At 33.9% G+C, this 144179-nt stretch overlaps 1 protein-coding gene and 1 long non-coding RNA gene across 2 annotated transcripts; one reads left to right on the forward strand and one right to left on the reverse strand.

Moving 5' to 3' along the window:
- Window positions 1-24173: 24173 nt before the first annotated feature.
- Window positions 24174-65012, reverse strand: LOC136043958 (uncharacterized). The gene is made up of 3 exons (XR_010621764.1): window positions 64913-65012; window positions 58813-58959; window positions 24174-27475 (listed from the first exon to the last, which is right to left on the reverse strand). It is a non-coding gene; the product is annotated as an uncharacterized LOC136043958 (long non-coding RNA).
- Window positions 64230-93834, forward strand: LOC136043957 (m-AAA protease-interacting protein 1, mitochondrial-like). Its single transcript, XM_065729032.1, has 4 exons — window positions 64230-64451; window positions 76687-76882; window positions 87279-87363; window positions 93603-93834. Exons 1-4 carry the CDS (start codon window positions 64269-64271, stop codon window positions 93694-93696), a joined length of 558 nt encoding a protein of 185 aa, XP_065585104.1. The 5' UTR covers window positions 64230-64268; the 3' UTR covers window positions 93697-93834.
- Window positions 93835-144179: the final 50345 nt, after the last annotated feature.

A 144179-nucleotide genomic window follows, 5' to 3' on the forward strand; every position in this document is an offset into this window, starting at 1 on the left:
CAAATTTTAAGACAAATATTGCATTAGATTTTACAATCCCTAGCGGTGATGCCGATCGTCACGTCATGGACCTCAGATAGAAAGGGCGTTGGGGGGAGGGTGACCATACTGTCCGTCTGAACACATTTCCGGTTTACCTTTCCCAGATTTCTCCACGTACCCATTTAGAGTAGGGTCGACTCTGGCTGAGCTTACAGGGTGACACCACTAAGCCCTGTTCAAACCAAATAACCAGCTACAGATAGTAGAAAATATCTTTTTTCTGTAGTGGAAACGGAAGTTAAAGATCTCATAACCTTGAATAGACGTTACTCAAATTTCTTGAAATTATTTGAAATTTTCATTGATCATTGATCATTTTCATTGAAAAAGGAGCATTACTTGTTGCGCTATAAAATCAGAAAATAGTACTTGACTACCCTCAATACAATACTATGACTGTTTCTTTTAAAGTATGGCTATATTTCTTGCAAAACGATTCAAATTAAATAAAACGCGTTATCAATTGGAATTTTCCAAGTAGTTAAAAGCCCATTTTCTTCACAAATCTAGGCTTTTTAGTGAATACAATGGTTAGATACTCATGGGCTCAGGAAACACCCAGTCCTGTCTCCGTACATCAAAATGAAATCTTACCCTCCAAAAAAGACCTAGCATTGACTAAATCATAGCAAAACATCAAGACGGAATAATTTTTATTGAACTGACATAATAAACTCATAAAATATTTGCAAAAAAATATTAAAAAAATATTTGCGATATCATTAATTTTGTTTGCAATTATTTATTTAAATGAAAAATTCTGAACTGTTAAACAGCACAAAAAGCATTTTTATCCTTTCCAAGTTGCGGCAAGAATACTAAAATAGCAAAAGAAGGGAAGAAAATCAAATTGCTTTGTAACTTTTTAACAAAGAAACTTCATTAGAACCACTATCCATCCCAAGATATCGGTCCTAGGGATCCTATCTATCCCCAGAGCATTGTTGCCCAGAACACAATTTGAGCACGTCAACAAATATCTCAAAGTAACTTTTAATGGAATAATATTTTTGAAAGAAAGATGATGAGGAGAATGACAAATTATTAGCAAATATTCGTTTAGCTGTACAAAAGTAAATTTTAAAAGTAAAACTGATGAGGTAAAAAAATGTTCTAGAATGTTTTCTTAACAGGTTTTCAGGCGTACGTGTATAATTATCTTTAAATTTTTAGTTCTTAACGAACATAAAAATTTAGAGCATACTATTTATACTTTATGTCAATTTCTGTGAAAGGTCGCATAGTTTAAGCAGGTTGAGGGTTAGAATGGTGACCTCCTGACAAGTTCAAGAGAGTAACCGTAAGAATATCCTAGACATAAAAAACGCTTTTTGATTAAAAGTAAAAAGAAAGTGTTTCTGAAAACTTTAATTTCAAAAACTCTTTTAGGCACACATAAAGTTAACATATAATTTCGACTTTACAGTTCAATTCCTGTGAAAGGTCGCATAGTTTAAGCCGGTTGATGGTTAGAATGGTGACCTCCTGACAAGTTCAAGAGAGTAACCATAAGAATATCCTAGACATAAAAAACTCTTTTTAATTAAGTAAAAAGAAAATGTTCCTGAAAACTTTAATTTCAAAAACTCTTTTAGGCACACATAAAGAAAAAAATAAAATTTCGACTTCTCGAGTCCCAATTATTTCAAAAATGTTAATTTAAAATATTCATTTATTTTTAATAATCTACATAAAATATTTTGTCGCCAGATTACAGTAAATTTTGGAAGCTTGGGGCTAGAACATTAACAGAAATAACTCTGTGATGAAAAACAGATATCCTATTAATTAATATTAAAGTCAATTAACATTTTAGGTAGAAAGAAGATGAATAGAAAAATAAATTGTAAGTAAATAAAGTTATTCATGCATTTATGCCGTTCCAAGACAAATTTGTTTGCCAGCAAATTCCTTTACCGTTGCCTAATGTAAATACAAAGAGGATAAAAACGAAAAATCACGCACAACTTATATATTTAAATGATTTTCGTAACTAATCTAAATTTAATATACACTGGTAGATAAAGGTGTTAAATTTTTTTTTCTTTGGTCAAAGACAAGCTTTATTGCTCTATCTTCTCAGTTCCTTTTTCTTTTTCTTCAGATGAATATGGAGATGCTTTCGAATAATCTCATCACTGGAATCGAATTCCGGGCCCTACAGTTCGTTTCTATAGCCAGGCTTGATCTCTGGGTCACGCATTACCAGGCAGAGATCAAACCCATGGTACCACAACAAGACAAAAACTCAAAGGAACATCTGAATTCCTCGGAATAATTAAATAAAAAAATAAGTTTTTTAACTGAAAGTAAGGAGCGACATTAAAACTTAAAGCGAACAGAAATTACTCCGTGCATGAAAGGGGCTGTTCCCTCCTCAAAGTCCCACACTTTTCGCTAAAGTTTGACTCTTTCTCTCAATTCTACTTTATAACACAGTAAATAACTTTAGCGCAAAGAACGGGACGTTGAGGAGGGAACAGCCCCTTTCATACACGGAGTAATTTCTGTTCGTTTTAAGTTTTAATGACGCTCCTTACTTTCAGTTAAAAAACTTGTTTTTTTTATATATTTTCTGAACGTTTTTGAATTAATCCATGTTTGATTTTGGCTCTCCGCAAATGAATAATTAAAATGAAATTTGCGTATTATTTTTTTTTGCTAAATGGCTTTCTCATAGTTTTGATCAGACGATTTTGAGAAATAGGGTGGGGGAGGAGGCCTAGTTGCCCTACAATTTTTCGGTTACTTAAAAAGGCAACTAGAATTTTTAATTTTTAACGAACGTTTAAAATATAAGTAAAATATTTAAGTAAAAATATACGTAACTTACAAATTAACTTACGTAACGAACTTCTATATTTGTATATTTTAATTATGCTAATGAGGGGTTTTGCCCCCTCTTTAATACCTCGCTTTTTAAACTAAAGCTTTAATTTTGTCCCAACTCTTTAAGAATGACCACTGAATCCGAAAGGCCGTAAAATAAATAGTTGAAATTACTATAAATACTTAAGCGTAAAGAGCGAGGTATTTAGGAGGAGATGAACCCCTAATATGCGTAATAATCTCTGTTCGTTTTAAGTTTTAATGCTGCTTCTTACTTTCAGTTGAAAAAACTTTTTCAAATTTATTTTTTCATTGTTTTTTTTATAATAATGCTAGAAAATCCTGCACCCCGTTCACTGAATTTCTCTTCCCACATGAAATATTCCTCCAAGGAAAGATCCTTCCACATATCCCCCTCCCCTCAACTCCCCCCCCCCCCCAAACCAAAATAATCCCCCTGAAAACGAACAGAAGTTACTCCGTGTATGAAAGGGGGTGTTCCCTCCTGAAGTCCCGCTCTTTACGCTAAAGTTATTTACTGTTTTATAAAGTAGAATTGAGAGAAAGAGTCAAACTTTAGCGTAAAGAGCGGGGCGTTGAGAAGAGAACAGCCCCTTTCATACACGGAGTAATTTCTGTTCGTTTTAAGTTTCAATATCGCTCCTTACTTTAAGTTAAAAAAAACTAGTTTTTGTATTGAATTCAAAATCTAGAAGCCACAGCTAACTTGGTTATCCAACATTCAACAATAATCTATTGGTTACACAAAAGAACTCTGAACAAGAAGGGGCAAAGAGACATTCTCCCACTGTCATTTGAAAACTATACAAAGGTTATACTCCGCTTTGTAGACTGAACAATAGGTGCTGCACTGAAGAACCTCATTATTGAAAAGAGTTTGTAATCTCCTTGATCAAAGCACGAAGAAACTGTTGTTTACGATTAAACAATGACCCTTTTCGGCACGCAATAGGGATACCTTAGTTTCAACAAAAATTGATTTAAAGATATCATTCTTCCCCATTAAACTAATGATACAATAGAGTCATCTACAATGGAAAAAAGGAAAAGATTATGAGAATAGTTAAGTTTACTGCCTCTTATCTGCTCTAATTAGAGCAAATTTTTACAGCCATTTTGCCAAAGGTAGATTGAAAATTGGGTAATTTTCAAGATCTTGAATTAAAGTGATAAAGCATATTCTAGAGAAACAAAAATCCGAGTAAGTATCGAAAATATTCTATCGCAATAGTGCCATGTTATTGTTTTTAGTAAGCCTCAAAGTGCAAAAAAAGAAGTCGAAGTTAAGTCTTCTCCAAAATGTCGAGAACAGTTATCTTTTTATTTTTTTTTATTTCTGTTGAATAATTACAAAAGATAAAGAAAGAGATAAATTTGTCCAAGTAATTTCAATCAAATGCTGAAATTATTTTGTAACCCTGAAGCAAGGGTTGATGATTTACTAAAACTGAACAATCTTGATATAGAGAACAAATAAATGTTTTTTAATCATTTTATAATGAAGGCCTATCATTTTATAATGATACGGCTTCAATTTTTTTTTTATTATTATTTTTCTCCCAGGAGCACTTCATGTGGAAAGAGTGATCGCATAAGCTTTGGAGGGGGCTTATTCGATTGGAAATTGGGAGTTTTAGTGCTCTTTTTCAGGGTCAAGAGTGATCGGAGGGAAACTAGCCACCCCATCGCATTTTTTCCCCAAACTTATCTGACAAAATTTTTTAGATAATCGTTTTGTTGAAAATAGTTCAAAGATCAAACAACAAAAACTCCGGGTCGGAACAACCCCCGAGAGCCTGGGGAGTCGTTATTAGTTATACCCTGGGGGCACATATGGTTCCTATGGAAGGAGTGCTCGTAAAAACTTCGGAGGATGCTCATTTCATAGGAAATTGAAACTTCTACTTCACTATTTAAGATTCAAAAGATGTCAGAGGGCAACTGGCCCTCCATGCCCTTTTTTCCCCCAACCCATCCGACAAAAGTTTGAGATAGCATTCTGTTAAAATTAGTCCTTGGTTGACGCAACCCCCCTGAGCCTGGAGGCAGGAGTTACAAGTTATGCCCTTGGACTGTATATGGTTGTTATGGAAGGGGTGCTCGTATAAATTTCAGAAGGGGCTCATTGGGTAAGAAATTTCTAGTCAAATTTTCTTAGAGTCATAAGAGACTGGAGGTCAACTAGCCTCCCCCTCAAGCAGGTTTTTCCCCAAACCCATCTGACAAAATTTTGATCTAGCTATTTTGTCAAAAATAGTTCAAAGCTCAGATAACAAAATTCGACACAACCCCCCAGAGTTCAGGGCAAGCGTTGTAAGTTATACCCTAAGGATATACATGGTTATTATGGAAGGAGTGCTTGTATAGATTTCAGAGGGGCATATTTAATAGGAAACTGACAGCTCTAGTTCACTTTTTAAGAGTCAAAAGATATCAGAGGGCAAATATTCCCCCGACACCCTTTTTTCCTAAACTCAACCGATAGGAATTTTAGATAGCCATTTTGCTAAAATTAGTTCAAACATCAGATAACAAGAGCACTGGGGTTGATACTACCCCCCAGAGCCAGAGGACAGGCGTTGTAAGCTATGTCCTGCGGGCATAGATGGTTGTAATGGAAGGGGTGCTCATGTAAACTTCAGAAGGGGCTCATTTGATAGCGAATTGATATTTTTAGTCAAACTTTTCAAGTCAAAGAGACCAAAGATCAACTGCCCCTTTCGCCACGCCTATTTTTCCCGAGCCCATCCGGTAAAATTTTTATATAGCCTTTTTGTCAAAAATATTCAAAGATCAGATAGCACAACTCTGAGACCGGCACAACTCCCCAGAGCCCAGGGCAGGTTATACCCTGTAAGTTACACCCTGGGGACATACATGGCTTTATGAAAGGGATGCTCGTATAAACCTCAAAGGGGCTCATTTCATAAGAAGTTGAAAGTCCTAGTTCACTTTTTAAGAGTCAAAATATATCAGAAGGCAGCTAGCAGCCCCGACAGGACTTGCTGCGGCGTATGTTGAACTAACCAAAGGAAATATATGCATCCTGCAACGGCTTCTACTCATACAAGTACTAATACTATTGCTACTATTATTACCACTGCTACTACTACTACTGTCACTAAGGCTAATGCTACTACTGTTGCTACTTTTATGACTGCCGGCACTACTACTACTTCTACTAAAGCTGCTGGTATAAAATTAAATTTTGGAAACATTAAAGGCGTATTGAATTAAATCGGAACACTCTATACCCTTACAGGTTGTCAAGAGAACGTATCAGCTTTGATACCTTCAAAGCTGAATGTATCAGCTTTGATCAGCACTGACAGGTTGTCAATGATATTAAAGAACGTCTGTCCCATCAACTCAACTCCTTTTTACTTCTTTCTGTGAGGAACAAGATCTTTTGAAGTTGGAAAATAAGTCTTGTACATATATGACCAACTTTCTTGTTTAAAAAATAAAGGAGCTGCTGATTTATTACAACTTCATCATCAAGAATGAAAAAGAACAGAAAATCTACGAGCTCCGTCTCCTACAGGTTTATTTCTTCACATATCTGCTTTTAACACCTACCTCAATCGTGTGAAAAACTCCTTTACAGACAACTTTTTCATTATTCTTATAGCAAAAACCTTCGCCTATTTAGTTTTTTCATCCCATATAACAGCTCCAGGATGCCCACTGTATGCTGGTGCTCCTTAAACGATGTCAGTAATTCAGAGGATGCAATATAAAGCTATCACGGCTAGCTTACCTGTTAGTCATGACTCTTTCTTGCTTATTAGTAAACGAACAAGTCAGGTCCTGATGTATTTATCGCTTTACATTGCTATAGCTACCTATGTTAATCCCTCCTTGACGAGCATTCCAGTAATGATTACCCGCAGCCAGTTGTGGTAGCCCAAATGGGAAACACATTCTGAGGCACACTAACTGATCCGATCTTGTGAAGTGGGAAACACCGTGAAGCATTTAACCTTGGTTCAGTGCAGACCTTCTCTTGTGGATTAAATTACAAGTTTTTTTTCCACAAAACATGTTTTTTAAAGATAAGTAAAGAGAACCATTAGACCAAAATAAGCAGAAATAAAGTCAAATAGTTTTTCAAGCTAAGTGCTGCCACAAATTGCCATCAATAAATAATTGAACCTACAACAAACAGAGATTACAACAAACAGCCGAGTCAAACTGAAAATGAGTAAAAATTAACAGGAGTAGGGTTGACAGCCTTCTTGGCTCATCAAGACCAGATGATAATTTGCAATTAACCAAAAAATAAAAACAAATGATCTTTGAATGTCAGTTTAATATATATTTATTCATATTTTTCCTGAAAGTCTTAATATTTTTTATTTATCAGACTCAAAAAAACAAAACTATTTTTTATGAACTTTGTTTTCTGTAAAGTGTAAATTATGTTCTGACCTTGAGAGAGCATGGGGGTTGTCAATCATACCCATGTTAACTTTTGCTCGTTTGAAGTTTGACTCGGTTATTTATTGTAATTTCTGTTTGTTTTGGGGTTTCATTTATTTAATGATGGTAAATTGTGGTAGTCTTAAACTTCAAAAAGTACTTAACTTTATTCTGCTCATTTTTGGCTTGATGAAGCGTTTATTTTTCTTTGAAAAACCTATGAATAAAATTATATCTTTGGTTTTTTTTTCTATAGGAATCCATAGTTTGGCTTGCCATTTTTATGTTGGAGAATGTTTTCGACAATTTTTAATCCTAACACAAATAGTATTGTTTAGTTTAGTTTTATACTTCCTCATGTTGACCGGAAAAATTCCAGCTTGATATCATTCCCAAGAACATCCTGGACATTCTGGATACAATTACACGCTTTTGATTTATTTAAATTGTAAGAGCAAAAGCAATAATAGCTGCAGTTCGAAAAGTTTCAACTTAATACCCCCAGTCATTCTCGAGGTATTGCTAGGGTATCTTATTGGCAACCATACACATTACATAGGCAATTTTCATAAACTGTGGAGGGTTGATATGCCCAGCCTTCATATAGACTTAATTACTGGACCATTCTGCTATGCTGAACCAAATGGCTTTCTTAAAATTTTGTTGGATGTGTTTGGGAAATAAATGGGCTTGGGAGGAAGACTGCTTACCCTCCAATCACTTTTTACTTTTACAAAGGCCACTAGAACTTTTAATTTCCAATCGAGTTGGCTCTTTTAAAAACTTCAATGATATTGCTAGCTATTATGGAGTGGTGCTGTTTAGGATATTGGTCATATATCATTTTGAATACCTGCATATGCGTATAGTTTTTTTTTCGTATAATTGAAACTCTCCCTAAACATTTCCTAGAATTTTCACCTTGATGCCCTTAGTGCTATTAGCTGCAGTAACTGTACTGGTAGTATTAATAATATGCAAGTTGCACCTTCTGGATAGTTCAAAATCTACCACAACTTACCCTTAAAGGTCTAACTTAATAATGTAAGAGGTTCTTGCGATATTGTTTTGCCACCATTATGAAAATTTACTCACTCATAGTTTGCTTTGATTTAGTTCAACATCCAGATACGTATTCCCTCAAAACTTTACCCTAATACCCATTACTTGAGTACTAGCAACAGTTGTAGTATCAGCAGTAATATTAGTAGCAGTGTGCGCATAGCGCCCTCAGTTTCTGCAAGATCCCCTTCAGCACATGCTGAGAGCCTGAATTTAATACCATCAAGCGTTTCTGAAGCATTGAACGTCTCGAAAAATGAGCTCATGTAGGGAAAGTGCAGTAAGTGATCTGGCAAAGCTATCCCTTGGTTCTATCAAGAATCTTCAGATATTATATCTCAGAAAGCTACCAGGGCATGCTTTGTCAGCTATAACTCTGTCAAAGAAGCTTTAATTCTGTCAAATGAAGACTAAAATATGTGTTGTACCCTTTCTCATAGTTTAATCCACGCATGATGATAAGCTGTTAGGTAAATTAGCGGTAGTTGTTGAACCCATACTAGCTGTCACTTAGAAGGTTGGCGACTGTGGGTCTGGTAAATTATGGAAATATGAACGCTTTTCTAAACCTCTCCAAGGCAGAATAACAGTCTAATAGCTTTATATGATTCTACGCCCTTTGCCTGAAGAGCGTTGCTTTTGCTTTTGAAGAGCTGTGAAGAGCGTTGGCTTTTTACGCTGAAGTTTTTTATTATTTTAAAAAGCAGAGTGGGGAGAAACAAGCAAACATTAGCCTAAAGAGTGGGGCATTGAGGAGGGGACAACCCCTTTCGTATACGGCATAATTTCTGTTCATTTTCAGTTTTAATGTCGCTCCTTAATTGCAGTTAAAAAAAATCGTTATTTTTTATTTAATTCTGTAACAAGGAGAGAGCAATCAACCCGCAACAACTATATTCATGCTTAATAAATATGGAGAAGTAGATTCCCTCCCTGCTCCAGACCTTCTTCTATATGTACCTTATGGAACGTTAGAAAATCTGTATATAAGATATAGTTTTTGAAACATCGAGCCCTATGCCTTCCTCCTTAGTAGCAGATGTAAAACTATAGATCACCGTCATAAGTTTATAAGACAACGCGTCAATCAATTTGGCAATTATTAATATTAAATGTTTTTCAATGGAGTGGTGTTAAGTCGATTGCCCATCTCAAAATTTTAAACCAATAGTAAATTTTTGACCTCTTTGAGTCAACATTCTAGCTCGGTACCACAAAGTGGCAAAAAACGCCACTTTTCTAGGGAACCATAGTCTGGCTACCTAAATGGGGCAAATAGGAATTTTAATTTTCGTTTGAATGTACCTTCTCCTGATTTTCAACAATCATTTTTTAGATATACTAGCCCTTGAAAAAAAATAACACGAGAAAAACCAATCTTCCTTAATCTTCCTGCTAGAAAAAAAGCAAAATTCAACATTTTTGTATATGGGTTTTGGAACCTCAACAGCAGGGTTACATAATGTAAAAGACTGATGGTGCAATTTTTATTAATAATCCTTCCCCCACCATTAGGAGTGTTTCCCCACCTATTAAAAAAATAAGAAAATTTTGTCAATCCAAGAGAATCACTCATGAAAAAAAATGATGTATACATCGTTATTTAAACTCCTTTTATTTAAGTATTGATTGCTTTTGGCCTAAGTTGCTCCTGACTTGCAGTTTGTTACCACAAACTGTAAGTCACCACAAACAGTTTGCTACCACAAATATTGAAGATATTAGCACCAGATATTCAGTCAGGCCTTGCATTGCATTATCTGCCCATTATTAAATTACCAAAGAATTATACATAGTGACTTATTAATCATTTATTTTATAAGATATTTATACTTTGATCCTTTCCTCATATTAAATACTTCATTCATCAACAATATCCAACTATTTTTATTATTTTTTTTTTCCATTGTGTTACCCACATCAATTTCATAGGCTAAGGACAATGGTTCATTAATATGTCTTTGAGCATAGGAATACAGAGAGGGATGGTGAATGAAAACCTCAAGTAAATCAATTATTATCCCACAGCTGCTAAGAAACTGAATGGAAAATACAATTTAATATTAGGTTTTTCTATGGAAACAAAAGTAATTCCCAGTTTTTCCAACAATTGGTCTTAATTCAGTAAACAAAGAATGATATACTAAGTTGATCTAAGGTGGGTCTAGCTTTCCACAATGAATTTGTGAATTTTTTGGACCGACTTTCTTTATTTCATTTGTTTATTTTGTATTGATTAAACACATACCAATTAAATAATTTAGCCCCACCCACCCCCAAAAAAAACAATAACATTAAAACGTACTCTTTTATTTCATTTGTATTTATTAATAACCAAATATTTTTATTCTACGTTTCAAAATATCCTCCTTATAACACTATTTGTAGCTTCAAACCCCTTTCGACCTTTCGATAAGATTTTTTTTTATAATTAGCTCTATGTAGACAAAGTATAGTTAAAAATCAATAAGATTGCAGACATGTATCCTACGTCAAAATTCACTAAAGACAGATTTCACAAATGATTTTGGATTTCTGAGCTTTTTGAATAGAAATTGAAGGCTATTGTTGCAATTACACATTACTTAAAGTACTGCTGCTTGGTGGCTTCGCCACCGTGCTTGGCCACCCAGTATTTGTTTAGAAGCAAATCCTGTTAGCGTTTACCTTTTCTAGAAAGTTTCCTGGGGGTACTCACGATGCCCCGTACCTTACCACTATTTGAGCCGATAGTGATATGACCTTTCTTGTGAACCTTTTTTTGTGAGCATTTGACTACTTAGATCTTTGGGACGAATGCTCCAAACACGTGGCATCACTGTCACATACGTGGCAGTAGCTCAATACATAACTTTTCGAAAATTTCAAATAGATTGGGCATCTCAGAGTTTCCAGTTGATTCCTATTTAGGGCAGAATTATTGTTTTGTGTCAAAAAATGGCAGGAAACACCACATTGTTGTAAGACATTCTTTTTTGCTACTTAGAAAAGGGATTAGAATCTGTAGTTTTGTTTCAAAAGAACCTTCTCCTAGTTTCTTAGGCCCATTGATTCGTTTTGATCAGCCTTTGTAGGAGAAAAAACAAACAAACAAACAATCACAAATCCGGGATCCGGCATCAATCTTCTCGGGACAAACGCAAACTTTTGGAATTTTGGTAGAAAACTTCTCGAATTCTAAAAGAATTTTCGGAAAACTTCGGAGCTTCGGTTTTAATCATCCGTATTAGGGTTTTTTTTTTATATCCTGAATATAATGATGCGTTTTACGTTAAGATCACTCGTCTCTTGGGGTATTTTGCCTCCTTTTGAAAAGCCGAAGTCTTTCAGGTTCGTAGCTTTTAGTGTATAGTTTTAATTTAAATGTATTTTTAAATGTTTAGAATGATCATTCTAGAATGAATATTTATTTATACATATTAGAATAAATGTATAGCAATTTATTATAGCTATGTACCTCCATACACGATAGCGCTTACATAGATTAAATAAGAAAAACAAGTTTTTTAACTGAAAGTAAGGAGCGACATTAAAACTTAAAACGAACAGATATTACTTTGTATATGAAAGGGGCTGCTCCCTCCTCAACGCCCCGCTCTTTACGCTAAAGTTTAACACTTTCTCTCAACTCTACTTTTAAAACAGTAAAACCTATAGCGTAAAGAGCAGGGCGTTGAGGAGGGAACAGCCCCTTTCATATACGAAGTAATTTCTGTTCGTTTTAAATTTTAATGTAGCTCCTTACTTTCAGTAAAAAAACTTGTTTTTTTATCTAATTTCTGAACGTTTTTGAATTAATGTTTTTGATTTTGGCTCTCCGCAGATGAATAATTAAAATAAGATTTGTATATTTTTTTTTTTGCTAAATTGCTTTCTCATAGTTTTGATGGAATGATTTTGAAAAAAAAGGAGTAGGGAAGAAGGCCTAGTTGCCCCCTCAATTTTTTGGTTACTTAAAAGGCAACTAGAACTTTTAATTTTCTACGAATATTTTTATTAGTAAAAGACATACGTAACTTACGAATTTGCTTACGCAACGAACTACTGTATTAGGATGTTTTTATTACGTGTATGAGGGGGGTTTACCACCACCACTCCCACATATACGGGTAAAGAGCGAGTAGTGTAAAGAGCGAGTACCTCGCTCTTTACACTAAAGCTTAAATTTCGTCCCAATTCCTTAAGAATGACCGCTGAACCACAAAGGCCATAGAATAAATAGCTGAAATTACTAGAAATACTTTAGCGTAAAGAGCGGAGGTGAACCCCTCATATGCGTAATAGTTTCTGTTCGGTTTAAGTTTTAATGCTGCTCCTAACTTTCAGTTGAAAAAACTTCTTCATATTTATTTTTTCATTGTTTTTTTTTTAATAATACTAGAAAATCCTGCCCTCCTATCATGGAAATTTTCTTCCCCCATGACAAATTCCTCCTGGAAAAGTTCCCCCAACATATCTCCCTCTTCTCAACAACTCCCCCACCCAACCCAAAAATCCCCCTGAAAACGTCTGTACACTTCCCAATAACCGTTACTATATATAAGCACTGGTCAAAGTTTGTAACTTGTAGCCCCTCCCACGGAGACTTTTGATCCGGTGACTTTGAGAAAATAATTGGCATGGGAGGGGGCTAAGGTACCCTCCATTTTTCGGTCACTTAAAAAGGGCACTAGAACTTTTCATTTCCGTTAGAATGAGCCCTCTCGCAACATTCTAGGACCACTGGGTCGGTACGATCACCCCTGGGAAAAAAAAATATAAAAAATAAACACGCATCCGTGATTCCACTTTTTTGTAGATAGGAGCTTGAAACTTCTATAGTAGGGTTTTCTGATACGCTGAATGTAATTGTGTGATTTTCGTTAAGATTCTGTGATTTTTTAGGGGGTTTTTCCCCTATTTTCCAGAATAAGACAAATTTTCTCAGGCTCGTAACTTTTGATTGGTGATACTAAACTTGATGAAACTTATAATATTTAAAATCAGAATTAAAATGCGATTCAATTATGTAGCTATTGGTATCAAAATTCCGTTTTTTAGAGTTTTGGTTACTATTGAGCCGGGTCGCTCCTTACTACAGTTCGTTACCACGAACTATTTGATATGTTGTACCTCCACCAATTTGTGATCGCTGAAGATCTATTTTGAGAATAGCTGTAACTGATTAAATATTAAATAGTTTTGATGTTAGTTGATTAATTTGTCAATTAATTTGATTAATTAATTTTGATAGTTAATTTGATTAATTTAGTATTGCTATTTGATTAAATGTTAATTAGTAGTGATTAAATGTTGCATTTTGATTAGCTAAAGTTCATAATAATACGGTAGGAGTTTCCTAAATCAAAAAAAGTTGGATCCATATTTCATAAATAGCGTCTGATTCTCACAAAAGGTTTTAATTACAAATATAAGGCTAATATTTGCCGAAATTTCCGAAATGATTTCAAGGCTACTCCTACTACCATTGTTCCAATCAAAACAACCTCCCACCACAGCTACTTGTACTATTTATCATTAACAACTACTATTACAAACCCTTCAGCCAAAACTAAGATTATTAAATTATACAAAACCATGCCAATTAAAAAGATAACTGAGATAGAAATAAGTATACAATTTTTATGATGAAAATTAGAAACCTAAGTAAATACTTAAGACCACTTCGGTACTTGTGTATTATTCAGAGCACACTCAATAAGTAAAGTTAGGTTCTTTTGTGAAACAAACTACGATGCAGGTACATTTTAATTAAATATTTTATATATAGAGGTGGTTAGGTTTTAATGCACCCAATCCACCCCCTAGTGTGCAAATATATAGCCCAAACTTTTGATAAAGCTAATGAAATAAGACAAAATATGATGAAAATATAATGCTTTATTAGAAAAATTGCAAAATGTAAAACTGTTTTGTTGTGAGCAACAACCCCTTATCCTGGAAAAATATAATTGCCTCTTTTTCAGTCTTTGGCAAATTCCAAATCTTCATTTCAAAATCCGTGTTTAGACATTATTTTCTATCACTAGGCGTAACAAACTAAATTGAATTCTGTCTTTGTGGCCTTAATTATTGTAATTATCTTCACTATTGTATTATATTATTATTGTATTATTATTGTATTATTATCTTCACTTATTGAGTGTTTTCCGAATAATACACTAGTACCACCACTTCTTCTATATTACTTTCTTCTTCTTTAATTAGTTGAATACGATTCAAGGAAAGCTACCAAAGGACATCTAATCCTTCGGTATCTAGTCCCTCCTAAACATTTTCACCCCATACCTCTCTCTCTCAATACCTCAAATTTGTCAATCTCTCAAAATCTCAAATTTGTTGTTTAAACTGTATAGCTTGTTATATATGACACTTAGAGAGACAAATTACCATTTAGTTTAATTAAATTATTTAATTAGAATAAACATTTAGTCTCTCCGTTTATTATCTACCATCTCTATAGGTAATTAATCTATGGATCTATATATTATTATTACAAGTTACTATTACATGCTACATGTAATAGTTAAGACAAATGTTATTAATTAATACTTAAGTTAAATACTTAAGACAAGTGAAATCCTCTTGAATTTTGTGTAAGGTGTCGAAGCTAAGACAAACAAAAAGTACTATGAATGATGAAATGTTACATAAAATGTCAGGAAGTAGAAAAACAAATAAGTCAGCAAGGTCAACTAATAAGGGAAAACAATTAAGGCTGTAAAAAATTGTAAATACTTTACTTCAATAACTAAAACTCAACAAGGTTGTAGAGTGATTGTCCAAAATTAAAACAAACTAGACCTACGTTGCCTGGGCAACGTGAAGTGTTGCGGCAACCTTTGTCCGGCTTCGCCGATAAAAGTGTTGCGAGAGCAACACTTTGGTTTTGTTTCTTCGCTATCGGTTAAATTCTGAAGTTGTCAAAACTATCAAAGCATTCAAAACGGCATATTCAAAGCAGAACACAATCAGTAATCACATGATCAAGTTCTTCAGCGTTGAAAAAACAACAGCAAAAGAATATCGGAAGAAGGGACTAAATTGAGTTTGCAGCCAGTTGAACTTTATCCTTTTCAATCGTAGACATCGTGACCGATGGAAACTTGGAACATTATCTTATATAATCTAGTTGGTATTATAAAGCTATTCGTGACTTTTCAGGATCAAATACTATAGATGTGCACCAATTTGCACAAATTTTTAGCCTCTGATGAACCTCCTCTAGCAACCGATTCTTACTTACAAGTCCCTCTCCCGTGATATACATCCAAGTTCACCGGAAACAAATAATGGGTACACCAACTAGCAAAAGTTGCAAACCCCTTGTCGCTGAAAGTCAATGTAGCCTAACAGCCGATTATTACTTACAACTCCCCTACATGTCTTACAATCGGGAACCAAGTTGTTCTTACCATCAATTACACCAGAAACAGATAATAGGTACACCAATCAGCAAAAGTTGCAAACCCCTCATTGCCAAAGATGATTATAAGCTAATAATCGACTGTTGCTTGGAAGTCCCCTACATATCTCACAATTGGTATCGGCCTATTTTTGGTTCAAGTGTGTACCTTACCACTGAAGTTGTCAACCCCTTGAAACTTTCAAACTGGTGTATGTCATGAAGGAATTTTTGTAACAAAAAATGGATAACATATACTTTGATCAGCTCATCAAGGCCTATCGATTGTCATTGAAAAAAAAATTCTATCTGTCTTAGTTCAAAAGTTGACTTTTTTGCCGGAGGCCAACTTTCTAACACCACCACTTAGAAAGGAGCAAAGGATAAGCTCTAATTTCTTTAGCAATGAGAGAACTTTTAAAGTTTAAGAGGTATATCTGATACCATTTCTCTATTGCAATCCCAAGTAGAAAAAAAAAGAATGGTAAAGTCAGCTGAAATCACGAACAGAAATGGCTAGAAACAATAGATGGCAGCACTTTCGGACCCGTGGGAAAATCGCACTTTTTTGTTTCTGTAAATTTTTCTATTTATCACTCAAAGAAGATATATTGGCTGTGGGGCCGGGAAACTACCGCATATATTTAACACTTATAGATTTTAGTCCATCTTCAATTTGAAACTGGTGCCTGCCTGCTTGCCTGCTAGAACGGAGCTTTCCACTCGAAAGCAGAAACATGGTTTGATGAAACGAAAGCTTGGCTGCGCAACTTCAGATACTCCTCTCTGACATAGGCTATATAACTCCACTTCACTTCGCACACCATAGGCTCTGGCTCGAGGACAAGCAAAAACCATCCTTTTTGGCCCCAGGCAAGAGTTCTACGGAGTTTTCCAAAATGTAATGTCATATTCATCAATCCGGCCTGAGGTCCACACTTTCCGTAAAAACCGCACAGGTTAGACCCTTACCAGTTTCCAGGAATAAGCTGAGATCGGCGGCATAGGAAAAAAAAAAAAAAACAAAAAAAAAACCGGGACAAAACCAAAGTGTTGCTCTCGCAACACAATCAAGTAGATATTTCAAAAAATGTGTTTGATTCTCATCACAACTGATTTTAAAGATTTTGATTAATTCGTTCTATTACAAATCTGAACTAATACTGGGATAAAAAAAAAAAAGTTATAATTCCGTTATGGTTGGATGAAGGGTGATTGGGCTTAATCACGCCCCATATTTGAAAGGGCTCCGCACTACAATATTTTTTTTAATTTAAAGAAAATTATATTTGACAATAAGGGACAAATAATGAGCTATTGAAATAACTCATCAAAATACATTAAAGTGATTTGCGCTATGTACGAGAATAATACTGCTGCGGTTAAGGTAGGAAATGAGGTTAGCAACTGGTTTTGTATTAAATCAGGAGTCAAGCAGGGTTGTGTTCTATCCCCCTTTATATGGATCATTTTGATGGACTTCGTCTTAAAGAGCACAGGAAAGGCAATTGGAGACCATGGAATCAAATGGGGAGGAACAACGCTCCTGGACTTAGATTATGCTGATGATTTAAGCATATTAGATGAAAGTGTGAGCAAAATGAATGAATTTTTAGAGGTTTTACGAGTTCAGGGTGCTAAAATAGGCTTGAAAATCAATGTTAAGAAGATTAAGTCACTAAGGCTAGGAATAAGTGAAGATGAACAGGTGACATTAGGTAACGAAAAGATTGATCAGGTTAGGAGCTTCAGTTACCTTGGTAGTATTATTAGTAAAGATGGTGGAAGCAGTGAAGATGTTAAAAGTAGAATAGCTAAGGCTCAGGGTGTTTTTTCACAGTTAAAAAAAGTTTGGAATAGAAAGATAAGTCTACAAACCAAGATTAGAATATTGGAAGCCACAGTGATGACAGTGGTCAAATATGGCTCTGAAACATGGGCACTCCGAAAAGCAGATGACAATTTACTAGATGTTTTCCAGAGAAATTGCCTACGGATTGTTCTGGGTACCCGGCTGACTGACCGTATTTCAAACAGTAGATTGTACGAAAATTGGGTTCAATCCCGCTTTCTGGGGCTATAATGAAAGAAAGGTTGAGATGGCTAGGCCACGTTCTACGGATGAAGGATGACAGATTACAGAAGGTTGTCCTTTTTGGCCAAACGTCTGGGGCTACACGGAAAGCAGGTCGTCCTTGTCTGGGTTGAGAGGATGTCATAAATAAAGATTTAAAGGAAATGGGAACTTCCTGGGAGGGTGTAAAGAGGGAGGCTTTAAAAAGATTGGGTTGGAGGAGGAGCGTGCGTAGCTGTGTTGGCCTCAGGCGGCTTGGTGCTGCAGTGAGTTAGTAGTAGTATTAGTAGTAGTTATTGAAATAACGGAAACGTATTTGTTTCAAGTTTGCATTGCTGTATGAGATTTACTAATGTGTTTCTTATTATATAATATATACATATAATATAGAAATCTAATAGGCGTAAAAGATTATGTCAATTTTTTTGAATTTAGTCGAGACAGTCCTATATTAGAGAGATTTTGCACTACGTATGTGAACTACTTTACGTACGTAAACTACTATGCAGGTATATTTTATATTAACATCTAATATATGTAGAGGGCCCCGCAAAAAAATCCAATCTGTCTCCGCACCTATTCAGTACGGTCCCCTGAATTTCATAACATATTAAGTGTTTATTTCAAAATAGTGTTCAATATTCAACAAAGCTGGTATTAATAGTTTCTGAGACTGTTCATTGTAAATTTGAGGTTAATATTTCAATGAGTAAATGTAGAATTCTTTTCTCACTCTCATACGACGACTAGTCACACCATTGCTACTTCTATGACAATATTCCTGCTATTAGTTATTATCAACTTGTATCATTATTTTAATTGATTAGAGAGACATGAAGACTATTAATATATTCGAAATAATATCAATTAAAACGGGAACATAAAACAACAGAAAAAAAAAAAGAGAGAATAAAATACAACAAACAGGAAGTAGCTTATTGTCAGGTAAAATTTCAAACTTGAAGAGAAAAATACATGTGAATGAATAAATGAAGCTAGGAAATATCATAATCTATGATAAAGAATAAAATCAGACTTAGGACGTACATAAATAACTACAACCTCCTCCATTTCCCCAAAAGCTGGTATCTCACTGGTACTTAACTGAAAGTAAAGAATATTTTTACGTTTTATTTGATCGTGTCTTTCTAATTTTACATTTTTCTTCCCGTGTCTTTTTATTTTTCTTTTTACATGTTGTCAAAATCAATTTTTGTTTGCCCATCTTTGGACAAAAACTATTGATTTGTGACAAATAATGGCGGAAGCCATCATATCGCTGGGGTATCACTTATTTTCCTACTTAAAAGGCCATTTGAGCGTCAATTTTGATTCGAATGAGCTCTTTTACTATATCTACAACCAATAATTAACAATAATTAACCAAAACCAATACTATATCTACAACCAATAAGATCATCATAAAAAAAGACGTCTCCTTTCCAAGAAAAATACAAACCATTGACCAGAAACCTATGATCATAAACCTCTAATATTAAGACTTCCTTATTTTGGAGGGCTTCCATCCTTTTTCAAAATTTTTATATTAGCTTTTTATGGGTAACAATTAATTTTATTTAGCAGGAAAGTGTTATCGAAATCCCAAATCTTAAAATTTCGGTTACTAATGACAGCGACCACTCTTTGCTTACAGTTCGCTTATAGAGGAGAAGCTGTCAACCCTTTTATCCATTTAAACTTTCCTAGTTGAAGTGAATCAGAACAATGAGAAATGAAAAGGCGTAGAGACGAACATTATGTCTATTTGAATTTAAGCCTCATTGTGCCTGAAACAAACTTTAGAGACAAAACTTCGTGTTGGAAGACTATACAGAAACTTCCCTTACAAATACCGTCAAACTTGTCCATTGTATTCATTAAGGGCCTATTCAAGTACTATATTTGTGAGCGGTAAAGATTCAAATATAAACGCTGATTATATTATGAATAACTTTCAAAAAATCGATGTGGCTTAGGGCCAATAACCCTCAAAGAGCCCACTTTTTGTAAATTGGCTGTGTTACTTGTTTTTTAGTTAATAAGGTAAAAAGAAGATTTTGAATGGACGCGGCTGCGTTCTTCAAGCCCAAGGATTAGTAGTGCATCTTTTCCAGATACATATCTTTGTCGCTTAAAGGATTGAGCTATATCATTCCTCAGAATCAATTATTTTACTATTTTTGTACAATTACCATGCTTACTCTTATTACCTTTTTGTATAGAGCGTTTTAGTGAAACTTTTCCTAAATCGTTAGGTGCATCCTCTTTTTCTAAAATAATATTCATAATCTTCAATAATTTATCTCTAACTTTCCTGACACCATATTTGAAAAACTTATTTACTCCTCTATTAGCACTTGGGACCTTATTATTTGTTAGTCCTTCTATTAATGTCACTAATTCTTTCGCACAAAATAAATATTCCTTCACATCCAAAGTGTCACAAACTTTTTTTTATTAATTTTTTCTAATTTTGTCTTGTAACTCTATCATGGTTTAGCATATTCTCAAAATGTTATGCCCATCTCTCTTTAAATCTTTCTTTGTAACTAATTACGGCGTCGTTCCTATCTTTAACTGAGATTACATAAAAAAAAAACTAGTTTTTTTAACTGAAAGTAAGGAGCAACATTAAAACTTAAAACAAACAGAAATTACTCCGTATATGAAATGGGTTGTCCCCTCCGCAATTCCTCGCTCTTTACGCTAAAGCTTTTAATTGTTTAAAAAAGCAGAATTGTGGCAAAGAGTCAACCTTTGGCGTAAAGGGCGAGGAATTGCGGAGGGGACAACCCATTTCATATAAGAGTAATTTCTGTTCGTTTTAAGTTTTAATGTCGCTCCTTACTTTCAGTTAAAAAACTAGTTTTTTTTATGTAATTTCTGAACGTTTTTGAATTAATGCATGTTTGATTTTGGCTCTCCACACATAAATTATTAAAATGAAATTTGCATATTAATTCCTTTTTTGGCTAAATGGCTTTCTCTTAGTTTTGATCAGACGATTTTGAGAAATAAGGGATGGGGAAGGAGGCCTAGTTGCCATGCAATTTTTCGGTTACGTAAAAAGGCAGCTATAAATTTTAATTTTTAACGAATATTTTTATTAGTAGAAAATATACGTAACTTAAGAAGTAACTTACGTAACAAACTTTTATATTCTTTAATTTTTATTATGTATATGAGAGGGTTTGTGCGCTCGTTAATAACTCGTTCTTTACACTAAATCGTAAGTTTTGTCCCAATTCTTTAAGAATGACCCCTGAATCAGAAAGGCCGCAGGATAAATAGTTGAAATTACTAAAAATACTATAGCATAAAGAGCGAGGTATTTATCTCCTCCTAAATACCTCGCTCTTTATGCTAAAGTATTTTTAGAACCCCTCATATGCGTAATAATTTCTGTTCGTTTTAAGTTTCAATGCAACTCTTTACTTTCAATTGAAAAAAACTTCTCCATGTTTATTTTTTCATATTTTTTTATAGTAATTTTAGAAAATCCTGCGCCCTTTTCATTGAATTTTTGTTCCCCCATGACATATTTCTCTAAAGAAAAATCCTCCCACATAGCCCCCTCCCCTCAACCCCACCCTCAAAACCAAAAAACAATCCCCTGAAAACGACTGTACACTTCCTAATAACCATTATTGTATGTAAACACTGGTCGAAGTTTGTAACTTGCAACCCCTCCCCCAGGGACTGTGGGGGAGTAAGTCATTCCTCATTCCCAAAGACATAGTTATTATGGTTTTTGACTATGCGGAACAAAATGGCTATCTCAAAATTTTGATCTGTGACTTTGGAGAAAAAATGAGCGTGGGAGGGGGCCTAGGTGCCCTCCAATTTTTTTGGTCACTTAAAAAGGGCACTAGAGCTTTTCATTTCCGTTAGAATGAGCCCTCTTGCGACATTCTAGGAACACTTGGTCGATACGATGACCCCTGAAAAAAAAACAAAAAAAAAACAAAAAAAAAACAAATAAACACGCACCCATGATTCGTCTTCTGGCAAAAAATACGAAAATCCACATTTTTGTAGATAGGACCTTGAAAATTTTGTATCAGGGATCTCTGATACGCCGAATGCGATGGTGTGATTTTCGTTAAGATTCTGTGACTTTTAGGGGGTGTTATCCTCTATTTTCTAAAATAAGGCAAATTTTTTCAGGCTCTTAACTTTTGATGACAAAGACTAAATTTGATGAAACTTATATATTTAAAAACAGCATGAAAATCGGATTCTTTTGATGTATATTTTAGCATCAAAATTACGTTTTTTAGAGTTTCGTTTACTATTGAGCCGGGTTGCTCCTTACTACATACAGTTCGTTACCACGAACTGTTTGACAAGTCCATATTGATGACTCCCTCTCAATTTATTAATGTGTCAATACAGTATTTTACAACTAGGCCGTCTAGCCACATCTTCCAAACCTTAAGGAACTTCATCTATGGCCTCCACTTCCCACCTCCTTGATTAATATTGTAATAATTTATCCGCTTAATTTAAATCCCTTTTATTTTTATGTCATATATCACTTAAATAGTTCTTGTACAAGTCTCTTCTTCTCTCTATTAAACACAAAGTATTTTCACTAATATTACTAAATGTCTTTCTAACTTTCTTTTATGAGACACCGTCAGTAACTTCACAAACTATTTTCCTAAAATCATTCCATCCCCCATGTATATTATTAAATACTAGACTCTCCAGTTTAGTATTCAACTATTCCTGGAAAGTCTCTCCCAAATTCTCTCCCTACGGTCTACCAGCCTCATAACTTCCCGAAAGGTAGTTACCCTTCCTAAATTTCAGCTTTAAAACAACCCTAGAAACTACTAGGTGGTGACCTTTAAGCGTAGATAACAGCATCCATATATACGTAAATAACCATCACATAAAATAAAAGGAATTTAAATTAGGCGGACAAATCATTACAATATCAGTCAAGGAGGTGTAAAGTGGAGGCCATAGATAATGTTTTTCTAAGGTTTAGAAGATGTAGCTAGACGGCCTAATAGTATCTTTAATCGATCCTGTCAGTCTTCGCAAACGTAGATACATAAAAATGGAAAGAAACCATATGAACCTCCATGCAAAGACTTTAATTTTCTATTAATACAAATATTTCTGATGAAATTCTTCACTGGCACAATTTCTGATTGGTTAGTATTGTTTGAATTCTATCCTATTCATTTCATCCTTCCAGTTTTACCCTTTTTTCTACGGTGGTGATATATTCTATGGGTAGATTTCTCCTTGGGTGACAGACCCTGACCATCCTTAATGACAGTTCGTAGTTCGAGTAAGCAAAATATAAATGGTTTTTTTTCACATTAATTTTATGAAATTACATTAATTCTATTTTTCATCACGATTAGGCTAAAATTAAGGTTACTTTTTCGGTGTAATTGAACTTTGAAAAAAGGATTTAATCCTCAAAACAAGCTCATAAATCCCGAATCTATACTGAAAAATTAAATACATGGATTGTAAATACTTCTAAACTATAATACTTTACAATACCAATACTATAATAGATTCGGATTACTGAAATAACAGGACACAAAATATTTTTTTAATTTTTTGTTTTACCTGGAACAATCTTTGTTGCCGACACATAGCCGACAGATTTCTTGCCACCTAAGCCATTATCTCATGCCTAAAGGTCATTAGTTTCCACAACTAATGATCATCTTTTAAGCCTCAATGTTCTCAACCAGGTTCGGGAGATATTTTTAAAATCCATTATCCAGGGACTGACAACGGTGACCACACGACCATAATGTAAAATGATAAAGCATTTCATGAAAGATATGGAGCTTTGTTGATCTTTGATAGCTTTTTGACAAGCCGTTAATAATGATAGTTTAAAAAGAATATGTCATCTGGACCATTTTCTCTGGAACATTGACAGGGCTGCTCGGCCATTCCACATCGGAACGCCTTAAGCACAAAAATTCTTCGACCAATTTTGTGCCATTTTCCGAATATCTATTTTTAAACCTGTTCCTCAGAAAACTGTAAACGCTTTAGCTGATGGGAGGAGGGCACCGTTGGCGAAAAAGGGCTCTTTGATTTTTCAATTTTTATAGCAGATAAACAACTAATTTTATAACAAATCCGGCCATGAGATAAGACAGAAAAATTAAGGCATTTCTTTATAACCAAAGACAAGTTCATCCACCCTTTTCAGTGAGAAAAAATGTTTCATTGGCAAATTGGCATACGTAAGTCTAATTAGCGGTTGTTTTATTTATAATCTTACAGTTTGAACAATAAATAATGAAAATCATACTGCAAATTAGAACAGGGTCAAAAATATGGTACTTGTGTATTATACGCCACTCACTCAAGTTTACGCTGCGTAAAACTTGAGAAAAACCGGTTGCTTCGTTACTTAAGAAATATTTGGAATATATATTTGCACATTAAGAGGGCTGAGGGTAAAGTAAGCATATAGCGGGTCTGCATGCAAAATGTGCTAGGTACAATTTTTAGGCATATTATGAAGTAAGAATTGTTTTCTAACTTCAAACTGTCCAAATACCCCCCCCCCTCCCCTCCGAACGTTTAAATATAGAGTCCAAATTATGTATCTCCTATCTATTCTGTCACTTGTCCTTGTCTTGTTTCACACTAAGCTGAAAGAAACTAACGAAGAAACCTGTTTGTTCTCGAGTTTTACACAGCGTAACTTGAGTTAGCGGAGTATAATACACAAGTATCAAAAATATATAAGGTAAGATAATACTTTATTTCTGAAAAATGTCTATCAAAAGCACAGATGGGCCGATCTTGCACTTTAAAGTTGCACACTCATAAAAAACAAGCAAATATATAAAAAAAATATAATATCAACATGTTAAAACAATTAAACTTACAAAATTAAAAGAGACAAAACCAAACAAAAACACAAGGACAATTTAGTCTCGTGAAAGGCTACAAAGCACATTTTAGCAAAAAAGGAGTAACTGGGATAACAAGGGGAATTTTTGAAGAACGAGGGAGGCGAGGTAAAAGGGAAAAAATCGACCAAGAAAAATGGAATTTCACTTGGGATTAGGGATGGTATTGTTGGCAAAATACAAGGAAATGCTTGTTCTCCTTTAAAGTTGGGTGGCCAAAGAAGGCAGCTATAAGATACTTAATAAGTACTTAGATAATTCTTAGGCGCCTTTTTTGGACAGCCTCTATTCTTTCTGACAATTCATTGGAGATACCAGAATGCCGAAAAAGACAGGCATACTCGAGGATTGGGCATACAAATGACAGGAAAATCCTCAAACAATGAAATTTAGGACAATTAAATTTTCTAGAGTCTTTAAGAGGGCAAAAATTTGGCGTTTGAGCGTTTTAAAGTATCATTAGAGCCCTACTCAGAATACATTTTTGAGACCCAAAACAAAATATGCTTTGAAAGCCATATTCTGGGAGAAATTATGTGTTGTCTGTTCAGTGGCTTTTACGTAATTCAGTTTCTGATTGTAATTTTCTTACAAAGAATACAAAATAAAAGCTGGTCGTCTAAGGGCACCAATTAGGAGGGGTTGGGGCAAAGGTATTTTGAAAACATATTTAGCGTCGTATTCATTGGCAAAGAACCCTTCCTTAGATCTTTAAATAATAGATTTAGAAATAGTAACTTATTGCTACCCTCTATAAATAAAAATAAACTCACAAGAGGATTGTGAAAAAAAAACGAAAAGGACACTGACAAAGCTTATGCACAAATATTGACAACTTAACTTTTAAACACTTAATCAACAAGGTCCAAATGCAATGAGACTTTACGACTTACGGCACTAGACTATTGACAAAAATACATTTTGAAAAATGAACAATTCTATGCAGTGGTTCACAAATCTACTTAACAATTTATACAAATTTGGAAAAGATGTCAAAAACCACCAAACCATCGGGAAACATAGCTATTACGAGTCCAAAGGGATACTAAGAAAATAGTTGCAGAGCCTAAAGAACAACGACCAGATACAGTATAATATAATTAATATAACGGATAAAATAATATTAATTTTCAAATAGACTAACTAATATAATAACGGAAAAGGTTTTCTGCTTGTAAACTTACTTGGCAATTTAAAAAACTTAGTTTTCAGTATAATGAGCTTTTAAATATGTAAGATAAAAGCTATCAAGAAATATTGGGATATTTCGATTTAACTTTTCTGTTGAATTTTTCCCATATTTTTTTTCTTTTAAATTAGGGTAAGTTTCAATTCAAGCAGGTGTTTTGTTACAGGTACAACGGAAGAAATAATTTCTAGGGGGGTTTTGCATGAAAGGGAATGGGAATGTGTTGACGCGGGGTTGTTATGCGAATAAGGGGGTAAATTTGTCAGGATGGTATTCTTTCATGTTAGTGTATAGATTATTTTGAATAAGTTCTTGGTAAATAGCAGTGATGGAAATTGATCAAAAGTGGTAGGTATATATATATGATCTGTTTTTGTTTTTGGTGTATAATTATCAGGTGACAATACTGAAGGGATTCCATAAATTCTTATTGTAGACGCGCTCACTTGCTAGGGTCAGGAATTTAAAGCTTCGAAACCCATATTGGCAAGTGTGTATTCCTCTGAGGAGCCCCGATGCGAGGTGATCACCTGGGAATATTCTATTAGATATATGGTGCTTTTGCTGGTAGGTGTACAAGGACTTACATTTACTAATGTTAACTTTGCTTGATTCTCGACATGATTATTTGGCTAATGGATTGGTTATACTGTTTTGTCCTAGGTGATTGGACGAATGAGTAAGGTTCGAGTTCAAGGTTGAACCTTGTTTAAGTGCTCATTTATCTCAATTATTAACTTAGGAAAACAGGCTTTTTACCAAATAATTACCTGTAATATGCTATATTATAAAGAACCACACTGAATCTGAATGATTTCAAAATCAAATACAGGAACAAGGGATGACTTTTAACATTGAAACGTTAACTGACAAGCTTAAATTATAAGTCGAAGTTCTGCATAAGATTACAATAATTGTTATAAAATAGCGTTACAGCGTCTCGGCTGAGTATTAATGAATGCTCAGGTAGGAACTCGTAAGGAATTTCTGAGGAAGAACTTGAGCTGTGTTGGAAACAACTTTCACTATTTAGAACTTTAATAATACAAAGATCTAAATATTATTTTTTGAACCTGAAAAAGTAATTGTAATGTTTAGTTTACTTCAATTTTTTTCGCAATTTTCGAATTCCATTGCTTATTCTCTTTTTGGTAACCTTTTTTGTTAGTTAAGGTGAAACAAGCAAAAATTTGTGATTTATATAACAGCCTTAGTCAAACAATATTCGTTCCTCAGTTATAGATGATGGAATAATTTTATAAATGTAACAATCAATACAGAAAATAAAATCAACATCAACAGTATTCTGCTCAAAAAGTAAATGGAACGGAAGGCTATCCATTTTCCGACACCAAGTGAATATCTCAGAGGGGCACTTGTTCCATCACACGTGATACACTTCTATCACATCGTGCCTCCTCGCTTCATAAATGGCACACTTTGCACAAGTCGTGGTGGGCATTTGTGATGTGTGCATGCGCTTCCTGGTTACATGTTTTTGGAAAATGGGTGATCCTGTGGCACTGAAAAACCTTTATGTAAAATCTTAGAAAACGACAAGAACCAATTAATTGATTCTACGGACAATTACAGCAGATATGTAGCTTTGAATACATAAAACTGAAAAAAAGATATCTGGAAAGTTCTCAAATCTTACAAATTGATTAAAAAAAATTTAAATATAGCAAAGATGGCATTACTTTTCAATCAGATAATGACCAATTTGCAAAAAATGGTTTTTGCGCTAAGTGAAAATGAAGTCCGAATGTTTCAGCTTCAAGTCCAAAAGCCTTTATCAACGTGAAAAAAAAGAAAAAAAAAATCAAATTAGCCTAAAAGAAAAAAAAAACATAAATAAAAGAGGAAAAGGAAACACAAACTCTGTACAATAACAAACAGGAACAAAGTAAAGAATTCTTTTTTCAAATAAAATTAAAGGTTGTTCTTCAATATGAAAGTGAAGAGCAAATTAAGACAAAACAAATAAAAAATATTTCGTGAGTGGGGGGTCACCAACTCCTCATCCCTCGCTCTTTGAGGTAAAGTTTTATCTTTTGGCCTAATTTTCAAGAATGATCGAACAGGTCGTGGTAACGAATTGTATTGCCCTTGAGCTTTGTTGATGGTGATTGCTAATCGAACATTCCCTGTCTCCCCGTCGTCATTTATATATCCCCCTGTGCCCCCCGGCGTCCCCGTTGTAGTTGTTTCCCTGTGTCCCGGTCGTTATTTATATTCCCTGTGTCCCGGTCGTCATTTGTGTCCCGGTGTCCTAGTCTGTAATTTCTCTTTAAGTGTCCCGGTCGTCAATTTATATTCCCTGTGTCCCCGTCGTCATTTGTGCCCCGGTGTCCCGGTCTGTATATACATTCGTTTTTGAATTGGTATATGATGAAATAAATTTTTAGTTTTTTTCCTTTTTTTCCTTTTCGTTTTTTTTTTGGTTTTTACCTTTTTTTAGCTTTTTTAGTTTTTTTTCTTTTTAGTTTTTTTTTTAATATTTACCTATTTTAGTTTTCTTTTAATCCTTTATTTTTCAGCTTTTTTCCTTTTTTAGTTTTTTTTCTTTTTAGTTTTTAGTTTCTTTAGTTTTTTACCTTTTTTAATTTTTTAGTTTTTTTAGTTTTTTAGCTTTTTTAGTTTTTTTAATAGTTTTTAGTTTTTTTTGTAGTTTTTACCTTTTTTTAAGCCAAGGTTCGAACCTGGAACCTCATGAACCTAGAACCTGGAACATAACGCCTTACCAAATCAGCTACATCGGCTTGAATACATTCGTTTTTGAATTGGTATATGATGAAATAATTCAGACGTCATATGCGGACAAACACGACGTCACTCGACAGACAGACAACTTATTTTTATATATATTCCCTGTGTCCAGGTGTCCCGGTCGTCATTTGTGACCCGGTGTCCCGGTCTTTATATACATTCGTTTTTGAATTGGTATATGATGAAATAAATTTTTAGTTTTTTTCCTTTTTTTCTTTTTAGTTTTTTTTTTGGTTTTTACCTTTTTTTAGCTTTTCTAGTTTTTTATTCTTTTTTCTTTTTAGTTTATTTTTGCAGTTTTTACCTTTTTTTAGTTTTTTTATTTTATTTATATTTTTTTAGTTTTCTTTTTCTCCTTTTTTTAAGTTTTTTTCCTTTTTTTTAGTTTTTTTTCTTTTTAGTTTTTAGTTTTTTTAGTTTTTTACCTTTTTTTATTTTTTTTTAGTTTTTTAGTTTTTTAGTTTTTTTAGTTTTTTTATTAGTTTTTAATTTTTTTTTGTAGTTTTTACCTTTTTTTAAGCCAAGGTTCGAACCTGGAACCTCTTGAACCTAGAACCTGGAACATAACGCCTTACCAACTCAGCTACATTGGCTTGAATACATTTGTTTTTGAATTGGTATATGATGAAATAATTCAGACGTCATATGCAAACACGACGTCACTCGACAGACAGACAGACAGACAGATAACTTATCTATCTATATAAAAATAAGTTGCCTGTCTGTTATGTCTGTTACACTTTGTCTGTTACGCCAGATTATATCTTCTATATATATAAAAGAAAACAAACTAGAATGTAAAAGCTGGAAATTGCATAAATATTTCGAAATATTTTGACAATAGATTAAAGTAATTCGAAAAAAGAAAAATGGTAAAAAACTAAAAGAAAAACTAAAAAGAAAAAACTAAAAAAAAATTAAAAATTAAAAAAATTAAAAAAAGAAAAAACCTAAAAAGAAAAAACGTAAAAAAATAAAAAAGATAAAAAACTAAAAAGAAAAAAACTAAAAAAAGCTAAGAAACAAAAAAAAAGAAAAAACTAAAAAAAACTGGGAATTGCACAAATATTTCAATATATTTTGACAATAGATTAAAGTAATTCGAAAACCTTAAAACAGATACCCCAAATTTTGAGGTTTAATATAAATTGTTGGAGTTTTAGCATGCTTGGCACGTAAGGATTTTTCCAAGTGTCAATGTTAGAATGAACATTGACAAATTGAAGAAAACAAATCAATAAAAAGAAGAAACTAAAAAAAAGAAAAAACTAAAAAAGTAAAACAAACTAAAGAAGAAACTGTATCTAAATATATATAAATAAGTTGTATATATGCATGTTTGTTTGTTTGTGGGTTTGCATTTGACGTCATTATAAGTATATAAGGCTTTGTATATGACGTCATTATAAGATGACACTACAGACCGGGACACCGGGACACAAATGACGACCGGGACATAGGGAATATAAATGACGACCGGGACACTCAAAGAGAAATTACAGACCGGGACACCGGGACACAAATGACGACCGGGACACCGGGACAGAGGGAATATAAATGACGACCGGGACACTTAAAGAGAGATTACAGACTGGGATACCGGGACACAAATGACGACCGGGACACAGGGAATATAAATGACGACCAGGACACAGGGACACAACTACAACGGGGACGCCGGGGGCACAGGGGGATATATAAATGGCGACGGGGACACAGGGAATATTCGATTAGCAATCACCATCAACAAAGCTCAAGGGCAATCGTTAGAAAAATGCGGTATAGATCTGAATACGGATTGTTTTCCCGTGGACAATTATTATGAAACCTGACAATCTATTTATATGGATAGACAATGGGACAGCAAAGAATTTTGTATATTTGCATGTTTTACGTAGTTAAATATATATATATATATATATATATATATATATATATATATATATATATATATATATATATATATATATATATATATATATATATATATATATCACAGGTGGGACACGGGGACACAACTACAATGGCGCGTAACGACTTACGCGCGCGGGGGGGCTTGGGGGGCGCGAAGTGCCCCACCAACTAGGTGTTGGGGTGGCACGAAGCGCCATCCTACAGCTAGTTTATATATATATAGATATAGATTTTTAACCACGTAAAACCTGCGAATATACAACATTCTTTGCTGTCACATTGTCTGTCCATAGAAATAGACTGTCAGGTTTTCATTTATATTCCCTCTATCCCGGTCGTCATTTGTGTCCCGGTCTGTAATTTCTCTTTGAGTGTTTTTTCTTTTTCTTTTTTTTTTTAGTTTTTTACCTTTTTTCTTTTTTCGGTTTTCTTTTTCTTCTTTATTTTTCAGCGTCACTATGAAATACATATCGCCGAACCTTTGTTTTTTTTAACTAAAATCTGGCAGGCATTGATGACCTTATCCAAGTCAAAATCCCAAACCCAATCATCATCGCTATCATTTTCAGTTTTTATATGTTTTGACTCTCGCTGTCCAGGTGGATTTTCATCTAACTGCGCGGTTTTGCGTTCTTTAGCCACAAGCCTGTTTTCTTGCTGTTCTTGTGATTCCTCGGCAGGCTTTCTTTTCTTACTTTCTCTATCAGCCGCAAGCCTGTTTTCTTGCTGTTCTTGTGATTCCTCAGCACGCTTTCTATTCTTACTTTCTCTATCAGCCGCAAGTTTTTTGGCATAGACTCTTTGAGCAACTTCCTCGGCTGTTGCCATTGTAGGTTCTTCAGTCATTTTACAATTAAACATCTTTCCGTCCACGATCTTCTTACAATTAAAAATGTGTTTTTAACGATTGTCTTAAATACTTTTAATGACATCATCGTCATAACAAACATGACGACAACTAACTTCATGACGACATACAGCTAAATTTTATAATGACGTTACTCGACAGATAGACAGACAGACGGACAGACAACTTATTTTTATATATATAGATTTGCCTTCTGATTGCAGCAACGCGTAATAGGTGAACTAGTCTAATTTAAACTTATAGGGAACATACAAAATATTTTGCGATTTTTTAATGTTGAGGTAGCTTACTTCTTCAGTCGTTAAATCGTAAAAGTACACGTACTGTAGTTAGGATGTACAAACAAGTGACCACACAAGGGTAGAGTGGAATGATTAAGCATTTCATGAAAGATAATGTGGAGCTTTGTTGATCTTTGATAGCTTTTTGACAAGTCGTTAATAATGAGAGCTGAAAGAGAACGTGTCACTCAAAATATTTTTTTTTAACCATCGACATCCCATAATATTAAAATAATGTTTATTTTTAAGTATCAAGTTATTTCAAATTTAGTGTCTGTCCAGTCAAATCGATAAAGTTCAGTCATAACATTAGGTTTTCTACTTTTAAATATATATATTTAAAATTCAAATAATTATCTCCTATACATATATATATATATATATATATATATATATATATATATATATATATATATATATATATATATATATATATATGTATATAATTACTTTTTCTGAGAATTTATTTTTTAAATTAAATCTCCCTAAAAAAAAAAATTGCCGGAATAAGCTAAAATTAAGATTAACTTGGACAAATAAGAACAAAGAAGTGAGGCAAAAAAAAACCTTTAAACTAGGAGAAATTAATTAAGGAAACTACTACAAGCAATGGGGGAAACTAAGAGGAAATAAGGAAACGAATAAATTAAGAAGGTTCACCCAACGATTTAAACCCATTAAATAGCACCCAACAGGTTCACCCAATAAATACCACGGCTCACCCAAACATTTTCACACAAAAACTTCATTTCAAAAACAAAATTCAATAGCCTTAAATTTTTTTTAAAATATCTATACTGAAAAAACTAATGCAAATAGACCAACTTATAATATTTGGCTATAGAAAAATATCACTTTACTGAAAACACAAAAGCGAATTATAGAAAACAAGAATATTGACTTAGGATTCAAAGGTGAGTACGTAGCCAGAAAACGATAAACTAATCTATAACTTTTTTCACAGCCTTACTCCAGCTGTGATGTCAATAATTTTCAGTAATCAATTAAGATTATCTGAAAACTTAAAAATAAATATTATTTTAATAGCCACAAAGTCATTTAACAGCCTACAAAAATAATGTAATGATTTATCAGGTAACATCTTGGTCTCAGTAGCTTTAATACCAATAGTAAATAATATACAATTTTGGATTGTAAAAGACAGGCTTTAGTATGAATCGAAAGGAAGAATAAAAAGAATACAATATGAACTCCGGAAGTCCAGTTATTTCTCTCTATCCAACAGAGAATTTCAAGTTCAAAATAGATTCACTTTGGGCCTGTTTACAGACAATTCATGAAATGTCCTCTTCAGAAACAAAAAGAGATCCAACCATTGGACTAAGCTGATTGTGCATGACTGATACCAAATTAAACAAAATAAAATAAAGCAATAATCCTAAAATGCTACATTTTTTTAAGTTTCCTTAATCGGTTTGCTTTTACTGTAGCAAAACTACTATATATTATTAGAAATACTATTTTCGGTAGAGCGCTTGTTTTCTATAATTAAACGTCAGCAGTTGGTTTTTTGCACTAGTTTTATTGATATATGTTAGGTAGATTATGTGAAGCAATAATTTTTGTTCGTTGTAAGTTCCAAATTAACTCTTTACTTCCTCTAGAAATACTTTGTTTTAAATTAATGTATAGCAAAGCCGGCACTCAATATTCGTGCACTCGGTGAAACCATACGAGAACTACCCTTGCACAAAGAACAAAGCTAGCTAAAGGGCTGGACACACGTAGCTTTTTTCGGCGCCGATTTACCAAATCAGCGCCAAATTCCAAAGAAAATGGTAGTGATTTGAGCTTGAAAATTTTCTAGCTTTCGGAGGCAATTTTCAAAAACAGAGAATTCAAAATTTAACCAAAAAGGTTTTTAATTAAATAAAAACAAAAATCAGCTAAAAAGTTAAATGATTAAAGAACTTAATAATAATAATAATAAAAGAACTAAATAATAAGTTGAGATCGATCATGCAATTATTGATAAACTGCTGTTGACTATTGGTATCCATGACATTCAGTTTTAAAAATCTCACGCAAAAGATACCGTTTTTGTACCGCTAACGTTTGCCCACTGAGCTGCAGATATCAGTGCCCGAACAAACCTACGTGTGTCCAGCCCTTCAGCTCGGAATTAGAATCGAAACGACATGGTAATTGAGAGAAGTGAAATACTGTTGGTTCGAAATGGCAAATTCGATTTCCCTTGATCCACTGACTTGGTACCGTTAGAAGACAAACACAAACATGGCTTAATCGCAAATATTACATTGTAGGAACTAAAGGTAAGATAAGTAAAAAATGCAGCACTAGACCCTTAAAGCCCAAACCGGTGGTTCTAGTCTCCGTTTGAAGGCGCCTCAGCAGAAAGTGCAATGGGGGTTTGGGGCCAGCCATCCTGGGCTTTCGCACATTCTTCCCGCTTATCTTCCCCAGATTTATCCTGGTACACATTTGGAGCTAGGTGATTCTAGCTAAGCTTACAGAGTCACGCCAATTACCCCCTTACCCAAACCAAATAACCGGCCACATCAGGAATCGAACCCCCGTCCTTCGGACGAAGGATCCAAATCCAGTGCGGAGGAAGTCATCATACATTATTAGCATAATGCAAAACAAAAAGCTGTTTTTTTTTGGAATGGCAAAACATCTGAGGTCGTGACATGTTTTTCTTTTAGTACAATTAACAATGAAAGAATGCAATTAAACTGATAACCTTGAAACCTTTCCTTGTATAAAAATATGCTGAGAAGTGATCGTTTGTTGTGTTATCATCTTTTACAGATTTATAAGGGGACAGAGGTCATTACAATAACGTAACTATTATGCGAACCAAAAATGCCCGTGTGGGTCTTAAAGCCAAAATGAATGTTTTAATTCTTTTATCACAACTCATTTCGTAAGCAAAATTATATCTGCAAACAGGAAATGCTCAACAGAATTTTTTCCTTGGAATCTTTTTGTCAGGCTTAAACATTTGAAGATTCGGGCCCAGAAGATGGTATGAACCCAAATCAGGCTAATGTCTCCTACCAGACATATTGAGATAGCTGTGATTTGTCATACATCTTCGTACATATTCCCTGTAATTCACCTATTTGTGATGTCTTTTTAAAGTTATAACTCCCCAAAATATGCACTCATAAAAGAAGGTTTTGAATATGTTCCTGATATGGTAAGATTTTCAACGTTCTGTGCCCCATCAAACCCCTTTGAAACTATTCAATTTTTGGTATACGGTGCAAGATGGAATAAAACGACAAAAATGTATCTTTTAAAATGTATATCCAAAAATGGCTAGGCTATTCCATAAATAAGGGGGCTGCCATCCCCCGTTGACCTTTCACTCTTTAAACTGCTATGCTTATTTGAGATCAGATATTATTTTTGTAGCATTAAAATGTGCAGTCTGCATACCCCCAACATATCACTCACGCTAGTGAATAAAACCATTAGTTTGATTTCAAATTAAAGATTGGTCTGAAGAACTGTTGACAAGATTTTGAAAATTAGGGCCAAAATACTTTTTCACGGGTATCGGTCTTTCCGCCGCCGAATGACTAACCGTCCAACATTTCATTTAAAATTATGCAATGCTGCACGCAAATAGATATAGGCTCAACTAAAGAAACTCCTTCAAATGAATGAATGAAATCATTGGTTTTGATTTCAAGTTAAAGATCCTGGGGTCTATTCCTCTCGGATTTTACTTTTGTAGAATTAAAATCTGTAGTCAATACATCCCCATCCCCTGTACAGCCTTGGGAATGAAATGAATGCTTGCGATGTCGTACGCGATCAATAAATACGTAAATGTGAATTAACCCCCAAAGATGTCAAAACAGAATGTGTTTTTTTTTTTAAGAATGCCCAATATTATGTTTATAGCACACGTTTGGGCACGTATGACTTCTTGAGATGATTAACGAGACAAACATGTGTTTGCAATATGATGAAACTCTAATCCGTTTCCATTTCATTTATAAGACAACTGTCAAAAAATGAAAATCTCATTGACTAAGTACCAAAACAAAAAGACACAAGGGTGTAATTTCGAATATCTACAAAGAAGCAAATTTTTTAAAAACCAATTTTTTCTTCAAACAGTTCATGGTAACGAACTGTATGGAGCGATGGATGGAGCGATGGATGGAGCATGGAGTATGGAGCGACCCGGCTCAATAGTAACCAAAACTTTAGAAAACGGAATATTAATACAAATAGATATATCAAACTTATAACAAACTGATTTCAATATCAAACTGATTTCAAACTTATAACATTTAATTGAATTTAGTGTTACCCATCAAAGGTTAAGACCCTGACAAAATTTCCCTCATTTTCGAAAAAAGGGGCAAACATTCCTTAAGAGTCGTAATGAAAACCTCACCATCATGTTCAGCGTATCATAGAACCTTACTCTAGAAGTTTCTAGCTCGTGTCTGCAAAAACTTGGAATTTTATATTTTCAAACAGTTAGTGGTAACGAACTGTAGTAAGGAGCGACCCGGCTCAAAAGTAAGCGAAACTTTAAAAAATGGAATTTTGATAATAATAGTTACATCGAAAAGAATTTCATTTTAATGCCGATTTTAAATACATAAGTTTCATCAAATTTAGTCTTACCCATCAAAAGTTACGAGCCTGATAAAAATTTAGCTTATTTTAGAAAATAGGGGGAAAGACCCCCCAAAAGTCATAAAATCTTAACAAAAATCACACCATCAGATTCTACGTATTAGAGAACCTCAATATAGAAGTATCAAGCTCCTATCTACAAAAATGTGGAATTTTGCATTTTTTTTTTTGCCAGAAGACACATTACGGATGCGTGTTTATTTATTTGTTTATTTTTTCCCAGGGGTGATCGTATCGACTCAGTGGTCCTAGAATGTTGCAAGACGGCTCATTCTAACGGAAGTTAAAAGTTCTAATGCCCTTTTTAAGTGACTGAAAAATTGGAGGGCACCCAGGCCCCCTCCCACGCTCATTTTTCCCCAAAGTTACTGGATCAAAATTATGAAATAGCCATTTTATTCACCATAGTCGAAAAACCTATTAACTATGTCTTTGGGGACGACTTACTCCCCCACAGTCCCCGTGGAAGGGGCTGCAAGTTACAAACTTCGACAAGTGCTTATATAGTAATGGTTATTGGGAAGTCTACAGACGTTTTCACAGGGATTTTTTTGGTTTGGGGGGATAAGCTGAAGAGGGGTTACGTGGGGTTAAATTTCCATGGAGAATTTTTTCATGGGGGAAGAGAATTTCAGTGAAGGGGGCACAGGATTTTCTAGCATTACTGAAAAAAATACTGAAAAATAAATATGAAAAGTTTTTCAACTGAAAGCAAGGAGTATCACTAAAACTTAAAACGAACAGAAATTATTGCGCATATAAGGGGTTCACCTCCTTGTAATAACTCACTGTTTACGCTAAAGTATTTTTAGTAATTTCAACTATTTATTCCACGGGGTGAACATCCTCATATACGTAATAAAAGCATACGAAGTTCTATTTGCCTTTTTAAGTAATCAAAGATTGGAGGGCAACTAGGCCTCCTCCCCCGCTCCTTTTTTCTCAAAATCTTCCGATTAAAACTATAAGAAAGCCATTTAGCCTGAAAAAAACGAATATGCAAATTTAGTTCTAATTATGTATGTGCTGAGAGCCAAAATCAAAGAATGCATTAATTCAGAAATGTTCAGAAATTAAATAAGAAAACAAGTTTTTACAACTGAAAGTAATGAGCGACATTAAAACTTAAAATGAAGAGAAGTAACTCATAATAATAATAATAATAGGCATAGTAATCCAGTCAGAAGGGCACTTGTATGCATCTTTTTTATTCTATTTCACTTGTAATTTGGAAACATGCTTTATTTTGCATATATTAAATAAAAAAACAAGTTTTTTAATTGAAAGTAAGCAGCGACATTAAAACTTGAAACGGAAAGAAATTATTCCATTTATGAAAGGGTTGTTGTCCTTTCCTCAACGCCTTACTCTTTACGCTAAAGTCTTTATATATTTTTAAAAGTAGAGCAGTGAGAAAGAGTCAAACTTTAGCGTAAAGAGCAAGGCATTGAGGAAGGGACAACAACCCTTTCATAAATGGAATAATTTCTGTTCGTTTTAAGTTTTAGTTTCGCTCCTTACTTGCAGTTAAAAACTTTGTCGTTTTTTTTCATTTGAATAATAGTTGAAAACTGAATCCAGAAATAAGGTATGGGCATGTAATGAACGCGCTTGCACAAGAAAATCAGGTTTTTTTTCACTTAAAAAGTGAGACTATAGAGTTGTCTTGTAATCCTAAGTATCCATGCTATTCCATTTTAAAAGAAACGATTTTGATATGGAGCACTTCCCCGCTTGCGATAAGCTACAAAACCAACCAAGTCCAGAACATACCAAACAGTTCGTGGTAACGAACTGTAGTAAGGAGCGACCCGGCTCAATAGTAACCAAAACTCTAAAAAATGGAATTTTGATACCAATACCTACATCAAAAGAATCACATTTTAATGCTGATTTTAAATATATAAGTTTCATCAAGTTTAGTCTTGCCCATCAAAAGTTACGAGCCTGAGAAAATTTGCCTTATTTTAAAAAATAGGGAGAAACGCCCTGCTCTTAACGCTAAAGCTTTTTACTGTTTTAAAAAGAAGAGTTGAGAGAAAGAGTCAAACTTTAGCGTAAAGAGCGGGGCGTTGATGAGGAAGCAGCCCCTTTCATATACGAAGTAATTTCTGTTCGTTTTAAGTTTTAATGTCGCTCCTTACTTTCAGTTTAAAAAAACTTGTTTTTTTTTTGTTAATCAAAATAGGGACCCTTCCGCAGTACGATTATCACCACAGGACAATCCTCGGCTCCGCCTATGACTAACCGTGAAAGGTGAAATGTCAACACTAAATAAACTGAAAGAGGAATGTAGCCTAGGTGTCTTAATAAAAGATTCCCTTTGATGCTTTCAACAAATGGATTGTTTTTCCATGGCAAAGTGGACATTTATTCTTTGATCAGATCTGGTCCGTTTGTTTGAATCTGTCTAAAGTAACTCCTTGTCCTTTGGGCTTTTTATTTTCAGAAATCAGAGTTTTAGATCCCTTAGGACGTGAATTGACGTCCATCTTAGATGTATCTGGGACAAAAGTAAAACTAGGCTTCTTTGAAGTTATAGGGTAAAAACCGACAGCAAATATAAAACTTAATTCTAGCATAATTACTAAATAATTTAAAGGAGTGTAAACAACCAAAATTTGCTCAACAAATTTTTTTGTTGCTTCACAAAGGAACTTAATTTTAAGAACAAATTTAGTGTAGTGTCTTTTTATTTGCTCCAGGCATTTATTTTCTAACGTATATAACAGCCAAACTTTTGGAACTAATGGATTGACCAACATTTAGGAGATGTCATATTTTTTATAAAGGGGTGAGGGAGGGTTCAAGACCTCAAAATACATTTCTGTGCTCAAATTTTTGCATTTATCTAAGGAACCTTCTTTTTAATCATAAATGCAGGCAGGTAGGTGTGTATTCTCCTGATGAGTCCTTGTGTTGGGTTGTTGCCTCTGAATTATTTGTCTTTACTGTTTTTATTGTTCGGTAAATGACGACTTATACTTATTGACGACACGACTGCCAGTCCATTGATTATTCTTTATGGTTGATTGTTAATGGCTATGCTGTTTGACCTATGTGATTGTATGGATGAGTAGGGTTAAGGCCTCATTCAAGTGCTGGTCTATATTAATCACTAATGTAGGAAAACAATCTTCCTTTTCTCCTTCTGTCTTCCTTTTTTTTTTTTTTAAATGTGTTTGTGCTGTTGCATTGGTGATTTCTCTTTTCATTTTATTTATATATATATATATATATATATATATATATATATATATATATATATATATATATATATATATATATATATATATATATATATATATATATATATATATATTAGTTGTTTTTATGTTTTTTTTGGCTTGGATAAGGAAGAAAATCCAGCATATCAGTTATCTAAATTCCTACGGCTCTATAGACTCCTAACTAAGACATTATTATAATGATATCACGATATAGTAGGGATAATGATAGGGTTTCTGTTTCATTAAGCTTGGTTTTATTATGATAAGCTTTCTATTCCTATTCAATATCATTTTAAAATAATGCTACATTATCCTTTTCAAAAAAATGAGAATTTTTGGCACATCTTCGAAGCTCCAAATGGCACTATTAATCTCCATCTGAAGATAATTACTAAGGAGAACTGGAGTTTGAATAGGTCCTGTATACAGATTTTATGGTGACCTATTACTGAACTCACGCCTGCGAAAACAAAAACAAGATACTTTGTCAGTCCCTTAGGGTTCCAAAGATCTGTTAACGTTTTAAATTAAAATAAGGAGCTAATTTTCACAATTTGTTACTTTTTTATGAACAGAAAACATCTCTAGCCTTAAAAACGGTTAAATGCTGTCAAAAAATATTAAATAAAAAATAAACAGGTTTTTCATTAGTTTTCTGCTTTCTAAAAAAACAAATAGTTCGTATTTCACTATTGGATCAAATGGGAAGTTATTTCTGACACGAATTTATTTTATTTCCATTTAAATATGAAATTAAAGTAGAAATGATACTAAAACTATTTCTAGCCATTCAAGGATTTTTAATGTAAAAAAAATCCATTTTTTTATATGGACCACCATATTTTTTATAATAAAGACCACCACTGTCATTTAAGTGGCAGTGATACATAAAGATCAATGTTTATCCTATACATTTTCCTCATTCACTTCTTATGTACAGAGGGGACATAAAGATTTTGTAGGAGACTCACAAGAACAAATTTAAAAATTATAGCTTTTGATTAAGGGCTAAAAGTGAGTCAAAGGCAGCCGACCCCCCCCCCCCCGTGCCCAACTCTCTCTTGGGCACCTCCGTACCCTCTGTGATATCGGACCAACATTCCTTTGATAGCTATGGTAGCTAGAATAGTCGAAAGGCCCAATAAAATATTTCCAAGGATGGAATGGTGAATAGAGCCTTGGGGCTAAATGTCCTAAATTATGCATCTTGTCTATTGCTCACATATATATTGTAGTAAAAACAGACGGGTATGTCCATATGATTGGCTTAAAACTTTCAAAAATAGTTCCGCAAGGGAATCTCTGATTTTTATGGCCAAGGAAACTACATTTTTCGATGGGATACTAGAAACGATTTTATGGGGTCAAGAAACAGGTAAAAAACTTCTTTATTTTGATCGGCTTGAAATTAATATTCATAAACTATCGTTTTAAAGAAACCCTAATGCTAAAATAAAATCAGGTTGGAGGACAGGAGCTCGAAAAAAAGAGCCGAGAAATGAGGAAAAAAATAATTTTTCTCGATTGGTTTGAAACTTAAATCTTTCAGTCCTTGGGCCGAATATTGGATTTTTTTTTTTTCATGTGTTTTTCACTAGCATGAAAATAGTGGCTAATATTTAAGTACATTTTAGCATGAAGTCAGTGAAACTCCATTAATAAAAAAATAGTTAATTATTAAATAGTCAAAAGTTTTTTGGTTTTTCGTAGTAATAATGGGGATTTTTAGGGTATCTCATTACAAAATCACCAGTTTTTTTTTGTTTATTGTTCTTGTTTTTTTCTACGGGAACATATCTACTTCTTTTTTTAGACGTCTAACGTCACAAAATTAAATTTAGATTACGTTTAAATTGAGTTATTTATTAGAATTAAATAGCACATGTCAATTTATCAAAAATGGAATAGTAAATATGAAAGAAAGTGCAAACTCATCTTCAAAATTGATTAAAAAGTAAAATTTTTTAGAGAATAGAAATTTAGAAATCGAAAAAAAAAAAATGACAAACTAGAATGAAAAAGTAGAAACGGATTGGGCTTTCAATAACATGTATTTCAAATCGATCTAAGTTATAACTGCATAAACGAAAAATGTCAGTGAGTCCGATCTAGAACGCTCGTAGTGCTGAGAGTTATGAGACAGAACCCACAAATTAACGAATAAAACAAATACTTTGTTGCTAAAATTTAAGAAAAAAAAAACATAGACAGTTGATTCAGCTTCTGAGCAATAGTGGCATAGTTACTATACTGGTATAGTACGGTTCAGACTCAGCTCCTGAATGTGAAAAATCTTTGATATTTGATTAATTTCCGGATACAAAAATGACTAACTAATCTTATCCCTTTCAGAGATCAATTTTCAATAGAGCTGAGGAGAAACGTGGGAGGGGGTGAACTCAGGAGCCCGTGTCTCAAAGTAAGGCATCCTATCGTCTCTCTTCCCCATGTCTATTACTTCTCCCTGACAGAGCATTGGAGTTTGACCTCACTTGAAAAGAAATCCAGGGTTCACACTTGCTACTGATAGGATAAATGGTAGAGTATGGTATATTGTAAGTGAGTCAGCTCGTGAACTGGCATTTGTCTTTACTGAATGAACACTAGTCATATTTAAAGAACACTAAGGTTAATCTAGAGTGATGTAATTTACCCTCTTGCTTCCTTTCATCTAAAGGAATACATTAGAATAAGCTAACATGTAGAGTTATAAAGTCCTTTTGAAACAATCCGCATACAGGAATAAGTAAGCTGTCCTAATGGAAGTTTTGATTATTTAGAGGAATTTTATTTAAAAAACACTCTTTTTTAGATAATTTATGCTAATTTTTACTTGGTACAGTTTTATAATGCGTTAATTGTAATTTATAATGCATTGTAATACATTATAATATATTAATTGTGATGCATTAACTGTAACATAATTTAAAATCGAACCACAAAAAAATCTCCATTACATATGAATAGAGTAGCAGGAATGGATCTACGATCCTTCAAATTGCCCCCTCCACCATCTCACTCCAAATTAGCTTAAAAAAAATTATAAATTAATTTTAAACAATCCGTGTACAGAAATTTTTTAGGAAGCTGTTAACCCATCAAATAAAACATATGCCAGACCGCAATAACATAAACAGTTGTCACTAATCTGATTTTATAATTATTGTCTGGAAGCTGGGGATATTACAAATGTTTCACCACCTGAGATATTATTACCAATTTTAAGTCTTTTGTAGTTTTTACAATAGATCATTACGACAAAGTTATGAAGGACATCTGTTGCGCGTTCTGTAAGGCTTAAACTGGAACAAAAGGCACAAAAAATTATAAGCACAAATGACAGGAAGACTAACTACAAAATAAATATAGATTCTTACCAAAGGCGCCATTTGGACCTTATCTTGAGGTGGGCATAAACTCCATCTTTGGCCCCCCTCCCCCCCCCCCCGACTCACTTCGTGTCGCGTAATCATCTAGGAAATGGGCATTTGACAGAATTCGAGAATTGTATCTTACCTACTTTCAAAGTTTACAATAATTAATAGCAAATAGAGTAATTACCCCAAGGGTCGTCAAGTAATTACGCTCTTTGGTTAATTGGCGTGCAGTAATTTCAAATCAATTGGACAGAATGGATTATGTTGGACACAATGGATTATTATGGCCGGCAAAGGGCTCTTAGTGGTGGAAGCTTGGCCCCCTGGAAAATCTGGGGTGGGCATTTGCCCCCCCCCCTGACCCCCCCCCCCCCAAATGGTGCCTCTGATTCTTACGACTGGGATGCAATCTTTTTTGTACTTACAGGTTTGCAGTAATTAAACAGTTCGTGGTAAAGAACAGCAAGTAGGGAGTGACTCGGCTTCTGAAACGCACTCCTGACACAGTTCCTGAATGACAAGGGCCGTTTAGTTAGAATAAGAGGTTTTAAAAAGTTCTAAAAACGCTTTAATGTAAAGAGTGAGGTATAGAGGAGAGGGCGACACCCTCATATACGTAATAATTTCTGTCAATTTTAAGTTTGGTAAAATTCTAGTTAATTGACTTCTTGTTATCTCAGAAAGGGTTTAGGTTAGGAAAATGAAACTTTCAGAGATGAATCTACATACTAAAATGTGTCCCGGAAAGGTATTTTAAAGTACCCACCTCCCCTCTTTCTCCCTCTAGAGGGCCCTGAAATTGGCTTAGATGACAGGTTGAAATTTATTGAAACCTATTAAAATTTTGACAAAACAATATTTTACCTTAATTTTAACTTACTAGTTGCTTTTTCCCTGCCTTCAGTTCTGAAAATGCAATTCCCGTTATTTGAGTAGAATTCTGAGCCATATCAATATTTTTTTCAAAATTTAGGAAATGTATTTGCATGTCTTTAAAACCTTATAAAATGGAATTGAGCAAAGTTATGAAGCTGAAAACAATTTTGTTATACTTCAACTAAGCAGAAGATCTATTTTGCAAGGTTTCACTTTTACAACACACATATTTTTAAAGGTCATCAAAGGTCAGGGCCCTCTAGAGGGAGAAGGAGTGGAGGTAGTTGCTTCAATTTACCTTCCCAGGACATACTTTAGTCTGTAGATTCATCCCGGAAAGTTTCATTTTCCTAACCTAAACCCTTTCTGGAAAACAAGAAGTCAATTAACTAGAATTTTACCAAAACCTTAGAAAAGACCGACTCCTCTTCTATGGAAAATTCTCTTCCTCTACAAAAAATGTCTTACCCTCCTCCCCACCAGAAAAATTCCCCTCCCCCCGAATTATGTCTGTATACCTGGCTATTGTCAACACTATATGTAAACAATTGGCAAATTTCTTAGCTTGCAGATTGACTTGGCTTTGAAACACACTCCTGAAACGACTCCTGAATGACATGAGCTGTTTCAAACAGTTCGTGGTAACGAACTGTAGTAAGGAGCGACCAGCTCAATAGTAACCAAAACTCTAAAAAATTGAATTTTGATATCAATAGCTACATCAAAAGAATCGTATTTTAATGCTGATTTTAAATATATAAGTTTAATCAAGTTTAATCTTACCCATCAAAAGTTAAGAGCCTGAAAAAATTTGCCTTATTTAAGAAAATAGGGGGAAGAACCCCCTAAAAGTCGTAGAATCTTAACGAAAATGACACCATCAGATTCAGCGTATCAGAAGACCTTACTGTAGAAGTTTCAAGCTCCTATCTACAAAAATGTGGAATTTCGTATTTTTTGCCAGAAGACAAATCACGGGTGCGTGTTTATTTGTTTGTTTTTTTTTTCTTTTTTCTTTTTCCCAGGGGTGATCGTATCGACCAAGTGGTCCTAGAATGTCGCAAGAGGACTCATTCTAAGGGAAATGAAAAGTTCTAGTGCCCTTTTTAAGTGACCAAAAAATTGGAGGGCATCTAGGCCCCCTCCCACGCTGATTTTTCCCAAAGTCAACAAATCAAAATTTTGAGATAGCCATTTTGTTCAGCATAGTCGAAAACCATAATTACTATGTCTTTGGAGATGACTTACTCCCCCACAATCCCTAGGGGAGGGGCTGCAAGTTACAAACTTTGACCAGTGTTTACATATAGTAATGGTTATTGGGAAGTGTACAGACGTTTTCAGGGGGATTTTATTTTGTTTGGGAGTGGGGCTTAGGGGAGGGGCTATGTTGGAGGATCTTTCCTTGGAGGAATCTGTCATGGGGGAAGAAAAATTCAATGAAAAGGGCGCAGGATTTTCTAGCATTACTATAAGAAAACAATGAAAAATAAATATGAAAACGTTTTTTCAAATGAAAGGAAGGGGTAGCATTGAAACTTAAAACGAACAGAGATTATTACGCAAATGAGGGGTTCTAAAAATACTTTAGCATAAAGGGCGAGGTATTTAGGAGGAGATAAATACCTCGCTCTTTATGCTAAAGTATTTTTAGTAATTAAATTATTTATTCTACGGCCTTTCTGATTCAGGAGTCATTCTTAAAGAATTGGGACAAAACTGACGATTTAGTGTAAAGAGCGAGGTATTAACGAGGTTACAAACCCCCTCGTATACATAATAAAAATATAAGATTATGAAAGTTTGTTACGTAAGTTAATTCTTAAGTTACGTATATTTTTTACCAATAAAAACATTTGTTAAAAATTAAAAGTTCTAATTGCATTCTTAAGTAACCGAAAAATTGGAGGGCAACTAGACCTCCTTCTCCACCCTTTATTTCTCAAAATCGTCTGATCGAAACTAAGAGAAAGCCATTTAGCCAAAAAAAGAATTAATATACAAATTTCATTTTAATAATTTATGTGAGGAGAGCCAAAACCAAACATGCATTATTTCAAAAACGTTCAGAAATTAAATAAAAAAAAAACTAGGAGTAATTTCTGTTCGTTTTAAGTTTTAATGTCGCTCCTTACTTTCAGCTAAAAAAATTAGTTTTTTTTATTTAATAATTAAAATAAGACGCCCTTTTGAAGCACTAAAAACTTTATTGTAGAGAGCGAGGGAGGCAATATTGAGCAGGAGGCAACCCCTCTCACATGAGGAATAATGTCTGTTTTAAAGTTTAAGTTTTATGTTGATCCTTACTTTCAGTTGACAAAAAATTGTTGTTTTCTGATTTAATATAGACGCCTTTAAGCAACATTACTGAACTAAAAAATGTAATTTAGAAAGGTTTCGTTTTTACATAGCTAAAGGTATTTTTTTTTTTTTTTAATGTACTTTTCAGTTCAACTCAGGTTACTTACAAGATTTTCCTACATCTCATTTTTGTGTGAATGATGTAGATTATTGTGACAAAGCTAAAAGGGATAATTTTTTTCACGTGTTGTAAGACTTAAACTAGAATAGTATCCGGAAACGATTTTTTAACTGAAGAGGAAAAAAGAAAAAAGAGAAAAAAAGTGTGTTTCAAGATAATATTTAATTAACACAAGAACAGTAGACTGTCAAAAAATGAGAAAATGAAAAAAAAAAATCACAAAAAAAGTCTATTTCGTGAAGTATCAAAAAGACTGAATTGAAAAAGAAAAGCTCTTTTGTGTTTATTTACATCAAAAATCAAATAGAATAGCAGAATTGTGTAAAAAAACACCAATTTTCGATGTATTGTCCATAGCTATTATGTTTGGAAGACTATGAGCGTCCAAAGTTATTATCTGTTTTATCTCTAATGGATTTATTGAACCTGAAACGCATGCATAATAAAATAAAAGCTAGCAATATCATAGCGCGTAACAATTTCAAGCATATTTTTAAAATAATTATTTATTCCATGCAGCCTTTTCATTTTCAAATTCAACAAATAAAAACACAGAAAAAAACTGGTATGATATTTAGGATAAGACAGTGGGAAAAAACAAAACAAAAACAAACTATTATTAATAATAGGAAATCTCCAGTTTTTTTTTTATTAATATTTTGACTTAATGTGCCCCAAGGCCATTATCAACGAAAAACGAAAACTATATAAATACAAGAGCTAAACTAAACCCAACATTTAAACAAAAAGGAAACAAAAATAAAACACAGCAAAACACACAGACGACCAACTCAAAAATTCGTATCAAACAGTTCGTGGTAACGAACTGTAGTAAGGAGCGACCCGGCTCAATAGTAACCAAAACTCTAAAAAATGGAATTTTGATACCAATAGCTACATCAAAAGAATCGCATTTTAATGCTGGTTTTAAATATATAAGTTTCATTAAGTTTAGTCTTACCCATCAAAAGTTACGAGCCTGAGAAAATTTGCGTTATTTTAGAAAATAGGGGGAAACGCCCCCTAAATGTCATAAAATCTTAACGAAAATCACACCATCAGATTCAGCGTATCGGAGAACCCTACTGTAGAAGTTTCGAGCTCCTATCTACAAAAATGTGGAATTTTGCATTTTTTGCCAGAAGGCAGATCACGCATGCGTGTTTATTTGTTTTTTTGTTTTTTTTTTGTTTTTTTTCCCCAGGGGTGATCGTATCGACCCAGTTGTCCTAGAATGTTGCAAGAGGGCTCATTCTAACGGAAATGAAAAGTTCTAGTGCCCTTTTTAAGTGACCAAAAAAATTGGAGGGCACCTAGGCCCCCTCCCACGCTAATTATTTTCCCAAAGTCAATGGATCAAAATTTTGAGATAGCCATTTTATTCAGCGTAGTCGAAAAACCTTATAACTATGTCTTTGGGGACGACTTACTCCCCCACAGTCCCCGTGGGAGGGGCAACAAGTTACAAACTTTGACCTGTGCTTACATATAGTAATGGTTATTGGGAAGTATACAGGCGTTTTCAGGAGGATTTTTTTGGTTTGGGGGAGGGGTTGAGAAGAGGGGGATATGCTGGGGGAACTTTCCTTCGAGAATTTGTAATGGGAGAAGAAAATTTCCATGAAGGGAGAGCAGGATTTACTAGCATTATTTAAAAAAAAACAATTAAAAAATAAAAGTGAAAAAGCTTTTTCAGCTGGAAGTAAGGAACAGCAATAAAACTTAAAACAAACAGAAATTATTACCCATATAAGGGGCTCACCTCCTTCTAATACCTCGCTCTTTACGCTAAAGTATTTTCGGTAATTTCAACTACTTATTCTACGGCTTTTGTGATTCAGGGGGTCATTCTTAATGAATTGGGATAAAATTTAAGCTTTAGTGTAAAGAGCGAGGTACTGACGATGGGGCGAATCCCCTCATATATGTAATAAAAACATGAGAACACAAAAGTTCTTTACGTAAGCTAATTTATAAGTTACGTAAATCTTTTACCAATAAAAAGATTCGTAAAAAATTAAAAGTTCTAGTTGCCTTTTTAATTAACCAAAAAATCGGGGGGCAACTAGGCTTCGTCCCCCGCTCTTTTTTTCTCAAAATCATTCGATCAAAATTATGAGAAAGCCATTGAGCCAAAAAAAAAAAAATGCATATTTCGTTTTGATTATTCCTCTGCGGAGAGCCAAAATCAAAACATGCATTGACTCAAAAACGTTCAGAAATTAAATAAAAAAAACAAGTTTTTTCAACTGAAAGTAAGGAGTGACATCAAAACTTAAAACGCACAGAAATTACTTCGTATATGAAAGAGGCTGCTTCCTCATCAACGCCCCGCTCTTTACGCTAAAGTTTTTTACTGTTTTAAAAAGAAGAATTGAGAGAAAGAGTCAAACTTTAGCGTAAAGAGCGGGGCTTTGATGAGGAAGCAGCCTCTTTCATATACGAAGTAATTTCTGTGCGTTTTAAGTTTTGATGTCACTCCTTACTTTCAGTTGAAAAAACTTGTTTTTTTTTATTTAATACTAACAATATCCAACATGACAATAAAGCTTCGTTACTAAAAGTTCCTTTTTCTTTTTTCCATCCTCTTATTTAAAATAATTAGACAAGTTTTTTTCTATATTAACATATTTCGTGTCCATACAAAGATAATTTAAGAAAAGTTAACCCATAGAAGCTCAAAATGAATTCAATTATCACAAGGTGATCTTTTATAAATTCTTAAATCAAACAGTTCGTGGTAACGATCGATGCGGCTCAATAGTGACTGCAAAAAAAGCAAATTTTGATACCAATAGAGTCATCAAAAGAATTAGATTTTTGTACTGATGTTAAATATATAAGTTTCATCAAGTTTAGTAATACTCATCAAAAGTTACGAGCCTGAGAAAATTTGACTTGTTTTCGAAAAAAGAGAGAAATGCCCCCAATGGTTATATAATGGTAATGAAAATCACACAATCAGATTCAGAGTATCAGAGAATCGCATTTTAATGCTGGTTTTAAATATATAAGTTTCATCAAGTTTAGGTTTACCCATCAAAAGTTACGAGCCTGAGAAAATTTGCGTTATTTTAGAAAATAGGGAGGAACACCCCCTAAAAGTCATAGAATATTAACGAAAATCACATCATCAGATTCAGCGTATCAGAGAATCCTACTGTAGAGGTTTGAAGCTTCTATCTGCAAAAATGTGGAATTTTGAGTTTTTTGCCAGAGGAAAGATCACAGATGCGTGTCTATTTGTTGTTTTTTTTTCCAGGGGTGATCGTATCGACTAGTGTTCCTAGAATTTTGCGAGAGGGCTCATTTGAAGAAAAATTTAAAGTTCTAGTGCCCTTTTTAAGTGACCAAAAAATTGACGGGCAACAATGCTCATTTTTTCCCAAAGTCACTGGATCAAAGTTCTGAGATAGCCAATTTGTTCAGAATAGTCGAAAAATCTAGTAACTATGTTTTTGAGGATGAATTAATCCCCCACAGTTCCCGGTGGAAGGGCTGCAGGTTGTGCCCATTGTTTACATATAATATTGGTAATTAGGAAGCATGCAGACGTTTTCAGGGGGATTTTTCCTGGTAGAGGTCGGGGGAGAGGGTTACGTTGGATGATCTTTCCATTGAGGAATTTCTCATGGGGGAAATAGAATTTTCCATGAAGAGGTGCCGGATTTTCCAGGATTATTTAAAAGAGACGATAAATTAAATTAAAACAAGAAGTTTTTTTCAACTGAAAGTAAGGAGCAACATTAAAACTTCAAACGCAGAGAAATTATAATGCATAGAGGGGATGCACCCCTCGTCAATACCTTGCTCTTTACGCTAATTTTTTTTTAGTATTGTCAAAAGAGCTATTTATTCTAATTAAACGGCCTTTGTGATTCATTCTTAAAGAATTAGAACAAAATTCAAAGTTTAGCGTAAAGAGTGAGGTATTAACGAATTGCACCCCCCCTCGTATACGTAATAATTTCTGTCTGTTTTAAGTTTTAATGTTGCTCCTTACTTTCAATTGAAAAAAACTTGTTTTTTAATTAATCAATTATAGGCTCAGAAACTAAAAATATTGGCGCATTGCAAGCAAACACGAAGTCTGAACAGTTTCATTTTCCCGAAAAAATTAAATCTTCACTGGAGCAGAATTATGCTTTTACTTAAACACATCTACAGTTAAGGTGGATTTCTGGCTTTAGGCCAAATTGGTAGACATTTTTGTTGGTCAGTGACATTTTTTTTTTTAGACATGTTGGTCAGTGTTTCTGAAATGTCGTTAGAAAAGTAAAATAAAGTGACTAGAGGTGATGTATACTTATCCTGCATATGACTCTCCTAATAGGGGTTATATCATGTTCTATGGAACCATCAAACCAGGGACCAAATTTTAATTTAGGGAGAAGAGGGAAAGTTCGATTTTTTAGATATTAGCTCCTCCTATTAGTATCATAAATAATTTCTTAGACCACACAGCTTTTCCATTTATAAGAGAGAGTTTACTACTACTACTAACAACTCACCGCAGAACCAAGCCGCCTGAGGCCAACACTGCTACGAACGCTTCCCCTTCCTTCCCAATCTATTTAGAGCCTCCCTCTTTACACCCTCCCAAGAAGTTCCCATTTCCTTTAAATCTTTCTTTATGATACCTTCCCACACAGACGAGGACAACCTGCTTTCCGTTTATCCCTAGACGGTTGACCAAAAGGACAATCTTCGGCAATCTTTCATCCTTCATGCGTAGAACGTACACTAGCCATCTTAACCTTTATTTTATTGTAGCCCTAGAAAGTAGAACTGAACCACGTTTTTCGTACAGCCTATTGTTTGAAATACGGTCTTATTTTACAATTCTCTGAAAAACATCTGGCAAATCGTCATCAGCTTTTCGGAGCGCCCATGCTTCAGAGCCATATTTGACCACTCTCTACTCTCGTCACTGTTGCTTCCAATATTCTAACCTTGGTTTACAGACATATCTTCATATTCTTCCAATTTTTTTTAACTGTGAAAAAACACCATGAGCCTTGGCTATTCTACTTTTAAAATCTTCACTGCTCCCTCCGTCTTTACTAATAATAATTTAAAAAATAACGTTTTTCCGAGGGAAGTAAAGAGCGTAGTTGAAACTTAAAACGAACAAAAAATATTACTTCAGAGCCTATTACTTCAAGGATATATCAAAAATATTACTTCAAGCATATATCAATACAATTTGTGCAAATAAATAAACTGGTGATACTTCCCTATGTTTGTAGGATTAGAGAAAACTAGCGCTTTACTGAAAACACAACACATTATAGGAGTTTTGACACGGTAAAAGTAAACCATTTAAGGACACTTTTAACAATATGAAAGTAAAGAATTTTTAGATTGTTGCTTTTTTCGTTCATTTTGGAATCACCTCGGCACAATGAGCTCAGTTCAATGATTGAATGTCGTTTTTGATCTGAATTAAATAAAAAAAACGAGTTTTTTTAACTGAAAGTAAGGAGCGACATTAAAACTTAAAACGCACAGAAATTACTTCGTATATGAAAGAGGCTGCTTCCTCATCAACGCCCCGCTCTTTACGCTAAAGTTTGACTCTTTCTCTCAATTCTTCTTTTTAAAACAGTAAAAAAAACTTTAGCGTAAAGAGCGGGGCGTTGATGAGGAAGCAGCCTCTTTCATATACGAAGTAATTTCTGTGCGTTTTAAGTTTTAATGTCGCTCCTTACTTTCAGTTAAAAAAACTCGTTTTTTTTATGTAATTTCTGAACGTTTTTGAATCAATGCATGTTTTGATTTTGGCTTTCCGCAGAGTAATAATCAAAACGAAATTTTGCATATTTTTTTTTGGGGGGGGGGCTAAATGGCTTTCTCATAATTTTGATCGAATGATTTTGAGAAAAAAAGAGTGGGGGCGAAGCCTAGTTGCCCTCCGATTTTTTGGTTAATTAAAAAGGCAACTAGAACTTTTAATTTTTTACGAATCTTTTTATTGGTAAAAGATTTACGTAACTTATAAATTAGCTTACGTAAAGAACTTTTGTATTCTCATGTTTTTATTACATATATGAGGGGATTCGCCCCATCGTCAGTACCTCGCTCTTTACACTAAAGCTTAAATTTTATCCCAATTCATTAAGAATGATCCCTGAATCATAAAAGCCGTAGAATAAATAGTTGAAATTACTAAAAATACTTTAGCGTAAAGAGCTAGGTATCATAAGGAGGTGAGCCCCTTATATGGGTAATAATTTCTGTTTGTTCTAAGTTTTATTGCTGTTCCTTACTTCCAGGTGAAAAAGCTTTTTCACATTTATTTTTTAATCTTTTTTTAAATAATGCTAGTAAATCCTGCTCTCCCTTCATGGAAGTTTTCTTCTCCCATGACAAATTCTCGATGGAAAGTTCCCCCAGCATATCCCCCTCTTCACAACCCCTCCCCCCAACCAAAAAAATCCTCCTGAAAACGCCTGTATACTTCCCAATAACCATTACTATATGTAAGCACAGGTCAAAGTTTGTAACTTGTTGCCCCTCCCACGGGGACTGTGGGGGAGTAAGTCGTCCCCAAAGACATAGTTATAAGGTTTTTCGACTACGCTGAATAAAATGGCTATCTCAGAATTTTGATCCGTTGACTTTGGGAAAATAATTAGCGTGGGAGGGGGCCTAGGTGCCCTCCAATTTTTTTGGTCACTTAAAAAGGGCACTAGAACTTTTCATTTCCGTTAGAATGAGCCCTTTTGCGACATTCTAGGACCACTTGGTCGATACGATGACCCCTGGAAAAAAAACAAAAAAACAAACAAACAAATAAACACGCACCCGTGATTTGTCTTCTGGCAAAAAATGCAAAATTCCACATTTTTGTAGATAGGAGCTTGAAACTTCTACAGTAGGGTTCTCTGATACGCTGAATCTGATGGTGTCATTTTCGTTAAGATTCTATTACTTTTAGGGGGTGTTTCCCCCTATTTTCTAAAATAACGCAAATTTTCTCAGGCTCGTAACTTTTGATGGGTAAGACTAAACTTGATGAAACTTATATATTTAAAACCAACATTAAAATGCGATTCTTTTGATATAGCTATTGGTATCAAAATTCCATTTTTTAGAGTTTTGGTTACTATTGAGCCGGGTCGCTCCTTACTACAGTTCGTTACCACGAACTGTTTGAAAGGACGTTTCATGATTATTTTGTAGACAAGTTCGAAGAGCAATCTTGTTAGTATTAAGACTACAAACTCGTACAATTTAAATTTTCAATTTACAATTCAAAATTTAAAATTATTTACAATTTAAAATTTTCCGTTTTATAAAGAGTAGTAACTGGATTTCCAGAGTTCATATTACGGCTGACATGTTCTTCAATTCGAGTAATCCAAGGTGACACCAAGATGTTACCTGATAAATCAATCCATTATTTTGTATGATACTTAATGACTTTAAACTTATTATTTTTATGCCTAAATTTATAAAATAATTTTGATTATATGCTGAGAGTTTCTCATATGAAAATCTCCTGTAAGACTATGAAAAGTGTTATAAATTGGTTTGTTGTTGTGAGGCTTCATACTTACTTTTGACTACAAAATCAATATTCTTATTTTTTATACTTAGCTTTTGTGTTTTCAGTAAAGCGCTAGTTTTCTGTAATTCTACAAACATAGGGAAATATCACCAGTTTATTTATTTGCACTATTTTTATTGATATATGTTAGATGCAAAAAGATATTTTAAAAATAAGAAATAGATTTTTAATTTTTTGTTTTAGAAAATCAAATTTAGTAGCACATAAAAAAGTAGCTCTAGGTAAGTAGCTCCGACACAAAAGGTTAACTAAGCGGACAGGTTTGCAAATCGACATGTTTTTGGAAAATTTTGCTAGCTCAACAGAAATGAGCCTTTTGGCTTAGGAAGTTATTTGACCTGTCCCTAAATAGAAAGCTACTCATTACTTAGAAATGAATCGAAATCTAGAAAAAAAAGATCATTTCTTGTCTTGGTACGATAAATGGTCTTATAAATTGATTTTTATTTCATTTCAAAAAGTTTAGGAAAAATTACCTCAAATCTTCTACAGAGCTGTTTTAGTTTGTTTTTCTTCCTCTTTGGATGCCCAATCTTACGTATGGATATCATATTACGATGAAATTGTCAAGTAAATAATTTGAATAAGTAAGTATGACAATAAGTAATTCTTCTTTTAATATACAGCTTCGAGTGGTTCCAGAACCACATGTCTACATCTTTCCAACCACTAAGTGGCAAGGGGTTGGGGTCAGAGGCTTAATTTTCTGTGGGGCAAGAGGGGGTAGCAACCCCTCCCAGTTCTCAGTTTTCCACCACCACCCCAGATCCCCCCCCCCCTGTGCTGAAATTTAGTTTCTTCAGAAAGGTTGTCAAAACCAAGATAAGCTTGCATAATTGAAGCATCCACTGAAACAGGTCAATTTTCTTTACTACATCTTTACCTTTTTTTATTACTATATGACTCGTTTTTCAGCTTGCTCTGTCATTTTATTTTGTTTGGGAAAATTTGTCCACTCCTTGACCCCTCCCCCCACATAATTTTGACCAATTTACGCCATTCGTTGGGTTATGCATTCGTTGGGTATTGGGTAAACTAAGAATGTCTTTGCAAACTATGAACTGGATAACCTCTGTTCCCCTTTGAACCAAAATGCTTAACGACATGCGCGCATCCACAAAGGGGCGTCCCCTCAAGAAAAAAAAACAGTTTGTTTTTAATCCTATTTAATATGCTCGGTTTTAATCATTCATTCCTTAGTCCCTACTCAAAACTTACATTCAGAGAGCTAAAATAAACTTAATGTAATGCCTTAAAATACTTTTTTTTTCTAAAGAATTTTTAAAGTTTTCCGCTGGTTGGCCCAGGGACCCCCAGTCAGCCCCCTCCCGTAATTGTTTTCTTAGTGCGCCACTACTTGATAAAAAAAAAGGAGTGCATTACATTTATAAATGCACTGAAATTATTTGAATAATACTCATATAGAAGGGACGAAATCGTGATTGAAAAAAAAAAGCAGGAATCCAACGTAATACAGTCTTATTTGGAGTCTAACGCTGTATTAACAGAGCCAGGTAACAGGAGAAAGGGGGAAAAAACAAAAAAAAACTTAGTTAATCATCTAAAGAAAAAGACAAAGAGCAACACAAACAAAAGAGAAAAAAAGAACAAAAGACAAAAAAAATACTGTGAAACTGTAAAAAGTCAGCTAGATATATTTTGAATTAGGAAAGCCACATTATGAACACAGCCTACATGAATCAAGCTTACTTTCACCGAACTCTCTTACGATTCTAACAACGTGATTCATTTATTTTCAAAACTGATATTTGTGTTTTATAAGAACAAAAAACAAGCAAAAACTATTAAAATGGACAAAAAACCACATAAAAAAGCATGAACGTATTCCATAAAGTGTCAAAAAGACTAAAATGAAAAAATAGCTCTACTATGTTTATTTGTTTACATTAAAAATAAAGTAAACAGTGCAGCAAGAAAATCAATTCCCGATATAGTATATATAATTATTATGTTCGAAAGATTAAAATTCTGCAGCGTTATTTCCTGTAGCAACAGCGTTACAGCATGACTTATTTGTTTTCAAAATTAGTTTCAAATTTCAAAATTTTCACCCTGTATAAACAGAACCTAAATGCACCGGACTCTTTTCTGATGCTAACAGTGTGATATATTTATTTTCAAAATTAATGGCTATACTTTTCTAGGTGGAAAAAGGCTTTTTTTAGAAACGGCAATACAATGGCATCCTTTTGATTCGGAAAATTCTTAGAATGCGGTATTCTACATAAATAAACTGTAATAGTATTCTCATTCTATACAATGAGAAGAACATTATTTGAATGGAGCTTTAGTGAATAGATTCTTTATGAACATTTGATGGGCTTTTTTCAAGGGGTTAGGAGCTTAAAGTAACTTCTGGATATCCTTATAGTTATTTTTGTGAACTGGTAGCAATGACACGAGTAATATTTAAAAAAATTGCTGAGTGACTGAAAATAGGACAAGGAGGAATATGACCGCCATCTTTTTGTTTACTTGAAATCCTAACCAGACATATTATAAGACTGATTATAACCATTGTCTGCTTTTGGGCAGATTTGTCTTCATGTAACTCCTGTTCAGGTTCTTTTGGAAGTCGTATCGGTTCAGAAATTTAAAATTCATACGATGCTTCCTATTTTTTTAATTTTCGGGCATGAAAGAGTAAGGTTAGGGGTAAAAAGTATGGTGTTCAGGGATTCACAAAAATATATTTCAAATAAAAGTTGTTTGGAACAGAAGTAAGAAGTAAAATTACGAGTTGAAATTAGTGGAGACAATCATACAAAATCCAAATTAAAATTGGATAAATATTACTATGAACAAAAAAAAATCAAAACCAAAAAATATGGAACTTAAAACTAAAAATTAAGTCTAACTTAAAAATTTTTGAAATTAGCATAGATAAGAGTTTAGCTATCATCCCCTAAATCCCCCTAACCCAAGGGAACCCTGTTTCCTGGTGTTTAGTAGAATACAATATCATAAATTTTATTTAATTTCCTCGAAATTTTACTTGGTAAACTCAAGAAGCGTAAAAAATTTGAAATACTATGACAAATGAACAATTTTCAGGTGGAAAAGTGTTAGGCTTTCACGATGAACAAAAGTACAATTTATTGTACGTAATCTATCCTGTATCGTAAGCTATCCTAATTAAAAGTAGCAATTTATACATATACGACACTGACAGACACAGTTCAAAATAACAATTTTCAATTTCAATCTTGGTAGCTTGAAGATTAGCAAAAATTTTGTACGTTTTGTTTGAAGGGTAATATTTCTTAGTTTGGCTTAGGGCCTGAGCGTTTGAAAAAAAAAAATTCTGATGCCTGTTTTAGTCAAAATCAAATACCATTTGTGAGGTAATTTATTTTCGCCATGGCACTTCATATAGAAGAAGTTGTTGTGGGAACTTTCGAAGGAAATTATTCGGTCGGAAATTCAAAGTTCTGGTGCCCCTTTTAAGAATCGAGAGGACTGAAAAGAAGCCAGCCCTTCCCATACCCTTCTTTTTTGTCCTCCCATCCCAAGTCTCCAAACTTAAAACATGATTATCCCTTTCTCCCCGAATACTCGGAAATTTTTAACTCGATTTCCATCTCTTGTTCTCGAGATGTCACAGATGTGCCATTTTGATCATCTAGGCCAATAAATTCTCTCAATTTGTGTCTCTCCCTACCCCAAATCAAAATTGGCGGCCCATTCGGCTTCCCAGCTCCCAAATAAAATTTCAACTCAATCCTCCAAGCCATTCCTGAGGTTTTACAAACATTATATTTTGACATCAAGGATATACATAGTTTCAGTTCAATTACCTCTACCCTCTCACCCATTTTCAACTTCATAATCACTTCCCCCTTACCTGGAAGTTTCAGATTGACACCCCAGCAGTTTTTGGTACATTGCAGGTGCGTCATTTTGATAGGCTAGTAACATATAGTGTTTTTATTAAAAGTTTATGGTTATTTGTGCATAGATTACAAATCCCATGGGAACTTACAATGCAAGAATGCTTTGTGGATTAGAGGGAAGAACTGTTCTACCCCTTTTCCCTCCCCCGGTGGAAAATTTGAATTTCCCTTGCTATAGTATCCCACATCCTTTCTTAAACAATTCCTAAGAGTTCCAGCTTAAACCCCAGATCGCTCCAAAGATATGACAGATATAGCATTCCGTTGGCCTGAATGTAAATAGCGTATTTTATTTTAAATCTGTTCATACCCCCAAGTCAAAATTTAGGTTCTAACTATCCCTACCCTTTTTCAACCCTCTCAAGAAGCTTTAACCTGATACCTCAAGCTGTTCGCAAAGTAATGCATTTATGTCATTTTGATAGCTTGCCAACACACAGCGTCTTTAGATTTGTCAAGCTAATTAACTATGCATAGATTTTAACTATGTATAGAAGTCCTATAAGGAACTTCACCTTTTCTACTAAAATCTATCTGTGAACAATGGCTAATTTACTAAGATCCTTACCGACAGATCTGTGGACGGTTACATTGGACCTGGAGGCTTACTTATTGGAAGATTCAAAGTTTCTGAATAGAATGAGTGTCTCAAAATTTGGAATTGGGTGTTTTAACGCCACCGCGGCCACCCAAGAAATCTTGCATCACCAAGAGGATTAGCTGGGTCAGAATAGGCAGGTTAGGTTAGTCCATGTCTATGTCTATGCCTATGTCTATGTCTATGTCTTTGTCTACGTCTATGTCTATATCTATGTCTATATCTATTTTTGTCTATATCTGTGTCTATGTCTATGTCTGTTTCTATGTCTATGCCTATGTCCGTTCTTATGTCTATGTCTATGTCTATATCTTTTTCTATTTTGACCTACCTGAATTAAAAGGTGGCGGAGAACATATGGTGGCGGAAAACCGCGTTGATGTCAAAACACTGCTACAGAAATTTTAGATCCAATGTCATGCAGCATACACGAGGGAGGGGCTGAGTAGCAGAAAGCAATAAGGCCACTCTTTTCCTTCTAAAATGATATTAGAACCTTTAATTTCTGCTTGAATGTGCTTAATCCTTAGCTTCTATGACCATCCTTTCATGAGAAGTGGTCAGGTTAATTTTTTTTTCACAGATCCCATTTTGGGACGATCAGTATTTTTTTTTTCTGTTTGCACTTCTGTATTAGGGTTCCCTTAGCCAAAGGCCTTAATGATACAGGCTTTAAGTCGGTCAGCAAAAAAAATGGGACTCTTTCTTCGATTCCGCTTTCCCTTTTGGAGAGATAATGCCTTGCTTTATATATATATATATATATATATATATATATATATATATATATATATATATATATATATATATATATATATATATATATATATATATATATATATATCATTGAGTTCCTACTGGTGCAAGGATTTATTTACGACTGTAAGCTTCAAACTGATGAAGGACGGAAAGCTCTTTAATCCTTTTTTCTTATACCCCCCCCCCTCATCAAAATGCTTGACCGTTTTGGACCAGATAACAACCCCTGAAAGTTTCATGTCAATTGCACACCTAACAGGAAGCGATTCCTCCTCCTCATTCCTGTTATGAAATTTCCTTAATTTCGTTATTTTGATCGGATGTTTTTGGGAGTTACGCTGAGGGTGGATTACAGAAAAGGCCACGAAACGGGCTTGGTTTGTCCTCCATTCACTTTCGACTCATACAAGGGACACTTCTAACTTTAAATTGAATGAGTTTCTTCCAAAGTTTCCACGAGCACTCCTTTCACACAAAGTGGCTAAAGAAAAAAAGAAAAAAATTGTTGGTAGCTTTTTTGCTTAGGCCACACTACCGTAATGTCCTTGAATATCGTATCACGATCTTATCCTTCAATTTTTAGTCACGAAGTTCAGAAACCCTTATAAACCAATTTTGATGGAAATCAACTAATATTTCTGAAATATTGCAGTTAGATTGTTTTGATTTAGGATTGTCGTAATACGATCAAATGGCCGTAAGTATTTTTAATCATTAACATTAAAACCTTTAAGAATCAGTCCCTATTAATATCAAATAAAAAAAAAGTTTTTTTTAAGCTGAAAGCAAGGAGCAACATTAAAACTTATGGTGAACAGAAATTATTACATTATAGAAAGGGGGTTGCCCACTTTTCAATACCTCGCTCTTCACGCTAAAGTTTTTAAATATTAAATAAAAAATCTCATTGTTCTAATTAACCGACACTTGTTTTTTGGGAGTCGTTCTTGAAGGAATGTGACAAAAAGTCGCACTTTAGCGTAAAGAGCCAGGTATTGAAGAGGGAGCAGCCCCCCTCATAACGTAATAATTTCTGTTTGTTTCAATTTTTTGTTGCTCTGTACTTTCATTTGAAAAAAAAAATTATTTTATTTAATGCCTGATTCTATGTTAAATAAGGCCGAGAGCACTCTATTCGTGGAAAAATTCTCTAGACAATTTAATCCCGGTGAAAATTTACCCCAGCGAGTTACTATTAACAACTCCAAATGTAAAACTGAGTTGTCAAAGAGCAAATAGGGTAAATAAAAATAATTTCTTGCAGGAATTCTGCAAAATCCTCCAGTTTAAAATTCTCTCTAAAAAGTTCACCCCCTACCGTAAATTTCATTATCCATGGAAAATTCTGCCCTTGAAAAATCCTCCAAAAAAATTCACCCTCGGTCCCCCCCACCCAAAAAATATTTGCATACTTCCTAACAACAGATACTATGCGTAAACAGTGGGAAAATGTCATGGCTTAAAGGTCTGTCCCCAGGAGCTCCGAGGGAGGGGTGCCATGTTATCTCTAAAGGCATAGTTATTGGACCTTAAAACTGTGCTGGGCAAAATGACTATCTCGGAATTTTGATCCAACTGCTTTGGAAAAAAAGGGGACAATTGAACTGCCTTCCAATCATTTTGTTCACTTGAAAAGCGAAACAAAACTTTAAATTTCTGTCAGAATGAGTCCTCTCCCGATATTTTAGAACCACGGGTTGAATACGATCTCCATTGCGGAATACAAAAATAAAACTAACAAATTAACACGCATCCCTGACCTTTCTTTCGAAAAAATTGTAATTTTCCACATTTTTGAAGATGGGAGCTCTAAATCTCTACAGTAGGGTTCTCTGATGCGCTGGATCTGATGGTGTGATATTTATTGAAATGCATTGACTCTTAAGGGATGTTTGCCACCTTTTTTGAAAATCAGGCAAATTTTCTGAGGCTCGTAACCATCGATGGGTAAAAATTAACCTAATGAATCGTATATATTCTGAATCAGCATAATAGGCCAATTTTTTAAAATATTTATTTATATTAAAATTCAGTATTTTTGAGTTTGGGTACCATTGAGCTACGTCACTCCTTACTTACAGTTCGTTATCAAGAGCTGTTTGATCTCTGTGATCCTTAGTTGACAGAGATAACATATGTTTATTTATGGGAAAGTATTGGTATAGGATAACGGAAGTTGCATGGGTCTTCCAAAATGAATGCGAAGAATTAAGGGACAGAAACTCCCCTAATGTATGGGTGAGGGGTTTCAATAACATTTTATGCATAATCCAATAAAAAATTCTTGCTTCCATTTTCTTGCAGTCAAATCTACGATTGCAATCTTTTTTTTTGTACTCAAAATTTCTTTACGGTAAGAAAGAGCTGTCAACCCCCTTAGCATCCAAATTGTACGCTTATTCCAAATATGCTCTTACAAATTACATAGTAAATTAACCCTTCGTGTTTGATCTCAATTAGCTCTAGCCAAAAATTAGAAAAATTTTCAACACAGAAAAAAAACCAAAGGTTTCCTTCCTATTATCATGTGTAAACAGTGAGTACAGCTGCATAGACAGGCAATAATCCTTCATTTTTATTTATTTTATATGTGTTAGAGGTGACTGAACCATGACTTAGAAATATAGTCTCTGAAACTGAGTGAGTGGCTTTGTATTGGCTATGATTTTATAATTTGATATGGCTCTAATTTTTTTGCATTTTTACTCGAACTCCATTCAAAAATTCCCTCGATCTCACAGAAAATACGAAATTCTGTATCTTCATGAACCAGAGCTATATAAGAACTATATAACATGGGGTCCTCAAACAAGCTGAATTACCCGGAGGAATATACATTAATCACATACTCCTTTTTAAGGGAGATTCTTTACTTTTTCTAAAAAATCAAACTGTCTTACGCAAGTGGTTTTGAATAGTGGGAAACACCAGTGATAAGCTTGGCTCTTTAATTACTATTCATTACCATAAATTGTTTACAAGTGGAGGTATTTAAAGAGGTGAAAGTCCCAAACTCTATCAGCCTTAGCTACTTCAATCATATACTTCGAAAACCCTTGACCGGGTTTTGGATACACAAGGAAGAAAGTGAGTAGGATACGAAGATTACTAGATATTTCAATGCATGGATATTTTCAATAAAACTTCTTAGGGGTAAGTTTTCCTGGGACAAGCTTTCAGGGAGTTTATTCTTTTAGTGACTTAAGTATAATACAAGAGAAAAACATTCAATATTTTAATAATAGTTATTTTTTTGAAATTTTCCAAAATTTGATGTAACCTACAAACAGGATAAAAAAAACGACGGAAAAATTTAAAAACGGGTACACCGTAAAGGAAAAGCAAAAACAAGAAGAAAGGCTTTTTTTGCCACACTTTTTCTGGATCTTGTACAATCGTAAATAACAATAGTGGTAGAGTCGTGAAACCGTTTAAAATTGTCTTAAAATTTGCGTTTAACAGAAAACCAGAAAATAAATCAGTCAATGAAGCAACAAGAATACTGTTTTTAAATTTCAGCGCTCATAAGAAAAAAGGGCTTCCACAAACCTTTCCACAATTCTTGATTTGAGCATTATTTCGAGAAAAAAAAAGTTTCTATCAAACTCAGCAAAAACGCTTTGACGTGAAATTGTAATTAAATTGAATTTTACCGTAAGAATTCATTTTTAAAGATTAGTCCCTATTTTTTTGAATTTCATGTTTAACTTTGACATTGTTTTCAAATTTTAAGTCATTGTGATATATACTTCTTCTTAAAGTTTTTAAAATACAAAAAAAAATAATTATTTTAATTATTTAATTATTTTATTTTTTATTATTTTAATTATTTTAATTATCTTAAAATTTAATTTTAAAGGCACTCGAAAACTTAAAGAAAGCTATTGAATGACTGTTGTTGTTTGGGGTTTGACATGTTCGACCAATAGGTTATATGCAATTTTATCAATCAATTGTTCTGTGACTTATGTGATCACTAGCTTGCTTGGGTGTCACTTTGGTCAATATCCACTGAATTTTGCCATATATCTCTCATCTTGCTATTGATAGGGGGTTAATCAGCAGAATCAGTTGCCTGCGTTGAAAATTAGGAATCAAATTAATGAAAACTGACCATTCAAACATCATTTAAATTATACATACAACTTAATTCTAATAAATAATACAAAACGAACTTTTAACCCGTCTCCTAAGCCAGGTATAAAAATTTAAGCAAATAAAATACAAATAAGATAACTCTAAATAAATAATGCAGGCAAGGCAAAAAAAGGAAATGAACCAAACCAGTAGCCTTAATGGTAAATATTTTGCATTTCATATAACTGACTTACCAATAAAGTGAACATACCACTCAATACCTTTTATTATGTTCTTTACAAGTATATTAATCCGCTTTTTTCGCAAATTAGAATTCAAGCACTTTTTGACCTAACCTAACTAACCCCACCTAACCTAACTATAAATAATTTTGGTGTTTCGTAGTATTATTTTGTCGAAAACAACCAAAAACGCATAATTTATTGTTAAAGAGCTCATTTTTAAGAGCTCAAAAAGTGCTGAAATTATGATTCTGCGATAAACGTATTATCGAGTGCTATGTTTAAAGTTTGAGACCAATGTTTTAAGCCTTTTTATACCCCATATTTTGGTCATTTTTAAGAGTTCAAAAAGTGCTTAAATTTGAATTTGCAATAGAAGCGATTATTATATTCGTAAAGAACATAAAAAAATCATGGAGTGGTATGTTTACTTTAATGGTAAGTCAATTATATGAACTACGAAATATTTACGGCCTTAACAAATGTACCAAATAAGTTTGTTCTTAGTCAAACGGCCCAGTCGTAAGGAAGAATGGTAGAGAGAGAACTAGTGATTTGTTTCAGAAGGGTCTAACCTAATTGTCTGAATCTATTGACGATCTATCCGTAAAACTCCAGCTGAAAGAGCAGCCATATCGATAGTCCCTTAAAAGAGAGTTACTTGTAGATGGTATGTTTTGGCAAATGCTTCAATTTCATTTTGCGTGCAATGTCTTGTAAAATTTTTGTTAGAAAATTTAGTAATTCCGGCCCGAAGTTTGCTAATAAATACCCCGTTTTCTTATTCCAAAATCCCTTCGAATGGATTTCTGTCAAATTAGATGCAAAGCTACTCCAGAATAAGTGGGATAAAGAGTTCAATATAGAGCTATTTAAAGAAGGCTCTAAACAGGTGAATAGATTATCTTTAAAATCTTTAGCCTGGTCAATGAATTTACCGGGAAGTTTTCCGATGAAATTTTATTTAGTATATGCCTAGTTAATTACTTATAAACAAGGAAACATTTTCAGAAAACAATTCTCCCTTCATAATATAGGCCTATAGAATAGCTTAATTGTAGCTGACAGATTTTGCATACATCTCTTTGGTACTTTACCCCCCCCCCCTAATTTGCAAATATACAGCTCAAATTTTATTATTACAATGTAGGTAAAATTATAGTAAACCATATAACTTGCTTTGAATATATCACTTGATGCCTTTTTTTTATGTTATTTTCAAATTTAATAATCTCTTCTACCTCAAATTCATATTAAAACACTTTTTGAGCCCTTAAAAATGACCTTAATATGGGGTATAAAAAAGGCTAAAAACATTTGTATCAAACTTTAAAATATTGATCTGAAACTTACTGTTTCATTATAAATCCATTTTTTCAACATTATATAATCCACAAGCACTGATTTTCTAACAATAATTTGGATAAATTAATTTTATCAATGCTATCATCTTTTCTTCTTTGCACTAAGAAAATGTTGCATTATTTTGTCTAAAACAGCAAGGAGAAAACCTAGTAATATTTTGTTGGAAACAACTGATAACTTGTACTTCAATTGAAAATTTGTCATTTTTAAGAGCTTAGAAAGTGCTTAAATTTGAATTTGTGGTAAAAGCAACTATTATATTTGTAAAGAACATAAAAATAGGTATCAAGTGGTATGTTTGCCTTATTGGTAAGTTAGTTATATGAACTGTCATAGAGTTTTGAAAATTTGTCATTTGTAAGAGCTAAAAAAGTACTTAAATATCAATTTAAGGTAGAAACAATTATTATATTCATAAAGAACATAAAAAAAGGCATTGAATGGTATATTCACTTTATATGAAAGCCAGTTATGTGGTTTGCTATAAATTTGCCATAATGTATTTTGTCACCTGTTACTTCTTTTTGGAGTAAGACAAATAAAAAGGATATGCAAACTTGAGAAATAAGCAAAACCAAGAGACTATGCAAGTTGAATTTTTGTTGGGTCAAGTGGATTTCTTTTTAACAAACATCTATGTAGGAATGGACCAAAGGAGATGAAGGGGTGTAGAATTGAGAAATACTGAAACTCAGGGTAGTTCACAGGTTAGATTCCAAAGGATTACAGTATTTGGGGACATTTGGAAGCCTTGTGTTTTGTAGCCTATCTTATAGAATTTATCTATAAGATAAACTCTATACTGCTGACAGTTAAAACAAAGGAAATTGAAGAGGTGGGATGTTTAGATACATTGGGAGTCATGTGAGCACTGATGGAGCCCTGAGCATGAAATTGCCACCTGTATTGTGTGTGCAGGAAGCACCTTTGATAAGTTAGGAAACCTTTGGAGGAGTCCCACTCTCTCTTTGAAGCTGAAATTGAGGTTCTTCAATAGTAATTTCCTGTCAGTACTAATGTATGGATCTGAAAACTGGGTGCTGATGAAACAGATAGATAAAAGAATCTAAAATTTTGAAAATAAGTCTTAATGGATTCTTGGAATCAAATGGATGGATGAAATTACCAACTTATTCATTAGAGAGAAGACTAAACAGCCACTCAATATTGATAAAGTCATAAGCAGTTGGTGGTGATATTTGGGACACTTGGTTAGAATGGGCAGCAATTTTCTGCCCATTTTTTTGTAATTTTGGTGTTAAACTCCTCCAGGAGTTTGATGACATGGATGACAGAAGGCTAAAGTTGGACAATGCCTAGAAAAAGACACAGCACTCTCAAGAATTGAGAGTGTCTTAGAGATTCTTCTTCTAAGAGTGTCCAAGGAGATATCCTTGGTGATCTTAGGCCAAAGATGTTGGAGAGTCATTGTGGAAAGGCATCATTGCTGCCTTATGCACCAACCAACATGGGAAGTCCCAAGTCCAAGTAAGTAAGCAATGAGAAATTTACCTTTAAAGTGAAAGTTGAAGCTACAAAGTGAACAGTACATTTTTCTTTATGGATAATATTTGAAACCCTAATTACAGCTCATTCATTATTATTTTTTTTCCAGTAATAAAAAGTCTATTCGGTTCCTTGAACTAGAAAGGATACCTGTTGCTGGGCTAGGGCTATATCCAGCTCTTTTTAGGAGGAAGGGTAGGATGCAATTGTCAAAGTAATGGTCATAATGCTTGGAAAGAATGTTGATTTGGGAATGGAATGTTGCTATTCTTTTATTATAGTTTTTTTTTTCAAAGAGGGGAAGATAGTGCAAGGTTAACAAATTCCAAATGTGGCTTAAGATCCTGTTTAAGGCACTGAAATTGTGTTTTTGAAATTGAGAATCATAGAAAAGTAGACAAACTTTGGTTTGTCTACTTTTCTATGATTCAGAAAGACTGTTTTCTTCTAAAGTTAAGACACATATAGATATTTCTTCTATAAAACTGCTTAACCCTTAAAACAGAGAATGAGCAGGTAAAGGAATTAGAAACCATGTTCACAGGGCAAAATGAACTAAGGTAACATACCAGTTAGAAGCACTAAAACCATGGATTTGACTTTGAATAGGGATATTTTGACAGAAAATCAAATTAAAATCAAGAAATATATGCTATATGTAGCCAACACACACTGGAAATTTGAAATTCACAATTTTTATGTAGATAATACTGACATCTAATATGTAACAGCCTCACTATAGATTTTCTCATTGAACCAGCCACCACTAACCCCCCCCCCCCCCTCTCCCAACAAAGAACTAGTGATAACTAACACAAGTTGTTAAATATTGATGAAAGAAATGCCAATAATAATAAGATAGTGTCAGTAAAATAGCAGCCTGCCACTAACAGGTATGTAACATGGCTTTCCAATATAGCAAAAAGCCTGTTATCTTGAATTTTACCTTATCTAAATTGGATCTAGACAAAATCAAAATTAAGGATATAAGAATTAGTTTTCAGGTCGTAAGTCCACTCAACCTATCTTTGGATCACTGAATTCTCAAAAAATTTGAAAGTTTTTTATTAGACAGTAAAACTTAAAAATAACAGGTGTAAAACTTAAGTTGGGTCTGAGTCATATTTTCAAGTAACTTGCTCTCCTCTTTCTGTACCTTCAATGCTTGAAAGGATCTGGTCAAATCAGTTCAATAGGAAAAAAGATGTGTGATCTGATAACTCAAAAATTTTTAATGTCATATTACAGCAAATGGCTACTTTTCAGACAATGGGCTTTCTATCTTTAATATTTAATTAGACTCATAGAGGGCAAATCATTAATTTTTCAGCTATTATTTTCTTTAATACTTATGACACTTAGGACTAGAAGCAACTATTATTAAAAATGCTGCCGTGTTATGTTTGTCAATGCTGTCATAAAACCCACTTTAGGCAAAGTTCAAAGTGTTCCAACGCAGCAGAATGCAGCCTTGTTCAAAAAGCAGCAATGTATCCCAATTAAATTTTCAGCAGAAACTTTGTTTACTTCGATGAAGTAATCTTTATTTTTTGAAGTTTGAAGTTCCAATGAGTATTTTTCTCAGATCTAAGCTGGTTCCCTACTCCACTCTTCCCTATTTCTTTGTAGAGGACAAATCCAATGAGGGGCTTCAGTTTAGTTTTTAACTGTGTTTCAATCTTTATAGCTGATAAACGAATATTGAAAAAAGATCATACACAATCCCCAATATTCCCCTAAAAAAAACCTGGTTTTGTCACCACTTGTTATGGTTAAAGATTCTGTGAAAATGCATGTTTTACTTGTCCCATTATCATTGCTTTTTTCCTCTTTTGGTGTGATTTAAGTATTTTTCTATCTGAAGGCTTTGGCAATATAGTATCCTTGATATGAGCTAAATTCTAACATGATATTGATTTTTTTTAAGTTAGGTCCTACTTTCATGAAAACTTTTAAGGTCAACTTTCGAGGAGAGACTATGTAATAGCTAGAAAACCTTTCTAAAATCTTTTGTTTGCATCAAATTAGGAACTCAAAAGTGCCTTCTGATTTCCTAAATTGAGCTGCATATTAACTTATGAAAAGTACAGTCATGCAATAGGGTGGAGCTTATTTTAAAAATTTTGGAAATATTATTTTCTTACCCCCCTAAGTTGTTCCATATCACCTGAAAACATTGTAGAAAAAGTTTGAGCCATTTATAATAACGTTTAGGGGTAGCTCAAGTACCTCAAAGATTAAGAAAAAAAGTAAAAAAGAAGGAAAAAGTAAAAAAGAAGGATTTCGAGCAACTTGTATTTTGCTTAAAAACACATAAACAAAATTGTTTAGTTCCTATTTATGGTTGACCGGATAGAGTCTGTTTCCTGCTATCGGGATAAGCTCTGCGGTGTTCATTGATAACTTGCAGCAGAACCAGACATAATTTAGCCGGCAATGCAAAATTTCCATCCTTCAGAGATGAACGTGTTCAGACTTGTTTGCTTTTGACCGGTTGCGCTTACTAGAGTCTCGGACACCAAGACTCAGTCTGGTGTAGTTTTTTGCTCGAGGCGATATTGTATCAGTTCTGTTTTGTTATCAGTGTTGTTTTTTTTACAATAATAAGCTAATTGTGTATTAACTTGTCTCAAGACAGTAGATTTCTATAACGTTAATGACTACTGAGCGTAGATTGACGAATTTGAATGTAACTGAGCCTATTCTTTTGTTGGAGAAGCAATGAGTTGAACAATTTTTGCTCTTTTTTCTAAAAAAAATTCACCCTACCTAAGTTCATGATTATAAATTCTGTTTTCTTTTTATTTCAGACCCAATTGAGACTGAAAATGTTAGCAAATACAACTAGATCTCGAACGGAGTTATATCTCATTGGTAGCTCTGTGTCTGAATTAAGAGGTAGCAAGCTGCCTTCATTGCGAATGGCTCTTGGGTTCTTCCTTCATCTCCACCTTGAACTGAATGAGACCATTAGGCACTCGTCGGCTGCTGCTGTAACCGAACTAGCAAAGTTTTGGCGGAAAGCTCGAATTCCAATGAGAGATCATCAAAACTGTCAAACCAAGCTTGAGCAGGCATTTGAAGAATGGCGTCTTCTCAAGAAGAACAAAGCACGAAAGTCATCAACTCAACAGGCGAGAGAGGCGGCCTTCGTATCTAGGCTCGAGGATCTTTTTGACATCGCTCACGCCGATGCCCTGAACACGATGTCAATACAAGAAGACAAAGATTTATTGTTAGCCCAGCGAGAAAAAGGGAGACGGGGGTCAATGGTTGGCGTAGATGAAACACTAGCTTGCAAGGAGAAAAGGGTGTCTGAGAGAGAGCAGCAAACACTTAAAAGACGACAGCAAACAGAGAACATACAACAGATAGAGGCTTCCACAGCCGAACTTACCACATCTGGCTCAGAGATCAGCGCAGCAGAAGACGTTGACAGTGAGGGGGCTGTTGGAGGAAGCAGAACTCAAAAAAGAAAGAGGGGCCGAAAAGCTGTAGTTACACCTGAACTAGCAGCAGCTCTTGATCGTACTAAAGTATCAGACCGCAAGGCTGTTTTTGTCATAGCAGAAACTGCCAAAAGATTAGGAATGACTATTGACCAACTAGCTCTAAATAGAGATTCAGTTCGCCGACTCAGAGCAAAACATCGAATTCACAGTTCTGCAAGCATAAGAGCCAAGTTTCAGAGTGATGTTCTCCTCGTTGTCCACTGGGACGGCAAACTGATCCCCGACCTCATTGGAAAGAGAAGGTTGATCGTCTACCTGTTTTGGTTTCCGGAAAAGAAGTTTTACAGCTACTCACAGTAGCCAAGCTTCCATCCAGAACAGGCGAGGCTCAGGCTTCTGCTGTCTTTGGAGCTATTGAAGACTGGGGCATACCCGGCAACATCCGAGCCATGTGTTTCGATACTACAAGCTCAAACACTGGCAGGATCTCTGGTGCTTGTGTTCTGTTGGAGCAGAAGCTAGGTAAGGAACTCTTGTCACTGGCTTGTAGACATCATATTATGGAGCTCGTCATTGGTGCTGCGTTTCGAGTGTGCATGGGATCGACATCTTCTCCTAAGGTTCCACTCTTCAAACGCTTCCAGGACTATTGGAGATTCATAGATACAGATAAATATGAAACAGGAATTGCAGCTGATGATGTGGCGCGTCTAGTGGATGACATCAAACAAAGTACCATCGATTTTGCTAACAAGCACCTTGAACAGAGCCAGCCGAGGGATGATTACAAGGAATTCCTGGAACTTGTGCTCATCTTTCTTGGTGCTACTCCTGCGAGAGGAGTACGATTCATGTCACCCGGAGCGATGCACCATGCCAGATGGATGAGCAAAGTGATATACAGTTTAAAGATCTGGATGTTCAAGGCTTAGTTTAGACTGACTCTCACAGAAGAAAGAGGTTTGCATGACGTGTGTGTGTTTGCAGTACGTGTACCTGAAAGCCTGGATCTCTGCACCTTTAGCCTCAGGTGCTCCGTACAGTGACCTACTGCTGCTGAAGTCGCTGCTCGAGTACTCGTCCATCCATTTGGCAATCTCAAAGGCCACATCAAACAAGTTTTCCGGTAACTTGTGGTATTTGTCACCCGAACTCGTTGGCTTGGCTCTCTTCGACAGTCGCGTCAGTTCGTCGACGAAGAGACTGATGGTGAGTGCCATGCAGAGTGAAGACGACCAGGAACAGGAACATACCAAGCGTATCACCATTGATCTTGATTCAGCCAAGAATAAAAACCTGGAACATTTTGTTACAGCAAAGTCAGCAAAACTTTTTCAAATGATGGATCTTCCGGATGGATTTCTCACAGTTGATCCAGACTTGTGGGAAGATAGACACGACTACAAGCTAGCGTCAGAAACTGTGAGGTCACTCAAAGTCGTCAATGACCACGCTGAGCGAGGAGTGGCACTCATTCAAGAGTACAGCGGTTTTATAACCCAAGATGAGTCGCAGCTGCAATTTCTGCTGCAAGTTGTCAATGAACACCGCAGGGTTTATCCCGACAGCAGGAAGCAGACCCTGTCAGGTCAACCATAAATAGGAACTAAACAATTTTGTTTATATTTTTTTAAAGCAAAATACAAGTTGATCGAAATCCTTCTTTTTTTTCTTTTTTCTTAATCTTTGAGGTACTTGAGCTACCCCTAAACATTCTTATAAATGGCTCAAACTTTTTCTACAATGTTTTCATGTGATATGGAACAACTTAGGGGGGTAAGAAAATAATATTTCCAAAATTTTTAATTTTTAAAATTTTTAATCGAAATCCTTCTTTTTTTCTTTTTTCTTAATCTTTGAGGTACTTGAGCTACCCCTAAACATTATTATAAATGGCTCAAACTTTTTCTACAATGTTTTCATGTGATATGGAACAACTTAGGGGGGTAAGAAAATAATATTTCCAAATTTTTTAAAATAAGCTCCACCCTAGTCATGCAAGTGACTGTTTCGCATTTATGCCTATATTAACTGAATTAATGTGTTTACTAGAAGTAAGGAAATGTGATTTGTGAAATCCCTGCCACCTCCTGTTTTGGTTTGCTTACAGAGAATATGGACAGGATCAGAATATTAGGACTTGCATTTTGAGTTTTTTATATTAATGATTAGAAGTTTGTGTCAAGGTATCAGAAATATTCAGTTTAGTAGTGTGTCGCTTTTCACTTGCATTTGGAATGTAACTGGTAATAGAAATACATTTTAGTAATACAGGATACATAAATGGTTGCTAAATTTGTTAAAGTGATTTTTGGTTAACACTACAGGAATCTTCGGGGATATATATGTGCTACAGTTATAGGCCAAGGAAGCTGTTTTCAAGCTTCAACCTCCATCTCTTCCTGATGCTTGTGTGGTGCAAGGCTCAAAGGTAGTGACTAGACTGGGTTTAGCTTGAATGCTCTAGTCTACCAATATACTTAATCCTGTACATACTTTCTCTATTTTTTAGAATTGGAAAGTTTTGGGAAAATAAGTCTGTAAGGCCTATGCTTGTTATAAATTAATATCTGCCTTTGCTCTAGCTTTGCTTGGAAACTTTCTTATTTTATCCGGGATATTGAAATTGACTGATTTCGTAAATTTTTTTCTTAATGTCTAAGCATTTGAAGGCAATGGATTCCTTTATGAAATAAATCTTTGAATGTAGAAGTGAAATGACATGTTTAACTGAAGCACTGTATGATCTACATCCGCCTTTTAAGAGGAACATTTACTCTGCTTGAAAAGCTTTTAATTTTTCTGCAATCCACCCATGAAGCTTTATTTTTTACAAATTATTATATTATTAAAAAAAAAACACAAACTGAACAAAACGAGCTGCTGTGACGCAGCTACATATTTCTCCCATGCTATGTAGAGGGTGTATCATCTTCCATCAGAGGTTGACACTTTTTTTTTTAAATAATAAAAGGGATGAATGGTAACCCTTTTTTCCCTAACTAAGCCCACAAAGTTGCTATATATACTGAACAGATAAGATGGGTAAAATACCTCTGTCTCTTGCTTCTATTGTTTTTCAGACAGGTTCAAGGGTTTTTATGAAACTGAGCCCTTGTTTAACTCAACTTTGTTCTACTCAACTCATCTGGCTCAGTATTTGTTCAACTTGGCCCCTATTTAACATAACGACCATGCAGCTTAGCCTTCTTCGTTGAACACAGCCCTCATTTAATTCAACCCTTGTTTAGCTGAAACTTTTCTGAACCAACTCCCAGTCAAATTAACTTTGTTGAACTGAACCCTCCTTAAATCAACAATGTAACTTGAAAATAAAACTCAGTCCATTTTTTCAGAAGCAATAAAAGTTGAACCATATTAACTCATCTTTATTTATTGGTTAATTCTTATGTAAGTATTTTCTTTCCTGAAACTTCACTGTAATACTATTTTAAAAATTTTCGTGCCCAGGGCCTGAACAGACTTGGCTTTCATGACAGTAGCAATAGCTGCAATCTAGTACGGAGTAAACCACAACCCATGCCAAACGAATCTTAAACACATGTTAAAAAGAAAAAAAACTTTATTGGCTGTTTTGGTTATGTCTTTTTTTTGTACATATCTCCATCGTCAGTTGATTCATAATACCAATAATACAAAAAAATTATGTAGGCTAGGTTTTCATTCCTTCATTCAGGAATTAGGGGAGCCAGGACAAATTTAAACAGTAGTGATTGTTATCATGGGTGCAGCTATGGTTTTGAGTTTGGAGGGGTATATAAAGAATGGGCTGACCAATCTGGCAAATGCAACATAAGCTAAATTAAACTAAAAGCATAAGCTAAATTCCAAGTTGTCGGATTGCAAAAATTTTTACCACAAAAACCTTAATTTCAATCAAAATCTTAACCCTGTAAAATTATTTAAACGTTAGGTCCCACAATGTCCCACAAAAAATATTAGGCAATACCCTAAACCATTAGGTTTAGGGCATTGCAGTATAAATTGAAAACAGCGAGAAGTATATTTTTAACTTCTAATAAGGGTTAGTTCAACATTATTCCTAGGTCAATGTGAATAAGTGTTAAGTAAAACAGGGGTTGAATTAAATGGGGTTTGTGGTGCACAGGGGTCGAGCTAAATGAGGATTGAGTTATGTGTGGTTAAATTCGATGAGGATTAAGTTGCACAGTGTTAATATGCATGGAATTTAGTTGAATGGAAGTACAGCTAAGCAGGGTTGACTTGCAAACACAACCCAGAATTACCACGAAGCATAATTTATTTACTATATCTATTGGCCCATTTCATTTGCTTGTCTTCCTATTCTTGATTCAAAGGAAAGTTTCGTTTCATCCTATTACTTTATATTACTTTTATATTTATATTACCATATATTAATCCATAAATATTTTCTCTGATCATTTGCCTATTTCCTTAGAATTCCCCAAGGCACTCTTTTCGTCCTCCTTCTCCTTGTAATTGTTAACCTAATAGCTTACAACCTTCCATATATACGGAATATTTGTTGATGATTTGACTATTTTTATATTAGGAATTTTTTAGACAAATACTAAGGACAGTATAATGGACAAGTAAAACTATATGTCTAATTATGTTGCCTCAATCCACACGAAATTTTTTCTAAATAATATTGTTTCTAATTATTTTTAATTCTATTTAATTCTATTGAATTAATATTTAATTCTATTAAATTATTCGATTCTAATTCTATGATCTACAATCTCTGATTCTATTCTAATTCTATAATTTTTAATTATAACTATTTCTAATTGTTAATTATGTCTTTTAATGGCAGCTTGTCTTTCAAGCCGGCCTAGCCGAGTGGTTAGCACGCTAGACTTGAAATCATCACGACGTGCGGTCGGGCTCTCTTATTGCTGGTTATTTGGTTTGGAACAGGGGTCATTGCCATAGCTGATCCAGCTCTAAATATGTACCTGTAAAAATCCTGGGAGAAGATAAAGGCAGTGGTGGATGATCTGCCCCCAATCACGCTTTGCACTCCTGCCCAAAAGAAATGAAACAGGGTATAGGCACCTGCGAAACGCAGAACATTGATCAGCATGCGAAAAAGCTTTATAGTTGGTTGTCTTTTTGTAACCTCATTCACCTCCTTACTTCTTGTGCTAATGTCCTTGACATCAAACTCTGTCTAGTCTTCCATAGAACTGACTCATTCGTAGCACAACCAAGCAGACTAACTGTTTTTTGGGATGCAGAAGTTGATGTTTGCGCTTAATTTCCCAAAATTCATATGTTCTGCATATTTTTGCATCTTTAATGCATCCCGTGTTTGGCTATACTTAACCTGTTTTGGACTATGACCTCATTAAGAAACTAAGCGTTGAATTTAGGCTTTCAAAATAAAACCAATAATTTATTTTTTAAGAGGATCTTCTGCCTCGTGTTTATTTGCTAGAAAAGGTCAATGATGCAGTTCTTAGAAAAATGCCTGAATTTTATGCTAAAGCAATAAACCGATAAACTAAACCAATAAGCAGATTTAGATGATTTTACATAACTAAAAATTCAGAAGAAATACAGCACGATTGCTATTAATATCTTGAAATGAAAAAGTGAAGGTCAGGTTTAAGACCCTTTTCCCTTCTACACTAATGAAATTCCGCACCCACCCCTCAGATAAAGTAGATTATATTATACTGAGCTATCTAAGTTAGTGTACATAGAATGCCAAATTTAGACCCTTTTCTAAAAGATTAGATTTAGATTCAGCCCTGCATGACCAATAACAATGAATCTTGAATAAGGATTCAAAATTATAGTATTTATTATATTTTGAATGTCCCAAGTTTTCTTGATAAAACTTGGTGAGTGAAGTTCGAGTTGTTACTGAAGTAAATTATAATGTTCATTAGTATTTTATTCATTAAAAAAGGCAAAATATAAAAAAAGCTATGGGTTTTTCTCAAGATCCTGGGACCTATGGCTTCAGGTTGTACTAGGCTATTCAGTAACACAAACCTTGCTGTTAAAATATACTGTCGTTTCACTCACCATTTCGTAATCTAGAATTATTTAACCTTTGTTCCCGGCTCTGGCAGCAGTCACACAGTACATTTAAAAAGAATTCGCAATCTAGAATTATTTCGAAATTGCGAAATTATTTCTGGAATACCATTTCGTAATCTAGAATTATTTAGCTTGTGTTCCAGGCTCTGGCAGTAGTCACACAGTACATTTAGAAAGAATTTGCAATGTAGAATTATTTCTAGATTGCGAAATTATTTCTTAAATATCATTTCGTAATCTAGAATTATTTAACTTTTGTTCGAGGCTCTGGCAATAGTTGCACAGTACATTAAAAAAGAATTCACCATCTAGAATTATTTCTACATTGCGAAATTATTTCTGGAATACCATTTTGTAATCTAGAATTATTCAACTTTTGTTCCAGGCTCTGGCAGTAGTCACTCAGTACATTAAAAAAGAATTTGCACTCTATAATTATTTCTGGAATTCCATTTCGTAATCTAGAATTATTTAACTTTTGTTCCAAGCTCTGGCAGCAATCACACAGTAGCCTAGATGATAAAGAATTCGCAATCTAGAATTATTTATAGAGGGAGAGGAGGTTTTTTACCCTCTAATTGTTTTTCGCCGTTAAGAAGAGCACTAGCATTTTCAATTTCATGTCGAATAAGCCCCCTTAAAAGTTTTTACGACCAGCTCTTCCATACAGAGTGGACAGATAAAAAATACATTGATTGTTTGATTGCGAATATCATTTTGTCATCTAGAACTATTTGATTTTTGTTCCAGGCTCTGGCAGCAGTCACACAGTACATAAAAAAGAATGACCTTAATGAGTTGACTGGCCTTTTAACAAGAGAAGCCTTAAATAAATTCAAGGAAGAAGTTTCGAAATGGGACTCAAGAGCAATCGAGGGCTTACCACTGCAGACTGAAGATATTCAAGGAATAAGAATCAGAAAAATAGATTTGCAGACTATAGTTGGTAAAATTATTTTTTCCTCAGTTTTATTAACTGATACTTGGACGTGTCATTTTTAAACACACGCTCACAATAACGACTAATATAAAATTAATAAATTTTGAATGAAAATATCAATGTCAAACCCTGGCCTCTCTGTGTCTGCAAGAATTAGAAAAAAAAAAACAAGTTACCCTGGGTTGCTACATATACTAATTTTTTGCAAAACTCTACAATCCAGCAATCAGACTCGAATTATTGTTTTGTTATTTGCGAATTATAGTAATAAAAAAATCAGCCTCAAGAGTTTATGTCAACCAGATAATTATTATAGACACTCTTAATTGACTCTCATTTTCATCCAATTTTAGATAAGAAAAATTTCAAAACAGTAGATAGTGTTTCAGTAGAACCGTAAACAGTAGAACAGTAAATAGTGTTGTAAATAGTGTTTCAGTAGAACCGTAAACAGTAGAACAGTAAATAGTGTTGTAGATAGTGTTTCAGTAGAACCGTAAACAGTCGAACAGTAAATAGTGTTGTAGATAGTGTTTCAGTAGAACCGTAAACAGTAGAACAGTAAATAGTGTTTTAGATAGTGTTTCAGTAGAACCGTAAACAGTAGAACAGTAAATAGTGTTGTAGATAGTGTTTCAGTAGAACCGTAAACAGTAGAACAGTAAATAGTGTTGTAGATAGTGTTTCAGTAGAACCGTAAACAGTCGAACAGTAAATAGTGTTGTAGATAGTGTTTTGAAGAACAGTAGAAGTTCTTCAAAAGAAAATGCATAGAGTGAGTGAATATCCTAAGAATCGATTCCTGGTCTAAACCATTGCCTTGAGAAGGTCTTTTGAAGTGTTTAATCGGCCCCTTTCTCTTTCTGGACACTAACCTTTATTGTTTAAGACATGTATCTTTCCATAGCTCTGATTATTGAACGTGTTAAACAATAAAAATTTGTTTTAAATTTAAAAAAAGGGTCAAAACCCAATTCAAGACTCTGTTCGTAACCAAAACCTTCAATCAAAGAAAAGAAGAATCGAACTAAAATTAAAGTTTTTTTCTATTGAAGTTAAAAGAGTTGGAAATGTCTTATGTGCAATTAGATAAAAAAAAACTATTTTTTTAAAACTGAAAGTAAGGAGCGACATTAAAACTTAAAACGAACAGAAATTACTCCGTATATGAAATGGGTTGTCCTCTCCGCAATCCATCCCTCTTTACACTAAAGCTTTTAATTGTTTTAAAATTTAGAATTGTGGCAAAGAGTCAAACTTTAGCGTAAAGAGCGAGGGATTGCGGAGGGAACAACCCATTTCATATACGGAGTAATTTCTGTTCGTTTTAAGTTTTAATGTCGCTCCTTACTTTCAGAAAGAAAAACTAGTTTTTTTTTTATTTAATTTCTGAACGTTTTTGAATTAATGCATGTTTGATTTTGGCTATCCGCACATAAATTCTTAAAATGAAATTTGTATATTAATTCTTTTTTTTGGCTAAATGGCTTTCTCTTAGTTTTGATCAGATGATTTTGAGAAATAAAGGGTGGGAAAGGAAGCCTAGTTGCCCTCCAATTTTTCGGTTACTTAAAAAGGCAACTAGAACTTTTAATTTTTAACGAACGTTTTTATTAGTAAACAATATATGTAACTGAAGAATTGACTTACGTAACACACTTTTATGTTCTTAGATTTTTATTATATATACGGGAGGGGTTGTACCCTTTTTAATATCTCGCTCTTTACGCGAAATCGTAAATTTTGTCCCAATTCTTTAAGAATGACCCATGAATCAGAAAGGCCGTAGAATAAATAGTCGAAATTACTAAAAATACTCTAGCATAAAGAGCGAGGTATTTATCTCCTCCTAAATACCTCGCTCTTCATGTTAAAATATTTTTAGTGCCCCTCACATGCGTTATTAATCTCTGTTCGTTTTAAGTTTCAATGCTACTCCTTACTTTCAATTGAAAAAACGTTTTCATGTTTATTTTTTAATTTTGTTTTTATAGTAATGCTAGAAAATCCTGGGCCCTTTTCATTGAATTCTTCTTCCCCCTCGACATATTCCTCCAAGGAAAGATCCTCCCACATAGCCACCTCCCCTCAACCCCATCCCTCCCAAACCAAATAAACCTGAAAAGTCTGTACACTTCCCAATAACCATTACTATATGTAAACACTGGTCAAAGTTTGTAACTTGCAGCCCCTCCCCCAAGGATTGTGGGGAGTAAGTTATTCCCAAAGACATAGTTATTATGTTTCTCGACTACGCAGAACAAAATGGCTATCTCAAAATTTTGATCCGTTGATTTTGGGAAAAAATGAGCGTGGGAGGGGGCCTAGGTGCCCTCCAATTTTTTTGGTCCCTTAAAATGGCACTAGAAGTTTTCATTTCCGTTAGAATGAGCCCTTTTGCGACATTCCAGGACCACTTAGTCGATACGATGACCCCTGGGGAAAAGAAAAAATAAATAAAAATAAGCACGCACCCATGTGAAAAAATAAATAAAAATAAACACGCACCCGTGATTTGTCTTCTGGCAAAAAACACGAAAATCCACATTTTTGTAGATAGGAGCTTGAAATTTTTGCTATAGTGTTTTCTGATACGCTTAATGCGATGGTGCGATTTTCGTTAAGATTCTATGGCTTTTAGGGGGTGTTTCCCCCTATTTTCCAAAATAAGGCAAATTTTTTCAGGCTCGTAACTTTTGATTACAAAGACTAAATTTGACGAAACTTACATATTTAGAATCAGCATGAAAATTCGATTTTTTTTATGTATCTTTTAGCATCAAAATTCCGTTTTTTAGAGTTTCGTTTACTATTGAGCCGGGTCGCTCCTTACTACAGTTCGTTACCACGAACTGTTTTGATCTGCGTGTTTTCTTATGGTCAAATTCAGTATTTCAATATTCATTTTGTTTAGCTTAGTTTTAATTTAACTGTGAGTTAAAAGTCCGATTTATGTGATAATTTACGATTCATGAGCTTGGATGGTAAATTGGAAAATTGAGGGAATTTCATCAGAAAACGGTATATATGTGAATCCATGGTGAATTATCACCCACAAAGATCTTTTGAAAGTATCTATCACCATCCCTTCCTCCTCCACAGGGCAGTTGTCTTTGATGAAGCAGGACAAACTACGCTACTACTACTACTGCTAATAGCTCACCGCAGTACCAAGCCACCCGAGGCCAACACAGATACGCATGCTCCTCCATCCCATTCTGTTCAAAGCCTCCCTTTTTAACCCCCCCCCCCAGGAAGTTCCCATTTCTCTTAAATCTTTCTTTATGATGTCTTTTCACCCCAGAAGGGTACGATATGCTTTCCGTTTAGCCCTAGCCGGTTGGCCGAAAGGGCAATTTTGGCAATCTGTCATCCTTCATCCATATAATGTGCCCTAGTCATCTCAACCTTTCTTTCATTATATGTTTTACAGAAACTTCCACAAATAAATCTATAGCACAAATGACACACAAGAATCATTTAGTCTCGTATCTTTTCAAAATTAAATAAACAAAAACTAGTTTTTTTAACTGAAAGTAAGGAGCGACATTAAAACTTAAAACGAACAGAAATTACTCCGTATATGAAATGGGTTGTCCCCTCCGCAGTCCCTCGCTCTTTACGCTAAAGTTTGACTCTTTGCCACAATTCCACTTTTTAAAACAATTACAACTTTAGCGTAAAGAGCGTGGGACTGCGGAGGGGACAACCCATTTCATATACGGAGTAATTTCTGTTCGTTTTAAGTTTTAATGTCGCTCCTTACTTTCAGTTAAAACAACTAGTTTTTTTTATTTAATTTCTGAACGTTTTTGAATTAATGCATGTTTGATTTTGGCTCTCCGCACATAAATTATTGAAATGAAATTAGTATATTAATTTTCTTTTTGGCTAAATGGCTTTCTCTTAGTTGTGATCAGACGATTTAGAGAAATAAGGGGTGGGGAAGGAGGCCTAGCTGCCCTCCAATTTTTCAGTTACTTAAAAAGGCTACTAGAACTTTTAATATTCAACGAACGTTTTTATTAGTAAAAAATATACGTAACTTAAAGAATTAACTTACGTAACAAACTTTTATATTCTTATATTTTTATTATGTGTACGAGGGGGCTTATACCCTCGTTAATACCTCGCTCTTTACACTAAATCGTAAGTTTTGTCCCAATTCTTTAAGAATGACCCCTGAATCAAAAAGCCCGTAGAATAAATAGTTGAAATCACTAAAAATATTTTAGCATAAAGAGCGAGGTATTTATCTCCTCCTAAATACCTCGCTCTTTATGCTAAAGTATTTTTAGAACCCCTCATATGCGTAATAATCTCTGTTCGTTTTAAATTTCAATGCTATTCCTTACTTTCATTTGAAAAAACGTTTTCATGTTTTTTTTCATTGTTTTTTTTTTATAGTAATGCTAGAAAATCCTGCGCCCTTTTCATTGAATTTTTCTTCCCCCATGACATATTCCTCAAAGGAAAGATCCTCCCACAAAGCCCTCTCCCATCAACCCCACCCCCCAAACCAAAAAATCCCCATGAAAACGTCTGTACACTTCCCAATAACCATTACTATATGTAAACACTGGTCAAAGTTTGTAACTTGCAGCCCCTCCCTCAGGGGTTGTGGGGGAGTAAGTCATTCCCAAAGACATAGTTATTATGGTTTTCGACTATGCTGAACAAAATTGCTATCTTAAAATTTTAATCTGTTGACTTTTGAAAAAAAATGAGCATGGGAGGGGGCCTATTTGCCCTCCAATTTTTTAGTCACTTAAAAAGGGCACTAGAACTTTTCATTTCCGTTAGAATGAGCCCTCTCGCGACATTCTAGGACCACTTGGTCGATAAGATGACCCCTGGGAAAAAAAAAAAAAAAAAAAAAAAACAAACAAATAAACACGCACATGTGATTTGTCTTCTGGCAAAAAATACAAAATTCCACATTTTTTAGATAGGAGCTTGAAATTTTTGCTATAGAGTTCTCTGATATACCGAATGCGATAGTGTGATTTTCGTTAAGATTCTATGACTTTTAGGGGATGTTTCCCCCTTTTTTCCAAAATAGGGCAAATTTTCTCAGGCTCGTAACTTTTGATGACAAAGACTAAATTAATTGAAACTTATATATTTAGAATCAGCGTAAAAATTCGATTCTTTTGATGTATCTTTTAGCATCAAAATTCCGTTTTTTAGAGTTTCGTTTACTATTGAGCCGGGTCGCCCCTTACTACAGTTCCTTACCACGAACTGTTTGAAAAGAAAATAATTCGGTATTTTGGGGCTTCTGACATTATTACTCCTTTGCGGAAGTTAGGCTCAAAATTGAAAAAGGATTATATTTTTTCTCTGGGCCCCTTCCACCTCTTAGTTCGTTTATTTTCCCGTTAGTTTTCATCTGTTTTCGCTTTATAGTTGTGTTATCTCTTAGCAGTTCTTTCGTTAGTTGAGTTATGGCTGTGGTATATATGTTTTATCGCTCGTATAGTTGTGTTATTTTCAAATTATACTCCATAATAGAGAGGCTCCGAAAACCCAGCATTGTATATTAAGCTCTTAATTTGACGTTTTTTTCTAACGTGACCAGATTCGTCCTGCGACCTTTTCATTGAATTTTTTCCCCCATGGCATATTTCTCAAAGGAAAGATCCTCCCACATAGCCCCCTCCCTCAACCCTACCCCCAAAACCAAAAAAATCCCCCTGAAAACGTCTGTACACTTCCCAATAACCATTATTATATGTAAACACTGGTTGAAGTTTGTAACTTGCAACCCCTCCCCCAGGGACTGTGGGGGAGTAAGTCATCCCCAAAAACATAGTTATTATGATTTTCGACTATGCTAAACAAAATGGCTATCTCAAAATTTTGATCCGTTGACTTTGGGAAAAAAATGAGCGTGGGAGGGGGCCTAGATGCCCTCCAATTTTTTTGGTCACTTAAAAAGGGCACTAGAACTTTTCATTTCCGTTAGAATGAGCCCTCTTGCGACATTCTAGGACCACTTGGTCGATACGATGACCCCTGGAAAAAAAAAACAAAAAAAAACAAATAAACACGCACCCGTGATTTGTCTTCTGGCAAAAAATGCAAAATTCTACATTTTTGTAGATAGGAGCTTGAAACTTCTACAGTAGGGTTCTCTGATACGCTGAATCTGATGGTGTCATTTTCGTTAAGATCCTACGACTTTTAGGGGGTGTTTCCCCCTATTTTCCTAAATAAGGCAAATTTTCTCAGGCTCGTAACTTTTGATGGCTAAGACTAAACTTAATGAAACTTATATATTTAAAATCAGCATTAAAATGCGATTCTTTTGATGTAGCTATTGATATCAAAATTCAAATTTTTAGAGTTTTGGTTACTATTGAGCCGGATCGCTCCTTACTACAGTTCGTTACCACGAACTGTTTGATATCAACTCATAACGGTCTAAGGAATTTTAATATGGTTTCGTAAATTTAGAGAAAAGAAATTTTAAATGATGTCCAAACCATTTGAATTTTATTTTCATTACCTACAATCAAAGAAAAGCAGACAAGAAATTTCGAAATTCTTGGAGTAGGCACGGTCAGAGAAATTTCTTTCGGCTCGAATTTTCCCAAATCCGGATTCATGACGTTTCAAAGAATTAATAGAATGTGCTTAAAATTTGAAAGAAAAAAAAAATTGCTTAGGATCCAGTTTAAATCATTGAATTTTTTTTCAAAACTTACAGTCGAAGAAAAATAGAAATCGCACACAGCTTCAAATAGGGGGTTCCTACCTTATTGATTAATGTTTCTATTATTATTTCTTATATTCTATTATAATGTTTCTTATATTATTTCTTATTGTTTCTACCTTATTAACTGGATGCGAAAAATCGTATTTGTGTGCGCTCAGAATTGGACTAGAAAGCTGTTTATATGACGCAAATCTTGAATTATTAGGCCTGTATTTTAGTACTTTCAAATAGGAAAGGTTTTCCAGACTGATCTCAGTGGCAGGTAGGGCTTCTCCAATCTGTAATCCATTCTTGTGTGTAGGTATGTACACTGTTTTTGCTCAGAAGTATTTAGGGGAGAGTTTTCATAGTAATTTTCATTTGTGTAGCCATGACTTTTTAAAACTGTTTTTGGGGTAACTATTAGTGCGTTGTTAAATCTTTAAATTTGTTATAAAATGAGCTTTTTAATAAGCATGATTTTGTCTCTAAGACTTTTAATCTCTCTAGTTCATCTTTATGCTGAATTTAGCAATACAATGAAAAAAGATAACTTCGAAGACCACACTGCCTTTCCATGACTAAATTAAAACAGTTCAAAATAGGAATGAAAGCTTTTAATTGACAGTGAACAGATATAAAATTTTAGATATTAAAAAATTTGTGTAGACATGATACAAAGATTCCAAAGATAAATAAGCCAAATCTGCCATTACGACCAATTGTTGCAAGTACAAAGTCACCAACAAGTGCTCTGAGTAAGTGGTTAGCGTCATTATGTAAACCACTCATGTCTGCACAAATTTCTTACATTAAGAATTTGTCAGAACTTGTAAAAAAAAAAACTAAAAGAAGTGGAGATTTCTTCAAATTCTATAATTTGAAGTTTCGACATATTGCCAATGTATACGAATATTGATGTAAAAGCCGTGGATATTCTTCTTGAAAGAAAGATATTAAGAAATTTGGACTTAATAAGTTCTGAAACGGTTTTTGAAGTCGGTGTAATTATAAATTTAGTTAGGTTGTGCAACACGTTCTCTTATTTTTTTTTCAATTCAGAGGGTTCTTTTTCGAACAAGTAAATGGTTTACCCATGGGGCCCCTTTAAGTCCTTTATTAGCAAATTGTTTTGTAGAAAGTATTGAAACAATAGCGTTAGATTCATATTTTTTTTAAACACAAATTTTGGGGGAGATATATGGATGACATAATTTCAGTATGGAATTATGGGGAGGAGGAATTAAAAGGTTTTTTAGAACATCTTAATTTTTGGAGAGGTGATTTAAAATTTACAATAGAATTAGAAGAGGATAAGAAAGTTCCTTTTCTGGATCTTCTTCTTTTAAAAAATTAAAATAGTCTGGATTTTAAGATTTACAGAAAACCTACTTACAATAACAGATTTTTGTCGTTTTTCTCTGGTCATGCTCGCCAAGTAAAAATTGGTTAAATCATATCCTTAATTGACCGCATTTTTTGAATTTGCTGTCCAAAATTCATTGAAGAGGAATTATTGTTGTTAAAAGAGATTTTAATAAGTAACCATTATCCGGGTTGGTTAATGACTTTTCGAAAAGAAGAAAAAATTTTCTAGAATTTTCTGACGATATTCTGGAAACAACAGAAAAGAAAGATGTTTTTGTTCCCTACCATATGTTCCAGAGTTGAGTGAAAAACTTAAAAGAATTTAACAAAATAATGGCTTAAAGGTAGCTTTAAGAGGTAGTAATACTTTGGCTAGTTTTTTAACTTCTGGAAAGGATCGAACTTGCGTAGAGCGACAAAGTGGGGTTTATAAAATCCCATGTACTTGTGGAAGCTGTTATGTGGGACGTACTAACCAGAATTTAAGAATGAGATTGCTACAACATCATAATTCTATTTCATCGTCTTTAAAGCAAAATACCAAACCTGAAGATTTCACGTTGGCCCATTCGAAATATATTTATAATTATCCAAATCATTTTATTTTGTTTGAAAATGTTTCTTTGATTTCTAGGGACCAAGGTTTAAAGCAAATTTTCAGGGAAACAATCGAAATTAAAAAAATTTATTCAAGAATAATTCCATAAACAGAGATACAGGTGAATTTGGATAGAATTCAATTTATGATAATTTGCTCAGGCCAAATCAAGTAAATATTACCTCACCTAAGGGCTGTGACCTCTGTCCACGTGATATATCAGATAAATCTAATGAGCCGGAACCGAAAAGGTCAAAGGGATTTGCTTCCATTGTTGCATTGAAAAAAATAAGAGCAATAAACTATATGTAATTAGTTTATTAAGGTATAAATTTGGTTTGTTTTTATTGGTGTCTTTTAGTTTTACTGCTGATGATGAACACTGTATATGTGTTCGAAATATCAAAAATTTTATATCTGCTGACTGTCAATTAATCAAGTTTAATCAAGTTTAGTCTTACCCATCAAAAGTTACGAGCCTGAGAAAATTTACTGCTTTAAAAAGTAGAGTTAAGAGAAAGAGTCAAACTTTAGCGTAAAGAGCAGTGCGTTGAGGAGGAAAAGCGCCTTTCATATACGGAGTAATTTCTGTTCGTTTTAAGTTTTAATGTCGCTCCTTACTTTCATTTAAAAAAAACTGTTTTTTTTTTGTTAATCTGATAAAAGGTGTCTTAAAACTTTGCATTCTCAATCAAAGATAAAATTTCAAGCAAATATAAACCCAAGCACGTTGAGTGACGTTGTTCAACTGCTCAAGAAATTTCAACTGCTCGAAAATAAGAAATATTTGGATAATTTTTTGGATTTTTGAATGTCATGGGGATGCACTGAAAGTCATCTACCTGAATCTTGGGTAATGTTGATGGATTAGAAGAAAAAGAAGCCATTAAATAAATAGAAAAGGAAAATGAATAAATAGATAAAATAAATTAAATAAATTATTAAATAAATAGAAATAAAAAGAATATTAATAAAAATAATGAATAAAATTACATAAATAAATAGAAGCAACAGAACCTCACGATGTGTAGTATATATGTAGGTATCGGATTCAACGCTAAAAACTGCATTTGGATTCAGGTGAATGACAGATACAAATCTAACGCAGACAAAAACCCACAAATACATATTACCAAGCCAATTGGATAAAAACATCAGCCTATTCAAACGTTAAGAGACATAAATATTCAGATGTCAGAACTTAAAAAAATGCCAAAGAACATTCAAAGGAATGTTCGTATCCTTTGCCATCAATTGCATCAGGATTGATGTACCACATAACAAATATTCAAAATTATTCGAATCAAAAGAACATTTATAAAAGAGCTTTTGTCTTTTCTGTTTTACCCATTTTACTAAAGGCAGTTTTGGTCGAAGTAAGCTTTGACATTGACACAGAGTTATGGACTGATCCGTATGCACGATCGATAGTCGTACAATTATAATTCTTGAACGTGGAGATCCGAAGATTTTTTCCAGGGGAAATGGGTCTTACCTTTAGTGCTAAAAAGTACGCTTTTGGTTCAGAATGCCAAGGGGTTCTTCTAGCCAATCTTAGAGGGGAAATTCCCCTTTCACCGCTCTTGTTAGGTGCCACGTCCAAATTATTATTTCTTCACTACAAATGAGACGTAAATTTGTCTTAGGGGAAATTCATATCCTTGAAACTTCATAAGTTTTAACTGATTTGAACCTTCGCTTGGAGTTATATATTTATTCATTCATTTACTTTTTAGAAAAGCGATACTGTGACATTGATGTAATTACTGTTTCAATCAAAGAGGTACAAGAGGCACTACTTTTGTACGATATTCGGATGAGGTAACTGTTTTAAGTTTTTATTATTTGTCCAAAGTTTTATTATTATTTCAATCTCAAAGATTTTTTTAAGGTTCTTATCTGAAATAAAAACACAGTTTTCGCGCTAATTTATTTGGGATTACATTTTAATTGACACATGTTGAAATTCTTCTTATGCACAAATAACACTTTAGTATAGCTACCTGAAACTTGTTTTCAAACTTGTGTCCAGCCGATTGTTGTGCTTGTTGAAACTTGTGTCCAGCCAATGAAGTATCCGGTCCAGTTTTTCGCTGTTTTTCTTATCATTCTGTTTCTTATTTAAATTTTATTTTACTCCTTTTTTTTATCAATACTCCATTATATTCTTTTTAATAATCATTCATCATCTTGTATTTGAAGATATGGTTTTTTGTCAAAGACTTGCTTTATTTTGAATATTATGTTTTGTTAATTACAAAAGGCCATAGATATAGCAATTTTCTTTAGAATAAGCCATAAACAGCTCTTTATGATGCTCCAGTGTCCCGCTAGCAGCGGGGAAAAAATGGGAAAACTGCCTTCCAATCAAAACAGGGATTTTCTTTGTTATTCAAGCCAGAGTTAGTTTCCTTATTAGGACTTTTGGCCATGGTGATTCTAATTGTGTACTTTTTATTTCAATCTGATTTGGTTTACTAATAATTAATTTTGGGATAATATTGGCCGAAGTTCATTCTTTACTAGGTTACGGCTACTGCTGCAACCACGAAAAGAAGATTTTTTTCTGTTTGGCCAAAATTTGGCAAGTCACATTTTTGAAAACTTTGAAAGTTGAATTCTTACTCTTGAAATCCTTTAGAGTCCAAAAAAAAACATTTTGTGTTGTACTATTTAGTACACCTTGCACCAAAGATGCTCCAAACTTGATAATTATAACCATCTGTCGAAAATTCACAATACTGGCGTAATTCAGCAGTAGAATAAATAGTATTTCATCAAACAGTTCATGGTAACAAACTGTAGTAAGGAGCGACCCGGCTCAATAGTAAACGAAAATCTAGAAAACGGAGTTTTGATACTAAGAGATACATGAAAAGAATTGGATTCTTATGCTGATTTTAAATATATAAGTTTCGTCAAATTTAGTCTTTGTCATCAAAAGTTACGAGCCTGAGAAAATTTGCCTTATTTTGGAAAATAGGGGGAAACACCCCCTAAAAGTCATAGAATCTTAAAGAAAATCACACCATCGCAATCAGAGTCTCAGAGAACCCTTCTGTAAAAGTTTCAAGCTCCTATCTACAAAAATGTGGAACTTCGTATATTTTTTGCCAGAAGACCGATCACGGGTGCGTGTTTATTTATTTATTTTTTTCCCCAGGGGTCATCGTATCGAAGAGTGGTCCTAGAATGTCCCAAGAGGGCTCATTCTAACGGAAAGGAAAAGTTATAGTGCCCTTTTTAAGTGAACAAAAAAATAGAGGGCACCTTGGCCCCCTCCCACGCTCGTTTGTTTCCTGAAGTCAACGTATCAAAATTTTGAGATAGCCATTTTGTTCAGCATTGTCGAAAACCACAAAAAATATGTCCTTGGGATGACTTACTCCCCCGAAGTCCCCAGGGGAGGGGCTGCAAGTTACTAACTTTGACCAGTACTTATATACAGTAATGATTATTGGGAAGTGTACAGACGTTTTTCAGGGGGACTATTTTGGGTTGGGGAGGGGGGTTGAGGGGAGGGGGCTATGTGGGAAGATATTTCTTTGGAGGAATATGTCATGGGGGAAGAGAAATTCAATGAAGGGGGCGCAGGATTTTCTAGCATTATTATAAAAAAAAAACTATGAAAAAATAAATATGAAAAAGTTTTTTCAACTAAAAGTAAGGAGTAGCATTAAAACTTAAAAGGAGCTGTTCCCTTCTCAATGCCCCGCTCTTTACGTTAAAGTTTTTTACTGTTTAATAAAGTAGAATTAAGAGAAAGAGTCAAACTTTAGCGTAAAGAGCGGGGCGTTGAAAAGGGAACAGCCCCTTTCATACACGGAGTAATTTCCGTTCGTTTTAAGTTTTAATGTGACTCCTTACTTTCAGCTAAAAAAACTAGTTTTTTTATTTAATTATATACTACATTGTATGCTGTAATAACATTATATTATATCATTATGTACGATAAATAGTATATTCAGTCTAAATGACCTGCTGCCGAGAAGAAAAGGGGAAAAAAGTTTGCTTGTTATTGAGATGCAGCAGGTTAAGGTTATATTTTGAAATTTTTCAAATATTTTCATTTATATGAATTTTTATTTTTTCTTGCATTTGAAAAAAAATTTGGGATTGTACTCTTAAAATTTACTTGAGTCTAGCCCGTTTTTTTTTTTAAATGCAATCTTGCTCAGAGGAATATTGTAATAACAAAAAATTGTGCTGAAGTATTGTTTAGGCTGGGAAGGTTTTAATAATATAATACTAATTGTTCATTTTTTGACCAAAAAGTTCAGGGTATCAGTTATAGTAGTATATGCCCCCGTTGAAACAATTGATGGAGATACTAGTAACTCAGATGAATTTTGCTTACAGTTACAGGAGCAAATAGACAGGGTACCAGGTAGAAATATGGTGTTTATGCTAGGAGATTTTAATGACCTGGTTGGTAGAAACAGGGATAGATGGTATCCTAGCCTAGGTAAATTTGGTGTAGGAAAAGAAAACAGTAATGGCTATAGGCTTTTGCAATTTTGTAGGTATAACAACCTAGTTTTAACCAATACGGTGTTTGGTCACAAAATGGCCCATAAGTTGACATGGTATTCACGTGATGGTAAGACAGCAAACCTTATTGATTATGTTATTGTAAACAGAAGACTAGCAGGATTAATACAAGATACTAGGGTGTATAGGAGTGCTGTTATTGATGTTAAAAGTGAAGATCACCATCTAGTAGTGTCTAAGGTTAATTTAAAGCTGAAATTTCGGAAGGGTAACTACCTCCCGGAAAGTTCAGATGTTGGTAGACTCCAGGATGAAAATTTGAGAAAAAACTTCCTGGAACAGTTGAATACTAAACTTGAGAGTTTAAAATTTGACAATGTAGAAGATGGACGGAATAATTTCAGAAAAACAATTTGTGAAGTTGCTGATGGTGTCCTAGGGAAGAGTGCTAAGACAGCAACTAGGAATATTAGTGAAAAAGCTTTAGGTTTAATTGAGAGTAGAAGGGGTTTGTATAAGAATTATCTGAGTGATAGGTCGTATGAAAACAAAAGGAATGTAAAGAGATTGGAGAAAGTATTAAAATATGAACTAAGGAGATGTGAAGTGGAGGTCATGGATAAACTTGCTGAGGATCTGGAAGATGCGGCTAGACGGCATAATAGTAAAATATTATACTGGCATGTTAATAAATTGAAAGGGAGTAGCCAATCTGGACTAGTCACGGTTAAAGATAGAAATGGGACCACAATTAGTGATAAGTAAAAGTTAAAGAAAGATGGGTGGAACATTTTGAGAATGTGCTAAACCGAGATACAGTTGCAGGAAAAGATATAGATGAAAATGAAAAAGTTTATGATACCTCGGATGTGTAGGAAGATTTGTTTAGTGAGGAAGAATTAGCGACAGTACTAAAAGGATTAAAAAATAATAAGGCTCCAGGTGCTGATAGTATGATTAATGAGTTTGTTCAATATGGTGGCTCTGAGGTTAGGAATAAGCTACTGAAGATTATGAACATGATTTTTGAAAAAAGGGAAGTACCCAATGATTTTAGGAAAACCTTAATTAAACCACTGTATAAGAAAGGTGACAAGAGTGAGTGTCGTAATTATCGAGGCATTAGTCTGGTCTCTGTAGGTAGCAAATTACTGTGTAATATGATACTTTTTAGACTGAGAGATGCTGTAGACAAATTTTTAAGGGAAGAGCTATGCGGTTTTAGAAAAGGTAGAGGATTTGTCGACCAAGTTTTCACTCCTAGGTTAATAATTGAGTCCTTTCGTTGTCAAACACCTTTGGTCATCAGTTTTATCGATTATGAGCAAGCTTTCGATTCTGTTTATAGAAGAGCATTAATAAAGGTCTTATCGTTATATGGTATACCAGAAAAATACATTAAAGTGATTTGTACTATGTACGAGAATAATACTGCTGCGGTTAAGGTAGGAAATGAGGTTAGCAACTGGTTTTGTATTAAATCAGGAGTTAAGCAGGGTTGTATTCTATCCCCCTTTATATGGATCATTTTGATGGACTTCGTCTTAAGGAGCACAGGAAAGGCGATTGGAGACCATAGAATCAAATGGGGAGGAAAAACGCTCCTGGACTTAGATTATGCTGATGATTTAAGCATATTAGATGAAAGTGTGAGTAAAATGAATGAATTTTTAGAGGTTTTGCGAGTTCAGGGTGCTAAAATAGGCTTGAAAATTAATCTTAAGAAGACTAAGTCACTAAGACTAGGAATAAGTGAAGATGCACAGGTGACATTAGGCAGCGAAAAGATTGATCAGGTTGGGAGCTTGAGTTACCTTGGTAGTATTATTAGTAAAGATGGTGGGGCAGTGAAGATGTTAAAAGTAGAATAGCTAAGGCTCAGGGTGTTTTTTCACAGTTAAAAAAAGTTTGGAAGAATAGAAAGATAAGTCTGCAAACCAAGATTATAATATTGGAAGCTACAGTGATGACAGTGGTCAAATATGGCTCTGAAGCATGGGCACTCCGAAAACCAGATGAAAATTTACTAGATGTTTTCCAGAGAAATTGCCTACGGATTGTTCTGGGTACCCGGCTGACTGACCGTATTTCAAACAGTAGGTTGTACGAAAAATGTGGTTCACTCCCGCTTTCTAGGGCTATAATGAAAGAAAGGTTGAGATGATTAGGCCATGTTCTACGGATGAAGAATGACAGATTACCGAAGATTGTCCTTTTTGGCCAACCGTCTGGGGCTACACGGAAAGCAGGTCGTCCTTGTCTAGATTGGGAGGATGTCATAAATAAAGATTTAAAGGAAATGGGAACTTCCTGGGAGGGTGTAAAGAGGGAGGCTTTAAATAGATTAGGTTGGAGGAGGCGCGTGCGTAGCTGTGTTGGCCTCAGGCGGCTCGGTGCTGCAATGAGTTATTAGTAGCAGTAGTAGTAAAAAATTATTCCAAGTCTCTTCTACAACCCCTTCATTATATCAATGACAATGACCTATTTTAGATAAATGTTGTAATTTAATCATTTAAGAATCAACTGGGGTTACTATATCTATTTTTAAAAAAAATTGGCACTTGTGTCTCTAAAAGAAAGAAAAAGATAAATTTACACACGCACAAAAAAAAAAACAATAATGAAGTTTAGCAAAAAAGGAAGCAGAGGTTGGCATTAAATGGTTAAGAAATAATTCGCCATGGCCTATAGCATTGTTGTTTGCGATTTTCAACAATAATACGAAATCAAGGGTAGGATAATTTCCCCCTCCCCCCAATTGAAGATTTTGTTGTTAAAATGTTTGATCATTTCTAATAGCGTGAAGTCTTCTATTTAGGAATGAGATTGATATGATGCGTATTTTGTTTTTAATTTGAGATTTTGATGTCTAGTTTGCAGCAATATGGGGGTCAGAATACGACCCCGCCTCTACAAGGAAAAGAGTTCCTAATTTTTTGTTATCAAAAAATTGGCCAATTAAAAAAATATATATTTTTTAATTGTCAATTAATCAAAAGACCTGTAAAAGATCAATTTATTTATTGTATTATGATACCCTTTATTTTGAAATGTGATATAGCATAATTTACATTCCACTACAAAACTAGAGGCTGTTGGCGGGATTTGATTAACATTATCCATTTTAATTAACACTCTAAATTAAAATTACATTTAATTAAAAATACCTAAAGAAAGAAACAAAAAATGATTATACCGGATGCGAAGCCCAATTATATTTACGACAAAAAAAAAATTAATAAATCTCATAGAAATCTAAGATATCTGAAATCCATAACTGGAATGTAATGTTTTTCTCAAAGTGAGCTGAATTACTGGGATTTTTGTTTCATCATCTAAATTATTCCAGTTACTCCAAACTGTATAAACTTGGAATCGCTCGTTTGCATTGTGAAATCAATTTCCAATGCATTATAATTTTGCCATATGCTTCACAATGGATATTCAGCTGCATCCACTAACAATAGCCAATGATTTTAAATGAGAGAATAGCATACCCAGATATTAGTATTGTAAATCATAGTTCACGAATTTCTTATATGTTTTGATTTCCATTTATTTTATTTCAGGTTTCATCGCGAATATTCGGAGGGCAAATTACCCGAGTGGACGCTAACGAAGTTTGTTTTAGAAAGTTTTAAAAGATATGACCTAACAAAATAAATTTGATAGAATAATTACTGGGTATTTTTTTAACAAGAACAAATCTTTAAATAGACCGTATAAGTTTTTAGTTTTTTCCGACAGCTCCAAGTTAATGTCCAGGTTTTAAAGTTAAATAAATAATTTTGTTTGTTTTTATTTTTGTTGAATCTCGAGTTATTTGGGAGGAGTGTAGATGTAAGAAAGTATAAAAACGTATTTTTGCCTTTTTCCTGGTGGCTGGTGTTTTCAGTTGGCTCTTTAAATTTGTTTTTTAGGTTTGCATTTTTGTTTTGTTTTGCGTATTTTATTATATTTTATGTCTGTCTTCGTTTTGTACCAAGTCCTTCTTTGTATATCTTCTCTTTTGCACTTTTTGCACTTTCTCCTCGCCTTTTTTGCAGGTGGTAGGAGTTTTCAGATGGTTCCTTAAATTTTGCTGTTTAGGTTTGTCTTTTCACTTTGTTTTGCGTATTCTATTATAGTTTATATCTGTTTTATTTCTGTACCAAAGGCTTTCGAGAGCGTGTCACTATGTTTTTAACTAGCTGAAATTTTTCCTTGTTTGTTGTTCTTGGTTTGTTGCGTCATTTTTGGCCAATTTGGTCTTAGAACTGATCTAGAACAATGTAATAGTCCTCATTTATTCTTGGCATTCTTAACAAAAAGAGTACAAAGGTAGGTCTTAAATTATACGGATAATGAAAATTCAATTGAATGTCTAAAGCAGTTAAGTTGAAACTTGCACAGCCTTATATGTCTTTAAAAATTAGATAAGATGGTCAATATGAATTTTTCTTAAAAACAGCCCAAAATGCAGTTTCTGGGACTAGCAGACGCCAAATCAAACACCTGAAAAAGAAATATGAGTGAAAAATTAAGAAAAAATAATAAGCTAATATAACAAGCTATAAAATAATAATGCAATTGCTGTCCAATTTTAAGTCATTGCTGGCCAAGGTATGATAAACCTAGCCGATGAAACGGTTGAAGAAGAAGATACTTTACCTGAGCAATATTATAGTCACTCTCTATGATAGCCAAAATTCATGAATAATCTGTGATCTTTGGTGTTTGATCGTACACTTGTGTTACAAAGGTGACAAAGAAAATTACAAGAATATTGCCCAAAAATCCTATATCAGCCCTATTTTCTTCCCAAATATTTCTCCCTATTCCCACATCTCTATCATTTTCTAATTTCACAATGTAAGCAAACTAATTTCGCAAAACCATAAACTTATAACTTCACATTCTTCAATTAAAAAATCTACCTGTACTTTCCACTATTATTAGTCAAACTATAATCAAACAGTTCGTGGTAACGAACTGTAGTAAGGAGCGACCCGGCTCAATAGTAAGCGAAACTCTAAAAAACGGAATTTTGATCCCAATAGTTACATCAAAAGAATCCCATTTTAATGTTGATTTTAAATGTATAAGTTTCATCAAGTTTAGTCTTATACATCAAATTTTCGAGCATTAGAAAATTTGCCTTATTTTAGAAAATGGGTAAAATACCTCGTAAAGTCATAGAATATTAACGAAAATCATACCATCGCATTCAGCGTATCAGAGAACCCTACTGTAGAAGTTTCAAGCTCCTATGTACAAAATTATGAATATTCGTATTTTTTACCAGAAGACTGATCACGGGTGCGTGTTTATTTGTTTGTTGTTTTTTTTTTTTCCAGGATTGATCGTATCGACCCAGTGGTCCTAGAATGTTGCAAGAGGGCTCGTTTCAACGGTAATTAAAAGTACTAGGGCCCTTTTTATGTGACAAAAAAATTGGAGGGCACCTAGACCCCCTCCCACGCTCATTTTTGCCCAAAGTCACCGGATCGGAATTCTGAGATAGCCATTTTATTCACCATAGTCAAAAAACCTAATAACTATGTCTTTGGGGACGACTTACTCCCCCACAGTTCCCGTGCGAGGGGCTGCGAGTTACAAACTTGGACCAGTGTTTACATATAGTAATGGTTATTGGGAAGTGTACAGATGTTTTCAGGGGATTTTTTTGGTTTGGGGGGAGGAGAGAAGTTGAGGGGGGCTTACGTGAGAGGATCTTTTCTTGGAGGAATTTGTCATGGGGGAAGAGAATTTCAATGAAGGGGGCGCAAGATTTTCTAGCATTATTTAAAAGGACAATGGACAAATAAATATGAAAAGTTTCTTTCAACTGAAAGTAAGGAGCAGATTTAAAACTTAAAACGAACAGAAATTATTACGCATATGAGGGATTCTCCTCCTCGTAAAACATCGCTCTTTACGCTTAAGTATTTTTAGTCATTTCAACTATTTATTCTACGGCCTTTGTGATTCAGGGGTCATTCTTAAGGAAATGGGAAAAATTTAATCTTTAGCGTAAAGAGTGAGGTTTTCACAAGGGGGTGAACCCCCTCATATACGTAATAAAAACATACGAATATAGAAGTTTGTTACGTAAGTTAATTCGTAAGTTTCGTATATTTTTTACTAATGAAAACGTTCGTGAAAAATTAAAAGTTCTTGTTGCCTTTCTAAATAATCAAAAAATTTAAGGTCAACTAGGCCTCCTCCTCCGCTTCTTTCTTATAATAATCTTTCGATTAAAACTATGAGAAAGCCATTTAGCCAAATAAAATTAATATGCAAATTTCACTTTAATTATTTTTTTGCGGAGAAAATGAAATAAAAAACACAGTTTTTTACTGTTTTAAAAAATAGAGTTAAGAGAAAGAGTCAAACTTTAGCATAAAGAACGGGACGTTGAGGAGGGAACAGTCCCTTTCATATACGGAGTAATTTCTGTCCGTTTTAAGTTTTAATGTCGCTCCTTACTTTCAATTAAAAAACTCAATTAATATATATATATATATATATATATATATATATATATATATATATATATATATATATATATATATATATGAGTTGAATGCTATAGCCCAACTCATGAAATTAGGCACGGGATTTATTATTGGATTTATATGCGTGAGCAATTTTCTTTTCTTCGGTAAGCGTGACTATGCTTGTCTTGGGTATTACTTGAGTAGCACTATGACTAATTATGGAGGATGCATGGTAGACGAAAAAAGAACTAAGTTTGAAAATCAATGTTAAGAAGACTAACCAGCTTAGACTAGGCATAAATGAAGGTGAAGATGGTTGTGAGAAAATCGAGCAAGTGGCTAGTTTCACATACCTGGTTAGTATTATCAGTAAATATGGTGTATATAATGAAGTTATTAAAAGTAGAATAGCCATACCCAGTTTGTTTTTTCGCCACTGAAAACATTTTAGAAGAATAGGAAGATGAGTATGCGAAACTAGAGTAGAATATTGGAAGCTACAGTGGTGACTGTGAAATAGTGTGGCTCTGAAACGTGGGCAGTTCGGAAGGTTAGCAGGATTTGCTGGGTATTTTCCAAAGAATTTTTCTACGGATAGTTTGACGTATTTTTTTTGACTGACCATATATCAAAGAACAAGGTATAGATGAAAAATGTTTTATCCTGCTTTTTAGGACGATAACTGAGGAAAGGCTGAAACAACTAGGACACGTTTTGAGGAGAAAGGAGGACAGATTGTCAAAGTTATCTATCCATCACGGGCCGAACGCAAGAAGGTCGACCCCGAAGGAGGTGAGAAGAGATAGTAAGGAAGGTTTTAAAGGACATTGAATTTTATTTTAGGGGAGGGAACAAAGATACGGATAACTAAGGTAGAGTTCAGTAACCAAATGCAGGATATCAAATCATTTTATTTAAAAAAAAAAACACTTTCGTCATCATCACGAAATTATGGTTTTCTTCATTAAATCAGTAAATAAAACAAGAGGTAAAATGACGTGTTATGACTACACAATCTATTAAAGGATAATATGCACGAGTACGAACCTTTGTTCGTGTACAAACCTCGAGACTGACGTTCTTTCATACCTTAGCATATATTAGCATAAATACCTTAGAAGAAATTGCGTGTTTATTTCTGTCAGCTTTGGAACTGGCCAGCGACATTCCGACAATGTCCTTCGGGGATAAATTCTGAAGTAAGGATATCAAAATGCTTATGGGTACCTAGGTAATTTTTTCTCAAGATCCATGCTTAGCTTCAGAGAATTTCACGAAGCCATGGATTTGCCAAAATACCGACACCAAATTTGAAACGATTTATCACGACTTGCCAGAAGAGTTGTAAGGGGAAATTATTTTAAAAGGGAGCAATAAGGGACTTATGGAGATTTAGAAACTACCAGAAGAGCTCGGTATTGGATCCCTTCTAGGCGGTCCGAAGTCAGGCAGTAATGTCAAACGAGACATGCATATTCTACCAGTGGTGTGATAAACGTAAGGAAAATACGCAATAAGTGTTGGTGGGGGAGGGGGCTGGGAAACCATGGCGAGCAAGGCGTATTAAAGAAATGATGCCCAGGTTTGCGCGTTTAATTATCTTCTGTTTTGCCCGCTTCGTGTCGTCTGTGAGAATTATTCCTAAGAGTTTGATATCCATAATGCTGCAACTTGAAACATGCAAAGCAAGGGATGAGTTGTTCCTCAAAAAAGAAAAAGTTCGTATGTGCGATTTCTTGCTATTGATGATAATTTTTTCCTCCTCAGCTTGGCGTGACAAACCCGCCATTATCCTGTCTGCCTCGCTTTAAACACTCTTTTCACCCAGCTCCAGTACGGATAAATCATTAACGAACATAAAGCAATGTGACTCATCATTTGCCCCTTCATTAACCACGACCAAAAAAGGAGTGATCCTGAAATTGTCCCTGGAGAACTCCAAAGTAGATTGGCTGGGGATCAGAATAGGCAGATTTATGCTTAGTTTTTTTACGCCTACGTGACAGAAAATTTGCAACTATCCTTACCAAATATGTACCAACATCAAAATTCTTCAATAGCTTGTAGATCTATGGCAGATCAAATGGAAAGCTTTCTTTAGGTCAATCGCTATGAGGTTTGCCCAGCGTTCCGGTTCGTCTAAGTGCTTTAAAATCTTATGAATCAAACTAACTAAGTAATGGCTTGTCTAACTTTCGGGAATGCTACCAAATCGCTGAGGGTCAATTTTATGCGGAATAGAACTTTTTTGCCACCCAGCGATGAAACTTTTATAAAACCAACGAAAAACCTCGTATTAACTTTTTTGCCACCCAGCGATGAAACCTTTATAAAACCAACGAAAAACCTCGTATTCAAACACGTCTATCGTGCGACTGACCCTCTCTCCCAGTATAGGTTGTGATTTGAATGGAAGATTTTCATAATGTACTATCTTTTTTATTTTGGCATACCATTGTATCTTTTTCTAAGATTCAGATTTGTTCGATACAAGTTTTGGAGACCGTTTTTGCGATACTGCTGGAGCTCTATCGACCCTGCAATATTTCGTTCGTGGAGGATAGTGTTAAACAAATAATTTGTTCTTAAACAAATAGGTTTTGTTTGGGAGCCATCTGGGAAATAAAATATACCATCAGCTTCAGATGTGTGAAACACTTTTTGGCACCGATAAACCCTAGGTCCCCGATTGGTAACACTTTTAGATGTCTGACCCTGGCTTCTTACTGTGTAGATATCTTAATATAAATGCTCCTTAGATATTGTGTAGGTTTATAGTTTTTAAACACAAAAACCAGATTTTTGTATCTCACCTTTGCTGGTATTTCCCCTGAAACACTTGGTTAAAAAAAAAATGACTCATAACTAGATTGCAAAATATCCTGAGAACTTCCTTGATTCTAATTCAAGATCAATAAAATTATCGAAAGTTGCTGGTTAACCTGTGATTTCTACGGGAAGTTTCAAAAGGGACGAAAAGATAAAAGGAAGGAAAAAGAACAAAAACGCTCGTAATCATAGAAGAAAAGCAATTCCGTATACATTTCGTAATTGAAAATGCAAAATTCAGTCTATTTTTAAATCTTTTACTTGCTTAAACTAAGAAAAACCTGGCTTTTCTCAAATTTTTACTTAGCCTGATTTTAGAATTTTTTTTTTGAAAATCTAACTTGGTGGCAGCCTTGTATAGTTTACTTATTTTTGGTGCCTTTCGTATCCCAGCTCCCTTCTTTTCTTTAATGAATTGACACGTACATGCCAGGATTTCTGCAATTTTTTCCTTGCAACATTTGTTTGTATGCTGATCAGCCATTATTCACTTTGTCAACGCTTCGCTTTAGCAGTCCAATTGGAGTATCTTTGTGCTCGACTGCTGAGCATTTTTTTGGTTGGTGAAGTAATTTAATAGAATCGTGGTTTGATACTACACAAACTGCTTTGCTATCATTCCATTTTAAAATCAAAACTATTCCGTCTGACCTGTAGTCATGATAAATATGTTCCCTCTTTTCGATAAGTTTGGTTCTTTGAGAAAACTTCCTTTCAAGCCATTTCCACATACAGTACCTTTCCTGTCTAACGAAGTTCTTGCAAGTGAAGCTGTTTGAGAAGATCATGGCTCATGAAGAAATTGTCAAAGAAGGTTTCATGTTGGGTTGCCTTTTCAGCAATAGATATAAGGTTTCTGACTACCCATGAGCCCATGGGCTTTGCTGGATGTTGCTCACTCTTCCAACAGTATAGATCGAGTTTTTAGGGACATTGATCAGAAGAAGTTAGCACCCATGCTTAATATTCAAATTTAATCGGTTTTCCTCAAACATATTTTGAAGCTATGACAATAAAAGAAAGGCATCATTCGTTCATCCATGTAAAATTTGTAACATAGTGTCCCACATGGCTGAAGTCTAGTGCTCACGTCATCTACGTGTGGCTTCACTTTCCCCATTTTGTCGCATTCCTGAAGCGCATCATCATTTTAAAAGTCTAGGTCATTCCTAACCTTCAGAAAGCTGTTGCGGCTCATGATATGTCCTACTTTAAGAATAACAAGGGCATCTGAACATGACCAGTACATTCTTTCTTTGGGAGGGCGATGGCACTAATAGCAGCAAAATTCCTAGAATATATAAATTTTTTCTAGTATCAATGTGAAGTTAATATCACCATTTAGAAAAACAGATCGTGTTGTTTTCTGCAAAATCACTATATGAATAATTTCGTCGTAGAAGTGACAAGAAACTTCGTATTTGGATAGGTTTATCATTTGACTGACCCTGACTCCCAGCCTAGGCTTTGATTCTACTACAATTGAACCTAGTTTTATTATTACTGCTACTACCATTACAACTACTGCTTCTCTAGTGAGCTCTACAAAGGCGGAGGTTATCGAAGTAAAAACATGAGGAAATGTTGAAGGAAAGTTGAATTAAATCAGAATTCTATATGCATACAAATTTTCAAAAGAATTTATCAGCAACATTTTTTGAGCAACATCAACATATTTTGAATGGCTTAAATTATCAAGCTGAAACTTCCAGTGCATTTTGAGGAGGATGTTCAATTGATCAAAAGGTAACATATGCATGCTACTACTGCTATCAGTACTGCTGCTGCTCCAGTTACTACTACTGCCAATCCAACACTGCTACTGCTGCTCCTACTGCTACCACCACTACTATGACACTAGTACTATCAAGGCTAAGGGCATGAAGATGAAAATTTAAGAGAATAGTGAGGTAAATTTTAACTATATAAAAACACGATATGGGCATGCATATTGTCAAAAGGATATATTTCAGGAATATATAAGAATATTAACTTAGAACTTTCAGGGAATGCTTAAAGGGAAAGATCAATTGACCAAAATGCAATATATGCATGTCACTACTAATACTGCTGCAACTGTTACTACTAATACTATGCTTACTTCTATTGTAACTACTACCAAGGCTAAGAGTTTAAAAGTGAAAATTTCATGAAGTATTGAGGGGGAAGTTTAACTAAATTAATACACACTATAAAAATATAGGTTATCAAAGGGTGTATCGATTGTATTAAGTAGAAACCTCCACAGCTTAATAACGGGATATTCAACTGACTAAAAGGCAGTATGTTAGCACTACCGTTGCATCTAATACTAGTCCTATTACTGTTAATACTGCTACTAGTCCTTCAACTAGTGCTACTAGTACTCCTACTACTAATACTGTGACTGCTATTACAACTGTGTTTAAGGGTATGAAGTGAAATTTTCAAGGAATATCGAAAGAGGGAGTTGAACTAAGTGACAACACGCCACTCGCGTGGAAGTTGTCAACTTACTTTTACTACTATTGCTGCTAATACTACTACTGCTAGATTTGATGCAACTACTATGACTGCTACTACTATTGATTATGGTACTACTACTCTACTACAAAAGCTAACGGCATCAAAGCACAATTTTGGGGAGGATTAAAAAGTGTTGAACTAAATCAAAGCACTGTCCGCATACAGGTTGTCATGATAACGCATTAGCAATGCCTCAGTAAAGTTTGAAGGTATTAAGTTGATACTTTCATCGTGTGTTGACGAGGTTGTTGAAAGAAAACCAAAGATATTATGTGCACAGCTACTAGTGCTACTACCAGTGTTAGGTGAAGTATTCCAAAAAAGTATTTAAGTTTACGTACCAAGTACTCAACCAAAATTGTAATTAAGTATCGGTACTAAATACTCAAAGTAAATTGTACATAAGTACTTGTTACTTAAGTACAGAAGTACATGGCTCGAAACAGGTTAAAGAATACGGTTAGGTCGTCAGGAGAAAAACCGACATTAGTTGTTCCATTATTTCAAGTGGAGAAGTGAAAAGGAACTCCATTCTAGTACCACCAGGGACTTATCCAGGGGAGGGGTACCATCGTTGAACCCCCTAAAATGCTTCTCCGACTTGCGAATTCGTCTAAAGAAATGCCCTAATCTTACTCAAGGCTGTTAGAAAAAGTTCACGGAAGGGTATTTTTTGGTAACCCTCCGCCGAACAAATTATTTTTGGTAAAACTCCTCCGGAACGAGAATCCTGGATGCGGCGCTGAACCACCCACAACAATTTAGCTTCAACCACAGAAAAACTTTTATAGCAAACAAAGCACAAAAAATTGGCTTCTCATTCGTTATAATAATATGAACTGTGTTAAAATCATACCAGTGTAGTTTCATAGCAGCTTCATTGGGTGAACATGGCGGGTGACGTAACAAGCATGGCATATCCAACCGTTATGTCAAATAGGCTTTTCTAACTCTTTCAGGTTTTTTTTTCTTATGTCGCCCTTCTGAACGCCGTATTAAGCATTGTTCATATCGGTGTGATAAGAGTAATAAGGAAAATGAAGCTCGGTTATATTTTCTCGGTTATATTTTATATTATATTTCTTATTTTACCTTATTATATTTCTTATATATCTTATATATTTCTTATATATCTTATTATATTTCTATATTTTATATTATATTTCTCGGTTATATTTTCACCAATCAGAATGCTTAATTGATGATGTCAACACGTCAAGAAAGATATGGAAAGCAAATTGAATAAAATATTAGCTTTGCTTGGCTGTTTTATTATATTCAGATGTAGTGAGATAACATAGCTTATCAAACCAATGTGAACTATGCAGTAAATTTACTTAAAAAACTAAATTTCAGTCTTCATTGACAGATATGACGCCAGGTTCTTGAATCTGAACCAATTGACAGATTGTAAGATTTGTCAACGTATGACTGGTCTTCATTGGTCCGTATACAGGAATATGGCGCCAGAACGTGTCAATGAAAACCGAACTTAAACCATGAAAACTTCGTCTAAACAGTTGCTTTAGCACTATTGTGAATAGCACAGTTTAATATCCCACTACTTCGAAAAAAGATGTCTGAAAAAAGCCCTTATTTTAATGAGGAGTCATGACATCTTTGTTTACTTTTAGTAGCAAAGCCTTCTCAAACTTAGCATCTTCTAAGTGGTTTCTTTTTGCAGTCAATACATCTCTTGCATCAGAAAATAGGCGTTCAACAGGTACAGATGATGGGAGAAGGGTATTAAATTTCTTAAACAGTTTTCCAACTGTCGGATAGTTTTTCAAAGAAACCGATTGTCCTAAAAAAAATTTGAAGAATTCAGCTTTGAAACTAGTGGATATATTTACTTTTTGATCACTGACAGTATCATCATCTTCCATAAACGAAAACAAATCATTAGTCTCATTTGGACAAGACTTCTCAGCACCTTCATCCAGCTCATCACTTGAGACAAGTATGTCCACTTTTTTCATTTCTAAGTTCATTATGTCTATTATTCGTCTTTTTGCCCTTGCAGGGCTGGAGTCAACCATCATAATTTGAAACTCGGGTGAGAGCAAATGGCTATGACTAGTTCACCGAAAGCTTTCTCTTTCAATTCTATTGAGAAAATAAGCTAGAAGCTTCAATGTAAACCAGCTCAAATGGCCTCAACTAATGGCAAAGCATGATTGAGAATGCGGATATTCTGAAGTCCTTTTAGTTTTGTCTCTAGACCGTAAAGTACTGGCAAACCAGCACCAAGATCACAATTTTTTTCACCTTGCAAAATCCGCCTTGAAATTTTTTCGCATCAAATTTGTCTACAACACGCTTTACTACATCATGGAGAGAGTTTCAGCGAGTAGAATCTGGCACAACTGGGCACCTTCAAGCAATCTCAAAAACTTGCCGATAGCTTTTATGCTTTGATTTGTCGCCTTCCATATGCTTTGGCATTTTGACATGACGGATCGATAAAGTCTTTGAAACGAAACGTTAACAAATGCTCTCTCACTATCTTTTTGTGCAACCAGGTTTAGTGTATGACTGCAGTATCTCAAATACTCCAGGAGATAAAAATTTTCACTGTCGATATCATCTATGTTGTTGTCGAGATTGTGACCAACAGATTCTATGGCAACAGTATCTTCATTACAGTTAAACCCATCGTCAAAATCTTCCGAAACACTAAAAACTAGCAATTCAATCTCTTTCTCTGTCATTGATGGAACAGCCTACTCCCTGAAAGCTTTATCAAAATTGCTGCCATTATCCGTGATTATTTTGACTATTATTGTCTGGCATAAGCTAGTCTTCATTGATTGAGTTAAGATGGGAAGCACAAGAAACAAAATCATGTGTTTCAATAAAACGTCTGCATGCAATTACAGCCGACTTCCTTATACCTATATATATAAAAATAAGTTGTCTGTGTGTGTGTGTGTGTGTGTTGAGTGACGTCATGTTTGTGTGTCGACTGACATCATGTTTGTCGACTGACGTCATTATAAGGATTGAGCTGTATGTGTCATGAAGTTGTTTGTCGACTGACGTCATGTTTGTCAACTGATGAAATTACATACCGGGAAACAAATGACGACCGGGACACAGGGAATATAAATGACGACCGGGAACCTCAAAGAGTAATTACAGGCTGGGACACCCGGACACAAATCACGACCGGGACACAGGGAATATAAATGACGACCGGGACACAGGGACACAACTACAACGGGGACGCCGGGGGCACAGGCGGGATATATAAATGACGACCGGGACACAGGGATTGTTCGAATAGAAATTGCAGACCGGGACACAAATGATGACCGGGACACAGGGAATATAAATGACGACCGGGACACTCAAAGAGAAATTACAAACTGGGACACCGGGACACAGGGACACATCATTAGAATAATGAGGTATAGATCTGAATACGGATTGTTTTTCCCATGGACAATTATATGTTCAAGAGTCAGTAAACCTGACAATCTATTTATATGCACAGACAATGGGACAGCGAAGAATGTTGTATATTCGCATGTTTTACGTAGTTAAAAACATACATATATATATATATATATATATATATATATATATATATATATATATATATATATATATATATATCTATCTCTATTCACAGATGGGACACAGGGATACAACTACAATGGCGCGTAACTAATATGGCGCGTAACGACTTACGCGCGCGGGGGGGCTTGGTGGGCGCGAAGCGCCCCACCAACTAGGTGTTGGGGTGGCGCGAAGCGCCACCCCAACAGCTAGTAATTAAATAAGAAAACAAGTTTTTTTAACTGAAAGTAAGAAGCGACAATAAAATTTAAAACGAACAGAAATTAATCCGTGTATGAAAGGGGCTGTTCCCTCCTCAACGTCCCGCTCTTTATGCTAAAGATTGACTCTTTCTCTCAACTCTACTTTTTAAAACAGAAGAAACAACTTTAGTGTAAAGAGCGGGACGTTTAGGAGGGAACAGCCCCTTTCATATACGGATTAATTTCTGTTCGTTTTAAGTTTTAATGTTGCTCCTTACTTTCATTTAAAAAAACTTGTTTTTTTATTTAATTTCTGGACGATTTTTTATTAATGCATGTTTTGATGTTGGCTCTCCGCACATGAATAATTAAAACGAAATTTGCATATTAATTGTTTTTTGGCTAAATGGCTTTCTCATAGTTTTGATCGGACGATTTTGAGAAAAAAGGAGCGGCGGAGGAGGGCCAGTTGCCCTCCAATTTTTGGTTACTTAAAAAGGCAACTAGATACATAACTTACGAATTAGCTTACGTAACGAAATTCTATATTCGTATGTTTTTATTACGTATATGAGGGGGTTTGCCTCCTCGTCAATACCTCGCTCTTTACACTAAAGCTTAAATTTTGTCCCAATTCCTTAAGAATGACTCCTGAATCACAAAGGTCGTAGAATAAATAATTGAAATTACTAAAAATACTTTAGCGTAAAGAGCGAGGTATCAGGCGGAGGTGAACCCTATATGCGTAATAATTTCTGTTCGTTTTAAGTTTTAATGCTGCTCCTTACTTTCAGTTGAAAAAAACTTTCATATTTATTTTTTCATTATTTTTTTAAATAATGCTAGAAAATCCTGCACTTCCTTCATGGAAATTATCTTTCCCCATGACAAAATACTCCGTGGAAAGATCCTCTCACATAACCCCCTCCCCATCAACCCATCTTCCCCCAATCCAAAAAAGTCTCCCTGGAAAAGTCTGTACACTTCCCAATAAACATTACTATATGTCTAGGTCCGTCTGTACCATCACTTGAGTCAGGTCCGTCTGTGCACAAAAACAATCTTCCGGAATACTTTGAAAAAACACCAGGCTAGTTATATTAGTAAATTATCGGAACGTGCTGTCAGTGATCCCAAATTGGTTTGGCGTACACTTAAGAAGACAGACAAAAACTAATCTTGTCATAGTGATGTAATATTGATGGGTGATTGGTATAACTATTTTAGTTGCGAGTTTGGACCACCTGATCAGCCTACTGAAGAGAAATATTAGAATATTCTTGATCAGTGCCTTTCGAATTCTGCAAACAACTTGGGTTTTGTGGTATCACGATGCTGTCTGCCTGTATATTAAAAGTGAAGAAAAAGAAATCAAGAGGTACTGATCAAATTTGTGGTAATCATCTACAGGCAGGTTCGTCTCTTCTTCTTGAGCACCTAACTTTATTATTTCAAATGTTTTATTCTTCAGGATTAGTTCCAGATTTATTTTCTGTCGGTATAATTACCCCTGTCATTAAGAAAGAAAAAACAGGCCGATATTTGCAGTTCGTAACGGCCAATAACTGTGTCGTCTGTTCTATGTAAAATCCTTGAGTTACTGGTGATCGATGTTATTATTGTAAAGTGTTATATACCAATGAATCAGATTGGTTTAAAAAAAAAGGGGTAGGGCGTGAGCACGCACACTGCTTGATTGCAAAACTAATATCCAATGCCCATGAAAATGATGAAACTCTTGTATTTGCTGGTCATGACGTGACTAGAGCATTCGATTCTGGTATTCACGCCCATGTCCTAGAATGTGCTTATTGTAAGGGAGTTAGTTCGTCTGTGATTAGAGTGCTAAGAAATATGTACAAAAGGCTGAGTGCAAGAGTTAAGGTACTGCATCAGGGACTTGAAAATCTCACACCTACCCCCCCCCCCCCCCCCCCGATCCCTATTAAGAAAGGTATCAGACAGGGAGCAGTGACTTCCCCTCTGTTTTTTAATAATAGTGTATTAATACCCCAAGAGAAAGCGCTCACGACTTGTATACTAGATGGAATAGATGTATCAATGGCTAATTATGCTGACGATATTCTAAATATAAGCCGTACAATAAATGGAATTGAATTGAATTTCCGTATTCTTAATGCTGGGTATAGAGAAGTAGGTTTATCGTTCAACAAAAGTAAAACTGAAATAATGATTTTTAATCCTAGTTCAAAAGAGCCTATTTAAATTGATATTGACGGTGAGTTACTAAAGCCCAAGGATTTTTTGATATATCTGGGACTGCCTATTGGACCCAGTGCTATAAAATTATAAAGATAAGTAAACACTGGTCAAAGTATGTAACTTGCAGCCCCTTCTACGGGGACTGTGGGGGAGTAAGTCGCCCCAAAGTTAGAGTTACGAGGTTTTTCGACTATGATGAATAAATTGGCTATCTCAGAATTTTCATCCGGTGACTTCGGGAAAAAAAGAGCGTGGGAGGGGGCCTAGTTGCCCTCCAATATTTTGGTCACTTAAAAAGGGCACTAGAACTTTTAATTTGCGTTAGAATGAGCCCACTTTCGAAATTCTAGGACCACTGGGTCGATGCGATCACCCTGGGAAAAAAAATAAATAAACACGCATCCGTGATCTGTCTACTGGCAAAAAACACAAAATTCCACATTTTTTTAGAAAGGATTTTGAAACTTCCACAGTAGGATTCTCTGATACGCTAAATCTTTTGGTGTGATTTTCCCAATTTTCTAAAACAAGGCAAATTTTCTCAGGCTCGTAACTTTCGATAGATAAGTCTAAACTTGATGAAACTTATACATTTAAAATCAGAATTAAAATGCAATTCTTTTGATGTAACTATTGGTCTCAAAATTCCGTTTTTTAGAGTTTCAGTTACTATTGAGCCGGGTCGTTCCTTACTACAGTTCGAAACCACGAACTGTTTATCAGAGTCAGGCCAGTGGGCCTTAACACTTGTGTATTTTTTTTTTTTATTTGTGCTCTAAATGTCAGCAGTGGTGCAAAGATAGTGAGTTTCACTAAATAGTTCAGTCAAGGATATTTTCATTCTTATATACTTCGATTCAACACACGAATTCAGTCTTTTGTCAGTCTTTGACCTATTAAGATCAAAACCAGTTTAGATTGTTTGGCCAGTTTTCACAGAGGATTGTTATTTGTATATTTATTTCATTAAGTGACTATTGAAATAGTGTACAGTGCTGTATAGCTCTGTGAACAATTTACTTTCGATAATATTATAACCTTTGCTGTGGATGCGAGAGTACGATGGAATGAACGGTTGAAGATCTCCACGGTCCATTGGCCACCCGTCACGAAGCTGATTGCCAATGCCATCTTTAGCAACCTGGCTAAAATCGATAGAAGACAAATTTTCAAATAAGAATTTTTCTAAAGATTTTCTTTAACAGAAAATAGTGTATATTTTGTTTTTTGTCTTTAATATTGGGTATTTTTTTTTATTGTAGTGTATGAGCAAATCACTCTTCTTTCCGGGTATTTAAGAGTAATCTGAATCTTAAAGACTTAGGAATAAGATTTTCAAATTTGCAAGATTCAAAGAATTTTTGTTGGTTAATAATATTAGCGTTTTTTTTTGCCCAAACTAATAAAATAGAAGGTATCATTGGTCAAATGCTCCCAATAAGTGAGACGTAAATAGTGACGTGGACCACACTGCCTTTCCATCACAAACATCGAGAGCAAGAAGAACAATAGAGAATTCTTTGCATAAGACAGTGGAAATTTGATTTGAATGAATATTTCGGGCCTATGTCCAAGGGCCGTCCTCAGCAAAACATAAATATATAGAAGCAGAAAAACTTACAACAACATATGAACAATAAAATCAAAACGATTTTTTTTCTTTGATATTTGTGAGGGAAAGGCAGTATGGTCTTCGTTGTTATTTACGCCTCGCTTATGGGAAGCAGTTGACCAATGAAATCTTTTATTTTATTTGTTTAGCAAAAAACACGATAATATTATTAACCAACAAAAATTCTTGGAATCTTGCAAATTTGAAAATCTTGTTCCCAAGTCTTTAAAATTCAGATTACACTTAAATATCCAGAAACAAGAGTGATTTTCTCATACATTACAATTAAAAACATCAATACATACCATGAAAGACAGGAAAGATACACTATCTCTTCTGAAAGAAAATATTTAGGAAAACTCTTATTCAATAATTTGTCTCCTGTTGATTTTGGCCAGGTTGCTAGATTTGAAAGAAATTTTTTTAGTCGTGATTTCAGCTTATCAAGGGAACGACTTATTACAGAATTAGAAAACCCAAGATGCGAATCTTCGATGAATAACCCTACTTATACTCAAGGTTCACTCATGGACCGGCTGTTTGTAATTTGTCCTCTAGAACGCTTGAACCATTGGAAATTCAAACTTTCGAAAAAGGTCCCAAATTCTTTCTTCTTCCAGAACAAGTTCTTGTGACAAATTTAATTTCTTCTCTAGAGTTTTCTTTGCACAAATTTTATCCATGTATTTCCTACCCCGACGAAGTTAGGGCTAGTCTTATTGATACCCTTTAAAACAATCAAAAAAAAGATTTATTCTCGAGCCAATATAAAACCACACAATTTGTATGACTTAAAATTATATCCAATCTCCGCAAAAACCCGTTGTCATCGGTTGTCATCGATACGAAGATTACGACACAAATCTAATGTTGAAATAATGTTGAAACGAAATCAATTATTCATGAACGTAAAAATCCCACTGACAAATCCTCTGTTACAATGGTAGAGGATCAAGCTCCCGAATACAGGAAAAATTTAACGGCTTCCGGTTGTATGCTGAAGTTGAAAGAGGATAATGACACTTTTGTTTTAAAGACTAATAAGGTTACTGAGAAATCCTATGTAGATATAGAAATCGTTTACGAGAAACTTGTGGCAAATGAAGGTGAAGGAAACGGAAGAATTAGCTGGGAAAAAATGGTGATCAGTCTGTAATTAAAAAAAAAAACTGAATCAGTTTGCAAGGATTTTTTTTGCGTGAAAAATGTAACCACGGAAGAAGATGTAGTCTGCTCCATATTTGTAAATATTTTCTGATGTATTCTTGCAATAGGAGTTCGTGCTCGTTTGACCATCTTTCAATTTATTCTGTGTCTATATCCGGTCGTTGTTTCGGTTGTGACAAGTATCATGTTTTTATCTCAAAGTCTTTTAGTAGGTTATTCTCTAGGTCTCAAGCTAAACCTTCATATGGGTACGATGGTAGTACTAAGAATTTGACAAAATAGGGGGATGGATTTCGGAGGGAGGCCAGGCCCTTTCCGAGTATGATTTCAGTTCGCGGCCCCGTGTGCCAGGATCATTACAACTCGCTTCCTCTGGAACTCTCTCGGACGCGTCCGACTTCTCCCGCGTACCAAAGGCCGGATATTCACAAACCCTCCCAAATTCCCTCGCACCCATTTTTGTTACCCCCTCCGTGTCTACCCAATCCACTTTCCCGCCTCAGTCTCGTTTACAGCACCAGATAGCACTCCCACTGAAAAACAGTAACTCACAGCAGCCTTTTCAGTCACGTGCCCATTCGGAGCCCCTTCGCTACATTCACCCTGGATGAATACATGGACAGGAGCTTCGAGTCAGTTTCGAAAACAGAACCTCTCACTGCTACTGTTAAGGTAGACTGTAGGACAAAGCTGAAAGAGCATTGTTCAGATGATTTCAATTTCCCAACATTTCTTTACAGCAACACAGAAAGTTTGAGTATGGATCAAGTGTGTGAGTTAGAGTTTGATTAATATAGTTAAAGCTTCAGTCGTAGTTGCTGCTGAAGTGCAGCGACAGAATCGTGAATTACTAGAAATCGTCGATTATAATAATTTTGTTAAGCTTCACCCAAATCAGCATCCTCAGGGAAAAAGGGAGGCGGGGTTATGATTTACTCGCATAATAAAATTAAAGCAAGATTAATTGAAGTCCCGTGTTTAAATAAGTATGATGAGTTGATTTGGGTTTTCTGCAGTGTAAACGGCTTCCACGCAAATTAACTGGGCCAGAATGTGAATGACTGAAATGTATTTCTAGAAAGAAATGCAATTGAGTGCTGATTATATAGCTAGTAAATACTCTATTTGCGGAATATTTATGCTTGGTGATGCCAATGAGCTGAAACTTGAGCAAATCAACTGAGTACACGGTCTTCAACAACTGTTCAAAAAATCAACCACTGAAGGGGATACTGTGTCAGACATTATTTCTTCTGATTTTTACTCTAGAGCTTAATCCTCTCCACAAAATACGGATTGAGTACCAAACTACAACGGTGACCAGCAGATCAATAAGTGACGAAAGCTTTTTAAAATTTGGTAATTGGATTAGTCAAGTGAGCTGGGATGAAATTTATAAGGCAGAAGGTACACATTCAAAAGCGAGTCTGCTACAAGAAAAGCTACAGTGCGCATTTAAGTCTTGTTTTCCCGAAGAAACTTCAAAACATTATTCCGCGGTTCGTGCTTACTTCACTAAGAATATAAAGACGCTCATTCTAGGAAAAAGATGGCTTTTCCACGAAGACAAACGTGAAAAAGCAAATAAACTAAAAAGACAGAATTCGGGAAATGACAAGAAATGAGGCCCATGAATATATCGAGTGTTTAAGTCAAAGCAAAGCCAGTGGACAGAGATATTAAAAATATAGTTGGAAAAAAAATAGAAAGGAGAGGATTTTAATTTAGATGAAAAAGAATTTGAAACTGCAAATAAACTGAATGCCCACCTGGTTAACACTGTCCAGTCAATGCCTCATTTACCAAAAGATAAAATACAATTTCCCTATTACATTGCCAAATGAAGTAAAAAACAATTGCTAAGTGTTTTGAAAAGAACTAGTGTACACCGTTTGATATCCATGTAGATTTAATTAAAGCTTTCCCTGACAGGTTATGTTTCCCTTCGGCCCGTATTTTAAATCTAATAACAAAATCTGATGATTACTCATCCATTTGGAAAAATGTATATGTTATACCAATTCCAAAAAAAAGACGCACCAAATGATTCTTTTGGAATTAGATCAATTACAATTACCCCTGTGCTTAGAAAAGTTTATGAGAGTTTTCTGGATGCTTTGTTAAGGAAGCAGGTAATTGAGCTTATTGATCCTAGACAGTTTGGAAACATGCCCAAAATGTCTATTGCCCATTATCTGGTAAGTATGTAGGATACAATTCTCAAACACCTGGATGAGCCTGAGCGCTGGATTAATCTGATAGCAATTGACCTAAAGAAAGCTTCTGAGCTAATTTGTCACAGTGCACTACTAAAGAAGCTCCTCTCTAAGTTTAATGTCCATCCTTTTTTAGCACGAATTATAGCTAATTTCCTTGTAAATAGAACGCAGCATACCAAGTACAAATCCGCATTTTCTGATGAAATGCCTATATTTTGTCCACTGACTCAGGGCATAATATTGGGTCCAATTATTTTTCTAATCATGATAAACGAGCCGGCAATAAGCATCCCAGACCGCTGGAAAAATGTTGATGATTTATTTATTGCAGAACTGTGCTACAAAAATATTCAAAATATGTGCTGCATATAAAAAATATGCAGCTACCATCATGGCTGATATATCGGGTGACGCTGCTGCAGACAGGATGGCTGTTAATGTCCAGAAGTATGTTGTGTTGACTTTCTCTTTTCTTAAAAGCAACCCAGAAATTTTACCTCCCCTCCCTCCGTCAAGCCATGTAACTGCTGTAAAAGCCATGTCTTACTGCTGATTTAAAGTAGAAGAAACAGACGAAAATGATGCTCCGGAGAGCTAATGCAGGTATTAGCTCCCTGAAGCTGCTGTCTCGACAAGGAATTCCTTCAGATCACCTTCTGCGAGTTTATACCTTTTTTATACGGTCGTGCCTTGAATACTGCTCCCCCGCTTGGAATTACAGCTTAACGCAAGATCATCTGGATGCGATTGAGAGAGTTCAATTTCGGGCACTGTTGGTAATTTCAAAAGCGCCCAAAGTCCCATACTGTTGCCCTCCTTGAACAGTTTGACTTAGATTACCTTGCTAGCGTCGAGAAAAACTGTCGCTTGCTTTTGGTACAGGGGTGTTAAACGACACCTCCCATCGATCCATACTGTCCCCTGATTTCAAAACACATCGAGAAACACCCGCAAGAGAAGGGGCAGAAGCTGTACCTCGTATACAGCGAATCAATGTGTCTCGAAATAGATATTTGAAAAGTTTTGTTCCCTTTTTTTTAAAATTTTTTAATTTTACTACTATTTTTTTTTTAATTTTACTGTAATTTTTTTTCATGTTACTGCTAGTAAGCAAGAATAGCTACAACTTTAGTTCGTTAGTTATATTATATTTTGACTAGTCAGTTTTTGTATTGATTTTAAGTGAACGATTTAATTTATATCAAATTATCTCATAAGTGTTGACTATGGATTGTACATATAAACCAAATATTTGGCTTGTCCGCTGATTTAGTTCGTTAGTTATATTTTATTATATTTTAACTAGTCAGTTATTGTGTACTAATTTTAGGTGGATGATTGGAATTATTTTAAATTATTTCATAGATGTTGAGTACAGAATGTATATATATTTATGTTTTAACGACTAAACGAATATTCGGCTTGGCCACTGCCCGTTTTGGAAATAAGTTGAATTGGATTGAATCTAAATGACAAACCTACATATACCACTATAACCCACCATCATACAGATCGGTTTGCAAACAAAATTATAAATGAATTAAAGAAAAAATATCTAAAACAAAATGGTAAAATTATTCCACAATTTTATAATAAATTTTTGCCTCGGGGTAGCTTTTGTCCTAAATTTTATGCTTTACCAAAATTATATAAGCAAGGCATTCCTTTAAGGCCCATCTTAGCTTATACGAAAGCTCCCACCTCCAATATTGGAAAATGGTTATGTCCAGCTTTCTAACCTTTGCTTTATTCTCAAAAGCCCTACACATGTAATTTGTTAGATTCAGTTGAAAAACTCAAAAATATAAGCATAAAAAAAAAAGACAATTATAAGTAGTTTTGACATAGTTTCTATGAATACAAATACTGAGGTAGCAGTGTTTGAGCAAATATTAGAAAGTAAAATAAACAAAAATTATCATTAAATAATAATATAAAAAGGTATCATCCCTATTTTGAACTGTTTTACTTTCATCATGGAAAGGCAGTGTGGTCTTCGAAGTTATCTATATAATTTAGTAGAAGTTTCAGCAGCATGAATAGATTGCGAGGTCTTAATGACCTTGGTTAAATTCTATAACAAGGATTCAATGTATTTGTAATTCCGTAATTCGTTTTACCAGCAAAGCATTGGTTTACCGATGGACACGCCCCTCTCCGGGTTACTGGCGAATATTTATGTAGAGCTTATTGAAAATTGAGCATTAAACTCATATTTCTTGAAACATATCTTTTGGGACGTTACATGGATGACGTAATTTCACTTTGGAATTATGGGGGAAATGAACTTAGAGGTTTTTTAGGTTACCTTAATACATATGATAGAAATTTACAGTTTACCTTAGAAATTAAAATCGCAAATAAAATCTTATTTTAGATGTGTTAATTATTCGTAGCTTAGATAAACTCAATTTTACCATTACACAAAACCAACACAAAACAATATATATTTACATTTTAAATCAAACAAACCCCGCCCCCACAAGTTAAAAGACATATGATAATCTCTCTCGTTGATCTTGCCCTAAACATTTGTTTTGATTCCCTACATCACAGCCGAATTAAACTTTATCAGGGACACATATTTTGGAAATGGGTATCCTATTTTATTTCTTAATAATATAATTAACCATAAACTGAAAAGACACTCCCGTAAAATCAATTGTAGTTTACCATGTCAGAATCCCGATAAACCCTCCAACATGATTAACCTCCCATACACCCAAAAATCACTACAAATCTGAAAAAAGTCTGCACACAAAATAATCTGTAAGTTGTATTTACCAATGATTTCAAAATCATAAATTTCCGAAATTCTAGTAAAGATAAAACCCCAGTTACTAGCCAAAGAGGGGTTTATCAAATACCATACGACTGTGGCAAATACTATTTAGGTAGAACTCACAAGAATTTAGAGAAACGCCTACAACATAACAAAGATGATATTACCAAAGCTCTCAATTCTAATATTGCTACTGTTTCTTTTGATTCTGCTTAAGCAGTCTTGTTTTTGAAAATCCTAGCCACAAAACACTTTTTGAAGAATCCGCCCTTATTGGCAATAATCTACGCATGAAGCAGGTAGTTCGAGAAGCAATTGAAATCAGACTTAAGATTAATAATAATATTTCCTTAAATAGGGACTTGGGGGAATATTAACTAAATGCTCTATACACAAATTTAATTAAAAACAATCTTATAAAATATTTTTAAAAACCAGTAGATATTAACACAGAATCAGTCACAAATAGATATTTGAGGTTAGCTGCCAAAAAAGCAAGATCTTAATTACCCTTCTTTCATTTAAATGAATTGAAGTTGGCTTACAAAACGCCTTTGATTTAATTAACCATAATACATTAGTAAAAAAAACTAACCAATGACTTTCTAGTTGACCACTATTTCATAAGAATAATTTCTTCCTTCCTTTCTAATAGAACGCAAATCGTCAAATACATGAATGTATATTCTAATCAGCTCCCAATTTATAATGGTTTGCCCAGGGACCCAATTAAGAGGGGCAATTTTTGCCCCTCTTAGACCAAATTTTATTTCTTACCATGATAAACAGTCTTGATGTCTATTTTCCGGATAGATGAAATTTCGTTAACGATTTAACTTTCTTAGAAACATGTTTTAGAAATCAAAAAAGTAACTCAATGGACATCCTGGAATCAGTATCAGTTGAAGTTGTTGCTAGTGGTATGAGTGGTATATTGCTAGTGGTAGCCCTTTAAAGTGAACAGTATTAACAATTAGTATCCTTAAAACTCCCCTTCTTTCTCCCGTTCAATCCCCAATGAAATGTCTGTTGATAATATGAAATTACTGGGTGTTATCATCTCAACCAACTTGAAATGGCTTGCAAAATTAAACGATTGCAAAATTATTTTACTTTATTATGGCTCCTGCTTGTTTAATTTAGCTTATGTAGCTACAAAAATTTATTTTGTGCAAAAAGTTTTTAAATTTGTCCTATGAAGGAACATGACTATGACTTAATTGGTGAAGTGAATCACGAGGAGATTAAATTGGTGTTTAAAAATTTAAAAGGAGGTTTTGTTTTAGGAGTGAATGGCATACCTATAGCCATATTTAAAAATCTCTTATTTCATACGCCATTTATTGTTTCTGTGTAATAAGATGTTAGCTTCTGGGCCTTAGCCAAGCAAATGTAAGAAATTACTATTTATACCGGTTCTTACGAAAAAACTTCTGCTGGCTCACGAGAACTATTGTTTTATAGTGTTTGTTCCTACCGTAAATTAAATAAAAAAAAGTTTTTTTTTTAACTGAAAGTAAGGAGCGACATTAAAACTTAAAACGAACAGAAATTACCCTGTATATGAAAGGGGCTGTTCCCTCTTCAACGCCTCGCTCTTTGCGCTAAATTTTGACTCTTTCTCTCAACTCTACTTTTTAAAACAGTAAAAACTTTAGCGTAAAGAGCAGGGCGTTGAAGAGGGAACAGCCCCTTTCATATACAGGGTAATTTCTGTTCGTTTTAAGTTTTAATGTCGCTCCTTACTTTCAGTTGAAAGAACTTGTTTTCTTTTATTTATTTTCTGAACGTTTTTTAGTTAATCCATGTTTTGATTTCGGCTCTCCGCAGATGAATAATTAAAACGAAATTTGCATATTTATTTATTTGGCTAAATGGCTTTCCCATAATTTTGATCGAATGATTTTGAAAAAGAGGGAGAAGAAGGCCCAGTTGCCGTCCAATTTTTTGGGTACTCAAAAAGGCAACTAGAACATATAGATTTTTACAAATGTTTTCATTAGTAAAATATATACATAACTTACGAATTAGCTTACGTAACGAACTTCTATATTCGTATGTTTTTTTACGTATATGAGAGGGTTCGCCCACTCGTCAATACCTCGCTCTTTACACTAAAGCTTAAATTTTGTCCTAATTCCTTAAGAATGGAGGAGGTGAACCCCTTATATGCGTAATATTTTCTGTTCGTTTTAGGTTTTAATGCTGCTCCCTACTTTCAGTTGAAAAAACGTTTTCATGTTTTTTTTTCATTGTTGTTTTTTATAGTAATGCTAGAAAATCCTGCGCCCTTTTCATTGAATTTTTCTTCCCCCATGACATATTCCTCAAAGGAAAGATCCTCCCACAAAGCCCTCTCCCATCAACCCCACCCCCCAAACCAAAAAATCCCCATGAAAACGTCTGTACACTTCCCAATAACCATTACTATATGTAAACACTATAAAATGCTATAAAATAATAATGCTATAAAATGCTGCGCCCCTTCATGAAAATCTTCTTCCCCCATGACAAATTCCTCCATGGAAAGTTTCCCCCATATAACCCCCTCTTCTCAACCCCTCCTCCCAACCAAAAAATCCCCCTAAAAACATCTGTACACTTCTCAATAACCATTACTATATGCAAACACTGGTCAAAGTTTGTAAAATGCAGCCCCTCCTACGGGGACTGTGGGGGAGTAAGTCGTCCCCGAAAACATAGTTATAGGTTTTTTTCGACTATGCTGAATAAAATGGATATTTCAGAATTTTGATCCGTTGACTTTGGGAAAATAATCAGCGTGGGAGGGAGCCTAGGTGCCCTCCAATTTGATTGGTCATTTAAAAAGGGCACTAGAACTTTTCATTTCCGTTCAAATGAACCCTCTCGCAGAATTTAGGGCCACTGGGTCGATACGATCACCCCATAAGAAAAAGAAAAAAAAAACAAACAAACAAATAAACACACATCCGTGATTTGTCTTCAAAATTCCGTTTTTTAGAGTTTTGGTTACTATTGAGCCGGATCGCTCCTTACTACAGTTCGTTACCACGAACTGTTTGATAAGATAATGAAGAAAATACTAGATACATGGCCATCTAACTTGTTGAATAATAATAATAATAATAATGATATTATCTATGATGAACAGGAAAGCTTAAGAGTTGGTAATGGAACATCAGATAGAGCATTTGTTTTAAAACTTTAACTGAAAAATCCCGTAAAGGTAAAAATTGTCATTATATGGGATTTCTTAACCTTCATAAGCGTTTGACTCATTTATTTACGAGACTGATAGTGAGCATGTATTCTTGCGCAAGTGGTATAGTTCAGTTTTGGAATAATGTCTCTGGGCTGTTTAGAATTTAGCTAGGAGTTAAACACGGTAGTACTTTATCTCATAAGTTGTTTAATATTTTTAAAATTTATTGAGCTTTTGTTGAAGAAGTTATCCCTATTATTGTTTGCGGAACATATTGCAGTTGTCGCCAAAAACAGCAAGATTTGTAGACGCTGCTAAGTCTGATAGCGGTAAATTAAAAGATGAATAAACCAAAGTTGAATGTTGAAAAAAGCGAAATTATCATTTTCAGAATAAGGAAAGGACAAGGTTAACAGAAATTATAAATTAAATTTTAATAATGAGGAACTGACAGTAAATAATAAAATAAAAATATTTTTGGTTTATTATGTCGGGCAATTGAGGTTCAAAGAGTCATGTTAATGAGGTAGTTACTAAAGGTAAAGTGACCATGTCTGCAATTTTTATAATTTTGATGAGGATTAAAAAAACCTGAAATTACATAAAACCACATTTAGTAAAAAAATATCTACCAGGAATTGAACTTGGAGTGGAAATTGGGGTGGAGAAGCAGCTCAGCAGTTGGAGTCACTCTAGCTCCAGTATTATAAAAGAGTGTTGGACTAGATCAGACTGAGAGATTCTTAAGGATGAAATTGTCCTATTCTCTCTAAAGCATCGTAGGTATATTTTAATGTTTAGATTCCGGTTGTATTTAATGCGGCTAAGTGAAGGCAGACTAGTTAGAGCTGCATATGGTCAGTCGAGTATCAAAGGACGTATCTCCATTTTTGTAAATTTTCAGATGAACAGAAAAAAACCTGAAATCTTTTTATTTCTCCTCCAATAGCCGTAAAACAAAAACGGATTGGTGTGTACGGATTTTACCTATCAATCCATTTTTGTTTTACGGTTTTAAGATGGGGACTAAAACAGTTTTAGGCTTTTTTTGGGCTCTTCTGAAAATTTACATTATGGAGATACGTCCTTTTGATACCCGACTGAAGATATGAAGAGATGCTGTAAAAGGCTTCGAAAGCTTCGTGGTCATCCTATATGAAATCATTACTAGAAAGAGTCAGAACGCCCTATTTATGGATTGACGGTCCTAGTACATGCGTTTAGGTCTAAAGATTTAGAAAGCCAGGTCCGTTATATCTTAGAGGGTCAAGATATTCCATATTGGCGGGGCCTAGTTGACAATTCAGAAAAATTGAAACATTATTATCTGGGGAAATCTGGTTTTTGGAGAAGAAGTTCACTTTAGAAATTAATTTATCAGCAAGGGGTCATATCGATGGATACAACTAAGGGTAAAGTGCCTTCCAATTCAGAACAGAAAAAACGTATTTGATAGAAAGAGGGTGATTTCTGAAGGAAGTACGCTTGTCCCCTTTGCAAAGAGGAAAATAAAGATTGGGGCCATTTTTTACGATTTACTCAAGCCTTTCTTATTTCAGGGGAAAATATTTACATAAAATTATATTGCAGCTTCCAGGTGTTGTAATCCAACAACAATAGCTCGAAAATTAATTATTTCATTACAGAGGAATAGACAAATATAAACATATATATATATATATATATATATATATATATATATATATATATATATATATATATATATATATATATATATATATACTAATTTTCATTATAGTGAACAATATTTTACTCGAAACCGTTTTTATTTACCTATGTTTACCTGTGACGTCAATTTAGGATTTCTGTTTTTTTAGAGTGGATTAGTTTTATTTTTCAAGTTTTTTGAACAAATACATATAAAAAGGTGTTTTTCAATAGAAGTGCGCAAAAATATTTTCTTTAAAAACTAAGGGGAGGGGCAAAATGTAGAAATTAATCGCCCCATGCACACCCATCCACACCAATTGACGCAATTGATGTTGACTAGGAACACAGAACTTGTTGAATTTTTGAAACAACTTGCCTGTTCTCTCGCTATTTTTACCAGTTTGTTCGCTTTCCTTGGATACTGTTGACGTCAGTTTTTGCCGTGAAGCTTGTAATGAATAACCCCTAAAGTTTTTTATGTTATTATCCTACTAACCTTCAGCAAGTACCCGGTCATCTTCGTGTTTGTCGTTTTAAAAAAATAGTGCACTGCAAAGGGCAGCAAAGACGGTCACTATCACAGGTATGTACATAGCTTGTAGTGAAGTGAAATCGTGGGGATCCAGGGGCGATGAAGCACATTTGTCACTGTCGTTTGTCACGGCTCCAGAAACATACTTCCTCCTACTCTTGGTTTCAGGGTGTCAGATACCTAAAAACAATAAAGTTCTGTTTAACAGACCCGAATAGATAGCGTATACAACATATATAGGTAATTAGCAAACAGATGGGTTTTGGGAAAGGGAAAAGAAAGAAAAGTTTTCTCGGTACACAAATGTTATTTCTGAAATATTATGACATTTTGCTCTTTTTTATATTATCAGTCTTAGGCAGTCTTAGGCCCTGAGATATGTTATTCGTCACTTGTATCCTTGAATTGGGCACTACGTTTAACAGTGTACTATTTTTGGACGTGGATGTGTGGTTTTGAGCATAAACAAAGCCTTCTTATTATGATTTTTTCTCAACTGGTTACTTAAAATCGTTTTTTGTAGCAGTTTCGTCTTAGGTCAAGGGACAGGGAGGCTTCCGGTCGAATGTTGTTAAAAATGCAACATTGCCCACAGCAACCTTTATAAAATATCCATTTTACTTATTGCTTAAAGAGCATCCTCTGTCCCTCAAAATATGATTAGTGTACATATACCTGTTTGAAACAAAGCCTATAGAAAATATCTAAACATTCTGGAGGATATCGATGTATAACGCTTCATATAGACATGCGTATCCTAACCTATTGACATATTATAAAATTACGACCTGAAGTTCAATTTTTGACATCTCAGACCCCCTTTAACATTTTTTTGTTCTAGGTGTACTTTTTTCAGACTTTATTCTATCGATTATATTATTATACTATCTATGATTATAAATATCTATTATTAAATAACGACTATCTATTATTATAAAAAGTAGAGATGATGCTCGCTTAAATAAATTACAGAATTTTGCGTAAATAAAAATAAAAACCGCATGTTGATAATCTATCGTTTCGAACCAATTTGGGCCACAGGTCATGTTTCTAGGAACCATCGAAGCTAAATTGCAACAAGAAAAAAATTAAGAGAAAGCCATTAGGTTGAAGGTATCAAAAAGCCTAATTAAAATTAAATAAAAAAATAGTTTTTTTAACTGAAAGTAAGGAGCGACATTAAAACTTAAAACGAACAGAAATTACTCCGTATATGAAATGGGTTTTCCCCTTCGCAATCCCTCGCTCTTTACGCTAAAGTTTATAATTGTTTTAAAAATTATATTTGTGGCAAAGAGTCAACTTTTAGCGTAAAGAGCGAGGGATTAGGGAGGAGAAAACCCATTTAATATACGGAGTAATTTCTGTTCGTTTTAAGTTTTAATGTCGCTCCTTACTTTCAGTTAAAAAAAAAACTAGTTTTTTTTATTTAATTTCTGAACGTTTTTGAATTAATGCATGTTTGATTTTGGCTCTCCGCACATAAATTATTAAAATGAAACTTGCATACTAATTTTTTTTGGCTGAATGGCTTTCTCTTAATTTTGATCAGACGATTTTGAGAAATAAGGGGTGGGGAAGGAGGCGTAGTTGCCTTCCAATTTTTCGATTACTTAAAAAGGTAACTAGAACTTTTAATTTTTAACGAACATTTTTATTATTAAAAAATATACGTAGCTTAAGAATTTAACTTACGTAACAAACTTTTATATTCTTATATTTTTGTTATGTATATGAGGGGGTGTGTCCCCTCGTTAATACCTCGCTCTTTATACTAAATCTTAAGTTTTGTCCCAATTCTTTAAGAATGACCCCTGAATCAGAAAGGCCGTAGAATAAGTAGTTAAAATTACTAAAAAGACTTTAGCATAAAGAGCGATGTGTTTATTTCCTCCTAAATATATTGCTCTTTATGCTAGAGTATTTTTAGAACCCCTCATATGCTTAATTATCTTTGTTCTGAAAACTTTTTCATGTTTATTTTTTCATTGTTTTTTTTTATAGTAATGCTAGAAAATCCTGCGCCCTTTTCATTGAGTTTCTCTTCCCCCAAGACATATTCCTCCAAAGAAGGATCCTCCCACATAGCCCCCTTTCCTCAACCCAGCACCCAAACCAAAAAAATCCCCCTGAAAACGTCTGTACACTTCCCAATAACCATTACTGTACGTAAACAATGGTCAAAGTTTGTAACTTGCAGCCCCTGCCCCAGGGACTGTGGGGGAGTAAGTCATCCCTAAAGACATAGTTATTATGGTTTTCGACTATGCGGAACAAAATGGTTATCTCAAAATTTTGATCCGTTAAATTTATGAAAAAATGAGCGTGGGAGGGGGTCTGGGTGCCCTCCAATTTTTATGGTCACTTAAAAAGAGCACTAGAACTTTTCATTTCCATTAGAATGAGACCTCTTACGATATTCTAGGACCACTTGGTCGATACGATGACCCCTGGCAAAAAGAAAAAAAAGAAAACAAATAAACACGCACCTGTGATCTGTCTTCTGGCAAAAAATACGAAATTCCACATTTTTGTAGATAGGAGCTTGAAATTTTTGCTATAGGGGTCTCTGACACGCTGAATGCCATGGTGTGATTTTCGTTAAGATTCTATGACTCTTAGGGGCTGTTTCCCCCTATTTTCCAAAATAAGGTAAATTTTCTCAGGCTCGTAACTTTTGATGACAAAGACTAAATTTGATGAAACTTATATATTTAAAATCGACATGAAAATCCGATTCTTTTGATGTATCTTTTAGCATCAATGTTCCGGTTTTTAGAGTTTCGTTTACTATTGAGCCGGGTCGCTCCTTACTACAGTTCGTTACCACGAACTGTTTGATAAACCTGTTTTCAAGAGTGGAATCACACTCGATCATCCTTTTGCTCTTAAGTACACACAGTTTACCAGCCACAATTATTGATAAATAATGGTATATTTCAAATCTTCTGCCAGGAACCCTATTCTCAAATGGATTTCTCTATTTCTTATAAGTATAAATATTGCCTGTTTCATCATTATTGTATATTTTTTGTTTATATTTTGTTATCCTTTATGTTTTCCTTGTGTTTTATTTTGTCATTTAGGCTTCTACACCCTTTTTCTTTTGACATGTTGTAAATGAATCGAATTGAAATATTGCGTATTCTATAATCAATTTGCTATTTAAAAAAATTGGAACCAATTAAACATAAATAAACATTTCTTTCTTGAAAGTAAAGAAGGACGTTAGCACATAGAACAACCATAAGATTGCTGCACATGCAACCATCCTCCACTCTTTCCTCCCTACGCCAAAACTTTACTCGCCCTTCATGGAAAGCTTAGTAGACTGTATCAAATACAGCATGTGGTACGTATTGGTGGTAATCCTCAATCACAGATGGCACTTTTTATTGTCTAAGTCAGAAGTTCTGACGAAGAAAACTACTGATGAAAATATTTCGGTCAATCCTAAATAATCCTATGATTGACAGAGAATTGAAATGCGAATATAGTGACCCATTTTAGTATATTTGAAAACCCAGTTTTTGTAACGTGTAAAAAAGAAGCCTGGGGCCCATTTATGCTAAAATACTCTAAAAAAATCCCGATTCCAAAATATGTTCCGTTCAGGTAAGAAGGTCATTTCATATATTACTACCGAGTAAATTTCAAAGGGATCATTCCTACAAAATAAACTGATTAGATACAGCGCAATCCGTGTTGTCCTTAAACGGATGTTTAGACAAGAAACGTGGTTTGAAATCTTATTTCTCGCCTTGAAAGATATAGGTAATGACACAATTACTTGTTTAACATTAAAGCAAAATCGTAGTCGTTGTTGTTTCTTTAAATATTAGGCTAGATCTATATTCAAATTATTCCCAAGAAAATGTTGAATAATATAAGGCCTAAAGGTTTTAAATATCGGCTGTCAGAAATAGAACCTTTGTTAAGTGAAAGTTAAAGCCCATTTTCATCTTTCACTGGTTTCATAACGAACCTTCTTTAAGACAAAAAAAATTAAGAAAGCAAAAACATATTAACTTGTAATGTACTTTTTTTTTCTTTAGCATAGGATAGCATAGGATTTAGCATAGGTGATTAAGGTGTTTGGCATATTCAAGGATGTCTACAGGAAGGGGGTTAAATTGGCTTCAAACCTATAAAAGACTAAGACTTGCGAAGCTTTTCAACTCATATAAATTATATTCTCCCCCCACTGTTCACTTTAACTTCTATAGCAAAAATATTAGAGAGATTTTATTTTATAGACATACTTTTGATCAAAAATTTTGAAATAATACTGGATTTTGTAAGAAATTTAGAGTATAGTCCAATATTTTAATTCTTCAGCAGAAGATCTAAAAAAAAAATATTCCTAACATTTACCCATAATAAAATTATGCCAATCAAAGACAAACTGATGTTAATTTTAAACATGTTGCAAATGAGTTTTTCCAAGAAAATTAAACAGCATTTTAAAACCTTAGACGAGCAGAAATATAAATTAAAATAAATAAATATATATATAAATACATATAGTCACAAAATGATCCAAACTTAAAACGAGCAGGAATTCGTTTCGTTTTGGAATCCATCTGCTCATCTATAGAAGAGTCTGTTTTCTGCACATTCGACGTAGTTTTTTCTTTTTTGTGTGTTCATTTTGAGTGTCCATTTGAGATTAGGAAAGTTTTTTTTTTTTTTTTTTTTAATAACATGGAATCATAGGAGCGTAAAGCTGTTACTACCATTCATGGGTTGCAATAGCGCTAGTTTTACTGAGTTATTTTGGAAAAGTAAAAAGAAAATACCTACACCCCTGGTGTCAAAATCAGCTAAGTATCATAGGCCTAGAGCAAAACGAATAGGGCTACCCTTGGTAATGCAAAATTGAGTCTCTTTGTGTTTGTTTTTATGCCAACTCGTGTTTGTTGTTTTATCTGCTTTCCGTACTGTTTTTCGTAAGAAAATAAAGAGATACGCTTACCAATCCGATGAGGTAAGGGCTGATACAATCACCAAGAACATGTAAAACATATATGTTCAGTGCTGTTGACGTTGCCCTCCGTGTTGGTACTACCCCGTTCTAAACTTAGATGTGTCGTGGAACAATTTTATATTTAACAAGTAAGCAAAATAATTCAATTAAAATATTAAACTATAAAAAATATGAATACTAAATTAGTTATATTTTTGTATTCACTAAAAATGTAAATGTCATACAAAAGATAAATAATTAACCGTTAGTTAAACAGATATGATCGATAATTTCGACTATTTATTAATGATTTCTTTTGTTACCAGTAAAACTTTGACAGTTAATGATAAGCTGGCAGGCATGGATTTATATTTTATTTTCATATTTCACTATGAATATTAAATTATTTAAATTTCTATATCCATAAGAAATAAAATAATGCAACAGAGATTAATCAGTGACTTAATAGACAAGATCGATGTTTCGACTATTTTTTGATAATTCGATGTACATGCTAGTGTTGTAACTGGTAAAATTTGGGTATTTTACGTATTTTACTGTAATTTTACTGACCCCTGTAAAATTGGTATTTTACATATTTTACGTATTTGACGAAAATGACATATTTTACAGGTATTTTACATATTTTACTGACATATTTTACGATGCTTTGCAATTTCCAGAGCACAAAAGTGCGAAGAGAATAGCGGAAAAAATTGAATATAATTGTGTATTATTGTGTATTATGGTGTATTGTTGGTGCATTGTATTGTTTTTATTGCTTGGTGTTCCCTGGTTTAAAAGGCGGTCTGTCTGATTCAGGTCTCTTGTTATCAGAACGATAAAGTGTATTATAGTACAGGTAATTATAATTTTAAAATGGTGAAACATTAGCTGAAATAAATTACATAAGTTTTGTGAACTATTAAAGACAGAAAGTAATAGAAGCAGGATTGACACATTACAACCAAAAAAAAAAATCAAATAGCCGAGAAAAATGAGGGTAATGTCAGCCAGCGGACAAAAAAGAAGCTAAATTGATAGAGGCAGATATTTCATCAGGGACTTCTACCTAACCATCTTCTGTGCAAAAAAAAGAGAGAATGAAAACTAATCTTTTGAATTAAATCTAACTGATCAGAAGAGAGACTGAATCAAACAAATAAGAGAACCAAGCCCAAATATAGGAAAGACTATTCGCCTATAATATGGGCAAGAATTCTCTGCTATCTGCTAAAAACAAAGCCGCATATCTGCAGCCTGGGCAGCATTCATTCAGCCAGAAGTGTCTCTGGTTACAAGATAAAATCTCCCTCAAAATGAAATCATAAAAATTTCCTCGGATAATAAATGCATTGGACCTAAATCTGAAATTTTTTGTGACATTATATTTACGTGATGAAATTAAATTTTGAGGTAGAGCCAGCCAATGACATCTAGATCGTCTACTTATCTAATTTTCATTTAAAGTGTGATCAGACGATCTTAATTTAAACTGAAGAAACATCTTATTTGCATCCTTTAATTTTGAATTATTGTAAATTTGGGTTTATAGGAACATCTCCAGTATCTCTATTTAAAGCAAGGACTTAATTTATGGATTTTTTTTTAGATTTCAATTGCCTCCTGAAAAAATGTGGGAAGCTATTTGCTTCAAATATGAAAGTTGTCTCATCAAAAAGAACTGTATGGTCTGGTGTTTCAATAATGTGGAGGGCCAAAGAAAAATCAATATCCTTATTTTTATTTTAAGTTTCACATCAAAGAGAAATCTTGCATTCATGCCGTCTTTTCCCCGGGAGCCGGCGTCCCCCCGGAAAATATCCCCCGCGGAATATTCCCCCTATTTTTATCCTTGAATAATTAAAGGATTTTCATTAAAAGGGAAATTTAAATTTCTACTCTACTGTCAAGTCTCTGTTTTTTTTTGTACCGAATTGGTAACGAATGGGTTGTTACTGATTACAATATCTAAAAGAAATTCTTATTCTATTTTAACCGCTCTTGTGTTTCAGTCATTGTTTTGAAAGACTCTTAAAGAAATACAGAATTAGCTCTAAGGCAAAGACGATAGGAGGGCGGTGGTATAAATTGATATATAATCCCCATAGACGTATCCAGGAAGTTTCGTTTAGGGAGGGGTGGGGGCGGGGCTTGAAAAAGGCATGGTTATTTGAATCAGAATCTAACTCTGAAGGAGAGGAGCTAGATGTGCAAGCAAATCCTATTGAAGACAGTCAACAGACAATGACTGTGACTGACAATGACTGTGAAAGGGACTGATTGTTCCGCTCTTATGGTCCCGTTCTTAGTTAATCAATGTATTACAAACCTCATTTTTAATTGTACTCGGTATTTTATAAATAAATGAAAAATAACGTGCAGATGATATGAGGAATTGGTTGAATGTAGCTATTTAAATAGGCAAGGCTGTTAAGGTAACATTTCTTTGGTTTAATTGTAGAAAAATTGACTAATATGATTTTACTCCCAAATAATGGTAAATTTTATTTATTTGTTTTATTTTTTGTTCTTTTTTTTACAAAATAGATGTCCGAAATCAGGCACTGTTCAATTACTAAGGTATTACCCTAGGCACAATATTACTAAAGGTATAAACTAGATTGTTAATCAAATTGATGGAACTCTAGATGAAGGGGCATTACCTTTTTTAAGCCTAGAAAATCGAAATCATTAAAATATTTCAATAAAAACTGCAAATGATGCTTAAAAAGAAATACTCAACTGGTCTTGTAGCTACAATGCAACTCTAAAACATTAATTTTACCCTTCATTTCCTGGGGAGTACCTCATTTTACTAATTTTACCTTATTTTACCTTATTTAACAAATTTTACGAATTCTACTTATCGAAATTTTTATTTTAAGGTAATATTACATTGCTAGCAAATTCCAGCAAATTTTCGACAGTTAGGGACAATCTAGTCTATAGGTATTTGTTTCTTCAAAGTATATATATATATACTAGCTGTTGGGGTGGCGCTTCGCGCCACCCCAACACCTAGTTGGTGGGGGCGCTTCGCGCCCCCCCCAAGCCCCCCCGCGCGCGTAAGTCGTTACGCGCCATAATAGTTACGCGCCATTGTAGTTGTGTCCCTATGTCCCACCTGTGAATATAGATAGATATATATATATGGTTTTAACTACGTAAAACTTGCGAATATACAACATTCTTTGCTGTCCCATTGTCTTTGCATATAAATAGATTGTCAGGTTTACCGACTCCCGGTCGTCATTTATATCCCCCTGTTTCCCCCGGTGTCCCCGTTGTAGTTGTGTCCCTGTGTCCCGGTCGTCATTTATATTCCCTGTGTCCCGGTCTTATTTTTCAGTTTTTTCCTTTTTTTTTAGTTTTTTTTTATTTTTTATTTTTTTTAGTTTTTTACCTTTTTTTAGTTTTTTTAGGTTTTTTAGTTTTTTTTTTTAGTTTTTTATTGGTTTTTACCTTTATTTTAGCTTATTTTTCAGTTTTTTCCTTTTTTTTAGTTTTTTTTTAGTTTTTAGTTTTTTAGTTTTTACCTTTTTTTAGTTTTTTTTAGTTTTTTTAGTTTTTTAGCTTTTTTATTTTTTTTATTAGTTTTTAGTTTTTTTTGTAGTTTTTGCCTTTTTTTTAGTTTTTTTAGTTTTTTAGCTTTTTTATTAGTTTTTAGTTTTTTTTGTAGTTTTTGCCTTTTTTTAGTTTTTTTAGTTTTTTAGCTTTTTTATTTTTTTTATTAGTTTTTAGTTTTTTTTGTAGTTTTTGCCTTTTTTTAGTTTTTTCAGTTTTGACGTCACCTGATCCAGTTTTTTCAGGTGACGTCACCTGATCCACGATCCACAGATCCACAGACAACTTATTTTTATACATATAGATATTTTTTTTTTTTTACTTATGTCCTGGTCGTCATTTATACTCCCTGTGTCCCGGTGCTTTGTTGATTGCTAATCGAACATTCTTTTTGTCCTGGTCGCTTTCTCTTTGAGTGTCGTCATTTATTAGTTTTTTCCTTTTTTTCTTTTTAGTTTTTTATTGGTTTTTACCTTTATTTTAGCTTATTTTTCGGTTTTTTCCTTTTTTTTAGTTTTTTTTTATTTTTTTTAGTTTTTTACCTTTTTTTAGTTTTTTTAGTTTTTTTAGTTTTTTAGCTTTTTTACTTTTTTTATTAGTTTTTAGTTTTTTTTTTGTAGTTTTTGCCTTTTTTTAGTTTTTTCAGTTTTTTTTTTTAGTTTTTTATTGGTTTTTACTTTTATAGTTTTTTTAGTTTTTTAGCTTTTTTTTTTTTATTAGTTTTTAGTTTTTTTTGTAGTTTTTGCCTTTTTTTTAGTTTTTTCAGTTTTGACGTCACCTGATCCAGTTTTTTCAGGTGACGTCACCTGATCCATCCACACATCCACAGACAGACAACTTATTTTTATATATATAGATGCATATAAATAGATTGTCAGGTTTACCGACTCTTGAACATGCAACATATAATGGTCCATGGGAAAACAATCTGTATTCAGATCTATACCTCATGATTCTAATGATTGCCCTTGAGCTTTGTTGATGGTGATTGCTAATCGACCATTCCCTGTCCCGGTGTCCCGGTCGTCATTTACATCCCCCTGTTTCCCCCGGTGTCCCCGTTGCTTTTTTAGCTTATTTAGATTTTTAGATTTTTTAGTTTTTTTATTAGTTTTTAGTTTTTTTTTCTTTTTAGTTTTTTTGTCCCGGTCGTCATTTATATCCCCCTGTTTCCCCCGGTGTCCCCGTTGTAGTTGTGTCCCTGTGTCCCGGTCGTCATTTATATTCCCTGTGTCCCGGTCTTATTTTTCAGTTTTTTCCTTTTTTTTTAGTTTTTTTTTATTTTTTATTTTTTTTAGTTTTTTACCTTTTTTTAGTTTTTTTAGGTTTTTTAGTTTTTTTTTTTAGTTTTTTATTGGTTTTTACCTTTATTTTAGCTTATTTTTCAGTTTTTTCCTTTTTTTTAGTTTTTTTTTAGTTTTTAGTTTTTTAGTTTTTACCTTTTTTTAGTTTTTTTAGTTTTTTTAGTTTTTTAGCTTTTTTATTTTTTTTATTAGTTTTTAGTTTTTTTTGTAGTTTTTGCCTTTTTTTTAGTTTTTTTAGTTTTTTAGCTTTTTTATTAGTTTTTAGTTTTTTTTGTAGTTTTTGCCTTTTTTTAGTTTTTTTAGTTTTTTAGCTTTTTTATTTTTTTTATTAGTTTTTAGTTTTTTTTGTAGTTTTTGCCTTTTTTTAGTTTTTTCAGTTTTGACGTCACCTGATCCAGTTTTTTCAGGTGACGTCACCTGATCCACGATCCACAGATCCACAGACAACTTATTTTTATACATATAGATATTTTTTTTTTTTTACTTATGTCCTGGTCGTCATTTATACTTCCTGTGTCCCGGTGCTTTGTTGATTGCTAATCGAACATTCCTTTTGTCCTGGTCGCTTTCTCTTTGAGTGTCGTCATTTATTAGTTTTTTCCTTTTTTTCTTTTTAGTTTTTTATTGGTTTTTACCTTTATTTTAGCTTATTTTTCGGTTTTTTCCTTTTTTTTAGTTTTTTTTTATTTTTTTTAGTTTTTTACCTTTTTTTAGTTTTTTTAGTTTTTTTAGTTTTTTAGCTTTTTTACTTTTTTTATTAGTTTTTAGTTTTTTTTTTGTAGTTTTTGCCTTTTTTTAGTTTTTTCAGTTTTTTTTTTAGTTTTTTATTGGTTTTTACCTTTATAGTTTTTTTAGTTTTTTAGCTTTTTTTTTTTTATTAGTTTTTAGTTTTTTTTTGTAGTTTTTGCCTTTTTTTTAGTTTTTTCAGTTTTGACGTCACCTGATCCAGTTTTTTCAGGTGACGTCACCTGACACATCCATCCATCCATCCACAGACAGACAACTTATTTTTATATATAGACTAGCTGTTGGGGTGGCGCTTCGCGCCACCCCAACACCTAGTTGGTGGGGGCGCTTCGCGCCCCCCCCAAGCCCCCCCGCGCGCGTAAGTCGTTACGCGCCATAATAGTTACGCGCCATTGTAGTTGTGTCCCTATGTCCCACCTGTGAATATAGATAGATATATATATATATGGTTTTAACTACGTAAAACTTGCGAATATACAACATTCTTTGCTGTCCCATTGTCTTTGCATATAAATAGATTGTCAGGTTTACCGACTCTTGAACATGCAACATATAATGGTCCATGGGAAAACAATCTGTATTCAGATCTATACCTCATGATTCTAATGATTGCCCTTGAGCTTTGTTGATGGTGATTGCTAATCGACCATTCCCTGTCCCGGTGTCCCGGTCGTCATTTACATCCCCCTGTTTCCTCCGGTGTCCCCGTTGTAGTTGTGTCCCTGTGTCCCGGTCGTCATTTATATTCCCTGTGTCCCGGTCGTCATTTGTATCCCGGTGTCCCGGTCTGTATATACATTCGTTTTTTAGTTTTGTTTTTCTCCTTTATTTTTTTCCTTTTTTTTTCTTTTTTAGCTTATTTAGATTTTTGGATTTTTTAGTTTTTTTATTAGTTTTTAGTTTTTCCTTATGTCCTGGTCGTCATTTATACTCCCTATGTCCCGGTGCTTTGTTGATTGCTAATCGAACATTCCTTTTGTCCTGGTCGCTTTCTCTTTGAGTGTCGTCATTTATTTTTTTCTTTTTTAGTTCTTTTAGTTTTTACCTTTTTTAGTTTTTTTTAGTTTTTTAGATGAAATTTTTTTTTAGTTTTTTCCTTTTTTTCTTTTTAGTTTTTATTGGTTTTTACCTTTATGTTAGCTTATTTTTCAGTTTTTTCCTTTTTTTTAGTTTTTTTTTATTTTTTATTTTTTTCAGTTTTTTACCTTTTTTTAGTTTTTTTAGTTTTTTTAGTTTTTTTTAGTTTTTTAGCTTTTTTACTTTTTTTATTAGTTTTTAGTTTTTTTGTAGTTTTTGCCTTTTTTTAGTTTTTTCAGTTTTTTTTTAGTTTTTTATTGGTTTTTACCTTTATTTTAGCTTATTTTTCAGTTTTTTCCTTTTTTTTAGTTTTTTTTAGTTTTTAGTTTTTTTAGTTTTTTACCTTTTTTTAGTTTTTTTATTTTTTTAGCTTTTTTATTTTTTTATTAGTTTTTAGTTTTTTTTGTAGTTTTTGCCTTTTTTTTAGTTTTTTTAGTTTTTTAGCTTTTTTATTAGTTTTTAGTTTTTTTTGTAGTTTTTGCCTTTTTTTAGTTTGACAACTTATTTTTATATATATAGATAGTTTTTTTTTTTTACTTATGTCCTGGTCGTCATTTATACTCCCTGTGTCCCGGTGCTTTGTTGATTGCTAATCGAACATTCCTTTTGTCCTGGTCGCTTTCTCTTTGAGTGTCGTCATTTATTAGTTTTTTCCTTTTTTTTCTTTTTAGTTTTTATTGGTTTTTACCTTTATTTTAGCTTATTTTTCAGTTTTTTCCTTTTTTTTAGTTTTTTTTTATTTTTTATTTTTTTTAGTTTTTTACCTTTTTTTAGTTTTTTTAGTTTTTTTAGTTTTTTAGCTTTTTTACTTTTTTTATTAGTTTTTAGTTTTTTTTTGTAGTTTTTGCCTTTTTTTAGTTTTTTCAGTTTTTTTTTTAGTTTTTTATTGGTTTTTACCTTTATAGTTTTTTTAGTTTTTTAGCTTTTTTATTTTTTTTATTAGTTTTTAGTTTTTTTTGTAGTTTTTGCCTTTTTTTAGTTTTTTCAGTTTTGACGTCACCTGATCCAGTTTTTTCAGGTGACGTCACCTGACACATCCATCCACACATCCATCCACACATCCACAGACAGACAACTTATTTTTATATATATACTAGCTGTTGGGGTGGCGCTTCGCGCCACCCCAACACCTAGTTGGTGGGGGCGCTTCGCGCCCCCCCCAAGCCCCCCCGCGCGCGTAAGTCGTTACGCGCCATAATAGTTACGCGCCATTGTAGTTGTGTCCCTATGTCCCACCTGTGAATATAGATATATATATATATATATGGTTTTAACTACGTAAAACTTGCGAATATACAACATTCTTTGCTGTCCCATTGTCTTTGCATATAAATAGATTGTCAGGTTATCCCCCTGTTTCCCCCGGTGTCCCCGTTGTAGTTGTGTCCCTGTGTCCCGGTCGTCATTTATATTCCCTGTGTCCCGGGTCCCGGTCATCATTTGTATCCCGGTGTCCCGGTCTGTATATACATTCGTTTTTTAGTTTTGTTTTTCTCCTTTATTTTTTTCCTTTTTTTTTCTTTTTTAGCTTATTTAGATTTTTAGATTTTTTAGTTTTTTTTATTAGTTTTTAGTTTTTATTTCTTTTTAGTTTTTTTGTCCCGGTCGTCATTTATATCCCCCTGTTTCCCCCGGTGTCCCCGTTGTAGTTGTGTCCCTGTGTCCCGGTCGTTATTTATATTCCCTGTGTCCCGGTCGTCATTTGTATCCCGGTGTACCGGTCTGTATATACATTCGTTTTTTAGTTTTGTTTTTCTCCTTTATTTTTTTCCTTTTTTTTTCTTTTTTAGTTTATTTAGATTTTTAGATTTTTTAGTTTTTTTATTAGTTTTTAGTTTTTTTTTCTTTTTAGTTTTTTTGTAGTTTTTACCTTCTTTTTAGTTTTGTTAATTTTTTTTTTTACTTGTGTCCTGGTCGTCATTTATACTCCCTGTGTCCCGGTGCTTTGTTGATTGCTAATCGAACATTCCTTTTGTCCTGGTCGCTTTCTCTTTGAGTGTCGTCATTTATTTTTTTCTTTTTTAGTTCTTTTAGTTTTTACCTTTTTTAGTTTTTTTTTAGTTTTTAGTTTTTTTAGTTTTTTACCTTTTTTTAGTTTTTTTAGTTTTTTAGCTTTTTTATTTTTTTTATTAGTTTTTAGTTTTTTTGTAGTTTTTGCCTTTTTTTTTAGTTTTTTGTCCTGGTCGCTTTCTCTTTGAGTGTCGTCATTTATTAGTTTTTTCCTTTTTTTTTTAGTTTTTTATTGGTTTTTACCTTTATTTTAGCTTATTTTTCAGTTTTTTCCTTTTTTTTAGTTTTTTTTTATTTTTTATTTTTTTTAGTTTTTTACCTTTTTTTAGTTTTTTTAGTTTTTTTAGTTTTTTAGCTTTTTTACTTTTTTTATTAGTTTTTAGTTTTTTTTTGTAGTTTTTGCCTTTTTTTAGTTTTTTCAGTTTTTTTTTTAGTTTTTTATTGGTTTTTACCTTTATAGTTTTTTTAGTTTTTTAGCTTTTTTATTTTTTTTATTAGTTTTTAGTTTTTTTTGTAGTTTTTGCCTTTTTTTAGTTTTTTCAGTTTTGACGTCACCTAATCCAGTTTTTTCAGGTGACGTCACCTGACACATCCATCCACACATCCATCCATCCATCCATCCACAGACAACTTATTTTTATATATATAGATATATAGAAGATAGATATCTATATATATAAAAATAAGTTGTCTGTGTGTGGATCTGTGGATCAGGTGACGTCATGTTTGTTCGCATATGACGTCTGAATTATTTCACACTAATACAAAAGAAGAAAAAAACTAAAAAAGGTAAAAACTACAAAAAAAACTAAAAAGAAAAAAAAACTAAAAAAGCTAAAAAACTAAAAAAAACTAAAAAAAGGTAAAAATCTAATAACTAAAAAAAAACTGGAAAAAATAAAAAAAAGGCAAAAACTACAAAAAAATAAAAACTAATAAAAAAACTAAAAAAGCTAAAAAACTAAAAAAACTAAAAAAAACTAAGAAAAGGTAAAAAACTAAAAAAACTAAAAACTAAAAAAGAAAAAAACTAAAAAAAAAGGAAAAAACTGAAAAATAAAAGAGAAAAAGAAAACTAAAAAAATATGAATAAATATATATAAAAATAAGTTGTTTGTGGGTTATGTCTGTCTGTCTGTCTGTCGAGTGACGTCGTGTTTGTCCGCATATGACGTCTGAATTATTTCACACTAATACAAAAGAAGAAAAAAAACTAAAAAAGGTAAAAATTACAAAAAAAACTAAAAAGAAAAAAAACTAAAAAAGCTAAAAAACTAAAAAAAAACTAAAAAAAGGTAAAAAACTAAAAACTAAAAAAAACTGAAAAAACTAAAAAAAGGCAAAAAATAAAAAAAACTAAAAACTAATAAAAAAACTAAAAAAGCTAAAAAACTAAAAAAACTAAAAAAACTAAAAAAAGGTAAAAAACAAAAAAAAACTAAAAACTAAAAAAGAAAAAACTAAAAAAAGGAAAAAACTGAAAAATAAGAGACAAAGAAAACTAAAAAAATATTAATAAATATAAAAAATATAAATATAAATATAATATAAATTAGCAATCAACAAAGCACCGAGACACAAATGACGACCGGGACACAGGGAGTATAAATGACGACCAGGACATAAGTAAAAAAAAAAACTAAAAAAACTAAAAAAATGGTAAAAACTACAAAAAAACTAAAAACTAATAAAAAAACTAAAAAATCTAAAAATCTAAATAAACTGAAAAAGAAAAAAAAGAAAAAAGGAAAAAAATAAAGGAGAAAAACAAAACTAAAAAACGAATGTATATACAGACCGGGACACCGGGATACAAATGACGACCGGGACACAGGGAATATAAATGACGACCGGGACACAGGGACACAACTACAATGGGGACGCCGGGGGGCACAGGGGGATATAAATGACGACCGGGACACCGGGACACAAGGAATATAAATGACGCCCGGGACACTCAAAGAGAAATCACAGACTGGAACACCGGGACACAAATGACGACCGGGACACAGGGAATATAAATGACGACCGGGACACAGGGACATAACTACAAAGGGGACGCCGGGGTGCACAGGGGGATATATAAATGACGATGGCGACTCAGGGAATGGTCGATTAGCAATCACCATCAACAAAGATCAAGGGCAATCATTAGAATCATGAGGTATAGATCTGAATACGGATTGTTTTCCCATGGACCATTATATGTTGCATGTTCAAGAGTCGGTAAACCTGACAATCTATGTATATGCACAGACAATGGGACAGCAAAGAATGTTGTATATTCGCAAGTTTTACGTAGTTATATATGTATATATATGTATATGTATATATATATATATATATATATATATATATATATATATATATATATATATATATATATATATATATATATATATATATATATATTGACAGGTGGGACATAGGGACACAACTACAATGGCGCGTAACTAATATGGCGCGTAACGACTTACGCGCGCGGGGGGGCTTGGGGGGGGGGCGCGAAGCGCCACCCCAACAGCTAGTATATATATATATATACTAGCTGTTGGGGTGGCGCTTCGCGCCACCCCAACACCTAGTTGGTGGGGGCGCTTCGCGCCCCCCCCAAGCCCCCCCGCGCGCGTAAGTCGTTACGCGCCATAATAGTTACGCGCCATTGTAGTTATGTCCCTATGTCCCACCTGTGAATATAGATATATATATATATATGGTTTTAACTACGTAAAACTTGCGAATATACAACATTCTTTGCTGTCCCATTGTCTTTGCATATAAATAGATTGTCAGGTTATCCCCCTGTTTCCCCCGGTGTCCCCGTTGTAGTTGTGTCCCTGTGTCCCGGTCGTCATTTATATTCCCTGTGTCCCGGGTCCCGGTCATCATTTGTATCCCGGTGTCCCGGTCTGTATATACATTCGTTTTTTAGTTTTGTTTTTCTCCTTTATTTTTTTCCTTATTTTTTCTTTTTTAGCTTATTTAGATTTTTAGATTTTTTAGTTTTTTTTATTAGTTTTTAGTTTTTATTTCTTTTTAGTTTTTTTGTCCCGGTCGTCATTTATATCCCCCTGTTTCCCCCGGTGTCCCCGTTGTAGTTGTGTCCCTGTGTCCCGGTCGTTATTTATTTTTTAGTTTTTTACCTTTTTTTAGTTTTTTTAGTTTTTTAGCTTTTTTATTTTTTTTATTAGTTTTTAGTTTTTTTGTAGTTTTTGCCTTTTTTTTAGTTTTTTTAGTTTTTTAGCTTTTTTATTAGTTTTTAGTTTTTTTTGTGTCCCGGGTCCCGGTCATCATTTGTATCCCGGTGTCCCGGTCTGTATATACATTCGTTTTTTAGTTTTGTTTTTCTCCTTTATTTTTTTCCTTATTTTTTCTTTTTTAGCTTATTTAGATTTTTAGATTTTTTAGTTTTTTTTATTAGTTTTTAGTTTTTATTTCTTTTTAGTTTTTTTGTCCCGGTCGTCATTTATATCCCCCTGTTTCCCCCGGTGTCCCCGTTGTAGTTGTGTCCCTGTGTCCCGGTCGTTATTTATTTTTTAGTTTTTTACCTTTTTTTAGTTTTTTTAGTTTTTTAGCTTTTTTATTTTTTTTATTAGTTTTTAGTTTTTTTGTAGTTTTTGCCTTTTTTTTAGTTTTTTTAGTTTTTTAGCTTTTTTATTAGTTTTTAGTTTTTTTTGTAGTTTTTGCCTTTTTTTAGTTTTTTTAGTTTTTTAGCTTTTTTATTTTTTTTATTAGTTTTTAGTTTTTTTTGTAGTTTTTGCCTTTTTTTAGTTTTTTCAGTTTTGACGTCACCTGATCCAGTTTTTTCAGGTGACGTCACCTGATCCACGATCCACAGATCCACAGACAACTTATTTTTATATATATAGATAGTTTTTTTTTTTACTTATGTCCTGGTCGTCATTTATACTCCCTGTGTCCCGGTGCTTTGTTGATTGCTAATCGAACATTCCTTTTGTCCTGGTCGCTTTCTCTTTGAGTGTCGTCATTTATTAGTTTTTTCCTTTTTTTTTAGTTTTTTATTGGTTTTTACCTTTATTTTAGCTTATTTTTCAGTTTTTTCCTTTTTTTTAGTTTTTTTTTATTTTTTATTTTTTTTAGTTTTTTACCTTTTTTTAGTTTTTTTAGTTTTTTTAGTTTTTTAGCTTTTTTACTTTTTTTATTAGTTTTTAGTTTTTTTTTGTAGTTTTTGCCTTTTTTTAGTTTTTTCAGTTTTTTTTTTTAGTTTTTTATTGGTTTTTACCTTTATAGTTTTTTTAGTTTTTTAGCTTTTTTATTTTTTTTATTAGTTTTTAGTTTTTTTTTGTAGTTTTTGCCTTTTTTTAGTTTTTTCAGTTTTGACGTCACCTAATCCAGTTTTTTCAGGTGACGTCACCTGACACATCCATCCACACATCCATCCACAACTTATTTTTATATATATAGATATATATATATATATATATATATATATATATATATATATATATATATATATGTATGTATTTTTTCTTGAAAACACCTCCATATTTTTTCTAGAAAATTGGCATCCTGGTGTATTCTGGCCTAAAAAAATGATTTAAACATGTCAGAAGTTTGAAAAAATTCGTTAAACCCTTAAATTTGGTTTTTGCAAATGACGTCATATAGTAAAAATTGCATTGACGTCACGACACTTCTCACACTTATGTAGAAAAATTGAAGATTTTCATGTATACAGAAGTTTATATTAAATTGTTTAAGGAGCAAAAAAAAAGCTGGTAATTGCACAAATATTTGTATATATTTTTACAAAGGATTACAGCAATTCAAAAACATTAAAGAGAAAACCAAAAATTTGAAGCTTAGTAGAAATCGTTGTTAGGAAAATATCATTACCAAAATTCTTGTCAATTTTTAATCAGTTCAGAATTATTTACTGCAAACTGCAAAATATTTATGGAGCCTGAGCAATAATTTTAATATTTAATTCAAACTAAAAAAATGCCTGAATATTAAAAAAATAGTTTTTTTTGTTTGATAAAGTTCACTTGCTGAGTGATTAGGCTTACAGGTTTGAACGTAGCCAGTTATATAATGTCAGTAGGAAGATCCAAAAAAAGAAAAATTTCCATTTACTACAAAAGATGATTCGATAATTGGACAAGGGACTACAACAATTCTAAAACATTAAAAAAGAAAACCAAAAGTTTGAAGCTTAGTAGAAATCGTTGTTAGAAAAACATTATTACCGAATTTCTTTTCTTATAAGTACAAGCAATAGCTTTAGTAATGCCTTTTTTAAGACATAAAAAAGTGAAAGATTTCTTAAGTTTGGTTAATCGCTAAAGTTAATATTTAAACTGCAAAAATATTTGACAAGGGATTACAACAATTCTCATATATTAAAAAAGAAAACCAAAAGTTTGAAGCTTAGTAGAAATCGTTGTTAGAAAAACATTATTACCGAATTTCTTTTCTTATAAGTACAAGCAATAGCTTCAGTAATGCCTTTTTTAAGACATAAAAAAGTGAAAGATTTCTTAAGTTTGGTTAATCGCTAAAGTTAATATTTAAACTGCAAAAATATTTGACAAGGGATTACAACAATTCTCATATATTAAAAAAGAAAACTAAAATTTGAAGCTTAGTAGAAATTGTTGTTAGAAAAACGGCATTACCGAATTTCTTTTCTTATAAGCATAAGCCATGTCTTTTTAAGACATGAAAAAAGTTGAATTTTTTTTTAAAATTCAGTTAATCGCTAAAGTTATGATGTAAACTGCAAAAAGATTTTCGGAGCCTGAGCAATAATTTAAAGTTTTAATTTAAACTAGAAAATGCCTGAAAATTAAAAAAATGTTTTTTTGCTAGATAAAATTCAATCGCTACGTGCTAAAGGTAACAGGTTTGAACACAAACAGGCCCAAAAACAAAAATTTTCAATTAATTACAATGATGATTCGATATTTTGACAAGGGATTACAAAAATTCAAAACCCTAAAAAACAAAACAAAAGTTTCAAGCTCAGTACATATTGTTGTTAGAAATCGGGGACGCTTCATTAATCAAATAGTTTTGAAAAGATTTGCTATTAAAAGACATTAAATTGTATAAAGAGCAAAAAAAGGGCAATTGCAAAAATATTTGCATTAATTTTTATCAAGGGATTACAACAATTCAAAAACCTTTAAAAAAGAAAACCAAAAGCTTGTTTTAATAGGGGGGAAGCAAGTTGCACTGTGGGAATGGGTAGGGCTACATAAAGATAGTTCTTACCAAATACAATATAGTTCTCACAAAATACAAACAAGTTATTAAATAATCAAAATAGTTCTGAAAAAATAAAAGTTGTTCTTATCAGACACAAAATACTTCACACAAAATAGTTCTTACAAAATACAAACAGTTTTTACAAAACAGCTCTTACAAAACACAAAATAGATGTGACAAAATCCTAATAGTTATTACAAAATCGAAAAAAGTTCCAAAAAAACTGTAATGCTTATCTTATATTTATACGATTTTTTTCCGTATGAAATTTAATTTGTATGGATAAATGAGAATTGAACAAGAATACTTTAGCACAAACTTCATATTCGTATGGTTAAGTCCTTATTTTTTTTTACCAAGGCTTCTTTTTCTGAATTTTCATTTTGTTAACATCTGGAACATCTTATTTTGATGATTTGATTATGCAAAATTATCTTCTTCCACCCAAAATTTCCTTTTGTCTGGTAATTGTGGGTATAGCCTGGGTCACTCCAGGCTCAATTTGATTCATGTCATTTGTTCCTGATAAATCTTCTAGGTCTTCCATTTTTATTACCTTGGCTAGTAATTATTGTACTTGACTGACGTAAAGTCTGGAATTTAAGATGTGTCATTCCTTAAAGCTGTATTGGATCCAGATAAATATTTTGACATTTGTCTGAACATATGTGTTGAATGTGCACCGGTAATTTTGAACTACAAAATGTCAATCTTGGTGGTTATATCCAAGCTTTAGCGTTTTCACTTAATTTTTTAAACTCCCTAAGAGACTATTATTACTATAAAAGTCTCTAAAGGGTAGTGAAAAATCTGTAGGAAACTCCCACCCATAGCATAATTCTTAAGGACTTTAATACTTACAAGAATCGAGTAGGCTAAACTAACCTTAGTTAAAATACACAAGGCTGGGTGAGAAGGAACTTGAAAAGGGCGAAAGACACGACCAGAATTCTGAAAAGTCAGGAACACGTGAACAATATTTTCAAAACTCAGAAACACACCAGCAGAAAACTTAAAGAAGTAAAAAACACATGGATAGAATTTCCACAGTCAAAAACACGCGAACAGAATATTCAAAAAGTAAAACACACTCGAACAGAAAACTGGTAGATCTGAAAAAACACGAAACTTTTTTTTAGTTCAAACGCACATGAACAGAATTTTCAAAATGTCAGAAAGCTATGAACAGTAACTTAGAAAAGTAAAAACACACAAACAGAATTTTCAAAAATTCAGCAAGACGTGAACAAAATTTTTAAAAGTCAGAAAAGTGTGAAAAGAAACTTCAAAAGTCAGAAGCACATGAATAGAATTTTCAAGCAGGGACGACCACTTCGCCAGGGACTTGAAAAAGTCAAAAACACGGAAACAAAATAATCAAGGTCTGAAAACCCAGCAAGATTGATAATATTAAGCAATATTTGATAAATCTTTTCAAGATTTTGATACTATAAGACAATACTTTGATAATTATAGACAAGATATTGACATTACTTAACTAGTAATTGATAAAATCAGGTGAGATTTTGATCGTGACATCTCTTTGCCTCGTTTTTCTTGTTTTGAATCTTTTTGTTGATCCGTGATCAGATTCGTCCTTCAAGAAAGAGAGATTTTCTTTGCTTTTGGGGGAAAGAATGGCAGGAGCCATGGAGGGCCAAGGATTTACGGGTGATTGAGGGGTCACGGGGCAAAAAAGGCCAGGGGTTGTGGGGAATCTGGAGAGTTACATTTCTTAGTGAGGGGAGGGTCGTTTGGGCATGGAGGACTAGGGTGTTAAGATGGATATAAATTATGTTTATTATGATACTTCGTATATGAAAGGGCTGCTTCCTCATCAACACCCCACTCTTTGCGCTAAAATTTGGCTCTTTCTCTTAATTCTACCTTTTAAAATAGTAAAAAACTTTAGCGTAAAGAGCGGGGCGGTGATGAGGAAGCAGCCTTTTCATATACGAAGTAATTTCTGTTCGTTTTAAGTTTTAATGTCGCTCCTTACTTCCCGTTAAAAAAACTTGTTTTTTTTTATTTAATTTCTGAACGTTTTTGAATCAATGCATGCTTTGATTTTGGCTCTCCGCAGAGGAATAATTAAAACGAAATTTGCATATATTTTTTTGGCTAAATGGCTTTCTCATAATTTTGATCGAATGATTTTGAGAACAAAAGAGCGGGGGAGGAAGCCTAGTTGCCCTCCGATTTTTTGGTTACTTAAAAAGGCAACTAGAACTTTTAATTTTTTACGAATCTTTTTATTAGTAAAAGATATACGTAACTTATAAATTAGCTTACGTAAAGAACTTTTGTATTCTCATGGTTTTATTACATGTATGACGGGGTTCGCACCCTCGCCAGTATCTCTCTCTTTACACTAAAGCTTAAATTTTGTCCCAATTCATTCAGAATGACCCCTGAATCACAAAAGCCGTAGAATAAGTAGTTGAAATTACTAAAAATACTTTAGCGTAAAGAGCGGGGTATTAGGAGGAGGTGAGCCCCTCATATGCGTAATAATTTCTGTTCTTTTTAAGTTTTAATGCTTCTCCTTACTTTCAGTTGAAAAAAAACTTTTTCATATTTATTTTTTATTGTTTTTTTTTAAATAATGCTAGAAAATCCTTTGCTCCCTTCACGAAAATTTTCTTCCTCCATGACAAATTCCTCCAAGGAAAGTTCCCCCAACATATCTTCCTCTTCTCACCCCCCCCAATTTAAAAATCCCCCTGAAAACGTCTGTACACTTCCAAATAACTGTTACTATATGTAAGCACTGGTCAAAGTTTGTAACTTGTAGCCCCTCCCACGGGGATTGTGGAGGAGTAAGTCGCCTTAAAGACATAGTTACAAGGTTTTTCGACTAAGGTGAATAAAATGGCTAATTCAGAATTTTGATCCGGTGACTTTGGGAAAATAGTTGGCGTGGGAGGGGGCCTAGATGCCCTCCAATTTTTTGGTCACTTAAAAAGGCCACTAGAACTTTTCATTTCCGTTAGAATGAGCCGTCTCGCAAGATTCTAGGACCACTGGGTCAATACGATCACCCCAGGGGAAAAAAACAAAAGAAAAAAACAAACAAAAAACAAATAAACACGCATCCGTGATCTGTATTCTGGCAAAAACTGCGAAATTCCACATTTTTATAGATAGGAGCTTGAAACTTCTATAATAAGGTTCTCTGATACGCTGAATCTGATGGTGTGATTTTCGTTAAGATTGTATGACCTTTGGGGGGTGTTTCCCCCCTATTTTCGAAAATGAGGCAAATTTTCTCAGACTC

This window comes from Artemia franciscana, chromosome 2 (assembly GCF_032884065.1).
Source record: "Artemia franciscana chromosome 2, ASM3288406v1, whole genome shotgun sequence".
NCBI classification, from domain to species: Eukaryota; Metazoa; Arthropoda; class Branchiopoda; order Anostraca; family Artemiidae; genus Artemia; species Artemia franciscana.

Excerpts from the sequence above, each read along its gene's own strand:
- LOC136043957 (XM_065729032.1), top strand. The coding sequence starts at position 64,269 with ATGTCTTGTAAAATTTTTGTTAGAAAATTTAGTAATTCCGGCCCGAAG. Across the intron at positions 76,883-87,278 it reads AGATTTGCAGACTATAGTTG|AAAAGCGATACTGTGACATT; the intron begins GTAAAATTATTT and ends TTTACTTTTTAG. Across the intron at positions 87,364-93,602 it reads TTGTACGATATTCGGATGAG|GTTTCATCGCGAATATTCGG; the intron begins GTAACTGTTTTA and ends ATTTTATTTCAG.